A 142,123-nucleotide genomic window follows, 5' to 3' on the forward strand; every position below is an offset into this window, starting at 1 on the left:
ATGAAGTCAAAATTAAGCAATTTAATGTGTATAAAAATATTCTCTGTGTTACTTATTGTTTCGTTCCTAACATGATTTACATGGGGGTTTTTTTCTTTAAATTTTTTTAATGTGGGCCATTTTTAAAGACTTTATTGAAATTATCATAACATCTGTTACAATATTAAAATTTTACAATATTGTTTTTTTGACTACATTGCATGTGGGATCTTAGTTCCCCAACCAGGGATTGAACCTGGGTCCCCTGCATTGAGATTGTGGAGTACAACCACTGGACCACCAGGGAAGTCCTGGTTTACATGGTTTAAATCCACATGACTTACAGAACACATAGTTTATGACTCACATTCATAGTACATGTCAATATCAAATAAAGACTGTATAAAATCTCCGATCCTACCTCAGTCTCTTCTGAGAAAAATGCTGAAAATTTCCATAGCTGCGCATTTGATACTTCTTGAGTTTCTTTCTACCTATAAATGCAAATGACAATATTTGTCTTTTTTTTTTAACAAATGCTTTTAAACTACTTTGGGGGAAAAATGTCACTTGCTTTTGGTAAATAATGTGACAATTTTCAAGACATACAACTTAGATTTTATTTACCAAATTTTATTCTACTATCTGTAACTATTTTTATAAGCATATAGCCTTTCCATTCAGTTTCTTTACCAATTAAGATGAAAATCTAAAATGCATTTTATGTATAGAACCGATTTATAACTTTAGAAACATCACCACAATCCTCATGTTCAACCCTTATGAACCTGAAAAATGTGTAGTATATTGGGTCCCAAACAGAGCTGCTAGAGAAATAAACAAATGAGATGCTTGGGAAGTTTAATACAAGGGCTACGACATAACAATAGGTGGTGCTGCTGGATGCTGGATGCTGGATGCTAAATGTGTACATTTGGCTCAACACATGTCATGGAAATTCTTCCTGAACAAAATGACTATGCCTATTAAATTATAAGTTGGTTTGGGAACAGAATGAAAATCTGATCAGGAGAAGCATTTGAGAGACACAAAAGCTTCTAGCAACTTCAAGTACTGAAGAGAAAGATAATTCCACCAGTAGGAGCTAGGTTTTGTAAGCAGATTTTCATTTAAAGTCATGGAATTCAAAGTTAATTTCACAAGTTCAGAGGCAGCCCAAGTCTTCTCTGCTTGTAACTGTCAAAATCAAGTTATAATCACCAGGTTCTGAATTTAGATAAGTGAAAAAATACTCAAAAATGCTCCTTTTTTATTAATAAAATTAATTTTTTATGGAAGTATAGCTGATTAACAATGTGTGAGTTTCAGGTGTGTAGCTCAGATTCTTTTCTCATACAGATTATTATAAGATTTTGAGTAGAGTTCCCTGTGCAATAAGGTAGGTCCTGGTTGGTTATCTATTTCATATATAGTAGTGTGGATATGTTATCCCCAAATTCCTAATTTATCCCTTCCCCCGCACAAAAGCTCATTAACATAACTGTGCTGTTATGAGTTCTCCCTTCCTTATACTGTAGTTTACATGTATACAGATTGTGTGTGGGTGCTCAAGAACTCAGGAGTGTCCAATTCTTTGCAACCCCATGGACTGTAGCCCTTCAGGCTCCTCTGTCCATGGAATTTTCCAGGAAAGAATATCGGAGCGGGTTGCCATGCCCTTCTGCAGGAGATCTCGATCCAGGAATCAAATCCTTGCGCCTGCATCTCCTCCACTGGCAGGCGTATTCTTTACTGCTGAGCCATCAGTTGCCTGTAAAGCACTATACCCTAAAAAATTAAAAGGAGAAAGAAAGAAAGGTCTACTGTAATAGCATTTAGGCAGCAGTATTTTTGACCTGGGCTTCCCAGGTGGCTCAGTGGTAAAGAATTTGCCTGCCAAGCAGGAGACATGGATTCGATCCCTGGGTTGAGAAGATCCCCTGGAGAAGGAAATGGCAACCCACTCCAACATTCTTGCCTGGGAAATCCCCTGGACAGAGGAGCCTGGCGGGCCACAGGCCATGGGGTTGCAAAGAGTCAGACATGACTTAGGGACTAAAACAACAACAACAATTTTGGATTCAGTACACATAAAGTCGATTCACTTCATTTATAGCAGAAACTAACACAACTTCATAAAGCAATTATACTCCAAAAAATTAAAAATTAAAATGACAAAATAAAATAAAATGACTGTGGCAGAAATATAACTTCCACCTCTTTCTTTGTGATGGAGTCCCAGTTGTGGGGTAGGGGTCCCACTACGTAGTCCCTGGCACAATCTACTTCCTTTGTTTGGCAGTCCCTCTCCAGGATGACAGATGCAAACACTTGTTTAATTCTCTAGCTTCAGTCTGGTTCCCAGTCCAGATCATAGTGCCTACCACATAGCATGTGCTCAGTAACGATTAACTGAAAGCATGAACTCCCACTACCCATGTATGGCTATTCTCCAAAGAGCCTACACATTAACTCTTGATTCCGACTACTGGTTGTTTTGTTTTGTTTTGTTTTGTTTTGAGAGCTGGTTAGTTTAATACAAAAGCAATTCATAGTCCTATGTTTTGTCCAAAATTGAGTTAAATCTTCTCCTAGTGGATTGTTAGAGACAGCAAGTTCTGAACTCATGACGGGTGCTTTTGTATGCTTCGTGGCAAAAAAAGAAACTGAAAAGAAGAAATCCAGAAACTGCCAGCTTTGGGGACTACACACGTGATGGGAATTATCTGTCCAGCTTATGATGCGATTACACCAGTCTTGCTTATAGCCCAGAGGTACTCCCTCATAGATGAATTATTTTAAGGTAGTAAGTAGTTAACCAATAAATTCTATCCCATGTTTTGAAGGCTTACTTCAAATATTGTAGCATCTGGTGATTGGAATCAGGTAAAGACACATTTTATTTTCCCTATTCACCCCAAAATATAATATTTGGACACTTTTCTCTGAATTTCATGAGACAGCATATGTGGCAGAGATATATTTTATGGCTGCAAGATAAGTTATGAAGTCTCTGGTAAAGGCAATCTCTCTCTCTATGGGTCTCTTTTTTAGCAAATCCGTTTATGTTAAATAATTGGGGTAGATTAGCCAAAAATGCTTTCATCTTTGTTTCTTGCCTACATGGCATTTTAAAATAATTAAACCCCAGATTGTTTCTGTTTTTCACCTAGGTTTACTGGCACCCAGCAAAGAAGCCTCCACTTTGATTTTAATCATGGCCAGACGATGGAAAGCCCCTGTCTCAGAAGCGGGGAGAGCAGCGAGTGGAAACCCTGCTGGGTAATTTCAAAGCAATGCACTTCCTGCGGGTAGCCCTACAGTATGATTCCTGTTCTGCCAGGGGCACCAATAGAAGGCAACTGCCAATTTGCACCTCACACATAAATTCACATTATGCCAATAGGCTTCGAAGAAAACCACAAGCTTCCCAGCTCAGCCGTCAGAGGTCTGTTAACAGACCTTTAACTATGATCTATTGTGCGGCAGGGCCTGAAAGACGCACACGGGGTCCGCTTTATAGAGACTGCACTTGCCCTACACCGTTTTTCTTGAGATAATTATAAGTGTTTATTTTGGCTTTTAACAACTTTAATCACATTATTTAGCATGTTGCTGGTTTTGCCTTCAAGTTAAATAAATGCAGAGTTCTTCTGAGAATGCTCCACAAGTTCACAGGTAGGGTGCTTTCACCAAGGACAAAGTCAAGGTATGAGATGGAGGTGGTTAATTTCACCAAAATTTCAGGTATTCAAGGAGGCTTCCCCCCACAAACATGTAGACAAGTTATACCAAGAGATAGAGAATTACTAAAAGAATAAGGTGTGATTGTTCTAATTAAAATAGCACAGCTCTCCCTTTGCTTTGAGGTTCTGTTTTCAGTGGTTTTAAAAACTAAAATGGTTTTACAAGGAACCCTACAAAATGGCTTGCACCACCTTTGATGGCAAATTTCGCTGCAATTACCATGTGGAATACAATGGCACTTCTCTGAGTTATCTAGAACTCAGTTTAAAAATAACCTTAGCTGATCACAAAAGGTTCTGTAGTCGCTGTTAACTTTGAGCAACTGTTGAAACATCATATTGTGCCAAACTGCACTTGATCGCCCAGTAACAGCAGAACTATAATACACGTCAATGAATTCTGAAAATGTCTTCCTCCAAAGGAAACAGGTTTAGCAAACCAAAAATGATGATTAACCTTATTCCTAAATCCCCTCATTCAGTGGGCATGTGAGTGAATTGGAGTATAGGTCTAGATTATTCAGTAAATATAAATTTAGTGCATAATAAAACTTATATGCCATTTTTCTGTCTTTAGTAATTTTACGTGATGCTGTGCCGTGCATGCTTAGTCATTCAATCGTGTCTGACTCTGTGACCCAACGGACCATAGCCCGGCAGGCTCTTCTGTTCATGGAATTTTTTTCCAGCCAAGAATACTGGATTGGGTTGCCATTTCTTCCTCCAGGGGATCTTTCTGACACAGGGATCAAACCCACATCTCCTGTGTCTCCTGCACTGCAGGAGGATTCCTCACTACTGAGCCATCAGGCTTCCCCTGATGCTGAACACCCCATTATTAATTACACTAAAGTTTCATAGTCAGATCTTTTCTTCTATATTAGGTATTTCTATCCTTTAAAGTAGACACTTTAAAGTTTTTTTCTTAAAAAAACTAATGACAGGGACTTCCCCAGTGGTCCAGTGGTTAAGACTTCTCCTTCCAGTGCAGAAGAAGACTTCTCCTTCCTGCAGGTTCAATCCCTGGTCGGGGAGCTAAGTTCCCACAGCTTCATGGCCAAAAAACTAAACCATTAAAGAGGAAAAAAAAAAAAAGGAAGCAATATTGTAACAAATTCAATGAAGACTTAAAAAATGGTCCATATAAAAAAAATCTTTTAAAAAAGTAAAAATAAAAACTAATGATGAACACTCTCTATTTTGCTTGAAATTGTTTTTTTCTTCCCAAGGCTCTCATACAGACATGCAAGATTGTTTAACATGCTGACAACTGAAATAGGGTGGCTAATGAAGGATATGGTTTCAAAATGATCAGTTTCATCAAACAGTCATTATTTCTTTAAATCCTCACCTTTCTTTTTCATGAAAACCTGCAGGACAACTTGTAGTAAGACCATCAGATTCATGCTCTGTTTCATAAATCCAGGAGCAAATTATTCATAAATAAAAGTTCTCTGGGCATAATCTCTATCTCAAAGTTAGTAAATTCATGTCCAACAGATAATTCCCTGATTGATAAAATGAATATGGGAAACAAATACGGAAAAATTGAGTTTCTAGTGTAAATCAGTACTTTAAATGTCCTTAGGAACTAATAGAAATTCCAGAGTTTTATGTATACAAATACTGTTTAAACATACGTAGACAATGATTAAAAAGGGGGTTAATATTTTTAATGGTTGAAAGTTCCAAATCTAAACAAGCAATAGTCAGAACAAGCAAAAGTCAAAGTACCTGTGTATTTCAGTTTGGCTTTGCCACTAGAGATTAGCTTTGACCAGGACCTCTTAATCATTTGAGTAAAAGTTCCAATTTTTCTTTGCTCCAGCAAACCCTCTCCTAACAGGCATCTCATACATCTCATAATTAAGAGACCTGGATTCTGGTCTTGCTTCTGCAATGACAGTGATAAAATCTTTAATCTGCTTTCTATTCAGTAGTAAGAATTTCTTATTTTTTCTGAGTTTATTTCTCTTTCAATTAGATTATGCTAATTGAATTTGTTTTTAATGAAACATTAATTTTCTCACTTCATCCTACCTGTGGTCAGTTGCTCAGTTTTGTCCAACTCTTTGCAAGTTCCTGGACTGTAGCCCGCCCGGCTCCTGTGTCCATGGGATTTCCCAGGCAAGAATACTGGAGTGGGTTGCCAATTCCTTCTCCAAGGGATCTTCCTGACCAGGGATCTAACCCGAGTCCCCTGCATTGGCAGGCAAATTCTTTACAACTGCACCACCTGGGAAGCCAAATTTCATCCTGTCTAGCAGGGATGTATCACAGAGAAAACTATAGAGTGGAAAAACATAAAAACGAGCACAACAAAACAGTTCATAGAAAATTGAAACGTTTCCACACTAATTGGTTTTTGCTGTGACTCACATCAAATTGTGAGTTTTTTCTTAATAATTCTGATCTGAGAGGATTAGACTAGCTTCTAATTCCTCTGCAATGCTGGATACCAAAATATACTAGACCAACGTCTTCAAAGTTATTTTGAGCCTAGAATTCTATGTCAGACTTAATTATTATTCACATCTGTGGCAATTTTGAATTTTATATGGCAATAATGAATTTTATAAACAACTCAGCCCATAATGATGACATTTCTTTCCCAAGATAATCTAAAATTTCAAAACAGTTATCATTAAAAACTCAAAACAGAATTCCCTGGTGATCCAGTAGTTAGAACTCCTCATGTTCACTGCTGAAGGTACAGGTTCAATCCCTGGTTGAGGAACTAAGATCGTGCAAGGTAGGCAGTACAACCATATTGAAAATAAATAAATAAATACCCAACAGAAGTTTTAATGGAAGCTGGCAAAGTTTTATTAATCATAAAATTTACCCATTACAGTAAATGCATCAGACAACTATAAAATACAACAGAATTGAAGGATAACTTGCTATATCAACTGTCAACTCATTCTATTCCCCTACGACAGTGTTTACGGTATAGTGTTTAACAACATTGACCATGGATAACAATACTTAGCTGTTTACTAGCTCAGTAACCCTGGACAAGCCATTAACCTCTTTGGATCTCAGTTTCCAAATATACAAAATGGTGATAATAATGTTGATTACCACTTAGGGTTGTTGCGAAGATTAGAAGAATGGTGTCAGCACTTAATAAGGATTCAATAAATATCAGAGGTTATTGTTATTAAGGACTGTCACTATGGAGTTAAAACAGTATGAAGAATAGACTAAAAAAAAAAAAAAAAAAAACCAATGGAACAAAAGAGAAACTCCCCAAAGTGAGGGATGAGTCTATGGGGGTTTAGTCTATGAAAACGTTGTCATTAAAATCTGTGCTTAAAGATTCATTATTAAGCAAAGTGAAAAGAAAGCAACTTTTGTAACAAAATATGCAATATATTTAGCAGAAACAGAACTAAATTTCATAATACATGAAAAAGTCAAACTATCACAGGAAAATGGGCAAAAATTATAAGCTGGGAAGTACTAAATACTAGTAAACATGCAAAATCATAAATAAAGGAAATGGAATTAAAATGTGAAGATATGCTTTACCCACTCAACTTATTGAAATCTCAACTTATTCAACCTTATTGAAAGATTTATAATAACCAGGGTCCATACGGTTTGGGAAATAAAAAATCAATATGTTTGTTATTAGTAAAGCACACCATGGAAACAGCTACAGAAATTGCAATGCACAAGTTACTTGACTCAACAATTTTATTTATAGGAATCTTGCTTATAGAAACAGTAAGACAGATAAATGTACAGAATCTTTATTCTTTGTGAAAGTGAAAGTGAAGTCACTCAGTCATGTCCGACTCTTTGCGACCCCATGGACTGTATTGTAGCCTGCCAGGCTCCTCCGTCCATGGGATTTTCCAAACAAGATTACTGGAGTGGGTTGCCATTTCCTTCTCCAGGAGATCTTTCTGACCCAGGGATTGAACCTCAGTAGCAGTATTTAAAAAAATGGAAACTTAAACAGCCAGCAACAGGGAAATGCTGAAGTAAATTATGAAATATTCATTCAGGCAGGGAATGTTAAAAAGCATTGCATAAACAAAATATGATATAACAAAATATCTATCAGTTATTATCAAGTATTTGTAGATTTTAAAAAACTGTATTTCTAAGCATGTATCAATGCCTAGGAAAAAGTCTGGAGATATACACAGGAATAATAGTTATTTCCAGAGAGGGAAAGGGACTGGAATATTAGGACACTTTTAAGGAGGGTTATTTTTACATATCTAAATCACTTGTAATTTTCAAAGTAATCAGGCACTTCTTTTATATTTAAAAAATTAAAAGACAAGATACTAATAACTGGGGCTTCCCTGGTGACTCAGACAGTAAAGAATCCGCCTGCAATGCAGGAGACTTGGGTTCAATCTCTGAATTGGAAAGATCCCCTGGAGAAAGAAAGGGCAACCCACTTTAGTATTCTTGCCTGGGAAATCCCATGGGCTCCAGTATTCTTGCCTGGGATCCCATGGATCCTGGCAGGCTACAGTCCCTGGGACCTCAAAGAGTCAGACACGACTGAGCAATACTGAGCATGCAGAGTATGAGAGATGCTTTACTTTCCCTGATTTCATGTTCACATGTAGAAGGACATCCTTTCAAGCAACACTTCTGGCCTCGCTACCCTTACACTAATTCTTTTCCAAGGGAGAAACAGCAAGTGTGGATCAGCTGTCTACCTTTTCCTCTTTGAGATCTGACCATACGCTTGTGTTCTGGTTTACTGCTGGTCATGCCATCAATTTAGTGGTCAATAGGAAGATGGTCATTGGATGTCCAGAACTGCCTTGACTAAAAAAGTATTGTGTCTAATGCTTAGGCTCTACTAGGAAAATCACTGTTACCATATATCTAAACCATGGAACCCAGCCTTTGTCAGCAACAAAAACATCACTTTGATCTTCACATGTTGATTCTCGGCTCCATCTTTCACTTCATCTCTCAAATGGTTCCAACCCTTAGAAGATTTGAGTGGTTTCATTGATTAGTAGTACCTAACTTTAGATGATTCCAGAGTGACATTGCAAACTTTATGCCAGGATTTCATCCATTGATTTATCAGCAACACTAGGCTTCCCTGGTGGCTCAGTGGTAAAGAATCTGCTTGCTAACGCAGGAGACACAGGTTCCATCCCTGGTCCACAAAGATTCCACATGCTACAAGGAAGCTAACCCCATGTATCACAGCTATTGAATCTGTGCTCTAGAACTTAGGAACTGCAACTACTGAGGCCCATGAGCCACAACTACTGAAGTTCATGTTCCCTGAAAGCCCAGGCTCTGCAACAAGAGAGGCCACCACAATGAAAAGCCGGTGTACCGCAACTAAATAGTAGTTGCTGCTCTCCGCAACTAGAGAAAAAGCCCGTGCAGCCACCAAAATCCAGCACACCCAAAAATGAGTAAATAAAATTTTTTTAAAAAATAGCAACACTGAGTGAGGCTCTAGAGATACAAATGGATCTAAAATATGAAATCTACACTTGAGGAGCCCACAGTGGTTTGTGGGAGACAGACTTTAAACAAATATAGATAGCTTTCTTTCAGGCAATAGGCAAATCAGGACTAGGAACATGGAGGACATGACAAAAGGTCAATTTTGAAAGATAAAAAGAAATTCATGAGGTTGGTGATGGGAGGAGGTGAGCATATGGCAGAGGGAACAACATAAGAAGAAGGAAAGTTTGGGAGAGCCTGATGCATTCAGGGAACTCTATGAAGTTTGGAATAAGTGAAGTACAGGATACACAATGAAATGATGAGAACCAAAGACGAAAAAAGATAATCAAAATTGCATCATGCAACACGATGTTTGTCTTGAATATGATGGTGAAATCTTTCAGGAATTTTTAACCCTGGAGTAAAAATGATAACTTTTGCATTTTGGATCACTCTGATGGCATGTAAAGGATGTTTCTTCATTCTTCTAGAGTTAATTCTTATAACTCATTTCAATATAAATTCCTACCAAAATGTGAGGAGTCAGGGAATATCACTGAAAATTAGTTACTGCCTCCTGAAGAATTTGGGCTGCAACTAGGAACAAGATTTTTATCACACTGTTCTGCCAGCCTCTCAAAACTAATATTAACCAAGATTGATTTTTTTCTTTTTATTTTGTTAATTTTTACAAGTGCTCCAAAAGACTGGTTGAAATGATTTCTTTTTCCATTCTATACAAGAAAATAGTCATAAAAGAGTTAGAGTTTGAACCAAATACAAGTCAAGAACCAAGCCTAAGTTTGGATATCTTTTAAATTTGAATAAGATTATTATTGGGTTTGCCAAAAATGTTTGCTCCAGTTTTTTCATAAGATGGTATGGCAGAAATCAACACAACATTGCAAAGCAATTATCCTCAATTAAAAAATAAGGTGGGAGAGGGGATCGGGATGGGGAATACATGTAACTCCATGGCTGATTCATGTCAATGTATGACAAAACCCACTACAATATTGTAAAGTAATTAGCCTCCAACTAATAAAAATACATTTTAAAAATTTAAAAAAATAATTTTTAAAAAGATTGTACCACAAACCTCAAATGAATTTTTTGGCCAACCTAATACAATGCCAGGTGATTTTTCTTCCATACCAGAAATTTTTCCCATTACAATACTTCTTCCTGTAGTCATATAATAAAGTGATTATGTTTTGAAATATAAAATCTATTTGTCCCAAGTCTGAATTCAAAATCAGATGAAATTGGTGTAAAACAGATTTTTTCAGAGAAATTAAACTAATATTTAGTGTATATTTTAATTCTTTTCTAAAATTTTCCTATGCTTCTCTCCTTGGATGTAAATAGTTCCTTTTGGAACTCTAAGGGATTCATACTGGCTTGTAAATGCCCTGGAAGACTGGATACCAGGCTAAATAAAACAGTACAAACGTTTTAGTAAACTTCCTGGGTCATGTCATGACTTCTACATATTGAAAGAGGCGCACGGTGCCAAACTGTTTGAAAGTCCAGAGATTCATGGTGAACAGCTTTGAAAGAATGGTAGTCTCATTATGTAACCCTTAGCAACCTTTGAACCCTTGAGCATTAATCGTGTGCGTGTAAAGGCTTTGCGTGTGTGCTCAGTCATGTCAGACTCTTGCGCCTCCATGGACTGTAGCCTGCCAGGCTCCTATGTCCATGGGATTTCCCAGGCAAGAATACTGGAGTGGGGTGCCATTTCCTTCTCCAGGGGATCTTTCCGACCCAGATCAAACCCACTTCTCTTGTGTCTCCTGCGTGGCAGGCAGATTCTTGATCATTAGCACCACCTAGGAAATGCTCTACCAAAAGGAAAAAATGCTGGAACTTATTTCTGATCGTTTCTTTCTGACCTTTCATTGGCACAGCTTCACTGGTTGCAGTGGGCTGTCATGCTTCATACTTGGAACTAAGTGATAACATTATATACACATTTTAGTGATTAAAAAAATATTATTTGCTAATTCCATTTTCCTATAGTGTAGGGGAGAGCAAGGGTTCCTTTTCATCTCTTGTAAAATTTATCAAGGATGTGTCCACGTCTCCTTCCAGATGTCAGACCTGTTAGTATGTTGTGGATGGTTCTGAAACCATTATCATATCTATAATATTCTATTAATTTGAATTGTAGTATAATTTTGGGCTTTCCTGGTTGCTCAATGGTAAAGAATCCACCTGCTAATACAGGAGATGCAGGTTTGACCCCTGGGTCAGGAAGATCCCCTGAAGGAGGAAATGGCAACCCACCCCAGTTTTCTTGCCTGGGAAATCCCATGGACAGAGGAGCCTGGCAGGCTACAGTTCATGGGGTCTGTAGTCCAAAAGAGTTGGACACAACTTCGCGACAAAACAACAAGCAATAATTTTGACACCTGACCACAAGCTTCGGTTCAGAAGTTCAACCTATACTTTTATGACATGTACAATAAATATCTAACTGTTTAAGTAGTAACCTTACCGAAAATAGCTGACAAAATGAAATATAAACTGTTATGGATTTCTTCCGAGGAAATATGCCGCATAGTATTCATGTCACTATACATGTGCACCTCTCATGTCTATGCATGACTGTGGAGTATTTAATTTCCCTAGACAGAAGTTAAGCAGTTACCTTTCAGTAAAATGTGAGCAAAATTCACACCACACCCTGACAGTTTTTCTTTCCCTTTTATCCACTTCTGATGCCAGGGAACTATAAAGGGACATGGTCTTAACCACACACCATCTGTGCTCCCTGCGTGTGGGGAGTGATGACTGGATGGCAAAAGCTTTGATTCTACAAACGTCAGAGTTGGAAGAAGCATCCGGGAAGGCGACAATCTGTGAGATAAAACAAAGACTGGTATGAGCTGCTTCCCCGCTAAATTCCTAATAACCTTTTATGAGATTCTAATGTGTTCGGTTAACTTGAGTTTTCCTTTGTGTTGTTTTTCCATCTTGAAGCCACTCCACACTTACTGGGGTTGGCTGGGTCACCGGTCCTGAAATACCATCATAAAGTCAGTTCTGGAAGGCATGCCAGCTCAAAGTCTAGACCTAGGAGTTTCAGATAAGGGTAATACAAGCCCCCATTCAAACGTTTACAAGATTGTAAGCTGCTTGAAATTAACACCATATTTCTGCTATAAAATTATACATAAAAAGTGTTAAATACCTCCTACAAGTGCCAGGGACTTCACTTCAAAAAGATGGCAACTAATAATTTGAATATCATTAAATGACTAAAGGGAACATATCTTTTGATTAATGTTACTGTCATTTTCTTGGCAATCATCTTCTCATTTATCATCAAAGGACTACCTGGGATGGCAAATTCAAAACTCGTTACAAGCAGTTTTCTTTGCTAAATTAATTGTTGAATTCATATAGGACCATATGGCCGCCAGCCATGTTCTATTGAAGTGGTTTGCCTGTAAAATGGAGAAAACATATTTTTATTCCCAGGAGGAAAAGGAAAAAAAAAAAACCTCTAAGTCACAAAACAAAACAAAATTTTAAAAGCCTAGAGAAATCTAGCTATCCTGTTGGCATGTGGGTTTGACCAACTTAGAAAAAGTACCCCAATACGAGTTCTCATCAGTTGGGAAGCAGACTGAATCTTCAGTCCTGTTGTGTGTTTCTTCCTCTCCTCACTTCTTGCAGATGGTAGCAATCATAATGATAGTATTTCTTGCCATTGCATAGCAACAAATGCAACGCATCAGTGAAGTTTCTTTCTAAAATAAGTAAAAGATCAATAGAAACCTAAATGTAATTAGAGTACTTATTTGAGGAAAAATGATAACCCAGAGCCAGACACGAAGTTCTCTGATATTTTAAAGGGAAAGCATTCAAAGCAGAGCAGCCAGAGTTGCCTCGGGCATTCTTCTACCATGTCCACAGGGCTCCAGAGAGAGACACCAGGACAAGGTCCTCTTCTGATTGAGGCCAGGGAGTATGAGCATCTCAGAGAGAAGCAAGCACCGCAGACACATGCAGATGCAGAGAACATCTATGCCTCAGCCTGTAGCTTCACCCCTCAACTTCATTTATTGTGTGTTATTCATCTATGGAGCATCAACTGCATTGTCTCCAATGTACACTACATAAATAAAAGTTCAAGGACTAAATGAATGAGTAAATAAGACTTAGAGAATGAACTTATGGTTGCCAAGGGGAAGGAGTAAATAGGGAGTTTGAAATCAACATGTACACACTGCTATATTACAATAGCCAAGACATGGAAGTAACCTCCATGTCCATCAGCAGAGGAATGGATAAAGAAGTTGTGGTACATATATACAATGGAATATTACTTGGCCATTAAAAAGAATGAAATAATGCCATTTGCAGCAACATGTCATACTGAATGAAGTAAGTCAGAGAAGGGGAAATATATGACATCCCTTGCATGTGGAATCTAAAAAGAAATGATACAAATGAACTTATTTATGAAACTGAAATAGACTCACAGACTTAGAGAATGAACTTATAGTTGCTGGGGGAAAGGGACAGTTTGGGAGTTTGGGATGGACATGTACACACTGCTATATTTAAAATGGATAAACAAAAAGGATGGCATATGGAACTCTGCTCAATGTAATGTGGCAACCAGGATGGGAGGGCATTTTGGGAGAGAATGGATATTGTTTATGTATGGCTGAGTCCCTTTGCTGTTCACCTAAAACTATCATAATAGTGTTAATTAGCTCTACTCCAATACAAAATAAAAAGGTTTTTTAAAAAATGAATGAGTGAATACCATCAATGACCTGATCATTGATCAAAATGAGCAAAGAACTACCAAAAAAAAAAAGGCCACCCTGGACTAAAATGCTCAAATCTATTAAAATATAAAACTTTCATCTTTTGGTAATAGTCTCTTACTAGAATACTACTATGTTTATGGGAAATTAAATACCTGTAAAACATCACTATGCCTGGATCCAGCTCTTTTTTCCCTATGGCTGATACCTCTTTTCCTCCTTAGATCTCCAGGGTTATGAAGAACAGAGCACTTCTAAATGTGTTATATTTGTGATTAGGGCTGGCACAATAATACAGCTCCACATTGATTTTACTGGTGATTTCCTTTCTATTGTATTGTAAAGAAAACCAAAATTAGGAGCACATGACTATTGGTTATTTTAAATGATCCCCAAATTTTTTGCCACTTTAATAAGCATAACTTGGTGAACAAATCTAGCCAACCAAGACTAGTTAAATGAGCCAAGTGTTTACAACATGGTTTAATGACTAATTGTGCATAACTTTATTTTAATGATTTTGTTTTTCCACTGAGTACAGTGAGCAAGAGCCATGCCAAAAGGGCACACTGACCCCTTCTAATCTCTAACAGATCTGTTATTAGCCTAATAAGGACCTGGCTGGCCATTTGAGGATGTGTGGTATAATTTTAGTACTGACCATTTGAATGTTCATAGCAAAGAGGATGGAGAGAATGGGCAATTATAACTTAATAATACGAAAATATCAAAGGTGGGAAAAATGTCTACATAGTCAAAAGCCCACTAACTTCACATTTAGTTTTATGCTGAAGTCTTTGCATCATTGACTCTTAAGCAAAGATGCGTAAGTCTATACTAAGAACTCCTCTTTATGAAAGGAAAATGTAATAAAATATACAGAAAATTGAGAGAAAACTCAACTCACATTTAATTTTTCTTCATAATCTACCCAACATAGCACCAACATTTATTAACAAAACTGTTGTATTTTCCTTGTTAATAAAATAGAGAAAAATCTGTAGGAGCAGAGGCTATGACATTGGCATACGACAATAGGTAATCACAGATAAAGGATATTAATTACACAAGTATTTGTTCAATGTCTACCAGTCTCACTTTATATCACATTGTTTTTGTCATGTATTTTTCCAGATAATTAAGAATTCCAGAATCCTTCTTGCTTGACCATATACGTCACAAAGAAGGCACCACAACTGAATCTACAAGGACAAACATACCACAGACTAGTAGGGAACATATACAAGTAAGAAATTACAGTTCAGATGCTAAAATGGAATGAGATTATCAGCAGGGACACTGGTCCATTGAAGGTGAAGACAGGAAGACAGCAAAAGAAGATCTGGGAAGTCCTGACAGAGAACTAACCCTGAGACTAGGTCTAAAGGATGAATAAGAACTATGTGAAAGGCTCTTGCAAGTATTCTCTTCATTTTCAAATATCTATTATAAGTCTCAGGGGCTTCCCAGATGGCACTAGTGGTAAAAACAAACAAGCAAACCAAAACAAACCACCTGCCAGTGGTGGAGACATAAGAAACAAGGGCTTGATGCCTGGCTTGGGAAGATCCCCTGGGGGAGGAAATGGCAACTCACTCCAGTATTCTTGCCTGGAAAATCCCATGGACAGAGGAGCCTGACAGGTTACAGTTCACGGGGTCGCAAGAGTGGGACATGGCTGAGCACTCAGGCATGCACCAATTCCATGCATAAATTTTTTAAAGCTGGATCATCATAGAGAGTTCATTCTTTAGTCTAGATTGCGCTGTAATGTAAACAAATGCAGTACCTACAGTTGAGAGGCCTCCACATCAGCTAGGATAGCTTTTGGGCTCCTCAGTTCAGTTCAGTCACGCAGTTGTGTCTCACTCTTTGCGACTCCATGGACTGCAGCACACCAGGCTTCCCTGTCCATCAGCAACTCCTGGAGCTTAGTCAAACTCATGTCCATCGAGTAGGTGATGCCATCCAACCATCTCATCCCCCGTCGTCCCTTTCTCCTGCCGCCTTCAATCTTTCCCAGCATCAGGGTCTTTTCCAATAAGTCAGCTCTTCGCATCAGGTGGCCAAATTATTAGAGCTTCAGCTTCAGCATCAGTCCTTCCAATGAATATTCAGGACTGATTTCCTTTAGGATTGACTGGCTGGATCTCCTTGCAGTCCAAGGAACTCTCAAGAGTCTTCTCCAACACCACAGTTCAAAAACATCAAATCTTTGGTGCTCAGCATTCTTTATAGTCCAGCTCTCACATCCATACATGACTATTGGAAAAACCACAGCTTTGACAAGACAGAACTTTGTTGGCAAAGAAATGTCTCTGCTTTTTAGTATGCTTTCTAGGTTGGTGATAGCTTTTCTTCCAAAGAGCAAGCATCTTTTAATTTCATGGCTGCAGTTACCATCTGCAGTGATTTTGGAGTCCAAAAAATAAAATTTGTCACTGTTTCCATTGTTTCCTCATCTATTTGCTATGAAGTGATGGGACTGTATGCCATGGTCTTAGTGTTCCAAATGTTGAGTTTTAAGCCAATCTTTTCACTCTCCTCTTTCACTTTCATCAAGAGCTCTTTAGTTTCTCTTTGCTTTCTGCCATAAGGGTGGTGTCATCTGCATATCTAAGGTTATTGATATTTCTCCTGGCAATCTTGATTCCAGTTTGTGCTTCATTCAGCCCGGCATTTCACATGATGTACTCTGTATAGAAGTTAAATAAGCAGGGTGACAATATACAACCTTGACGAGCTCTTTTCCCGATTTGGAACCATTCTGTTGTTCCATGTCCAGTTCTGACTGTTGCTTCTTGATCTGCATACAGACTTCTCAGGAGGCAGGTCAGGTGGCCAGATAGTCCCATCTCTTTAAGAATTTTCCAGTTTGTTGTGATCCACACGGTCAAAGGCTTTGGCATAGTCAATAAAGCAGAAATAGATGTCTTTGTGGAACTCTCTTGCTTTTTCTATGATCAAACAGATGTTGGCAATTTGATCTCTGGTTCCTCTGCCTTTTATAAATCCAGCTTGAACATCTGGAAGTTCATGGTTCATGTACTATTGAAGCCTGATTTGGAGAATTTTGTGCATAACTTTGCTAGCATGTGAGATGAGTGCAATTGTGCAGTAGTTTGAACATTCTTTGGCACTGCCTTTCTTTGGGATTAAAATGAAAACTGATCTTTTCCAGTCCTGTGGCCACAGCTGAGTTTTCCAAATTTGCTGGCATGTTGAGTGCAGCACTTCAACAGCATCATCTTTCAGGATTTGAAATAGCTCAACTGGAATTCCATCACCTCCACTAGCTTTGGGCTCCTAAGCTACTTTTGAAGGGAGATGTATGTGTCTTCAGTACAATTGGACGATGCTGCACCCTCAAGTGGAGATCGTTAACCATCAGAGGCCAGAGAGGTGTCATTCAAGTGCTTCATTCTGAGGACAGTCCAGAAACTCCCTTGTGTGTCCAGGAGACCCAACATCGGTAATAGTCCTTGTTAGGTGCACACCACCGAGCCCACCTCCAAGAGTGGTGGCTGCAGGATACACTCTTGCTTTAAAGAGTTTATAACTCTTTCTCAGCCTCAGTCATTAAAGCAATCTGAAATCACACTAGTGGTGTGGTTCAAATTTTATTTTCCATTTGGGAAATAATTTCTGAGATATCAAAGTGACCTGGCAATGTAATTTCTAATAATAGATTAAGTGTTCAAACTAATTTATAATCTTGTAAATACATTTTGCTTGTTGTTTAACTAACAAGAGGGGCTTCCCTGGTGGCTCAGATGGTAAAGAATCTGCCTACAGTGCAGGAGACCTGGATTCGATGCTTGGGAAGATCCTCTGGAGAAGAGGATGACTACCCACTCCAGTATTCTTGCCTGGAAAATTCCACAGACGGAGGAGCCTGGCGAGCTACAGTTCATGGGGTCGCGAAGAGTCGGACATGACTGAGCAACTAACAGTTTCACTTTCACTTCACTAACTAACAGTAACACTTTCATCAGCTGACCCTCACCAAATTGATGGAAATAGTGAGGCAGTAAATACAGAAAAAGCAAAACCTGCCTCCACTGTATTTAAGTCCTCATTCAGTGGCCTTAATGTGAAGTTCAGGTCTTTGCTTTTCCCTACAACTTTTGGGTCAGTTACTCCTTTTTCAATTTCATTGGAAATTTTGTAATGGAAGGTGCATATGCTTCTCCCCAGTCCCCACCCCTTATATAGAAAACAAAATGTAAAAATCAAATCTCCATAGTCCAAATGAAATGAAATACGATGGCAATTATCTGGGTCATTCAAGGGAAACCAGCGTGTTAGCAGTGATTTGGGGAAAGTTTTTTACTTGAATTACAATTAAAATTGAGTTGCCTCAATTACTTTACCACTTTATTTTTCTAAGTCACTGTACAGTTATTCTAAGGCCAGAAATATCCTGTTTTAAGAGCATACTTGATGTCCTTTCATATATAAGCCGTTGATAAACCTGAAGAATAATCTGAGCCAGTCAAATAACTTAAACCAAGACATATACACAGATAACCATTTTTATCATAGAAGTTTGGGCTTTTCTATATAGACCATCACCCTCATCACTACCCACAATGAATTTTACAGTATTTTTCACATGACTTCCTCAGATAGCTGTGCTCCGCTTAGTCTCCCAGCCGTTCAGTCGTGTCCGACTCTTTGCCACCCCGTGGACTGTAGCCCACCAGGCTCTTCTGTTCATGGGGCTTCTCCAGGCAAGAATACTGGAATGGGTTGTCATGCCCTCCTACAGGGGATCTTCCAACCCAGGTTTCAAGCCCACGTCTTCCACATTGCAGGTGGATTCTTTACCCTCTGAGCCACCAGGGAAGCCCAACAATACTTGAGTGGGTAGCCTATCCCTTCTCCAGGGGATCTTCCTGACTCGGGAATCGAACCGGGATCTCCTGCATTGCAGGCAGATTCTTTACCAGTTGGGCTACCAGGGAAGCCCCCTCAAATAGCTGCTATTCATTAATTCAAGAAAAGGACCTTTATTGCATCAAAATTCCTATGTAGGAATTGGGGTCCTTTGGAAATGGCAACTCACTCCAGTATTCTTGCCTGGAAAATCCCATAGACAGAGTTTGGCAGACTACAGGCCATGGGAGCACAAAGAGTTGCAGAGGACTAAGCAACTGAGTGTACACACACACCCCCCACACACACACAGACACACACAGACACACACATACGCACATACTACCACAACAATTTTCAGATTAAACTTGAGTTTGCAGAACTGAACTTTCTGGCCTAAGAAATCCTCTGGCATTATAATGTGCTATCTGATTAAAACCTATATATGAAAAAGAAAATAATCAATTCAAGGTAATTATTCAGTCCCTTGTTGTTTAGCGTTTATACAATGGCAAGAATCCAGATTCTCCTAGTTCAGCTATGCTACCTGAACTTACTTCCATTTTTCATTTTCCTCTTATGGTCTAAGGTATGACTATGATGTGATGCAGTAATGATAGATTGCTATCATCAAGTAGCAGGCACGGTCAATGTCATGACATCCATCTGGAAGAATAAACAAGGAGCCCAAGTAAATGACTCACAAAAGTCTCTCACTTACAACAGCTATCTGGCTTAAATTACAAATGCCCAATAATAGTAAACTGGAGAACAAATTTTGTAGTAATATGTTACTTAAATGAAATCAAAAGTGTCTGAGCATCTCTTCATCCTAAATACACATAAATTTAAAAGATCTAAATATGAGTAATGTATGAATATTGTAGAAGTTTCATAAAATTTCTCCAAAAATTATTTGGAGAATTTAAAAATCAGTTCTATTTCACCACTCAGAGAAAATCACTATAAAGATCTTGGTATAAGTTTTTTCAATTTTGTAATATGCTTATGTATGTATATGCATGTGCATACACATATACTTAATATCATAAAGTGTGCAGTATTCTATAAGCTGCTATTTTCTCATAGTAGATGGTGAACATTTATCCATGTTATGAAATAGTCTTCCAAAACATGTAGAAAAATCACATCATATGAATATACTATAATTTATTTAACCAATACTCTACCCCTGTAATCCTAGGCTATTTCTAATTTTTCATCTTTACAAATCTTGCTGCAACAAATACTTTTAGCATCTAAAAATAGAAATTCAGATTATTTTCTTAACATAAATTCCTGGAAGCAGAATTACTCTCAAAAAGAACGTGAATATTTTAAGATTTTTAATAGACTGCCAAATTTCAATCTCAAAAAGTTGTTCTCATTTATATTCCCACCATTATGTATGTGAGTACACATATATTCACCTTTTAAATGATTGTCACTCCAAAATATTAAAATTGGTCTCTCATTTTAATCATTTTTTACTTTACTCCTGAAGTTTAACACATATTCCTAATGTTTTTGCTTGTGATTGGCCTGGATATAGTCTTTGCTACACTTCCACTAAGGTAAAGAATATTTTTTAAGCAAATTGCTTTATTTCTTTAGTGTTTTTTTTTTTTTTTTTGTGGACCATTTTTAAAAATCTGTATTGAAGTTGTTACATTACTTCTATTTTATGTGTGTTTTGCTCTTTTTTTTTTTGGCCAAGAAGCATGTGGGATCTTGGCTCCCCGACCATGGATCAAACACCCTCTACATTAGAAGATGAAGTCTTAACCACTGGGCCACCAGAGAAGTCCCTCAGATTACTTTTTAATGTCTTCCATAGTATGGGAATAAAACACAATTCAAGAGATCTTAACTCACCTGGCTAAGAGGGGGAAATTGTGGATCCCAACTTTATTACTTGCACTTATATTAAATATATTAATCTTTCAATATTTGCATAGAGTATTTTTAATGTCATCTTGACGTCATCTTGCATTTATGGAGACTATTGCTAAATCCTTTCTAATGCTAAGATAGCTCTATGTCATATCATGCTGGGTCAGGGGACCATTTATGATTTGTTTTTAATGAGATTATCATTTGTTTGCTATATTTGAAATGGAATCTCTGCAAAGGGCTTCTGAGATTTCGAATTGACTACAGTTAATGTAATCCTCACAATTAAAATCCCAGCTCCTTTATCTGAATTATACAGATCTCCTACCTGCTTCTCTGGTGGCCCTAGTGGTAAGGAACACGTCTGCCCATGAAGGATATTTAAGAGATATGGGTTTGATCCCTGAGTTGGGAAGATCCTCTGGAGGAGGGCCTGGCAACCCACTCCAGTATTCTTGCCTGGAGAATCCCATGGACAGAGAAGCCTGATAGGCTATAGTCTATGGGGTAGCAAAGAGTCAGACACAACTCAAGTGACTTAGCATGCATGCATGCACCTGTAAGCAGGCCATTCACCTGGGTCTTCTCTGTACATATTCATCTCTCTGTCTCAGATGTGAGTGCTCCCCTGGGCCCATTCATAGACTCGCCCCTGTTTTCTCTCTGCCCTCACTCCCAATCAATCATCCAATCCTGCAGCTTGAAGTATGCCTTCTATACTAATGATGTTCTAATTTTTATCTCCTTTCCCCAAAATGTCTAACCCAGATTTCCAGCTGCCTATTCAACATCTTCACCTGGATGCCTAAGGTGAAGGCATCCCTCAAATATAAAATGTTGACAACAGAACTCCTGATTGCTCAATCCTGCCCTGACCTGGCCCTATGCCAGCCTCTCCCAGATCAGTAAAAGATTCTGTGCCCACCCCCTGCCCAGCAGGGTATCTCAGGGGTTTTCTACAACTCCATTCTCCAGCCTGGAACATCCTTCTCCTAGAATTTGACAGTCTCTTCCTCCCGTTCATCTAAGTGTCTATTCTAATGTCACCTCCTTAGAGAGAAACATCACCACCACTGCCCCTACCTCAGTTTGACCTGAGGCCAAACTACAGCGGGGAAACACAGCCTCACCCATTAACGGAAAATTGGCTTAAAGATTTTCTGAGCATGTCTGTGCCCATCAGAGCAAGACCCAGATTCCCCCACAGCCAGTCCCTTCATTCAGGAAGCTTCCACAGGCCTCTTATCCTTATCCATCAGTCAGTTCAGTTCAGTTGCTCAGTCGTGTCTGACTCTGCAACCCCATGGACTGCATGCAGCACACTGGGCTTCCGTGTCCATCACCAACTCCTGGAGCTTACTCAAACTCATGTCCATTGAGTCCGTAATGCCATCCAACTCTCTCACCCTCTGTCGACCCCTTCTCCTCCTGCCTTAAATCATGCCAGTATTAACATCTCTTCTAATGAGTTAATTCTGTACATTAGGGCAAAGTATTGGAGCTTCAGCTTCAGCATCAATCCTTCCAATGTCAAAACTGATTTCCTTTAGGATTGACTGGTTTGACCTCCTTGCTGTCCAAGGAACTCTCAGAGTCTTCTCCAACACAACAGTTCAAAAGCATCAATTCTTCAGTGCTCAGCTTTCTTTATGGTCCACCTCTCATGTCCATACATGACTACTGGAAAAACCATAGCTTTGACTACACAGACATTTGTTGGCAAAGTAATGTCTCTGCTTTTCAATATGCTGTCTAGGTTGGTGATAGCTTTTCTTCCAAGGAGTAAGCATCTTTTAACTTCATGGCCACAGGCACCATCTACAGTGATTTTGGAGCCCCCCAAAATAAAGTCTGTCACTCTGTTTCCATAGTTTCCCCCACCTATTTGTCATGAAATAATGGTACAGGATGCCAGGATGTTGGTTTTTTGAATGTTGAGTTTTAAGCCAGCTTTTTCACTCTCTTCTTTCACCTTCATCAAGAGGCTCTTTAGTTCCCCTTTGCTTTCTACTATAAAGGTGGTGTCATCTGCGCATCTGAGGTTATTGATATTTCTCCCTGCAATCTTGATTCCAGCTTGTGCTCTTCCAGCTTGACATTTCACATGATGTACTCTGCATAGAAGTTAAATAAGCGAGGTGAAAATATACAGCCTTGATGTAGTTCTTTCCCAATTTGCAACCAATCTGTTGTTCCATTCTAACTGTTCTAACTGTTGCTTCTTGACCTGCATACAGGTTTCTCAGCAAGCAGGTAAGGTGATCTGGTATTCCCATCTCTAGGAATTTTCCAGTTTGTTGTGATACACACAGTCAAGGCTTTAGTGTAGTCAATGATGCAGAAGTAGATGTTTTTCTGGAATTATCCATCAGAGGGCAGACAGAATGAAAACCACAATCACAGAAAACTCATCAAACTGATCACATGGATCACAGCCTTCTTTAACTCAATGAGACTATGAGCCACACCGTGTAGAGCCACCCAAGACAGATGGGTCATGGTGGAGAGCTCTGACCAAACATAGTCCACTGGAGAAGGGAATGGCAAACCACTTCAGTATTCTTGCCTTGAGAACCCCATGAACAGTATGAAAAGGTGAAAAATTGTGACACTGAAAGATGAACTCCCCAGGTGGAGAAGAGCAGAGAAATACCTCCAGAAAGAATGAAATACTGTGCCAAAACAAAAACATCACCCAGTTGTGAATGTGACTGGTGATGGAAGTAAAGTCCAATGCTGTAAAGAACAATATTGCATACAAACCTGGAATGTTAGGTCCATGAACCAAGGTAAACTGAAAGTGGTCAAACAGGAGATGGCAAGAGTGAACATCGACATTTTAGGAATCAGTGAACTAAAATGGACCAGAATGGGTGAATTTAATTCAGATGACCATTAATTATATTTACTACTGGGGGCGAGAATCCTTTAGAAGAAATGGAGTAGCCCTCATAGTCAACAAAAGAGTCCAAATTTCAGTACTTCAGTGCAATCTCAAAAACAGCAGAATGAACTCTGTTCATTTCCAAGGCAAAGGAAGGTGAAAGAAGGTGAAGTTTTATGAAGACCTACAAGACCTTCTAGAACTAACACCTAAAACATATGTCCTTTTCATTTTAGGGGACTGGAATGCAAAAGTAGGAAGTCAAGAGATACCTGGAGTGACAGGCAAATTTAGCCTTGGAGTACAAAATAAAGCAGGGCAAAGGCTGACAGAGTTTTGCTAAGAGAATGCACTGGTCACAGCAACAACACAAGAGATGACTTTACAGATGGACATCACCAGATGGTCAATACCGAAATCAGACTGATTATATTCTTTGCAGCCAAAGATGGAGAAGCTCTATACAGTCAGCAAAAACAAGACTGGGAGCTGACTGTGGCTCAGATCATGAACTCCTCATTGCAAAATTCAGACTTAAATTGAAGAAAGTAGGGGAAACAACTAAACCATTCAGGTATGACCTAAATCAAATCCCTTACAATTATACAGTGGAAGTGACAAATAGATTTAAGGGATTAGATCTGATAGAGTATCTGAAGTACTATAGACAGAGGTTCATAGTATTGTACCGGAGACAGTGATCAAGACCATCCTTAAGAAAAAGAAATGCAAAAAGGCAAAAGAGTTGTCTGAGGAGGACTTAGAAATAGCTGAGAAAAGAAGAGAAGTGAAAGGCAAAGGAGAAAAGGAAAGATACATCCATCTGAATGCAAAGTTCCAAAGAATAGCAAGGAGAGATAAGAAAGCCTTTCTAAGTGATTAAAACAAAGAACTAGAGGAAAATGACATAACGGGAAAGAACTAGAGATCTCTTCAAGAAAATTAGAAATATGAAGGGAACATTTCATGCAAAGATGGGCATAATAAAGGACCAGAAGCAGTATGGACCTAACAGAAGTAAAAGATATTAAAAGAGGTGGCAAGAATACACAGAAGAACTATACAAAGAAAGATTTTCATGACCCAGATAACCACAATGGTGTGATTACTCACCTAGAGCCAAACATCCTGGAGCGTAAAGTCAAGTGGGCCTTAGGAAACATCATTACAAACAAAGCTAATGAAGGTGATGCAATTCCAGTTGAGCTATTTCAAATCTTGAAAGATGATGCTGCAAAAGTGCTGCACTCAATATGCTAGCAAATTTGGAAAACTCAACAGTGGTCACAGGACTGGAACACGTCAGTTTTCAGTCCAATCCCAAAGAAAGGCAGTGTCAAAGGATGTTCAAACTACTGCACAATTGCACTCATCTCACACACTTGCAAAGTAACACTCAAAATTCTCCTACTTGGCTTCAACAGAACGTGAACTGAGAAATTCCAGATGTTCAAGCTGGATTTAGAGGCAGAGGAAACAAATCAAATTACCAACATCCACTGGATCGTAGAAAAAGCATGGGAATTCCAGAAAAACATCTACTTCTTCTTCATTGACTACACTAAAGCCTTTGACTATGTAGATCATGGCAAACAGTGGAAAATTCTTAAAGAGATGGGAATATCAGACCACCTTGCTTGCCTCCTGAGAAATCTGTATGCAGGTCAAGAAGCAACAATTAGAATCAAACTTGGAGCAATGGATTGGTTGCAAATTGGGAAAGAAGTATGTCAAGGCTGTATATTGTCACCTCACTTATTTAACTTCTATGCAGAGTATATTATGCAAAATGCCAGGCTGGATGAGGCACAAGCTGGAATCAAGATTGCAGGGAGAAAAATGTCAATAACCTCAGATGTGCAGATGACACCCCCCTTATGCAGAAAGTGAAGAGGAACTAAAGAGCCTCTTCATGAAAGTGAAAGAGGAGAGTGAAAAGCTGGCTTAAAACTGAACTTTCAAAAAACCAAGATCATGGCACCTGGTCTCATCACTTCATGGCAAATAGATGGGGAAACAATGGAAACAGAGTGACAGATTTTATTTTGGGGGGCTCCAAAATCACTGCAGATGGTGCCTGCAGCCATGAAATTAAAAGATGCTTGCTCCTTGGAAGAAAAGCTATCAGCAACCTAGAAAGCATATTAAAAAGCATAGACATTACTTTGCTGACAAAGTAGTAGTCAAAGCTATAGTTACTCCAGGAGTCATGTATGGATGTGAGAAGTGGACCATAAAGAAAGCTGAGCACTGAAGAAATGATGCTTTTGAACTGTGGTGTTGGAGAAGACTCTTGAGAGTCCCCTGGACAGCAAGGAAGTCAAACCAGTCGTTCCTAAAGGAAATAAGTCCTGAACAGTCTTTGGAAGGACTGATGCTCAAGCTGAAGCTCTAATACTCTGGCCACCTGATGCAAAGAGCTGACTTATTAGTAAAGACCCTGGATGCTAGAAAAGATTGAAGGCAGGAGGGGAAGGGGATGACAGAAGATGAGATGGTTGGATGGCATCACCGACTCGACGGACATGAGTTTGAGCAAACTCCTGGAGTTGGTGATGGACAAGGAAGCCTGGCATGCTGCAGCCCATGGGGTCACAAAGAGTCGGACACGGCTGAGCATCTGAACTGGAGAGACCCTCCCAACACTGTGTCTGAAATACCACTCCTGTCATCACTCTGTATTTCTTTGTTTCCATGCATTTATCTATGGAGCTGTGTGTGTGTGTGTGTGTGTGTGTGTGTGTATCTGATATAGACTCCATAAAGGCGAGGCTTCTTTGTTTTGCTCACTGTCTGCAAACCCTAGAACAACAGAACACACTCAATGAAAATGTATTCTGGGCTTCCCTGGTGGCGCAGTGGTAAAGAATCCACCAGCCAATGCAGGACCCATGGTTTACATCCATAATCTGGAAAGATCCCACATGCTGCGCAGCAACTAAGCCCATGCACCACAACTCCTAAGCCTGTGCTCTAGAGCCCAAGAGCCAAAATTACTGAAGCTCAGTGCCCTAGCGTCTGGGCTCTCAACAAGAAAAGCTATCACAGTGTGTACCCTGCACACCACAACTAGGAGTAGCCCTCGATCTCCGTAACTAAAGCCTGCGTGCAGCAACAAAGACCCACTGCAGCCATAAATAAATAATCTTTAAAAAGAGCTTACACTCTAAAAATACTAAAAATTTAAAAAATTAAAATGTATTCTCCCTTCCACCTTCCTGCAACCTACATGAGCTTCATACTTAAATGTTAAGAGGAATGTACTGCTTTCTATGACACTCCATGTTTAAGTTTCTTCCCAAAGATTTAATCACAGCATTTGAATACATAGATGCTGAACTTTAGTACAAAAAAGGGGTCATGGGTGACTGTACAGTTCGGTCACCCGGCTTCAGTTAGATAATATGTTATTAAATCCCTTTTAGGAAATAATCGCTAGGATCCCCAAAGCTTGTGGCTCATGTTCAATTGGGGTTGAGCTCACAGGTTACAATCATTTTGTGATTAAGAGAAAAGTTGGGAAAACCCTGCTATTGTTGCTTTTAACTAGTGTGTCGTATCACACTATTTCATGCAAAACAACTACATCATGATGAGGAAAGATGCAGGTGATCCCCAACTGCTGGGACAAAACACTGATTCACTTTCTCTCTTAGCTATGGTTAATTTGACTCATTGGGAAAGACCCTAATGCTGGGAAAGATTGAAGGCATAAGGAGAACGGGGAAGCTGAGGATGAGATGGTTAGATAGCATCCCTGACTCAATGGACATGAACTTGAGCAAACTCTGGGAGATAGTGAAGGACAAGGAAGCCTGACATGCTTCAGTCCATGGGTTCGAAAAGAGTCTGATACAACTTAGCAACTGAAAAACCACACAGACAATGATATGTCTGCTCCTTAGAGCTGTTTTCTTTTTTCTTTTACTCACCTCTTAACTCTTTCTCCAATTTAGGATTATTATCTACCCAGAACTCTTTATGCAGCTCTGAACTCGGAGTTTGAATTTGACACAGTTTTGTTTAGCCAAGATTTGACTGGTAAGGCAGCCCTGTTTTCCACACTCTGCAGAAGCATCTGGCAAAAGCACACTGTTGTTGAGTTAGGTCAGAGATGTAAACATAAGTCCATTGGCTGCTGGCAAACAAACAAAAAAATCCCTCATCACTAGTATCACTGGAGCTGGTCCTTAACCAAAATATAGCTTAAGAAGCCATAAGGAGAATTGTGTGTTGGCTGTGACGTGAATGTCTGTTTCAACTCAGAGGAAAAAAAATCTTTAGCCTTTTGAAGACTCAACATTTTATTTTGAAATAGAGAGGCTTAGTGCCATATTTTCCTTTAAAAAAATTTTTTTAGTTTTATTTTCATTTTATTATTGGAGTATAGTTGCTTTACATTACGTTAGCTTTTACTGTAGAGCAACCTGAATCAGCTATGTGTATATACATATCCCCTCACTCTTGAGCCTCTCTCCCACCCCAACCCCCATCCAACCCTTCTAGGGCATCACAGGTCACTCTATACTTCGATTCTTTCATATTCTTCTTCTTCAAGAAAATGTGGACGAGAAGGGTTTTGTCCCACCGAGCTGTCAGCAAACCTGGGTCTTCACCCATCACAACTTACCCCATGCTTGACAGGCTCCAGCCCTCCATGCTGGAGGGCTGAAGGGCTTCCACCTTCGCGCTGGAAGGACTTTCCCTGGGAAGGCATTTTTCTCTTCTATCTTAGCGTAACAGTCTTATGAAATACACTTGGTCAGTTTTTGCAGAAAACCATCTACTTGCTACAGAACAATGAGACACTTAAGTAATCACTATTTCTGGGTAGTTCAGAGCCTTCTAAAGGCAATGAGTTTCCACTGTTTTTTTTTTTTTTCTGCACCTTGGGAACCAGAGAGTCTCCCCCAGGCTTCCTAATAAGCTGTTTCTCTCTCTCATCCACACATAACTGCTGGCTGGTTTCTATTTATTCCATAAACCCCACTTTCTTTGGTTTACCTCTGCCCACAAGTCTCACAAGCCACAGAACTTCCTCACTGTCTTAGGCAAACTCTCTGGAATGTGGACTCTTCATATTACTTTTAGCAGCAAATCTGATTACCCTTTGCTAGAAAATAACCTGGTTCTAAGAAGGCAGTCAAGCCAGAGTAAGCTCTTAATTATTTTTAAAGCTCACTTATATTTTCCTTCACTGCAATTTTCAAGGCAAGTGAATGTTGATATCTGGGTGTTCTGATATCAGGAATACTTTTAATTTTTTTTCATTGATATTGTCTCATTTCATTTCTATATTAGAAATTCTCTTAAGGCCTTGCTTTTTTATATTACTGCAATAGTAAATAAAGTAAGTTTCATTATCATAGAAGACTGGCTGACAGCTTGCAGCAAAGATGTTTCACGCAGAGGAGAGAAAATAAAAGGTTACATAAAAGAGTACCTCTCTTTTATCTTCGGAAGCTAAGGAAAATCCTGGTTTTGATGTCATTCCTAAAATTAGTCTCATGGTTTAGTAATTCTTTTCCTGACGAACGTGGTCTTTCATGTGTTTGGTATCATATTTCACCACTTTCCTCCCAACACTATTGCCACATGTAACCTGGACTGAACTGGGGTTTTCTTAGGATTGCTCCCACATCTCTGTCTGAGACACGCTAGAGCACCAGGGATGAGTCATGCAACATGTAAGCATCTTTGTAGATGCAACTGTTTTACTGGAAGACTGTAGGCATGTTTACTTTTTTATTAAAAGTGTCTTGAGACAAAATGAGTGCTTTGTGAATATAGAATCCATTTGAATATTTAAGATAAAACCCTGGCCTCGAGAGCTTCCCTTGTGGCTCTGCAGTTAAGAACCCACCTGCAGTGCAAGAGACATGGGTTCAGTCCCTGGGTCAGGAAGATCCCCTGAAGAAGGAAATGGCAGTATTCCAGTATTCTTGCCTGGGAAATCCCATGCACTTGGTGGGCTATAGTCTATGGAGTTGCAAGAGTTGGACACAATTTAGTGACTAAACCACCACCACCACCTGGCCTCTAAGGATGACACAATCCTTATAAACCATTTATCTCAAGACCCGCAGTCCAACTAGAAAACATGGTCGAAAACCACGTGGTAGAGAACCTGCAGTCCTGGTAGAAAACTTAGGGCTTCCCAGAGCATAGTGGGGAAATCACTGATTTTGCCCATCTCTCACATTCATTTCCTAGGTCCAGAGACGTGAGGTTATTTATCAAGGATGCCACTGGTTCCTCCATATGCTGGCCCTTGCCTTAGCTCTCACTGGTAGCCAGTGTTTATCCTTGTTGCTTTTCCTAAAAAAAGATTGACATTTTCCCCTCTCAAGGCAAAACGTCAAAAATCTTGGGTGTTTTGGAAAGAGAAAAAACACAAAACCTAGTTAAGCCTCAGCTCCTTCCATGAAAGCAGGACTGGCAGGAAGCTGTACAAATGAAAAATGCCAAAACCCTAACTTCAAATTAAGGCTCCAATTCCAAGAGCCCCTCGACCTGCCTCTTAAAAGAACTGCTAGTAAAACCACATCCTACCATTCCGTCAGCCAGGCTTGCAATTGGAGGGGGCACGGGCAATAAAATAGTCAAAGGGTAAGCAAAGGAAAGGAGAATTCATATGAATGTCCAACAGCATGGTCCTAGATAATTGGGAGTGGACCATAAACACCTCCACTGTCATACGGTAACTCTGACCTTTGGATAAAAACATTTTAATGGCAAATTGTTTCACTTTAGGGAAATTATATCTGTTTTCAACAGCTGGGGATTTGTTTCCCAAAATGATTTTCAAGCTAGTAAAAGAATGTGAATAATGATAAGGCACAGCCCGGAGAATACCATCTCTGTTTGGCACCAGGCTATGTACTCGTGGCATGGAATTCAGACTTTCTCAAGTTGGTTTGAGTTTTTCTCTGAGGAGTCTCCCGCCCCAAGAATGAAAGTCCGTAGTACATTTGTTTCCCTTCATTAAAATAAAACTGCTGAAAAGGGCAGGCACGTATGTAAATGAAACTCTTAAAATACTGAACTGTGAGCACTTGACATTCATAAAAGCTAGGTTTCCAAATTCTTTGCTATTGCTCATATAATGGAGTATTTTTGGATGAGGAAAGTAAATTTAGAATTGGCTTACAAAGGTGTTTTGTTGGGACTTCAGGAGGCTGACATTAAAAGGCGGGGAGAGATTTCACATAAAAAATTGGATTCAAAGCAGCCTCACCTTCCTACCTGGCATCAGTCAGCTCGAACTCTGGACACCTTTGGTCTTGGATGGACGTAAGTCCATCAAGTCACCACATTCCCCACCTGCTCTCTCCACTGATGTGCAGTTGATTCCCTGGATCCTTCAGGCATTTTAGTTTGTGATTCCCACATGACAATACATAATTATTTGATCAAAGGATACTACAGCCTGTGGTAGGGTGGGTGCTGGTTTAGTCGCTAAGTCATGTCCGACTCTTGTGACCCCATGGACCCCAGGCTCCTCTGCCCATGGAATTCTCCAGGCAAGAATACCAGAGTTGGTTGCCATTTCCTCCTCCAGAGGATCTTCTCAACCTAAGGATCAAACCCAAGTCTCCTGTGTCTCCTGCATTCGCAGGCAGATTCTTTACCACTGAACCATCAGGGAAGCCCACAACAGCCTGAGTAGATGGTCTGACACTAGCCTCTGAGTACATACTCACTCACCAGTTCCTAACTGTCAGCTCGGCTATTGAATATGAAACTGAATTTCGTGTTTTGGCAAAATTAAGAATTATTTCATTTGGGCTGCCCTCATATTTTCAAAACTGCACACCTTAAATCTATGAGTGGCAAGGAACTTTTGGACCCTATTCCTAAAGACAGAGGGATACACATTTTAAAAGGTGGATTCTAGAAATTTATTTAAGGAAAATGGGAATTTGAAAATAAATATATTTATAAATTTAAGTTTTATATAATCAAATCCTGTTAGAAAACTCATGTTTTATAATAATATTACTCCAAACATGGTTCCCCACCAGCAAGGTCAGCATCACCTGGGCATATCTTAGAAAGGCAGGTTCTCAGGAATTTCCTGGAAGTCCAATGGTTAGCACTATAACTGCCAAGGGCACAGTTTCAGTCCCTGGTCAGGGAACTAAGTTCTTGCAAACCGCATGGCAAAGCCAAAAAAAAAAGAAGAAGAAAAAAATGTAGATTCTTAAGATATACCCCAAACCTACTGGATCAGACCCTGGGATAGAGCCCAGAAGTTGTGTTCCAACAGGACTTTCAGGTGACTGTGATGCACACTAAAGACTGAAAAACCCCAGTCCAGAGCTTTTCTGCTAGTATGCCCTGAATGGAAGCACTAATCTCCTCAGCCCTCAAGGGCAGAACCCCCAGGAGTACACAAAGCCCCCAAACCACCGTCTCCACATCAAGGGCCTCAGCCAGGTTTGGCACCTTACAAGGTCCCAACTCGTCCCCAGAGGTGAACAGAGAATGAGCATCATCCCTGCACATCTTGTCCCTCCCTATGTGTTCAGCCATCTGCGTGTCCACTTCAGCCAACTGAACAACGGCCACATAGCATGTGTTTAAATAATCAACTGTTCTTGAAATAGCCAGTCAACATTCTAAAAAATAAATTATTTAGAATAAAAGAACCCATCCACTAAAGCTCATCTGCATTACTGATCACAATTCTATAAGAAATGTGTCATCAGGCAACTACATATACATTCAAGGACTTGTAATTTTTCACCGACAGCCTCTCAGGGAGACCATTTTCTGTATTTGTCTCCTCTTCTGTTTCCTGCTCTCCTGAACCTTCCCTACTCTGGAAGCAATTTCAGGATACCGGCATTTGCCATCCCTTCAGGGGATTTAAGTATATCTTTCAAAAGGGACCTGCATACTTTAAGAGTGTACGACTCTTTGCAACCCCATGGACTGTAGCCCCCAAGGCTCCTCTGTCCCTGGGGATTCACCAGGCAAGAATATTGGAGTGGGTTGCCATGCTCTCCTCCAGGGGATCTTCCCAACCCAGGGATTGAACCCAGGTCTCCTGCATTGCAGGTGGATTCTTTACTATCTATGAGTCACCAGGGAAGAGCATCCTGTAAAATAGGGCTTCCCTGACAGCTCAGTGGTAAAGAATCCACTGGCAATGCAGGAAACACAGAAAACTCGGGTTCGATACTTGAGTCAGGAAGATCCCCTGGAGAAGGGCATGGCAACCCACTCCAATATTCTTGCCTGGAAAATTCCATAGACAGGGGAGTCTGACGGGCTACTCAGTTCATGGTGTTGCAAAGAGTCAGCCACAGCTGAGCACACACATTTTCTGCCTATACAAGGCTAAAAGTCTTCAACATCCAGAGGAATGAGGATCTAGTATTGGGATTTCAGGCACCGTCAGGCAGTGGTAGAAACCTCTGGGAGCAAGAGGACCATCAAATCAGACCTTGCACATGAATCCCATTGGCAAAGCCAACCCTAAATCCAAAACTACCTGGAATGCATTCTGAGATAAAAGGAGAAGCATGGGGTTTTACAAAGGAAGCTCCTTCCCCATTCTTCTTTCTTGAAACAATAAAATTCTTAGCTTTATACCATAAATGTATGCTCAATGACCAGACATAATAGTCCAATCAAAATGTGATCTTGGGTCATTTTTCTTACCTTCATCCCTTTAGCCAACCATACAAAGGATCCTATTCCCAAAGTGACTTTTTGCTTAAAGACACTGGGTGCTTAGGGGTTCGAATCCCAGCTCTGCAGTCTATTCACTTTGCGACTTTGAATGAGTTCCTTACATCTTTCTGGTTTCCATTATCTGGGATTTGATGATAATGTTTAGTCACTATGTCGTGTCCTACAGTTTTACAGTCCCAAAGATTGTAGCACACCAGGCTTCCCTGTCCATGGGATTTCCCAGACAATACTGGAATGGGTTGCCATTTCCTCCTCCAGGGGATCTTCCTGATTCAGGGATCGAATCAGTGTCTCCTACATTGCAATGGAAACAGTGACAGACTTTATTTTCTTGGGCTCCAAAGTCATTGCCAATGGTGACTACAGCCTTGAAATTAAAAGATGCTGACTCCTTGGAAGGAAATCTATGACAAACCTAGACAGCATATTAGAAAGCAGAGACATCACTTTACCGACAAAGTCCATATAGTCAAAGCTATGGTTCTTCCAGTAGTCATGTATGAATATGAGAGGCAGACTATAAAGAAAACTGAACACCAAAGAATTGATGCTTTTGAACTGTGGTGTTGGAGATGACTCTTGAGAGTCCCTTGCACTGCAAGGAGATCCAACCAGTCCATCCTAAAGGAGATCAGTCCTGGGTGTTCACTGGAAGGACTGATGCTGAAGCTGAAGTTCCAATACTTTGGCCACCTGATGCGAAGGACTGACTCCTTGGAAAAGATTCTGATGTTGGGAAAGATTGAGGGCAGAAGGAGAAGGGGACAACATAGGATAAGATGGTTGGATGGCATCACCGACTCAATGGACATGAGTTTGAGCAAACTCCAGGAGCTGGTGATGGACAGGCAAGCCAGGCGTGCTGCAGTCCATGGGGTCGCAAAGAGTTGGACATGACTGAGCGACTGAACTGAACTGAACTGAACATTGCAGGTGGATGGATTCTTTACCACCGAGCCACTTGAGAAACCCTGGGTGAAAATAACAGTACTATTATTCCAAGACTTGGTGCAAGGAGTGGGTATTAATGCCTGTTGAAGCATGGCTTGAGAAAACCCTCCACAGACATTGTTTGTTTGCTGTTGTTATCAGTGCCCTCTTCTGTCCCGCAGCAGAAGCTCCTGGCGAGCTCCCCGAGAGGAAGGCATGGAGGTCACCATGGCTGAGATCACAGGGCCTGTCCTTGCTGGGCCAGGAGCCGCAGCCACCTCCTGCAACCCTTACCAGCCTTATCTGCCTCACCGTCTCCAATGGCTCTCCCCCAAGTGACTCTCCCACTGTGGACACCGCAGCACTGCCATCGAAGCTGCCACCTGTGGGACCAATCTTATCTGTCTTTGTTTTATATAAAGTTTGCTGTGCTACCTTCATGCTTCTATTTTTAATGTGTATTGTTCGTGGCTCTTCTCATGCTGCAACATCAGATTTGAGTAATTTGCTACAGGTACTGTGTGACCACAAAGCCAAGAAGAATTACTATCTGGCCTTTTTTTTTTTTTTTAATCTGGCCTTTTAAAGATAAAGCGTGCTGACGCTTACTTGAGATCACTAAGAATGTGTACAATTTGAATCATGATAAACATATGAAATACAGGGGCTTCCTCCGTGGCTCAGTGGAAGAGAATCCGATTGCCAATGCAGGAGACAGCAGTTCGATCCCAGATCCAGGGAGATTTCACATGACTCTGAGCGACTGAGTGTGTGCGCCTCAACGACTGAGCCCACTTGCAATGACTGAAGCCCGCACGACTAGGCCCTGCGCTCCACCTCAACGGAAGCCACTCAATGAGAAGCATGCGCAGCACAGCTAGGGAATAGCCCGCACTGCGGCACAGACCAAGCACAGCCAAAAATAAACAAATAAAAATTTAAAGAAAAAATATATAATACAAAGGTAGATCTTAAAATAGGATAAAAACCAAAAAGCAATAAGAGAGAGAAACTTTTCCAATTAGTGCTTCAAATTTAAATAACCGGAAGCCAGGAAAGTGAGCAGACTTATGTACAGTATGGCCCACATAAAATCTGTAAGCAGGAAATTCTTGATTTAAATAAGATGTAATGACAATACACAAGGAAATTTTTCTCATCAAATCCACAACTGGAATTGGTCGACTACAATGGCTGCTGTGTCAGATTCTCAACAAACAAAGCTGTAACCACTGATCCAAACAATGAAAATGAAAGAGAAAATTATTCCTATCAAATTCATGATTCAGAAGCAGCAAATCTAACTCTGGCATGCTTGTTAGCGATTGAAGAAAACTACATTCATAAAATCTACATATTGGGTAAGAAAAGTCAAAACCTCTGGAACTCAACTCTGTTTATTGGATGATGATTCTGGAAAATGACTGTCATAGCCTGACACAAACGAGAACATTTCTAGCAAAGTACAATCTGATTCAAATCAGTGATTACAGTTTTCCATTGGATAAATGTGGAAGAAAATTTATATTTCATTTTTTATAGGCTTTTTTTTTTTTTTTTTTAAGAGCAGTTCTAGGTTCACAGCAGAATAGAAGTGCAGAGATTTTCCACAGTGATCATACACAGCACCCCCACCATCAATGCCCCCTATCTGAGCACTACGCTTGTTGTAATGGACAAACCTACACTGACACATCATTATGGCTACAAGTCCAGAGCTGACGTCAGGGTTCGTGCTTGGTACTATATGTTCTGTAGGTTTGGACTAATGCATAACGACATGTATCATCATTACTGCATCATACAGAGTAGCTTCACTGCTCCATAAATCCTCTGTGCTCCATATATTTCACTCTGAACACAAATTCTTTCACACTGGGAAAAAAGCTGTTATATTCTAAATTCAAAGTATCTTGTTACTACTGTCCCGTGTTTCTTAACCAACGTTCATAATTGGTTTTGGCCAATGAAGATACTCGTGACTGGACACACATTCTTGATTAAAAGAACATGAATGTCAGGACTTCCCTGGGGGTCCAGTGGTAAAGAATCCACCTGTCAAGCAGAAGACACAGGTTCGATCCCTGGTCCGGGAAGATCCCACATGCCATGGAGCAGCTAAGCCTGTGAACCTCAACTGTTGAGCCTGTGCGCCAGAGCCCGGGACCCACAACTACTGAAGCCTGCGTAGGGCCCATGCTCCACAACAAGAGAAGCGACTGCAGTGAGAAGACTGCATACCACCACTGGAGAGTGGCCCCCCTCTCTGCAACTAGAGAAGAGACTGTGCAACAATGAAGACCTAGCGCAGTCAAAAATATGTAAATAAAATTATTTTCTTTCATTTATATGAAAAAAAATAAAAAATAAAATAAAATAAAAAAGCAGAGAAACAACAAGGTCCTACTGTATAGCACAAAGAACTATATTCAATATCCTATAATAAACCATAATGGAAAAGAAAAAAATTATTTTCAAAAAGAACACGAAATGTTATACGCATATAAACTTAGCAAATACTAAACTGAAAAAAAGTCAGAATAAATGACAAACAGCTGATATTTTTCAACAAATAAGCAAATACAGAATGGAATACACAGCATTGTTATAATGTTCTTAAAAGAATATTAAAAGATGCTATCATGGGTCTAATATAAGCACAATGATGCTTACTGCAACTCTCCTTTCAGCTTTATGGAGGTGTAGTTAACAAATAAAATTGTGAGATATTTAAAGTCTACTTCATGATAATTTGGTATATGTATATATTGTGAAGGAATTTCTCCCATCTAGTTAATTAACACAGCCATCAACTCACATATTTACACATACACATATTTTAAAACATCTAAATTCTCCTCTGTTAACAAATTTCAGCTATGCAATATAGTTTTATCAACTATAGTCCCATGTTATACTTTGGATCCTCAGACTTTATTCATTTTATAGCTGAAAAGTTTGCACCCTTTGTATCAACTGCTCCCTAACATTTCTACAAACCATGAAAACATGGAAAATTTTTGAATTTAGCAGAAATGATTTCCAAATTTGTTAACAGAATGGCTAAGCCTGTCATATGAATAAAAAATGAAAAATATGATTTCTCTTTTGGATGGAGGATTCAAATTAGATCATTGCACAAGAAAGTCAGAGAAAAATACCCATAAAAGAGCAAACGTTACTCAGTTTAACTGGATTTCAAAAAATTATGTTGAAAAGCTCCTCAAATAAAACTCAAATTGGGACTTTCAGTGGAAAATTTATTATGAATTTTATTTTGGGTGTTAATAATGTTAGCAAAATATAATGACCAACAATGCAAATAAGATGTTTGCTACATCATTTTAAAAAGAACTTTAAAACTTTTTTAAAAATTGGAGAAAATGATTTTTCCAAATTGTAAGCAACTGATGTTAAATATGCAACAAATGTGACATTTCATTAAAATAGAAGGAAATTCCAACAAGAAATTAAAATATTTCCTGACTATGAAGGAAAAGATGCATACCCAAATGTTTCCAAAACTACTTTTTATAAAAATTATTTTCTGGCCATTAGAAAGCAATTTATGATCTCAGTTGAACAGGGACTGGAACGAATGGAGTCACATGCTGCCATTTTCACTTTTTTGGATAATATCCCAGCATTGGAGATTCTAAAGAGAACAGTCTAAGAGATACCCTATGACTCTTGATATTGCTTTAGGATACTTTGAAAATCCTATAGGAGGGATGGACATTTATATCTTATAACCACTACTTTGACATGCTTTTGTGATAATTATTGTCAATATCCTTATTATAATGTTTGAACATGATTTATTAATTTTCATATTCACCTCTGAATCAAAGTACTGTGTTACATTTTGATGAAAAATTCTAGTTGCTACTGTCACAGAGTAAATATTAATGAATAAAAAACTATCTAAGAACCACAAGGACTCAAGAAAGATCAGCTGATTGGCTGCCAACATATGCCATGCACATGGAAACAATGACCATAACAATATAACAAGTGAATTTGCAGAAATTTTATGAGATAAATGTGTAATTTAAAAAATAAATGATGATATATTTGTGTTTTATTACTCACCTAAAAAGTGCTGGCTCACCAACCAAACACCCAGATCTGGACAGTAAAAGTTAAATTCAGTTTTCTTTGACATTTTACCCACGTTCAGTCTTATTACAAACCACGGTTTCACATGTATTTTTCATTTCTATTGTTAAGAAGATATATTGGTTTTCTACATCTGTGACTCTATTTCTGTGTTGTAAATATATTCATTTGTGCCATGTTTTTAGATTTCACATATACTGTACACTTGAAATTAACACAACATTGTAAATCAACTATATGTCAACTACAAATTGGCACTTGCCATGGGTACTTGTCATCTACCTCTACAAGGATTACGTCATGTGCTGTTACAACTGCTGAACTTCAACACCCCCTGAAAGGAGTTCAGGGTGGAGAGCAGAAAGGAAGTACCTTGTGCTCAGGGGAAAATTGGCAGGACAGGTATTCAGATAGTTAGATATTTCCAGAAGCCAATTTTATGAGCCCAGTTCTTGTAACTCCCCAGATCGAGAAAAGCACTAAAATCCTTTATGGTGACGACTATTCTTTGTGATTAGCAAAAGCTTCATGAAACTAGTAGAAACCTTCTAGAAAACATGTGCTTGAATGCATGTATTCCCCCTTCACCAAAATCATATATATACTGACCTCTCCCCTACCTCTTTGGAACAGTTTCTCAGAGCTATCTGAGGTGCTGTCTACTAGGCTGAAGTCCTCATTAGCCCCAAATAAAACTTAACTCAAAATTCCCATATTGTGTGTTTTGTAAGTCAATATATAATCCATTAATTTTTTTTAAAAAAGATACTTATTAAAGTAGGAGAATAGAACAGATTACATATTTTATGTAACAACTTGTTTGCTTGTTCTCAAACTTAAATATCTAGATATGTGGTGTGTTGGCCTCCAACAGTCCCCTCAGCTCTCAGGCTTGGGGTGGCCCCACTGACCTCATCTTCATGCTTATTATAAGAAACTTGGACGAGATGCAACGCAGAAGTGTGTTGATGACAGAGGAAGTGACATGTCTTCTCTTGCTGTTCCTAGAACATAGAGTGACTTCTCTACCCTCAAAGATCTCACTATTTCCTTTCTACTTTATCACCTTCAGGGCTTTCCCTGATGGCTCAGTGGTGAAGAATCAGCCTGCAATGCAGGAGACACAGGAGATGTGGGTTTGATCTCTGGGTCAGGAAGATCTACTGGATGAGGAAATGGCAACCCACTCCATTATTCTTGCCTGGAAAATCCCATGGACAGAGGAACCTGGCGGACTATCGTCCATAGGGTCACAAAGAGTTGGACACGACTGATCATGCATGCCTTCTTGCCTTCTTGACTGAGAAAGATGCTTTGGTTTTGAAAGAACCCACCTCTGTAGAAAATCCAAAGAACTTTTCTTGTAGATTTTTCCTCCATGCTTCCAGGGAGATTAAACGTCTGACCATCTAAGAGAATCAGCCCTCTGTCACCATCCAGACCTATTAAATTTAACGATTTATTGTAACGAAGGCTATGCTGTTATACTTGAGCAGTTATTCCATATCTTATACGCCAAAGTTGTTAAAAATAACAAAGGACTATTCTCTTGAATGTGGGAAGCCAAATCATTTTTTAAAATGTGATTAATTCCATGAGCTTGGACCTTTTAAGTACATATGGTAAGCGAAATTCCATGGGAACTTTCTCAGCATGTGTCCACCGATGTAAACAAAAAGTTAAAATACAGTTTACACTTTCCCTGGCATTCATTAGCATAGCAAAGGAAGCAGGAACTAACCACATTTTACATAAAAAGACTTCAGCAATCTGTGTCTGCTTGCCTTAGCATTATTCAATCTTTGGGTGCCAACTACAGAAACAATTTATTTATAGGCCTATCACCAAAATGTGTTCTTCATTAATTCATATTTTTCTCAGCCTCACATTACTTCTTGAACTCATCCAGGTGGTTTTTAAATGCTGAGGTAATTTAAAACGGAGCAAAGTCACACACACCCTGTTTTTCAGGGCTTAAGAATAATTGAATGGAAATGTCCTTACCACTCATTTGATACAGTATTCTGTCAATTTGTTTGCCTTTCATTAACCTGAAGAATACCACAAATGTGAGTTTGGCTGGACCTTGGGAGTTAAAATCCACACTGGGGAGGGAATAAAATTTGAAGGCCTGGCCAGAGATGTTTAGAAATGTATTTCTCACAAGATTAAAGCTGAAAATCCAGAGTAACTAGAGCTTATTCCAACAATACAGTTCAGTGAAATTCTGTTATATTGAACATTTCCTTCTATATGACATTCATTAAAATAGAAAAGGCTTCATCTAAAGCCTCATAAAGTGACGTTTCCTTCGTATAATATTTTCCTGAATGTAATGTTCAAAAGGGGCCATGCCCTGGAAAACATTACAAAGGGCTTTCCTTGTAGAGTCTGTGCTTCTTATTAAATTTATTTTGGGTTGTCCTTTTGGTTAGCATTTCATAGCTCTTCACAGATTCAGTCAATATGTAATAGGGGGGAAATGCCCCAAAGTTTGCCTTTTAATTCTATTAATAGGAAGCAGCAGGAGAAAGTTGACATTTCAGGACAGAAAGTTCTTGAGCACATTTTTTCATTCTGATAAAGCTTGTCACCTCTTCCATTTTTTTCCAAGGAAATGTGTCACCCATGTTGTTTTCTGAAACTCACAGAATGTTAGTAAATGATCTGAAAGCCAGAAAATCTTATTTGTAAAATTAAAAAAAAAAATGACCCCCCTTCCCTTCTGGAGAGTAACTGTACCCCTACATTGTATTTCCATATTGCATCATACAGGCAGAACCTCAAATTATAAAATGATAAATGATTTGGATTGCTATAATATGATTTATCAATATCTGTTAATTTCAGTCTAGCAAATGAACCCATTAGATGATGAAAAGAGTTTTCTGCATCACCAGAGGCCTTTGAAGTTTCTAGCAACAGACTCCAAGTATATGGTATGCGTGCATAGGACAATGACATTTCTGCAGAGATAATCTATTCTCTATAGATGTATCATCTTATTGTTTAAGCTGATGTTAACCCAAAAGTATTCATTTGAAGACATGGTTTGAGCACCTACATGCTGCTATGAGAATGTGAGAGAGTGGGCATCAGGGGAGGGACAGGATGCTGTGGGGACAGACACCAGGGTGATCTAACCTATGTTATGGGGGTGGGTGTGGGAATGGCTTTGAACCTGACACCTGAAGGATGGTGAGGACAGACTCAGGGAGGGGATGGGTTAATGATTGGGAAGATGCTCAGACAGAGGAAACAGCACTTGCAAAGGTTCAGAGGCCAGGGCTTCCCTGGTTGCCCAGAGAGTAAGGAATCGCCTACAATGCAGGAGGAGACCTGGGTTCGATCTTTGGCTGGGAAGACCCCCTGGGGAAGGAGATGGCAACCCACTCCAGTATTCTTGCCTGGGGAATCCCACGGACAGAGTAGCAAGGAGGGCTACAATCCATGGGGTTGCAAAGAGTTGGACACAACTGAATGACTAACACTTTCACTTTCTTTCATATGTATCGAATCATAATGTTGTATGCTTTTAAAAAATCACATTATACAGCTTAAATACATACAATTTTTATTTGTCAGTCATACCTCAATAAAGCTAGGGGGAAAAGGAAAAAAAAATAAGAAAACATCTATCAGCAGCTGGGAAAATTCCTCTCTAGAAACCAAACCTGCTGGATGTTGACCTGGAACTTCTAGCCTCCAGAACCGTAAGAAGTAGATTTCTATGGTTTAAGACCCCCCCAGACTGTGTTTTGTTATGGCAGGCTGAGCTGGCTAATACGTGCATGTTCTAATTCCTGGATCTGGAGATGGTCATAGATTAGTGAAGTGTGCACAACAATTGTACACACTTGGTGTGTATACTAAGTACACCATGTACTCAGACGCAACATAGTGTCTGAGTATCATTTTGCAATGTTAATTAATTTCTGCTGCTTAAAAAATATGTACATATATGTGAGTCTAGATGAAACATATGAAGCATGACACTGATTCTTTTTTCCCCTAGTTTTATTGGGGAGTAATAGATAAATAAAATTGTATATGTTAAAGGGTACAGTGGGGCGAATTGATATATGTTTACATTGTGAAATGATTACCACAGCCAAGGTAATTAACATAGTCATCACCTCACATAGTCTCCTTATTTATTTACTTATTTGATGAGCATGCTTGACATCTATTCTGTTAGCAAATTTTTTTTAAAAAGTGGTATTATTAATTATAATCACCAGGCTGTACATCAGATCCCCAGAACTTACAACTGAAAATGTGTTCCCTTGGACCAACATCTTGCTGCTTTTTTCACCCTGCCAATCCCCAGCCCCTGGCAACTCAGTCAGTTCTATGCGGTGGCTTAGTCTCTAAGTCATGTCCTACTCTTGCAACCTCATAGATTGTAGCCCACCAGGCTCCTTTGTCCATGGGATTTCCCAGCAAGAATACTAGACTGGGTTGCCATTTCCTTCTCCAGAGGATCTTCCTGACAGAGGGATTAAACCCAGGTCTCCTACACTGCAGGCGGATTCTTTACTGACTGAGCCATGAGGGAACCCCATCCGGTTCTATGAGTTTGACATTTTAGACTCCAATATACGTGAGATCATAGAGTGCTTGTCTTCTTGCCGCAGTCCTCATGTGGTCTTTACTCTGAGCCCATGCAACTGGTGGTTGGGGGACAGCTAGAGAGAGAGAACACTGGGTATCTCTTCTTATAAAGACACTAGCCCTGTCGGACCATGGCTCACCCATATGACCTCGTTTAACCTTGGTTTCCTCCTTAAAGGCCCCATTTCCAAATACTGTCATGTTGGAGGGTAGGGCTTCAATATGAATCTGGAAGGACACAGTTCCATCCTTAGCAACAAGGGAAGAAATATAGACACTCAGCACTCCTGGGAAACAAATATTTTATGACTCAAGACAATGTTGTATTCATGTTATCTGATAGAAAGGATTTGCACATTCATTTCTTTTGCTCCACCTCAGTACTTTTTCCCACACTTCCAAAGCAGTGTCTGTCTCTGACATTGGCAGTGACAAAATCCACAAGCCTTCATGGCATTGGGACACTGGAGGCTTTTGTTTTGTGGATACAGGGCAAGAAAAGTGGGAAAGCATTTCCTTGGAACTGAGTGGTGTTTACAATGTACGGGATCCTCTAAAGGGTGAACCCAGGTCAAGAGTTCCTCTGGCCTTGTCTAAGGCAACAGTTTCTATAGCATTTCCAAGATATAGGGGGAAAGATCAAGCAGCTTGCCTAACCTTGAAAAATGTCTCAGTCAGGACTAGGGCTTGGTGGCATTTTTAAAACTATATTTACCATTCATGGCAGGAGACTAATTCTTTACATAGATCATTATTAAATACATTTGGGCGAGGATAGAGGTTTGAACTCACTGAGTGATAGCACCCAGCACAGATTAAGGATCAGTGAACATATGTTGAAAAAAATGGTTGAATGAATGCGTATATAACCTTGCAACTTGCAAATATGAAAACACAGCAGAGTGAAAGTCAAATTTTAGTCAAATAAACAAAGAACAGAAAAGTCAACGGAATTGACCCAGTAGGAAATCATAGTTATTGATTCAATGTAAATGTCACATAACCCCTGTTTTAATATAGTGGTCCTTGGTTATTTTGTCATAGATATTCAAGTTTCTAAAAAGTATTTATTTATTTGGCTGCTTCAGGTCTCAGTTGTGGCATGTGAGATGTTTGATGAGTTATGTGGGATCATTCATTGTGGCTCATGGGCATAGTTGACCCTCAACATGTGGGATCTTAAATCCCAGACCAGAGATCAAACCCATGTCCCCTACATTGGAAGGTGACCTCTTAACCACTGGACCACCAGGGAAGTCCTTGTGTCAAAATTAATAACCCAAGAAATATTCTTCTCTTTTACATGAGGGACTGAGAAGCCTCCTGAGAAAGATTTCATCTTGTCAGTTATTTCCTAACAAATTTACTGAAAAACCTGGCTTTCAGAGGGAACGAAGCATTCTGAACAGAGCGTGAGAGCTGGAACACAGCCACGCTTTGGTGATTGAGAGTTCCACATATCCAATACTACCGCCATCCTGGGGCTCAACTGTAGCAGCCGTAGGGCCTTTGGGAGGAACAGGTGTGGACGGCAGTGGTGCCAGGGGAGGTACCTTGACCCAGGAATACCAGGAGCAGTTTTGTATGACATATGTTGAGCCTGCTTTGTCACTTATCTGATTTCCCACCATGAACAAGAAAGTTGTTGATGCACTGGTGATGAAATTGTTCTAAATCCCTGATGAGCTCCTCACTTTTTTTGGAACTAAATGAAATAAAAATTCACTTGCAGATAACTTTTTCTATTCACTTACCAAGACCCCCTAAAACTTTTAAAGTAAGGACTCTCAAGTAAGATACAGCTTTAACAAAATTTTCATGGTTATAAAGGGAGGAGTTGCTTTGTGGTCCAAGTGTGGACAGCAATTTTATGGGAAATTATAGCTCTTCAGAGGCTGAGTCATAAAAAACAGCCTTCCAAATCACTAAGCACTAATCATCATCATCATTTGCAAAGGGGAAATAAAAGAGAGAATAAAAGATGTTGGCAATAATGCATTGCTGTGAATTTTGGTTCCTCCATAAGAGCTCAGACTGAGACAGGTAACCACAGCAAATAAAATTAGAAATGGCTGGAACTGTGACTGCAAGAGCTAGGGACTTAATGCTATTTTCTACATAATGGTTTGCTGTTTCAGGTTCCAAAAATTTAGGTCAAACTCAAATGGATCCTCTACATAATATCAGTCTAACTGAATTTGCTTTATAAATTAAGGAACTCATTTCACTAATTGAAAGAGTTTGTTTAGCTACATCTGCACGGCCAGAAAAAACACACATGTACACACTCAGACCAAATAGGAAAACATATGCCTGTTTTACTGATTTGATCTTATTAGACTTTTAAAAGGATATCTAGACAGACTTAACATTTGTGTTAATATTATTTGACTTGTTCTTTCAAAGCATTGGGTTGGTCAAAAATTTCACTTGGGCTTTTCTATAAGATGTTAAGAAAAACCCAAACAAATTTTTTGGCCAACCTAATATTTGAATTTTAAGTGTATAATATATGGCATTTAGGAAACGTTATCCTGCCAAGAAATCTTGAAACAGAGTTTTATCTTCCCAGGTGGCTCAGTGGTAAAGAATCCGACTACAAATGCAGGTGACACAGGAGACATGAGTTCAATCCCTGGGTTGGGAAGATATCCTGGAGAAGGAAATGACAACCCACTCCAGTATTCTTGCCTGGGAAACCTCATGGATAGAGGAGCCTGGTGGGCTACAGTCCATGTGGGTCACAGAAGAATCAAACACAACTGAGCAGGCATGAGCTCTTTCAATTAAAAACCACACAAAATGTTAATTTTAAAAGTATTCTCAAATTCACTATTGGAAATAAGTTTTGAAATGAATTTGTTAAAACTTTTCAATTGTAGAACTGAAATGTAATTATTGCTTTTGCTAATCAAACTATGCCCAGAAAAACACTCTTAAAGAAGATGATGACTTTTATTTTGAGGTTGCAGTGTAATGTAGGGCAAAAACTCTAGACTGGTATAGAAATACCCAGGTTCTCTCTCTAGGTATATTTTTTACACTTAGCATGTGCCGATTTCCTCTTCTAGAAAATTAGGTAAACTGTCACTGAATTCCTGGGGTGAGGAAGATCTCCTGGAGAAGGAAATGGCAACCCACTCCAGTATTCTTGTCTGAGAAACCCCATGGACAGAGGAGCCTGGCAGAATACAGTCCATGGGGTGATAAGAGTTGGTCACGGCTTAGCGAGTAAACGACCATGAGCAATCAAGCCTAATCTGTGAGACCAAATAGTAGTACAGTATTATTAGCAACATTCAGAAAACTAAGATTATGGCATCTGGTCCCATCACTTCATGGGAAATAGATGGGGAAACAGTGGAAACAGTGGCTGACTTCATTTTGGGGGGATGCAAAATCACTGCAGATGGTGATTGCAGCCATGAAATTAAAAGATGCTTACTCCTTGGAAGGAAAGTTATGACCAACCTGGATAGCATATTTAAAAGCAGAGACATTACTTTGCCAACAAAGGTCCATCTAGTCAAGGCTATGGTTTTCCAGTGGTCATGTATGGATGTGAGAGTTGGACAGTGAAGGAAGCTGAGCGCCATAGAATTGATGCTTTTGAACTGTGGTGTTGGAGAAGACTCTTTAGAGTCCTTTGGACTGCAAGAAGATCCAACCAGTCCATCCTAAAGGAGATTAGTCCTGGGTGTTCACTGGAAGGACTGATGTTGAAGCTGAAACTCCAATACTTTGGCCACCTGATGTGAAGAGCTGACTCATTGAAAAAGACCCTGTTGCTGAGAGGGATTAGGGGCAGGAGGAGAAGGGGATGACAGAGGATGAGATGGCCGGATGGCATCACTGACTCGATGGACATGGGTTTGGGTAGATTCCGGGAGTTGATGATGGACAGGGTAGCCTGGCATGCTGTGATTTATGGGGTTGCAAAGAGTCAGACAGGACTGAGTGACTGAACTGAACTGAACTGATGATTAGCCCAACTTGACTCTTCTTCCCACCCAAAATCAATCAATAGTCACATTTTTAAATATGGTGGCACCCATAGCAACCACTTTAGAGGGAGGGGCAGTTCTTGGAAAAGAGATGCTGTAAAGACAATAACTTGTTATTTTCTCTTGCTGCTAGAGCTTCAATGATTAATCAAAAAAGTGACACATTTCATTCATAAGTCCAGTCAGATCTACAGACTGCTCTGTGAATGCTATAAATTCATGTGATCATTCCATATGACAGGAAAGTATATGTCAGGCTGACCTTCTAAATATTAAAACACTTCCAAATAACAGAACACTTTTGAGTAGCTAAAATATATTAAAATTGAGAGCTTATAAATAGTAACCTGGGCCCATCACTTCACGGCAAATAGAAGAGAGAAAAGTGGAAATAGTTATAGATTTTATTTTCTTGGGCTCCAAAATCACTGCAGATGTTACCTGCGGCCATAAAATAAAAAGAAGCTTGCTCCTTGGGAAAGCTATGACAAGCCTAGACAGTGTGTTAAAAAGCGGAGATATCACTTTGCCAACAAAGGTCCAGATAGTCAAAGCTATGGTTTTTCCAGTAGTCATGTACAGATGTGAGAGTTGGGCTGTAAAAAAGGTTGAGGGCTGAAGAATTGATGCTTTCAGACTGTGGTGTTGGAGAAGACGCCTTAGAGTCCATTGGACTGCAAGGAGATCAAACAAGTCAATCCTAAAGGAAATCAACCCTGAATATTCATTGAAAGGACTGATGCTGAAGCTGAAGCTCCAATACTTTGACCATCTGATGTGAAGAGAACAGACATGTTGGAAAAGACCCTGATGCTGGGAAAGATTGAAGGCAAAAGTAGAACAGGGTAGCAGAGAATTAGATGGTTAGATGGCATCACCGACTCAACGCACATGAATTTGAGCAAACTCTGGGAGATAGCAGAGGTTAGGGGAGCCCAGCAGAGTGCAATCCATGGGATCACAGAGTTAGACATGACTTAGGAACTGAGCAACAACAACTTGATCTTATAAACAACTGGCTTTGGATTCCACACATCTATCAAACTATTCAGTGTTTTTCTCAAGTATATATTTTCTTTGGCACAATAGATAAGTACCCTTCTAAACACAGCCCTGAAAGTGAATGTAAGGTGGGAGCTGGCAGTACATTTGCAGAGAGAAGAGTTTCCCAGGTTATATCGTGGTCAGCTCTAATACAGTTGCATAGAACTAAAGACTCACAGAGTCAGAAGACTGAAGATGAACACAATGTATTTTTAAAAGCAAGGTACTCAAGAAAGAGGAGTTCTTGCAGCAAGAGTATTGGAGTGGTTTGCCGTTCCCTCCTCCAGTGGAAAAGACCCTGATGCTGGGAAAAGTGAAGTCGCTCAATCATGTCCGACTCTTTGCGACCCCATGGACTGTAGCCCACCAGGCTCCTCCATCCATGGGATTCTCCAGGCAAGAGTACTGGAGTGGTTTGCCATTCCTTCCTCCAGGGGAAAAGACCCTGATGCTGGGAAAGATTGAAGGCAAAAGGAGAAGAGGGTGGCAGAGGATGAGGTAGCTGGATAGCATCACTGATTCAATGGGCATGACCTTAGGCAAACTCCAGGAGATAGTGGGGGACAGGGAGGCCTGGCGTGCTACAGTCCACGGGGTCACAAAGAGTTGTACACTGCTCGGGAACCAAACAACAACAACTACAACAGAAGAAAGAGAGCTCTTTTACCTTGTTCTGTTACTTTCTGCCTGCAGAAGTCTCCCCTGGCCCCCTGGGAATGTATTCTGTATCTCATGGCACGTCAATGCAACACTTCTTGTATTTGTGCTTAGCTCTGTACACCGTTGTTGCCTAAGAATTCTTCTGTTTCCCCCAGAAGACTATACAGGGATTGAGAACACAGGCTGCCTTTTGCTCCATTTTGTCCTCGAGTCCAGCAACAGTGCCTAGAACATAGCAGGAGCACAATAAATATCAGTGATATTTGCCTTGTTTCATGGTCTTTGGCAAGTGGCCTAAACTCTCCGAGTGTTGGTTTGCTTGTGGGTAAAATGAAGGTAATTATAATCCTTACTTCACTGGCTTGTTATGAGGATTCAAGTCCCATAAATGCTACTGTTGTTGCTGTTGATAACCGTGGCCCAGTCGGCAATCATTATTCACTGATTAGAAGCCATCAGACCCAAAGCCAGCTATTTATAGGTGGAGGAATCACAAGAGAATATTTCACAACAGCTCCAAGTCACTGTTCTCAAAATAAGCCACAGAAGAGACCTAACTATTCAGGCAGCCCTCCTCCTCTCCTGGCATCTCTAACCCACTACACCCTGGACATTATTAGAATTTTTTGAATACATGTCAACTTATTTATACATTTGTGTTTAGTCCTTACTGTTCATTTTTGTAACAAGTCATCAGCCAAATTTATTAGGAATCAAATAATGTAGTTTTGGTTTATGCTATGAGTTGAGATACTTTATCACACTTTGTAATATACAATGAAGGTAAAAGACTCTGGTCCCTTTTCTATTTATTTTAATAAACCTCTCTGCTCCAGAGTATCAGCATTGGTCATTTCTCTTTTTAATATGCCAAGTCTGCTCCTTACTAAATCATGTCCTCTATCCTGAGATGTTAGTCAATAAAGTAAGCATATTCTTGGAAGCAATTTATAATGTATATATAGATTAAACTGTATCATTAAAAAGTCATTCTTGTGCTTAGGCTACTTATGGAAGTCAAGAATCATAACACCCTTTCATAATATAATTTTAAGGACATAATATCAAAACACACTCACACACAGATGGGAAAGAGCAAGTATACATGAAATTCCAGTGGGCAAATCAAACCTCTTTTTAACCAAAAAGAAAAAAAAATTTTTTTGGAAAGTACCTCTGAGGTGCCAGAAGGATTCTGAAAGATAATACTCTTAAGATGATAATAGAGATAAACAGAGAATTAAAACTATAGCTATACATAATACCAAAGCAACCCCTGAAGAAAACAAATACTTTTCTTTTAACTCACACTCTTCAAAGATATATTATTTAATTAGCAAAGGCAATGCTATTCTTCTGATTTTGTTTTTGTTTTTGCTTTTGAGTTTTTTTTTTTTTTTTTGATGGAGATAAAAGCTCATCAACTAGAATTTAAGTGTATTGCATTGAATGAAGGTATTCAACACTTTCCAACTACCAAATTAATTTGACATAAAAACTGAAGTTATTTGAACCATTGACTGGACTTCCCAGGTGACACAGTGGTAAAGAATGTGCCTGCAATGAGGAGACCAGGGTTCAATCCCTGGGTGGGGAGGTTCCCCTGGAGGAGAGTGTGGCAACCCACTCCGGTATTCTTGCCTGGGAAATCCCATGAACAGAAGAGCTTGGTGGGCTATAGTCCATGGGGTCTCAAAGAGTTGTACATGACTGAGCAAACACACACAGAACAATTAACTGTGTAATTAGATCTTACATTGATTTGAAGCCGTTTTTAGAAACATTAATTTGAGGGCTTTTTTTATTTTCTTTTTATTTTTTTTTCATTTATTTTTATTACTTGGAGGCTAATTACTTTACAATATTGTAGTGGTTTTTGTCATACATTGACATGAATCAGCCATGGATTTACATGTGTTCCCCATCCCGATCCCCCCTCCCACTTCCCTCTCTACCCGATCCCTCTGGGTCTTCCCAGTGCACCAGGCCCAAGCACTTGTCTCATGCGTCCAACCTGGGCTGGGGATCTGTTTCACCCTAGAAAATATACATGTTTTGATGCTGTTCTCTTGAAACATCCCACCCTCGCCTTCTCCCACAGAGTCCCAAAGTCTGTTCTGTACATCTGTGTCTCTTTTTCTGTTTTGCATATAGGGTTATCATTACCATCTTTCTAAATTCCATAATATATGTGTTAGTATGCTGTTATTGGTCCTTTATCTTTCTGGCTTACTTCACTCTGTATAAACGGGCCTCCCAGTTTCATCCATCTCATTAGAACTGATTCAAATGAATTCTTTTTAATGGCTGAGTAATATTCCATGGTGTATATATACCACAGCTTCCTTATCCATTCATCTGCTGATGGGCATCTAGGTTGCTTCCATGTCCTGGCTATTATAAACAGTGCTGCAATGAACATTGGGGTGCACGTGTCTCTCTCAGATCTGGTTTCCTCAGTGTGTATGCCCAGAAGTGGGATAGCTGGGTCATATGGCAGTTCTATTTCCAGTTTTTTAAGAAATCTCCACACTGTTCTCCATAGCGGCTGTACTAGTTTGCATTCCCACCAACAGTGTAAGAGGGTTCCCTTTTCTCCATACCCTCTCCAGCATTTATCGCTTGTAGACTTTTGGATAGCAGCCATCCTGACTGGAGTGTAATGGTACCTCATTGTGGTTTTGATTTGCATTTCTCTGATAATGATGTTGAGAGTCTTTTCATGTGTTTGTTAGCCATCTGTATGTCTTCTTTGGAGAAATGTCTGTTGAGTTCTTTGGCCCATTTTTTGATTGGGTCATTTATTTTTCTGGAATTGAGCTGCAGGAGTTGCTTTTATATTTTTGAGATTAATCCTTTGTCTGTTTCTTCATTTGCTATTATTTTCTCCCAATCTGAGGGCTGTCTTTTCACCTTGCTTATAGTTTCCTTTGTTGTGCCAAAGCTTTTAAGTTTCATTAGGTCCCATTTGTTTAGTTTTGCTTTTATTTCCAATATTCTGGGAGGTGGGTCATAGAGGATCCTGCTATGATTTATGTCGGAGAGTGTTTTGCCTATGTTCTCCTCTAGGAGTTTTATAGTTTCTGGTCTTACATTTAGATCTTTAATCCATTTTGAGTTTATTTTTGTGTATGGTGTTAGAAGGTGTTCTAGTTTCATTCTTTTACAAGTGGTTGACCAGTTTTCCCAGCACCACTTGTTAAAGAGGTTGTCTTTTTTCCATTGTATATCCTTGCCTCCTTTGTCAAAGATAAGGTGTCCATAGGTATGTGGATTTATCTCTGGGCTTTCTATTTTGTTCCATTGATCTATATTTCTGTCTTTGTGCCAGTACCATACTGTCTTGATGACTGTGGCTTTGTAATATATTCTCAAGCCAGGCAGGTTGATTCCTCCAGTTCCATTCTTCTTTCTCAAGAATAGCTTTGGCTATTTGAGGTTTTTTGTATTTCCATACAAATTGTCAAATTATTTGTTCTAGTTCTGTGAAAAATACTGTTGGTAGCTTGATAGGGATTGCATTGAATCTATAGATTGCTTTGGGTAGAATAGCCATTTTGACAATATTGATTCTTCCAATCCATGAACACGGTATATTTCTCCATCTGTTTGTGTCCTCTTTGATTTCTTTCATCAGTGTTTTATAGTTTTCTATGTATAGGTATTTTGTTTCTTTAGGTAGATATACTCCTAAGTATTTTATTCTTTTTGTTGCAATGGTGAATGGTATTGATTAATCTTCAATAAAAAATATTAGTCCAAAATGCCCAGAATGTATTTAAACGTGGGGTAAGACATTACTTTGCCAACAAAGGTCTGTCAAATCAAGGCTATGGTTTTTCCAGTAGTCATGTATGGATGTGAGAGTTGGACTATAAAGAAAGCTGAGTACTGAAGAATTGATGCTTTTGAAATGTGTTGGAGAAGTGTTGAAGAAGACTCTTGAGAGTCCCTTGGACTGCAAGGAGATCCAACCAGTCCATCCTAAAGGAGATCAGTCTTGAGTGTTCATTGGAAGGACTGATGTTGAAGCTGAAACTCCAATACTTTGGCCACCTGATGCAAAGAACTGACTCATTTGAAAAGACCCTGATGTTGTGAAAGATTGAAGGCAGGAAGAGAAGGGGACGATAGAGGATGACATGGTTGGATGGCATCACGGACTCAATGAACATGAATTTGAGTAAACTCTGGGAGTTGGTAATGGACAGGGAGGCCTGGTGTGCTACAGTCCATGGGGTTGAAAAGAGTCAGACACGACTGAGTGGCTGAACTGAACTGAACTGAAATTCTCTCCTTTCAGTAAAACTTTAAAAAAAAAAAACAAAAAACTGAAACCATTTTGTTGGAAATATGTTGATAATGTCAAATACACAAAGGTGAGCTTATTACCTAAATCACACATTCCATTCTTAGCTGAGATTATAATCCTAAATCTTTGCTCTCAACAAGTTCTTAGGAAATTATAAACAAGTGTCTAGTTAATTTGACACAAAGTAAAATGTCACAATTTACTGTCGGTGATCGCAACCTGGGCATCTCAATAGTGGCATGTTAAATGCATCACTTCTTGAATTGTTGCCAGTTAACATTCATTTTGTGACATATGAATATCACCAGAGAAACTCAGAATCTTTCAGCCATTTATGTCTCATGTTAATGCTCCCAAGTTTTATTACAGGCATCAGCATTGCTCCCCATTAGGGGTTGTCATGAGATGTTTTATTTTGATATTTTACTTCACTGATTTTCATCACAGTTTCCTATCTTGGTTCCAGACCCTATGACTGCATTCATAAACTTGCATATAATATGCATGTGAAGTCATGTTTCCTCCTTGGACACGTTAGCAAAATTCCATCTGTCTGCTCCTTTTTAAACTGTTAAGTTTTCCACACTGAAAAGAGAATTGGGTTACAATTACCTACTGCAACTTTTCATCAGAATAACATTTTAAGTTGTGTATAATACTGTTCCATATCCTCCCTTGCCTGAGGAGTTTAAAACAGTTCACACACCCAGATATTTTTACCATAAACCCAACATATGAAAGCATTTTAAAGTTGAAAGGAATTCTTAGAGATGTTTCTAGCCTAATCTGGCCATTTTTCAGATTAGAAAGCTCAGCTAAAAATAATGATTGGAGAAGAAAGATGGGTGAGAACTCCAGGACCAAACTCCCTGAGTTCAAGACTGCTTCCCCCAGTGCCAGGTGTGGGATATCTGGTGACTTACTTCACCTCTCTGTGCCTTTGTTTCTACGTCATAAAATTTCTGAGAATTAAATGAATTAATACATTCATTGCCATGAAGAACAACAGTTCTTGTCCACTTTTATAAATGTTTAAGCTTTTTTTAAAAAATGTGGACCACATTTAAAGTTTTTATTGAATTCATTACTATGCTGCTCCTGTTTTACATATTGGTTTTCTGGCCTCCAGACATATGGGATATTAGCTCCCCAACCAGGGATCGAACCCACACCCCCTGCAATGGAGGTCTTAACCACTGGACCACCAGGGAAGTCCCTCCATAATCTAAATGAAGAGGTGGTTTAGTTTCTGAGTCGTATCAGACTCTTGTGACCCCATGGACTATACTCCACCAGGTTTCTCTGTCCACGGAATTTCCTAGGCAAGAATACTGGAGTGGGTTGCCATTTCCTTCTCCAGGGAATCTTCCTGACCCAGGGATAGAACCTGGATTTCCTGAATTGCAGGCAGTCTCCTTACTGACTGAGCCACCAGGGAAGCCTCTAAAGGGGATTTCCTCAAATACCCTCATCTAAGACATAAGATGAGGTAGAGCAGTGTAGCCCAGATCCTTTCTCTGCTTCTTTTTATCCTGAGGTCAGCTGCCCACAGAACACTCAAATTCTGCTCTGTTCTACTCATCTTAGGTTGCCCTTTAGTGGAAAATCTGGATGCTGATGTTCATGGAATTCCAGAGTTTGGTGTTTGAAGCCTATTGTTGCCACATTGTCTGGTGATAGCTTCAGTGGTGGTAAAGGGGCTTCTCCCTGTGACCAGTTTTGTTTTCTTTCTCATCTAGTTCAGAACTCTGGCAAGAAAACCCACACACAAAGCATGTAACTGACAGAGTTACCAGAAAAGAACACTCAATAAACATTGGCTGTTTCTACCATTACTTGTCTTGCTCCAAGTTCAATTCAGTTGCTCAGTCCTGTCCAACTCTTTGTTACCCCATGAACTGCAGCATGCCAGGCCTCCCTGTCCATCACCAATTCCCAGAGTTTACCCAAAATCATGTCCATCAAGTTGATGATGCCATCCAACCATTTCATCCTCTCTCGTCCCTTTCTCCTCCTGCCCTCAATCTTTCCCAGCATCAGGGTCTTTTCCATTGAGTCAGCTCTTTGCATCAGGTGGCCGAAGTATTGGAGTTTCAGCTTAAACATTAGTCCTTCCAATGAATATTCAGGACTGATCTCCTTTAGGATGGACTGGTTGGATCTCCTTGCAGTCCAAGGGACTCTCAAGAGTCTTCTCCACCACCACAGTCAAAAGTATCAATTCTTCGGCTCTCAGCTTTCTCTATAGTCCAACTCTCACATCCATACATGACTACTGGAAAAACCATAGCTTTGACTAGACAGACCTTTGTTGGCAAAGTAATGTCTCTGCTTTTTAATATGCTGTCTAGGTTGGTCATAACTTTCCTTCCAAATCTTTTAATTTCATGGCTGCAGTCACCATCTGCAGTGATTTTGAAACCCCAAAAAATAAAGTCAGCCACTGTTTCTCCATCTATTTGCCACGAAATGATGGAACTGGATGCCATGATCTTAGTTTTCTGAATGTTGAGTTTTAAGCCAACTTTTTTACTCTTCTCTTTCACTTTCATCAAGAGGCTCTTTAGTCCTTGTTCACTTTCTGCCCTAAGGGTGGTGTCATCTGCTTATCTGAGGTTATTGATATTTCTCCCAGCAACCTTGATTCCAGCTTGTGCTTCTTCCAGCCCAGCGTTTCTCATGATGTACTCTTCATATAAGTTAAACAAGCAGGGTGACAATATACAGCCTTGACATACTCCTTTCCTGATTTGGAACCAGTCTGTTGGAACATGTCCAGTTCCAACTGTTGCTTCCTGACCTGCATACCTGCATTCTCAAGTGGCAGGTCAGGTGGTCTGGTATTCCCATCTCTTTCAGAATTTTCCACAGTTTATTGTGATCCACACAGTCTATCACATCAGTGTCAAAATTAATATCACAACCCAGAGCCCTTGCACTAAGATCTCATCTGTGGACAGGAAAAAAAAAAATAGCTTTGATTATTTAATACCATGAAAGTGTTAGTTGCTCAATCATTTCTGACTGCTGTCACATGGACTGTAGCCCACCAGGCTGCTCTGTCCATGGGATTCTCCAGGCAAGAATACTGGAGTGAGTAGTCATTTTCTTCTCCATAGGATCTCCCCAAAACAGGGATTGAACCCAGGTCTCCTGCATTGCGGATAGATTCTTAATGGTCTGAGCCACCAATTTAATAGCATAAGAGCATATAATTATTTCTATTTCACAGCTCTTCAGATCCAATTTACAACTATGCCGTTCTCTGAGGAAAACATGGGCCATAATTATTTATTAACATTCCTTTAGTCCTGTGATTCAAATGATAGAAATGTATATTCTTACATAAAATATTAAATCATACCTTGATATTTTGACATGCAAAAATATGGAAGTAAATAAAATAGCCACACATTTCATTTCTCAGATGAAAATATTGCATTTCTTGGACTTAAGTTTTTAGTTTGTAAAGTCTACATTCCTTGTCTTTATAACTTTTGAGGCTATAATTTTCTATTTAAATTTACTATTTGCCACTTTACACAATTACCCACTTATATGTGCACCCTACTTAATACCATACACATAGCTGGAATTTTTTAATTTTTAGGAAATTTCCTTTTCTGATTTCATAGTTTAATAAAAATGACTATGAATGTTTGTGCAGCAGAACTCTGAATAACAGATTTTCAGTTTCTTTAGAACAATTCTGGAATCTTTCTCATTCATCTCAGCATAAATCAGACGATGTCAGTAACCTACTTAAAACCTCTCAATGTCTTCCTCTCATGTGTGGAATTAAATCCTTTAAAGCCCACCATGAGCTGGCACTGCCTCCTTCCTGACCTCACCTCCCGGGAGCCCCCTTTCCCATCACTTGAGGTGTCCCACCCACAGTGACCTTCTCATTGTTCCAGGACACGCCGTGGGTACCCCGATCCCCAGCAGTTGAACTTGCCTTTCTTTTCCTCTGGCAGGAACTCTCTCCTGGCGAATGTTTGGTTGGTTCCGTCGCTCACTTCACTCAGTTCTCTGCTCAAATGCCATCTTGTGAGAGAGGCCCTTCCTCAACATCTTCTCTCAAACACCCCCATATGCTCACACTCCGTCTCTCCTTACTGTTTCATTTTCTTCATAGCCCTTATCACTATTTAAAAATATGTACCTAGTTGTTATTTGCTTTTTTATGATCCGTCCCCCATTCTAAGAGGTAAGATCTACAGAACTAGAAATTTAATTTACTTCAATCCTGTACATCAAGCACCTGACAGATGTCAGACACTCAAAAATGCAGTGAATTAATAAATAACAAATAAAGCTTGGTGTGCCAATACTCAGCACCATCCTTGGCTTATAGTGAGCTGAATAAATGATAGTTGAATGAATAAAATATTTCATTCAACAAAAAATACATGGCACCCAGAACAAAAGGCATGACATACCTGTCTTCAGACACCTTAGAAACTTACTGCAGAGAGAATAATTACATGCAAGGAAAACTTTTAAATGCTATGTAACGCTGTGCTAAGCTGCATGGAATCAGCTCCACAATAATTGTGTCTATGTCACCAATGCAGCTAATAAGTGCATGGCTGCCCAGGAAGTAGAGTTTGATGAAGGCAGAAGTTCTCAGGCAGGTTTCACTAAGTAGCAATTAGAAATAGACCTTGAAAGACTTGCGGGTCAGTCCTCTGTGATGACCTAGAGGAGTAGGATAGGGGGAGAGGGAAGAAAGCACAAGATCAGGGGGATATATGTGTCATATATTGTTGTATAGTGGAAACTAACACAACATGGTAAAGCCACTATATCCCAATTTAAAACAAAAACAAACAAACAAGAGTTATGAATTTCAGATCAGGACATTAGGGAGGAGATCATCAAAAATAAGAAGAAAAAAGTCAGTCCATAATGGAGTTGTAATTTTTCTTTACTTCTTTTTTTATTGAAGTACAGTTGCTGTAGAATATTATGGAAATTAAAGGTGTACAATATAGTGATTCACAATTGTTTAGTTATACTCCATTTATCAGTCAGTTCACTCAGTCGTGTACAACTCTTTGCAACCCCATGGACCACAGCACGCCAGGCCTCTCTGTCCATCACCAATTCCCAGAGTTTACTCAAACTCATGTCCATTGAGTTGATGATGCCATCCAACCATCTCATCCTCTGTTGTCCCCTTCTCCTCCTGCCTTCAATCTTTCCCAGCATCAGGGTCTTTCCCAATGAGTCAGTTCTTCCCATCAGGTGGCCAAAGTATTGGAGTTTCAGCTTCAGCATCAGTCTTTCCAATGAACACCCAGGACTGATTTCCTTTAGGATGGACTGGTTGGATCTCCTTGCAGTCTAATGGACTCTCAAGAGTCTTCTCCAACACCACAGTTCAAAAGCATCAGTTCTTCAGCACTCAGCTTTCTTTATAGTCCAACTCTCACATCCATACATGACTACTGGAAAAACCATAGCTTTGACCAGACAGACCTTCGTTGGCAAAGTAATGTCTCTGCTTTTTAATATGCTGCCTAGGTTGGTCATAACTTTCCTTCCAAGGAATATGAGTCTTTCAATTTCATGGCTACAGTCACCATCTGCAGTGATTTTGGAACCCAAAAAAATAAAGTCAGCCACTGTTTCTGCTGTTTCCCCATCTATTTGCCATGAAGTGATGGGACCAGATGCCATGATCTTAGTTTTCTGAATGTTGAGTTTTAAGCCAACTTTTTCACTCTCCTCTTTCACTCTCATCAAGAGGCTCTTTAGTTCTTCTTCACTTTCTGCCCTAAGGGTGGTATCATCTGCATATCTGAGTTTATTGATATTTCTTCCGGTAATCTTGATTCCAGCTTGTGCTTCTTCCAGCCCAGCGTTTCTCATGATGTACTCTGCATATCAGTTAAATAAGCAGGGTGACAATATACAGCCTTGACGTACTCCTTTCCTGATTTGGAACCAGTCTGTGGTTCCATGTCCAGTTCTAACTGTTGCTTCCTGACCTGCATACAGGTTTCTCAAGAGGCAGGTCAGGTGGTCTGGTATTCCCATCTCTTTCAGAATTTTCCACAGTTTATTGTGATCCACACAGTCAAAGGCTTTGGCATAGCCAATAAAGCATAAATAGATGTTTTTCTGGAACTCTCTTGCTTTTTCAATGATCCAGCGGATGTTGGCAATTTGATCTCTGGTTCCTCTGCCTTTTATAAATCCAGCTTGAACATCTGGAAGTTCACAGTTCACGTATTGCTGAAGCCTGGCTTAGAGGATTTTGAGCATTATTTTACTAGTGTGTGAGATGAGAGCAATTGTGTGTTAGTTTGAGCATTCTTTGGCATTGCCTTTCTTTGGGATTGGAATGAAAACTGACCTTTTCTGGTCCTGTGGCCACTGCTGAATTTTCCCAATTTGCTGGTATATTGAGTGCAGCACTTTCACAGCATCATCTTTTAGGATTTGAAGTAGCTCAACTGGAATTCCATCACTTCCACTAGCTTTGTTTGTAGTGATGCTTCCTAAGAACCACTTGACTTCCAGGATGTCTGGCTCCAGGTGAGTGATCACACCATTGTGATCATCTGGATCATGAAGATCTTTTTGTACATTTCTTCAGGGTATTCTTGCCACCTCTTCTTAATATCTTCTGCTTCTGTTAGGTCCATACCATTTCTGTGCTGTATTGAGCCCATCTTTACATGAAATATTCCCTTGGTATCTCTAATTTTCTTGAAGAGATCTCTAGTCTTTCCTATTCTATTATTTTCCTCTATTTCTTTGCACTGATGACTGAGGAAGGCTTTCTAATCTCTCCTTGCTATTCTTTGGAACTCTGCATTCAAATGGGTATATCTTTCCTTTTTTCCTTTGCCTTTAGCTTCTCCTCTTTTCTCAGCTATTTGTAAGGCCTCCCCAGACAGCAATTTTGTTTTTATATTCCAGTTATAGTTATTATAAAATATTGGGTATATTCTCCATGTTGCATACTATATCCTCATTGCTTATTTTATACATAGTAGATTGTACCTCTTAACACCCTTCCCCTGTGTTGCCCCTCCCCTCCCCACTGTTAACTACCAGATTGTTCTCTATCTCTGTGATCCTGATTCTTTTTTGTTACACTTCCTAGTTTGTTGGAGTTGTACTTTCTCAACAATGCATTTTTTTCTAGTGGAAGTTCTCCAATTTAAGCACATAGTGAACATTAAATTGCATATCCTTGGAAATGTTGAGATTCTCATGATTTGAAATTTAAAAGTATGAAATAAAAATTGGTCATCTCTATTCATGTGCTAAGATGCAATTATTTTTGCTTCAAGTAATTTAATCAAAATTTAGCATGAGTGCTACTGAATTACACCTGTTTAAAAAATTAAAATGCTTTTAGAAGAAAGGGTTTTAATATATTAAAGATAAAAGAAAGTTCTGGAGTGTCTTAACATGGCCATATCCATAAAACATGCTTTTTATGATTACAAGCTACTGAAGATATTTTCAGAAATATTCAATCTCAGACATGCTCATTGTCTTATCCTATACTTGAATATTAAGTGGCTTAAAATGGATCCACGCTTGCTTGTAATTCAATGCAATAAAGTTGCTTATCAAAGAACAGTACCCTAATGACATGAAAAATTAGTGTAGAGCCCTAAGTATCAAAAGGTCTATACTTCAGTGAAAGGGTCAGGACAGTGTATAATGTTAAGAATTCATATTTCATATGCTCTATCCTCATACTGAACTTTTGAAGATGTTTGACTTTCTTTACCAAGTTGGAATTGACATAAAATCAGCAGGACACAGCACTGCCTTCCAAGGGAGTGGATCAAACCCTGAGCAGAGATGCTGTTTCAGTGAAGGGACTCCCTCCACCAGCTCCAACAGAATCAGTCAAGGAAAACATAGCCCAGAGGTGCACAATGTCTCATGTAAAACTGAAAAAACAAAATCGACTGAAAAATGAATCTCTTATTTAGCTGTAAGAATACATTAGTAAAATAATGTCCCCACTCAAAAACTAGAGTATTCATTTCTAATTTCTGTTTTCTTCCTCTTGCAGATGAATATTTTGAAGTTAGAAAAGTGAAATAAACTGTATTCAATAGAAATCCAGTATGTCTTCCTTAATTTAATGTTATGAAAGGTCAAGCAGAGAAAAAGAAGGAAAGATAAAGAAAGGAAGGGAGGGAAAGAGGTAGGGAGGAAGGAAGGAAGAGAGAAAGGAAGGAAGGAGGGAGGAAAGAAAGAATGAAAAAAAGAAAATCTAATGTGTACCAGGTGCCTTGAGCTCCACATTTCCAGAACTGGACTCTTGATCTTCCATCCACATTGGCTTCTCCTACCACCTCCTCATCCTCTCTGGGGGTCCCTCCTTCCCTCCAGACTTCAGGCCAAAACACTTGTCTTGACCTCAATTCCCACAACCCACATCTAATCTGTCAGAGTCCTGCTGGCTCTGCTTTCAAAATATAAAAGTGAAAGTGTTAGTCGCTCAGTCGTGTCCTATTCTTTGTGACTCCATGGACTAAAGCCCATCAGGTTCCTCCGTCCATGGGATTCTCCAGGCAAGAATACTGAAGTGGGTAGCCATTCCCTCGTCCAGGGGCTCTTCCTGACCTAGGGATCAGACCTGGGTCTCCTGCATTGCAGGTAGATTCTTTACTGTCTGAGCCACCAGAGAGGTCTCAAAATATAAAAGTATATGCAATATACCCAGTACTTCTTACCAACACCATCACCCTCTCTCTCACTCAGACCAGGGCATCAGCCTTCCAGGTGTTCTCTCCTGCTTCCATCTCATCCCGGGTCTCTTCTCTACACAGCAACCAAAGGAGCCTTCTTAAAACTGTTCAAAACACCAGTTACTGAGAGTAAGCACTTATGACAGCAGAAAGAAACTGACCCAAGACTGTCCTCAAAGAGCTTCCAAGCCAGCTTCTGGTGTTCTCAAGAAGGAAACAGCCAGAAAGGAGATATTTGAACAGTCCTTCAGATAAAGTGGAATTTTTCTTCCAACCACAGTTCTTTCTTCACTGGACACATTTATAAACAAAAGTTCCTGATTATCCCAACGTTCTCGAATTTTCTGAGAACAGTGAGAGTCCTAGATGCTCTGTGCTTTGAAACTTTCCATTGGAAACTACTGTGTTTTTGTTTTTTTTAATTGGAGTTATTTTCAGCACCTCCTCCACTTCTCAACTGCAAGATGCCAGCAGGGCAGCCAGCCTCTGAGATTCAATTTCTCAAACAAGATGGGACCTGGCAGGGCCTGCCCTGTCCGACCCACAGGACCACTGCAAGAGTTAACTGAGATTCCAATGGTCATGTACAGATGTGACAGCTGGACCATAAAGAAAGATGAGCACCAATGAATTGATGCTTTTGAACTGTGGTGTTGGAGAAGACTCTTGAGAGTCCCTTGAATTACAAGGAGATCCAACTTGTCATTCCTAAAGGAAATCAACCCTGAATATTCACTGGAAGGATTGATGCTGAAGCTGAAGCTCCAGTACTTTGGCCACCTGTTGCAAAGAGCCAACTTACTGGAAAAGACCCTGATGCTGAGAAAGACTGAGGACAGGAGGAGAAGTGAGCCAAAGAGGATGAGATGGTTCGATGCCATCACTGACTAAATGGACATGAGTTTGGGCAAACTCTGGGAAATAGTCTCTGTCTGCTGAACTCTGGACCCTAAACTTCCTGGACGAGGTACCAATGCCCACCATCCTCAATGCTATATTCCTCACCAAGGCACCCAGCCTACCGTCCACACCCCAACACACTTGTTTTGAATGAGCAACTGAATTAACAGAGAAGAGGGAGAAGGCCTTCCAGTGCCTTATGCCAGACATGTCTCAACTTCAATGCCTAGTCAGCTTGCCCCATCCCTCCGGTTAGTCCTGGATGGTCACCCTCCGTGTTCATTGCCATCCAAGTTCATCACTCCATAGCACCTCAAGCCCTGTCTTCTCCCTCTCTCTATTCTTACCAGTGAATGCTACTTTCCCAAAATAGTCTATAAGTTTCCAGAATATAGTCTATACTTTTGATTTCTTTTGTATCCTCATAATGCACTTTTTTTTTTTTGGCCATCCCACGAGGCATGTGGGATCTTAGTTCCCCAGCCAGGGATCCAACCTGTGCTACCTGCATTGTAAAGACACAGTCTTAACCACTGGACAGCCAGGGAAGTCCCCTTCATAAGGCCCTTTAAATAGGAAAATCTAAAACTGAGTCTGCCCTTGGCCAGGGGTTCTCTAAAATGGCATTAGAGGTACAGGGGCTGACAAAAGGGTTGAAAATAACTTATCAGAAATAATTCACATAACTGTTGAATACATAATGTTTGTGACTCATACCTCATTTCAATTATGAGCCCTCAATAGTGCATAAACAAATATCTTTCAGGTCCTGAATCACACTCCTGATAATTCAGCCACATAATTCTTTGCCGAAACAGAAATGCCCCTCACTCAAAAAATATCTGACACAGCAAAAACATAAAGTGCATTAGAAAATATTCTAAATCGACTTCAGCATTCTAGAATGTTTGCTATAGATTCAACTGCCACTCAGGACTTCTGCCATTGGGACCATTTCTCCATCTTTAATTCAGGTTTGATATTCTCCTCTGTGTCCCCCAGTTATGAAATTATAGGTGTGGTTTTCTGAAAAACCCAGTTTTCAGAAAATTAGAGACAAAAAACAGCACAAAATTCTGATAACAATGTATTCCTAGAAAAAACTTTGGTTTCAGCATAATTTATGTGTCTAATTATCTAATTGTTTCAGTGTAACTATATCTGGGGGCCTCCCAGTTGGCCTGGTGGTAGAGAATTCACCTGCCAATGCAGGAAGATGCAGGAGATGTGGGTTTGATCTCTGGGTCAGGAAGATCCCCTGGAGGAGGAAATGGCAACCCACTCCAGTATTCTTACCTGGAAAATTCCGTGGACAGAGGAGCCTGGCTGGCTGCAGTCCAGAGGTCACAAAAAGTCTGACACAACTAAGCAACTGAGCACACACACAACTATATTTTGTGTTGACTTTTTGAAAATCCTTCGTTATTTGCGTATCTTCCAACCCCCACTGAAAAAAAAAAACAAGTGATTAATATTTTAGTAGTCAAGCTAACTTTGGAATTGATGACAATGTATGCACTAAAATCCTACCTAAATGTGAAGAAACTCTTCTAAGACTGCAATTTGGAACTTTGGGAATTTATTGAGAACTTTATGACATTCCTTGGTGGTTTGTCTCCTTTCAGTTTCCCACAAGTATACACCTTTGGAAAAGAAGATGATTCTGCTTAATCTGCCCTGGCTGGTCTGGCTTCCTTAGAAAGCTTTTAGAAAGGAATGAAGAGGCTTAAGCACACTTTGGGTTCATCTCGCCTGATCTACAACATTCAAAAGAGCATTTAATTTCTTGCATCCTTGTCTAAGTTAGATGCTGCTGAAATACTCAAAGATCAAAAAGTAAAACTGCTCAACCTTAGAAGAAATAAGTTCTAAGAGTCTTTTTGTTTTCCAAAAAGGTCAAAATCTCAAGTTCAACACATGATCCTCTGTGGAGGAAAGGAATACAAATGTGTATAAACATGGTGACAAAGAATCCCCAAGGCTGTTCCATCGTGAGACTGATTAGAATTTGACATGTTTGAACTCTCCACACACTTGCTGAACTTCCGGACAGCTCTACCAGTCATAATTAACCACTAAGGAAATTTTACTAGGAAAAAAATTACAAGCTAGAATTGGAATCTCTTTAAGGCTGAGGGAGCAAGTGCCATGAGAATGATTGCTGTCCTACAGGAGAAACTAACACAGAAAGGCTCCAAAACGAATCTGTCCCCAACAGCTAATAATTCATCTATTATCAAACCCTCTAGAATCATAATACCTCAGTCTCCACTGTGAGCCTGCAAAACAACTGATGAATTGCAGCGACCAGCCGAATGGGTGATGTGCCTTGGGATTTGGGAATTTCACCCACCCTACGTGTGAGAAGAATTTATGAAGATAACATGACACGCTAATATATTTTTACAGCTTAAACAAGATACTCTGTGCCATTTTTGAGCACCACACATAGTTTATCAATATAACTCCTAAGACCTTTATCCCCTTTTGTTTCTTTGCTGCTGTGCATAATGTCATTATCAAAAATGTTAAGACTGACTAAAGTGCAAGCATTTCAATCCTGGACAGAAGCTCTTCAAAAAAAAAAAAACTTTTTATTTTTTATTGTGATACAGCCAATTAACAAACAGCGTTGTGATAGTCTCAGGTGAACAACCCAAGGGACTCAGTCATACATATACATGTATCCATTCTCCCCCAAACTCCCCTCCCTCCTTTTTTTCCCTTTCTTTCTCTATTTTCATTCTGTTTGTTGGTTCATTTTGATTTTTGTTGCGTTTGTTACAAGTATCTTAAACACAATCTTTGACCACAGCAAAAACACGTAAAACACTTTGCATGGTTTCAAAGTGACCTTTGAAAAACCTTATTCTTCTATCTGCCTTTAGATGGGTCAGGTGGTGTGTCAGATCCTAATACAGCATTGGCTGGCATTCAGGCATCTTTCAGAGAGAAATCACGGTCACCACCTCCGTCGGATAAAACTCTTAGTTCATAGGTAGAAAGACATCAGCGCTGTCTGCTGCCCCAGCTGTCGGAGAATGTCAGCACTGCATCTCAGGGCTATTTTCATTCTCTAAGACAGTTTGAGCAATTTACAATGGAAATGTACTTCAGGCGTTCTCTGATTAATCACATTTTGTGTATAAATATATAAGATATATGTAGTCTAGAAATGAAAACTGTAAATTCAATGAATAAATATGTATCAGACCTGTTACTGTCTATGATTTTAAAAAAAAAAAAAAGAACTTGCAGCTAATGTTTGGTGTCATTAGCCCCTGCCTGGCACCATGAGCTTTTCCTGTATCAGCTCATTCAGCTCTAATACAACTCCACGAGACAGGAACTATTATGATGCCTGTTTTCTAAATGAGGAAACAGGCTTCTGGAGTTTACAAAAGGTTTAAAAAATAAAAAACTTCTACATGGAAAAGTAGAAACTTGAACTCGGGTCTAGTCTACTGAAAAATCCATGCTCTTGAGAGATAGGCTTACTGGTTTCTGCAAAATCCATACACACACCACTTCATGTTGCTCTGAAATTTGTCAAATATCAAAATTGCACTGGATTTACATGTATTCCCCATCCCGATCCCCGCCCCCCCACAATGTATGGCAAAAACCACTACAATATTGTAAAGTAATTAGCCTCCAATAAAAACAAATGGGAAAAATTTTTTTTTAAAATTAAAAAAAATTGCACTGGAATAAGATTTGACCATCTCATGAATCTTTTCAAATCAAAATGGATGAGTGACATCACTAGTTGCGAACAGAATGATCTTGGAAAATTAACTTAAAATCTCAAAGCTTCAATTGACTCATTCATATAAAGTCCCAAGATTACTAAGGGGTAAATGAGATTGCATATGAGAGAACATAGTAAAACATCACAAATAAAAGCATTTTCTTTTTTAATCCATTTACAGAGCTTCAATATTTAAGATAATTCTATTTGAAAATTAATGTATTTTCTCTTTTACACACATATCTTCTCTATTACCCTTGAATGTAGTAGGTGATTTCATTAATATCTATTGAAGAAAATGGAGCATTTCCAATGACTACTCCAAGGAAAATGTTGCTTGACTGAGACTTTGGTGAAGACGTCCTCTTATTGCATTGTGTCAGCAGAATCTGTTCACTGAACTCCAAGTGTATGCTCTCAGGTAAGAGAACATCCCATTCTGAAATTGAAACTTCAAAAAAAATCAATGTACACCAGGTGACCTCAGTCACCTGCAGAAGCACCATCTTGAAAAGATGTGCAGGACTTCCCTGATGGTCCATTGCCTAAGACTTTGCTCTCCCAGTGCAGGGAGCCTGGGTTCAATCCCTGGTCAGGGAACTAGATCCCACATGTCACAAGTAAAGATCCAGTATGCTGTAACTAAGGCCCAGCCCAGCAAAAATAAATAATAATGAAAGTGAAAGTTGCTCAGTCGTGTCCAACTCTTTTTGACCCCATGGACTATAGTCCATGAAATTCTCCAGGCCAGAATACTGGACTGGGCAGCCATTCTCTTCTCCAGGGGATCCTCCCAGCCCAAGGATCAAACCCAGGTCTCCCACATTGCCAGCAGATTCTTTACCAGCTGAGCCACCAAGGAAGCCCAAATAATATAACAATGACAAACAAATAAAATGTGATTTAAAAAAAAAGATGTGCAAACGCATTGCTTTTGGAACTTGTATGCATGCTCAGTCATGTCCAACTCTGTGCAACCTCCATGGACTGTAGTCCACCAGGTTCCTCTAAGATCCCAAGCAGCCAAAGAAATACTTTTTAAAAAAAATAGGTGTCTTGGGTGTAAGAAAAAAGAAAGAGTTGTTGAAGAGGTAGATTATTAGAAATTTGCAGTCAGCAACATCAAAAGTGAATTCAAAGCTTGGTTTTAATTCAAATAAATCCAGGTGCAGAAATGGGGAAAATTGATCCTAAAATAATTAACCTAGAGGTGAAGCTAGAGCCATGAGGTAAGTCCAGTCCACCTGACACACTAGGAAAATGTATATGAATTAAATCTGAAAAAGCAAAAGCAAATTGTCTAGCTTAATGGCAGATTTTATGCACCCCTCCATCCCTTTTTTGTTTCTTAGGATCCAAGAAGAATTTGGAAAAATCTTGTCAACCAGGCAAGCAATCAGGAATGAAAAGAATTGTTACCGAGTAGTCTTTCAGAGAGATTAACATCTGGTTGGGGCTGCATACTTATTCAACTCTATCTTGAAAAGTCTTTAACTTGGAAAAAGGAAGCATTCAGTTATTTCAGAAATTGAGACTACTGACACATAATTATTTCACTTTGTGACATTTCCTGAAAAGATATCTCACTATGTAAATGTTGATTCTTAGGTCAGTTGTGAAAACAGCTAGATCCAGGCTTATATTCCTCTTCCATGTGACTATTCCTTCTGAGTACTATTTATAAGTTTAAAGTAACCTAAATTGCATTTGATTAAATTTTCAAAAAATCAACACTGATGTTTTAATTCAGATTTCAAAGAAGCAATTTGTCTTGGTTTGTCACACAGGATATCATTTCATCATTAAGCCTATGCCAGGAACCTTGAAATTGCTATAGAACAGTAATATATAACCCCTCTGACCTTACTAAGATTTTTTACATCTGTGGTCAAAATAAAGATTGAAGATGCTACTGTTAGGATGTGGCTATTTGTGATGGCCACTGAATATAGAAATACTTTCAATTGGGTTCACAATTACCTCAGGTGATGTTTATATCCTTATGGTTCCTTTCTGTGTTAAATGGGTGTGTGTGTGTGTGTGTGTGTGTGTGTGTGTGTGTGCATGCACACGCTCTCCGCCGCTCAGTTGGTCCAGCTCTTTGCAATCTTGAGGATTTGTAGCCCGCCAGGTTCCTCTGTCCATGGGATTTCCCAGGCAAGAATACTGGAGTGGGTTGCCTTTACTCCTTCAGGAGACCTTCCAGACCCAGGGATCAAACCCATGTCTCCTGCATCTCCTGGATTGGCAGGCAGATTCTTTACCACTGAGCCACCTGGAAAGTCCTGTGTTAAGTGGAGTTTTATAAATATCTATAAGAGACATCTAGGAACCTGATACAGTACTTCTGCTGCTGCTGCTGCTGCTATGTCGCTTCCGTTGTGTCCGACTCTGTGCAGCCCCATAGACGGCAGCCCACCAAGCTCCCCCCATCCCTGGGATTCTCCGGGCAAGCACACTGGAGTGGGTTGCCATTACCTTCTCCAATGCATGAAAGTGAAAAGTGAAGGTGAAGTCACTTAGTCGTGTCCGACTCTTAACGACCCCATGGACTGCAGCCCACCAGGCTCCTCCGTCCATGGGATTTTCCAGGCAAGAATACTGGATTGGGGTGCCATTGCCTTTTCCGGATACAGTACTTCAAACTTCTCTAAGTTATAGATAAATGGGTGATAGGTAATGAGTCCTCACAAACATTCAAAATAAAGAAGATGACTTTGGTCCAAGATAAGAAGAACAGCACCCTCTGAAACTGGGAGTGGACCAGAGAGAATCTCGGAAACTACAGTGAAGAACCCAGGCAAAAGCTCTAACTAGTATTGACATTTGTTTGTGCATCTGAAAGAAACAAGTCATTCCTGTTACCAGCACTCAAATATCCCTGTAATTAAAAGGCTTTTTCACTTTTTAAAATGGCAATATTTTTTCCATCCTATGTCAGTCAAATGATCCCCCAGACATGTTGATTTACCCAAACCTCACTTGAGCTCTCTGAGTAATTATTCAATGATTTTGACTGGTATAGAGCTAGTCAAGGGAAAAAAAAAAGATACAAATAAGCTAGTTCAATTTTCCACTTTTGTGAGGTAGATGAGCTATTAATCAACTGGAATAAAATTTTCAGCAGAGTTCTCTGCAAATTTCTAAATGTCTGTGGGCATCCTGGATAGGATGCACGCAGTGTACAAAGATTCGACTCCTACTGAAATCATTCTGTCAGCGTCAGAATCACGTGCTGAATACCTTCAACAAGGTGAAGAAGCCATACCTCAAAGGCATGTTTTCAGGAAGTAAAACATATTTTTGTCAGAACTAAGAAAAGTAAATGGAATCTGTTTAAATATATTTCCCCAGATGTAGGTTTACAGAAGTAGCAACAAAGCAAAGTCCAACATTCTACAATCAGGGAAAGTTGCTCTTTTATAATCAACTGATTGCAACTATTTACTATGTACCTACTGTGTTCTGTGAGTATAAATGCTGTGGCTCAGACAGTATAGAATCTGCCTGCAGTGCAGGAGACCTGGGTTTGATCCCTGGGTGGGGAAGATCCCTGGAGTAGGAAATGGTACCCCACTCGAGTATTCTTGCCTGAAGAATTCCATGAACAAAGGAGCCTGGCGGGCACAGTTCACAGGGTCACAAAGAGTCAGAAACGACTGAGTAACTAACACTTTCACTTTAACGTGTGCTGTACTGATCGTTTGGGGAAAAAGTTGAATATGGAAAACAGTGATTTAAAAAAAAAAAAAAAAAAGGACAGCAGGTTGTTGGAAACATGCTTAGTTCATGAAGTCTTTCTGATTATTTCTGTCTACATGAGAAAACAAACATTACTGAATCCCTAGGATGTGCCAGGGCTTCCCTGGTGGCTCAGATGGTAAAGAATCTGCCTGCCATGAAGGAGACCTGGGTTCAACCCCTAGGTTGGGAAGATGCCCTGGGGAGGGCATGGCAACCCACGCCAGTATTCTTGCCTGGAGAATTCCATGGACAGGGGAACCTGGCGGGCTACAGTCCATGGAGTCGCAAAGAGTCAGACACGACTGAGTGACTAAGCACACACAGGCAGGTTGTGCCAGGCACTGCTAAGCACTGGAAGTTCAGAAATAAATAAGTTGTAGTCAGCACCATGGATGAAATCATAATAGAATGGGACAGACACTACATGCTCACCATACGGTGTGCTCGGCTCTGTAACAGCAGGATCATGATGGACAAGAGACCAAAAGAACTGTTTCACATAATCTTGCTACTTTGGGCTTTTTCAACTCATTTTTTTAAATTGAAGATCTTGTGGAAAAGGATATGGCAACCCACTCCAGTATCCTTGCTGAGCCTGGGGGGCTACAGTCCATGGGGTCACAAAGAGTCAGACACGACTGGGTGACTGAGCACACATGAATAGTTGATTTGCTATGCTGTGTTAGTTTCAGCTGTGCTGCAAAGTGATTCAGTTATACACATCTACATGAATCTATTCTTTTCAAGATTCTTTTCGCTTATAGATTATTACAGGATACTGAGTCAAGTTCCCTCTGCTACACAGTTCAGTTCAGTTCAGTTCAGTTGCTCAGTCATGTCCGACTCTTTGCAACCCCATGGATTGCAGCATGCCAGGCTTCCCTATCCATCACCAAATCCCAGAGCTTGCTCAAACTATGTCCATCAAGTTGGTGATGCCATCCAACCATCTCATCCTCTGTCATCCCCTTCTCCTCCTGCCCTCAATCTTTCCCAACATCAGGATTTTCCCCAAGGAGTCAGTCCTTCGCATAAGGTGGCCAAAATATTGGAGCTTCAGCTTCAACATCAGTCCTTCTAATGAGTATTCAGGACTGATTTCCTTTAGGATTGACTGGTTTGATCTTGCTGTCCAAGGGACTCTCAAGAGTCTTCTCCAATACCACAATTCAAAAGCATTAATTCTTCGGCTCTCAACTTTATGGTCCAACTCTCACATCCATACATGACTACTGGAAAAACCATAGCTTTGGCTACATGGACCTTTGTCAATAAATAATGTCTCTGCTTTTTAATATGCTGTATAGGTTTGTCATAGCTTTTCTTCCAGGGAGCAATCATCTTTTAATTTCATGGCTGCCATCACTCTCTGCAGTGATTTTGGAGCCCAAGAAAATAAAGTCTGTCACTGTTTCCATTGTTTCTCCATCTATTTGCCATGAAGTGATGGGACCAGATGCCATGATCCCCCCATGAAAAAATATGCAAATTGCTTTGGGGTGTTTTAAATATCTCATTTCCCCTGAAAGTATTCCATCTTTTATATCTAAAGCACCATATCCCAATCACAAATTTTTCTCTTTACAGATTCCCCACTCTCCTATTTTTATCAGTATCTGTCATATATCTCAAAGAACCTGCCTCTTCTTCCTCCCATTCCTTCATATCTAGCCTGAGTCTCAGACTCTATTCAAATATTCACACATTCACTTGTTAACATCTACTGGCTCTTGACTTGGTCAGTCTCTCTTCTGACCCATAAAGACTGAAAACCTTTGGATCAACCTAGCCATTGATCTACTTCATTTCTATATCTAAGTACCATGAAAACAATCCCAGAGTCATGAAATCTGGCATCAGGAAGAAACATGGTTTCAGAGCTCTGATCAAACCTTTGGGGACAAGCAGCAGTTCTTTCTATACATATCCCTAGTCTGCTCCTTGGAGAACGAAATGGCAACCCACTCCAGTACTCTTGCCTAGAGAATTCCATGGACAGAGGAGCCTGTGGGCTGCTGTCCATGAGGCTGCACAGAGTCGGACATGACTGAAGCAACTTAGCATGCATGCATGCATTGGAGAAGGAAATGGCAACCCACTCCAGTGTTCTTGCCTGGAGAATCCCAGGGACAGGGGAGCCTGGTGGGCTGCCGTCTATGGGGTCGCACAGAGTCGGACACGACTGAAGCGACTTAGCAGCAGCAGTCTGCTTCTTCTCCCATTTCCACAATTTTTTACCATTTACATTTACTCCTTTTTCAAACCCTATCTTTCTCATTTGCCATAGATCATCTTATCCTTTTCTCAACATGAAAAACAGAAATCATTTAGGAAAAAGTTTCTTAAAGTCCTATTTTCCTACATGGTATATCTTCACACCTACATCCCTTCTGTCACAGAGAGTAAGATGTCCCGCCTCCTGCCAAAAGCTAGTCTAGCATCCCACATCTTCCACAGCTCTGCTTTCCCCTGCCCTTGAACCTCTTCCTCTGTCCTGGATTTCACCTTCTGCATGTGATTCAAGCCTCTTCCTTGTGAAGAAACAAGCCCTCTCTCCAGCCAGTGCATCTCTTGAGCAATCTCTCTAGGACGCCTTGTCTTTCACGATCATTTCTTAACAGCAGTATTTGCTTCCCACTTGGTTCTTCACTCACTGTAATGTGGTTTCTTTCTCCACCATTCTACAACAACTGTTTTGTTTTTGTTTTTTTTTTTTTTGGAGGGGGGAGGGTGGTAACATGAGGCATGTGGGATCTTAGTTCCCTAACCAGGGATCAAACCCACTCCCCCTGCAATGGAAGCTCAAAGTCCTAACCACTGGACCACCAGGGAATTCCAACAACTGTTCTTGATGAGATCAAATTGCTATTCATGCAGTTTCCAAATTGCTGTAGCCACTGGATAATTATATATTCTATCATACTTGATTGTTCTATGACATTTGACTTTTTCGATCTCTTTCCTCAACCAGTCTTTATAACATGATAGCTCTTTGTTTTTCTTTCACATAAAGAATGGATGGAAATGGAAGGTCATCTCCTATTTCTCCCACTTAAATATTTGAGGCCCTCAACGTGTCTATCCTCTTCCCTGAGCAGCTTCCTTAGTGGTTCAGATGGAAAAGAATCTGCCTGCAATGTGGGAGACCTGGGTTCGATCCCTGGGTCGGGAAGATCTCCTGTAGAAGAGAATGGCTAACCACTCCAGTATTCTTGCTTGAAGAATCCCATGGACAGAAGAGCCTGGTGAACTACAGTCCATGGGGTCACAAAGAATCTGACATGACTGAGTGACTAACACTTTCACTTCACTTTCATTTTCAAGGCTCTGTTCTCAGGGCTCATCAATTTTACCTGCTAATCCAGTGTTACCTTCTTGAGGTTTCATCTCCTTTCTCCATCCTTGTCTGATATTTCCCTTTAAAGCCCACACCCTGGACTTCCTCGGTGTCCAACAGTTAAGAATCCTCCTGCCAATGCAGGGGTCATGGGTTCCATCTCTGGTCTGGGAAGATCTCACATGCCAGAGGATAACTAAGCCCATCCACTGCAACTACTGAGTGCATACTCCCTAGAGCTTGTGCTCTGAATCAAGAGAAGCCACTGCAATGAAAAGCCCATGCACCACAATTAGAGAGTAGCCCTGGCTCGCTGAAACTAGAGGAAAATAAAAAAATTGATTTAAAAAATATACATTAAAAAATAAAGCCTACATCCTGGCATGCCACAAGCTATTTAAAATCAGCAGCATTCAATAGCCTTCAGAATAAAATATAAATTACTTGAAATGTCCTAAATGACCTACATGATCTGACCCATATATTTTCAAAATGGTGACCTTAGACCTTAGACCTTGGGATCTGAACAAGGTCCAAACCAAATTCTCTATTTGCTCTCTGTGACTTGGGTCAGTTCATTAACCACTTCAAGGCTATTTCTTTCTTTCTTTCTTTCTTTCTTTCTTTCTTCCTCTTGGCAAATGGCAACAAATGATACTTTGTAGAATCAGAGTGTTAGGAGTAACTGCATTTAAGCAGTGGGCATACTTTAGGTGTTTAATAAATGATGATTATTATTTTGCCTATTACTACTTTATATATATAGCCTGATTCTAGACAGGGGATAGTGTCTTATTTATCTTTCTGTCTCCATCACCTGTGCCTAACATGTTAAAGGGATGCAAGAAATGCTTGCTCAACCAAGAGTAAGCATAGGTGACATTTTGGTCTTCTCTTGGCAGTCAGTGGGCTTCCGTAGACTGGCTGTCGGCATTCTAAAATACATCGTTCAAGTCATCTCACCTTTTCCATCTGAATCCAATAGAAAGTCTTATATCTACTGGCCATCAGAGATTACACAAAATTCTTCTGGATGTTCCCTCCATCACTTACTTATAAATATCAGTGCCACATTGCCTGTCTCAATTTTTAAAATTCACACTGTTCTTATTCTGGATCATACCTGATAAATATAAGTATGTTTCTGTGTGGCATGTGTGTGCTTAGTCAATCAGTCGTGTCTGACTCTTTGTGACACCATGGATTGTAGCCCGCCAGACTCCTCTGCCCATGGCAAGAATACTTAAGTGGGTTGCCATTTCCTTCTCCAGAGGATTTTCCCCACCCTCGGGATCGAACCCAGGTCTCCTGCACTGCAGGCAGATCTTCACTATCTGAGCCACCAAGGACCTCATGTTTCTGTGAATACTTGATTATATAACATCATACCTTCTTATTCTGCAAACATTAACATTTGTTTTCTCAGATTCCTGAAGTTAAATTGAAAATGCCTGTTTCTAACATCAGTCAAGACTTATCAACCTATTTGTATTTCAACCAGCATCTCTTAAGTCAAAAACTGATAACAAATATCAAAGTGCTTCAAAGTACAAACCAGTTACAACTGCAAGCAACCATTAAAGTCAATGAAATGCATTGTTTTGACTAAAGAAAACAGCATTGTCCCTGTAAATTTTTATGGAGTACTCCAAAGGCAGGGTTTTCTCATCATCTTCTGAATAAACAAAGTCTTAAATTCCACAGGCCAAAGAGTAGAATGAAAACAAAATTAAAAGTTGACCACACAGACTTGACTGCTTTGTTGTAACATATGTGTTTAATATCATGCTTTAAGCCTAGGCAATAACAAGGTGCCTTGGTAAAAATTAGTCATCCTAAATTTTCAGGTTTGATTCTTTAAACTGAAATATTGTTCTAAATAATAAATACTTCTCTGCATTGCAATTTAAATGCCTCCTATAGGCATGTTTTGCCCACTTTAATAGTATGAATTCAATATTCACTAGGACTAATGGAAAAATACTCTAGTCACACCAATGAGACATTACATATATCTTGGCAACTCCTAGAATTATTAAAATCAGATCAGAAATCATGATGCTTTCGCATTAGATCTTGAAATTGCTGCTTGCCGCCCCAGCCGGAGGTGCTAGCTACCAAAACACATTGAAACACATTGAATTGCAGTAACTTTGTTGGGGAGGGTGAACTTCTAAATGTACAACCTATTGATTCTAGTGGACATGATGTTATGGTCTGAGTGTTTGTGTCCCCCTAAAATTCATATTTGAAATCCTAACCCCAAAAGATGATAGTGTTAGGAGGTGGGGGCCTCTGAGAAGTGGTTAGATCGTGATGGCAGCACTCTCACGAATGGGATTAGCACCCTTAAGAAAAGGTCCCATTGTCGCCACTTCTGCCACGTGAGGACACAGCAAGAAAATGGCCAGCTATGAACAAGCAAGAGTTCTCCCACTAGGACACAACCATGTTGGCACCTTGATGTTGGAATTCCCAGGCTTCAGAATTGTGAGAAATAAATTTCTGTTGTTTATAAGCCACCCAGTCTGTGGTATTTGCAGCTTGAACAGACTGAGAGACACAGAGTAATGGAAAAAATCTATTTGGGTAATTCAAAATTATTATATTAGCAAAGAGTGAGAAATTGTACATAGAATACATGAGAATCTGAATGAAGTGAAAGTAAGTCGCTCAGTCGTGTCCGACTCTTTGCAAGTCCATGGTGTACAGTCCATGGAATTCTCCAGGCCAGAATACTGGAGTGGGTAGTCCTTCCCTTCTCTAGAGGATCTTCCCAACCCAGGGATTTAACCCAGGTCTCCCGCATTGCAGACAGATTCTTTACCAGCTGAGCCACAAGGGAAGCCACAAGGGTGGCTTAGAATTTGAATAGATAAAGTGAAACAATTGTGAATAAAAATATTATATTTGCTATGCTCAACTCCATCACATAATAAAATATATGTTAGCAATTTGCCTTAGAAAATTTGAAGCAATAATTCACTCAGGGAAATCTACTTACTTCAAGAGTAAACCATGTAATAACTGGTCTTTTAATTTTTTTATTACTTTTTTTTTTTATCATGCTGAGCGGCTTACAGGATCTTAGTTCCTTGACCAGGGATCAAACCCCTGCCCCCTGCAGTGGAAGTGTGGAGTTCTGAACGTTGGGCCGCCAGGGATTTCCCTAGTTTTTTTCAATTTTGTGATCTTTCAAATGATCCAGATTAGTTCTCATTCAGCCTTTATTGGTCAATAAGAATAAAAGAAATTACTTAGCTATTTAAGGTAAAGAAGGTGACCTCCCCCAAAATGACACTCACTACTCTGATATGTACTCAAAATAATCACCTGCTCAAGTTAACATCACCAAAAGCAATATGATCAACTCATAATGTGGACACCTCAATAGGGCAGTCAGTATATAACTTAACTTCTTTCTGTTTAATGTCACAAAAGCACCATAGTAAGTTATCTGCTCAAGTTCATAGAATCAATGTAGAGAAGAATAAAGCCCAGACACCACATAGTATCATTTACTACTTGTTGACCACGTTTTATCAAAGAAATTATCCCTTTTGATAATATGCAGTAGTCCTAGTTTTGATACATTAAAAAGAACTAATTTGGATACCAATAAAGTTTGATTACATTATACTTGGTTTGGAAATAATGAATTAGTAAACAGTGGAGACAGATTCCTTGACAGAGCAGAGAGCTCCCAAAGAATGTAAGACATGATGAAGTGTGAGATGGGGGAACCAGAGCAGGCTGAAAGGTGATGATACATGATGATGTGCAACTGAGGACCCCAAGGAAGGATGAAGTGAGATGGGCAGTGATCTTAAGGTGGTAGACATCCATTTATAATGTAAAAAGTTTTATCTGCAGTGTTATTCAAATGACCAGTAGGAAACTTGAAAATTCATTGCTGAGTTTTGCTGCATGGATGGTATAGATTATTAAAAGTAACAGTTGGCAACTAAATCTTTGAACATAATAGAGAAGATGTCCTGTCTTCACATTACCTCCCATCTTCATGTGACTGTAGTCATGTGTTGCCAGGAGGCTGCCCTCAAAGACTGTCATCTGCAATACATTAATTTTCATATATGGATTATTCAATGTCATAATTCAATTTTAATGACTCCTGAAGCTCAAAGATTACTAATGCATTCTTATATCTCAGTGTTGGTTTGTTCTAAAGACACGAGAGTAAGCTCCCTGAGGACATCTGAATCACTGAGCACCACATCCAGTTTACGGCACGTGATCCAAAAATGCTGAGTGAAGTGAATGGAGGGATGAAGGCAGTATGACTCCACGACCAAGGAAAGCAATGACCACACCATAGGCTTTCCACAGTGCAGTGGAATCGACCAAAGAGCATAAGGCGCTTCTTGGGCTTTCCTGTACCATTTTTGGTGCTGCTCATAAAGTCACCAGAGGCTGCCTAAGCCAGGGACCACATCTTAGTAACTGAAGTACCTTTAACACCCAGGTCTAGGCTAATATGTAGAAAGAATCAAGACAATCCACTGATCCATCCAAGTTCCTATTTGTAACAACGTTGTTGTTTTTTTTCATTTATTTTTATTAGATGGAGGCTAATTACTTTACAATATTGTAGTGGTTTTTGCCATACATTGACATGAATCAGCCATGGATTTACACGTGTTCCCCATCCCAATCCCCTCGAAGACTTCATCTAATCCACAGCTCATCATAGACAAGGGGTTACTCGTAACTGTACTTTTCTTTCCCAAACCACATGAATCACTTCCTGAACTAAACTGGCCATATTCAGTGTAGCCTCAAAGCCAAGTTCTAAACTATATGAATGCATCTATTTCACTTCGACGTGTGCAAGTATGGCCTACAAAAGTATAATTCCTGGTTTTCCTTTTTCTCACCTTAGCCTTCCACATCATTCTCTCTGCCAAAGTATCTAAGAAATTTTCAGTCCAAGTAAACATTTATTTAATATTCATAGCAATTGGAAGTTACCATGGTGATAATTATTCAAAAAACATTCTTTAAAATCTGACATTCAACTTGAAGTAGTGGTAGCGACTTCTATTAAAAATAAAACTTTTGGCACTTCCCTGGCAGTCCAGTGGTTAAGACTTCACCTTCCAATGCAGGGGGTGCAGGTTCGATCCCTGGTCAGGAAGTTAAGATCCCACAAGCCTTGGGGCCAAAAAATCCCAAACATAAAAAAAACAAAAGCAATATTGTAATAAATTCAGTACTTTAAAAATGGTCAACATTAAAAAATATTTTAAAAAATAAAATAAAAACTTTTGATTAAATTATAAATTTGCGTCTCTAAGTGCCTTTGACTTTAGGTAAGCATAACCCTTCTATCTTACCAACTTTGTATTTAATGGTTTCAGATCCTTTACCATCCCCTTTTGTTGCTATACATGGGATCTTAATATCTCTCCTTTGCATTTTCTCACTTTATTTCTCTTTCCTTAAGAAAATTTTATCCCAAGAACACTTCTAGTCACTTCCACTTACACTGTAAGTAATGAAGACATTGTACTTTTCAAAAATAGGAGTCAGTAGAAGAAATACTAGTAAGGCATATCCATGCCTCCTGCTAATGAAAGAAAGATCCAGAGTGAGGGTGTTATCAGGGGAAAACGTTTAACTACTTTTTAAAAAGTCTTAATAAAAATGTAAAAATTGTTTTCTGGAATGACTTTACCCCAGCACCATAAAGAAGAAAAGTGAGCAGATGGGCCAGAGTTGCAAAGGGCAGCAAGGAAATCGGCAGTGGACTGGACACAGAGTAAAATTTATCAGAGATTTGGAGTTCAAAGAGACCATATCACTTTACTTCATCCCAGTCCTACACGTTACAACAGAAAAGAGAAAGTGAGCTGTCATAGAGAGATAACCTTTGACATGTCACAGGCATGGGGGGAGGGGAGGCAATCACACTGTGTCCCCTCTGACCTATTTTCTTGTGTCATCTGTAATAGCACACACAACACAACAATGGGTGTGACCTGGGTGGAGGTGTCACACCTCTTCTCGGAATGCTCTTTGGTGAGCAATCATTCAGAGGGCCAGGAGCTCTGGTATCTGCCCTTCGGCCAAAGACAAAAGAGGAGAAAAAAGTCCCCACCAGGTGGCCGGCCCTGCCTAAATACAGATGGAAAAAGGAAGGATTGAAGATTTACAACCTAGGCCAGCGGGCCTTATTATTTTTAAATTTAAGAACATGCCATCTGTGGCTTCTCTGGAAATCCAGTAGTTAAGAATTCGCCTGCCAGTGTGGGGGACATAGGTTCTATCCCTGGTTCAGGAAGATCCCACAGGCCTCAGAGCACCTAAGCCCATGGGCCACAACTACTAAGCTTGCACTCTGGAGCCCGAGAGCTGCAACTATTGAGCACAGGTACACCGACTACTGAAGCTATCACAAAGAGAAGCCCATGCATACTGACAACCAGAGAGTAGCCCTCTCTCTGCAACTAGAGAAAGCCCACATGCCACAATAAAGACCCAGTGCAGTCGATAAATAATTTTTCTAAATAACTTATGAAAATAATAAAACAACATGCTACCTTTTGAGGCTCTAGCAAGCAGGCGGTTTTGGGGGAGTCTTAAGACGTACCAAGAGAGAGGTTAGGATGCAACAGAGAAGGATGGAGGCCAGTCAAGGGTATGTTTTTGAGCATGTTGCAGCCATGAGCAACAAGGGCTCCCACCCCGCTGAGGAACCAGAGGGGCAATGCAGGCCTTCCCTTGGAGACCACCCACACTGGGGATACTTACCCTTGGTCATTGGCCAAGGGCTACCCCCAAGGGATCTTGCTGCCTCAGCACCTCCAGCACAGCCTCCCCCATGGGCCAAAGGCACCCTGGAGGCCAGAGAAGACAGCACACAGAGGCCCGGGGCCACGGGCATGGGGATGACAAGGATGGAGCAGATACTGGCCAGGCATCACATGCCGTTGCTACATCTCATCCTCATAGGGTTCGACTCCAAATGCCACCATATTTACCATCCGACTCAAAAATGAGGGAAGGGAGGGAAACGATTCTTGTATTAAGAGAAGACTGTGCTCAGTTGTGTCCGAGTCTTTTGCGACTCTGTGGACTAGAGCCCACCAGGCTCCTCTGTCCATGGGATGGGATTTCCCAGGCAAGAACACTTGTTGCCATTTCCTTCTCCAGTTGATCTTCCCAACCCAGGAATGAAACCCTCATCTTTTGTGCCTACTGCATTAGTAGCCTGATTCTTCACCACTGAGTCACATGGGAAACCCATAGAGAAGACTAGAGCAACTCTATTTTAAAAGGGAAACTTTCTAACTCTAATCATCTTGAGCCTTTTAGAAATTAGTATTATGTGAGTTTAAAGCAGCGGTTGGCAGGCTGGACCCTCCAGCCAAATCCAGCCTGCCAACAGTTTTCTTATGGCCCCCAAGCTAAAAATGGTGTTGCATTTTAAAAAGGTTGGAAAAAAGTCAGAAGAAGACTGTTTCATGACACGCGAAATTTATATGATATTCAAATTTCATTGTCTATAAATATTTATGGGAACACAGCCACATTTATCAGTTTATACAGCACCGAAGGTTGTGCCATGGATGGCAGGGCTGAGGGGCTGTGACAGAGACCATCTGGGCTTCTCAGCTTAAAATTTCCTTCTCTGGTCCCTTACAGAAAGTCTGCCTGCCCATCATTTAGAACCAGACTCACTCTCATCAAATCTTCAAGATTAAAAAAACAAAAATAAACAGAAAATCTTCACGGTAGTAGCGATTCCCTAGGGTGGGGTGGTCTTCTCCTTTCTTTAAAGTGTTAGCCGTTCAGTCGGGTCAGACTCTTTGTAACCCAATGGACTATAGCCTGACAGGCTCCTCTGTCCATGGAATTTTCCAGGCAAGAATACTGGAGTGAGTTGCCATTCCCTTCTCCAGGGGGTCTTCCTGACCCAAGGACTGAAACTGCATCTCCTGCACTGCAGGCAGATTCTTTACCAATGAGCACCAGGGAAGCTCTCTCCTTTCTTTAAGGAGGATTGAAAGTCCTAATGAAGCTCCACCAGGCAGTGTCTGAGCTTCTCAGATAAGGACGACTACTAGGTTTTCCACCCCTCGTTGATCCTAGTAGAACAAATATTGACAGTGTCTCATTACTGCTGACATAAAACGTGTGGTTTTATGGAATGAGGAATGTCATAAGGAATGAGATTGTTGCAAGCAATGATGAAAGTGGCATAAACTTTAAGATTTAGAATCCCTGTTTTATCCAAAACGAAATGTAACACTTTGCAAACACCGGCTGCATGGAGAGTTTTTCCAGACATAAATTCACACTGGAAACTCATGGTGGAACCCTTGAAAAGGAGCTAATTTTGAGAAAAGAGATGAAAAGATCCCAGACCAAGAGGTAATTAGGGGCAGGGGCGGGGGCAGGGAAGGACAGGTGGGTGGTAGCAGGTGAGAGAGAGCTTCATAAACATTATATAATCATCAAGCTTCAAGCTAATAAATTACTGGAGGAATCAAGATTTATATAAACCAATGGATGCAGAGCCAAAGAACTGGTAACTTTAATCAGATTCCAAGGGAACCTAGGATGCCAAGTTTAGCCACACAGTTGCTGGTTCAGTCGTGGAAGCAGGGACAAGATATGTAAACGGGGTCCTTTCCAGGCATCACTACGGTGATCTATGTGTGCTATAAATCAGCATTTTGTTCCTGAGAACGCCGCAGTCCATTCTTGAGGCCGTGTTTACAGGAGAACATCAGTATTCTCTCGGCAGGCACGTCACAGTGAAGAGAATTTTAAATAGCACAGGAGAAAAGGGTTCTTGGTAGTCACACAGCCTGTGATAAACTTTGAAGTACAAATGAGAAGTGGAAGTGAACGTGAAACGTATGCTTCGTCCTCAAACTCGGTGAAAAATGAAATGTACAAGAAAAGTTGGATCCTTGCCATGACACCCATTACAGTGTAGACGAAGGCTCTGACCTTTCGTGTTCGACGCACTGTGTTTTTGACACATTTAGTCAATTAAAACGGGTGAAGTGTAATTTGTTTTTCTTAAGTTTAATACAGCATGTCAATAGACGTTAACCAAAATTTATAGTTGGAACACTAAAGCTGCCACATGCACTTAAACAAATGAACACAATTCATCACGGTTGAAATAAAGAGAACATCACGGGCATTTGACTTTATACTTCACGTAAGCGCGTAGCCAAATATAGGAAAGCAGGCTCCTTCTCACACTTCCAGTGGAAAAGACGTTTTAGTTCGCATTAAATATTGGTGTGAAAAACCTGGCTGGTATCCAGTCCTAAGGAGTGTTAGGGTTGGCACTTCCACTGTGTACTCTTACTATAAATTGTTGTAGCGTTTATTTGACATGGAATACCCAAAGGATTGATGAGCAAAGAGAGGAAGATTTTTTTTTATATTGCTGTATTACCTTTTTCAGACATCTATACGAAGCCTTTACATCTTCAAAGTCCAAACAAGCAGCCACCTGTATTCAATCGGTGCAAGATATTTTTCATGAAACGATAGCTTGCCTTTTTATAAACCTATAAAAGCACACATTTTCCATTTTTATGAGTCAGCAAAGCAGTGGCAGATTTAATAATAAAACTTACAAACACAGTTTCTTTATAGACAATTTAACATTTTTTGCTTGTTTGAAATGCCACAGGAACAACCAAACCTGATTTCACAGTTTCTGTGTCTATCACATCATATTGGGTTGGCCAAAAGGTTGGTGCCAGTTTTCCTGTAAGAAAAACAAGTAGCTACAATTTTGTACATCTATATTTTAAAAATTGACCCAGCACTCAGAGCATTTATATTAACAGACCACAGACTCCTAAAAATTTAAGAGAAACATGATACCATGAGGGGGGAATTATCTAGTACAACCTAATACATGTATTAGATTTTGGCATCCATAATATACATGCTATTTACATATAGGTACAGTAATCATGCACTTTGAATTCATAAGAGCAATTACAGTGCCTTTGTAAAAATATATTTGATATTTGAATAGGTTTTAAAAGTTGAGACTGGTATGAGTAAATCAAGCTGTAATATTTGGGAACTAACATAACGGCATAAAGGAACAGTTTTGGAAGATTTTGTATTTTAAATAGAACAGGTATGTAATAAATACACAAACAACCATACTTGAAAAATACCTAGGCTGTTCTCTTTAAATACCTAGACCAAGACTTTTACAAGACTGGTTTTAATGTTTACCAAAATCAATTACATTGAACACAATCAATGGCTTCAATGTTTAACTTAAAGTTTATGTCTTTAGACTAAGAGTCTACCATTAGTCTGAATTATGACAAAATTATTTCTCTTAGTCTTTAGGTAGGTTCACCTATGTCAAAGCTACAGGACTAGAATCTTAACCTCCTGAAACAGCAATTACATTTACCCTGAAAAGACCCAGACAGGTCAGGAAGAACTTCCAATCGATGCTCTTCTAAATTGACTGCCAAAATTTTAAGATTAAAGTAATCCAAGTATTTTTAAACATTGCAAAAATAGCCAAATGTTTACTATTGAAGCAATGGGATGTATAGCATATTTTTACCTGGCAGTAGAAGCTTACTAGCTATTTAGTCATCTGCTGGGTTTAAAGAATAAGAAAACAACCAGTTAACTAGACAATTTAAAATTTGAAACTACTTCTGAAAAGAAAAAGAGCAGTGACATGGGCATTTCATATCACAAGAAGCTCTGCACAGAATTTTTTATCTTTTGAACAGCTGATGTGGCCTTCTATGGACAAATTATTGGGCTTCCCTAGTGGTTCAGACAGTAAAGAATCTGCCTGCAATGCAGGAGCCTGAGTTTCGATCCCTGGGTCGGGAAGATCCCCTGGAGAAGGAAACGGCAGCCTACTCCAGTATTCTTGCCTGGGAGATCCCATGGACAAAGGAGCCTGGCAGGCTGCAGTCCATGGGGTCGCTAAGAGTTGGGCATGACTAAGTGACTGACACACACATGTGTCACTGAAGTACTAAAATTCATGGGTTTTGTTTTATCATATTTTTCAGATAGCCTAAAAATACTATACATATAACACAGACACACACAGTCTCAATGATCATAAAACAAAAAGTTAAAGTAGCAAGAGATATCACTTCACACACGATATCGGTAAGATTTAAAAGAGTGATAACACCTATGGCTGATGGAGTTGTGGGAAAGGATATAACCATATGTTGCTGGAGGAAGTATGAATTGTTTTAGCCTTTTGGACAAGCACCCTGGCCATATCTATTAAAATTTAAAGTACATACACTCTTCACATCAGCCATCTATTCTGTAGAAATGAAGTACTGGTATATAGGGAAGGTTAATGCTGTTTTTCAGGGCAGGGACAAAAAATGTGAAGAAAAAAAATGCATGCTCAATATCAGGTAAAAATTTGAATTGCAGGTGGATTCTTTACCAGCTGAACCACAAGGGAAGCCCAAGAATACTGAAGTGGGTAGCCTATCCCTTCTCTAGGGGATCTTCCCGACCCAGGAACCAAACTTGGGTCTCCTGCACTGCAAGCAGATTCTTTACCAACTGAGCTCTCAGGAAAACCCCAAAATTTAAATAAGTTGGGTAAAACCATACTATGAGATAACATGCAGCAATTGCAAAGAATACTTTCAATCTAAAATCAATGACTGAGGACTTCTCTGGTGGCTCAATGGTAAAGAATCTGCCCTCCAACACAAGGGACATGGGATCAATCCCTGATCCAGAAGATCCCACTAGCCTCAGAGCAGCTATGTCTGCATGCCACAGCTACTTAGCCTGTGCTCTAAAGCTCAGGAGCTGCACCTACTGAAGCCCGAAAGCCCTAGAGCCTGTGCTCTGAAACAAGAGAAGATACCGCAATGAGAAGACTGCCACAACCAGAGTAGCCCATTCGGCAACGAAGACCTAGCACAGCCAAAATAAATAAATTAATAATAAAATCATAAAATCAATTATTGAAAAGATTTCTACAACATGCTGTTAAGTCAGAAAGGTAAGCAGCAGAGAAATATAATAATAACATTGCATTATAATACAATATGTAATATATATTATCCCACTTTTCTAAACAAACAATACCAAGATTTTAAAATATACATACAATTGTACATGTGCATGAATATATGCAAATATATGTATGAATATAATTTTATGATCATAAATTAAAGTAAGCCAAGATACATACCAAAGTGATAACATTGATATCTAGGGTTAACTACTTGGAGAGAGGAGAAAAGACAACGAACAAAAAGAAAACTGCATTTTTAAAAGTTTATACAGTGAAGGCAGTATTACTGCATGATGACTTTTTGATAAAATCTTTGGAAAAGTGGGGGTATATTTCTAAAATGTTACAGGAAAGAATAGTCATCAAAATATTAATGATATTTTTTCTCAATGTGCATAAATGTTGGATATTTCTCTCTCATTGGTTGAATTTTTTAAATAATGATCATTATTAACTATAATATATATGAAAAGGGCTAGTCTCATTGGAGAAAAAAACTAACAACTATATAAAGAATAAACTAGTTTAAATTTCTCTCAATGTAAATATTACTTAGTGTAGGGTAAATTTTTAAGCATTTAAGTGCAAAGAAACATCCTTAGTTTTAATGGGGAAAATATAAGAAAAAATCATGAGATAAAGACGTGGCATATGCCAACAGTCGGCCAGTTATGCATTCTCTTCTGCCGTTACAAGATAATGTCTGTTTTAGCTGAACAGACAGCCACTAAGAATAAACACTATGTTTCCCAGCCTTCCTTCCCGGTAGGAGAGAAAGAATGCTGGGTGTGTCTAAGCTCTGCCCAACTGAGTGTAAGCAGAGCTGATGGATCAGGCCGGGAGGGTGTAGAGTGAGCCACGTGCAACCACGCAGACAGAGCAAGCCAATCAGAGGGTCCAAATTCACATGCAGGTAGAGCCTGTGAGTGAGACTAAGTGGTGGGGAGGGAATCAATATTGGTGAGGCTTGGCTTTTCCATGCTGAGTTTAGCATTCCTGCAAGAGAAATCAATTCAAGAGAATTATAGGGGGGTGGGCGTGGAATAAACAGGGAGACTGGGAATGACATGTACATACTACTATATAGATAAACAAATAAGAAAATAAAATAGATAAACAAATAAGGACCTATTGCATAGCACAGGAAACTATTCAATACTCTGTAATGGCCTATATGGGAAAAGAATCTGAAAAAGTGGGGATATATGTATAACAGACTCATTTTTCTGTACAGCAGAAACTAATACAACATTGTAAATCAACTATACTCCAATAAAAAATTTAAAAATAAAAAAAAAAGAGAGAGAATTATAAGAGGTAGATTCAGGACGAGGTAAGCCTGGCCCTGTCTTCTCAGGGCCAATGGGGCAAAGAGCTAATGGGGCAAAGATCAGGTAAGATACAGCCCTTAGCATTCCGCTCCAAAACTGCCGATTCCAAAGACCTGAAAGTAGCCATAAACAAAAATTAGCTAACTTCATTGAAGAAAAAGAGAGTAAGTACAAACTATACAGTTAGCAAAAACAAGACCAGGAGCTGATTCTGGCTCAGATCATGAACTCCTTATTGCCAAATTCAGACTTAAATTGAAGAAAGTAGGGAAAACCACTAGACCATTCAGGTATGACCTAAACCAAATCCCTTACGATTATACAGTGAAAGTGACAAATAGATTCAAGGGATTACATCTGATAGACAGAGTGCCTGAAGAACTATGGATGGAGGTTCCTGACATTGTACAGCAGGTAGTGATCAAGACCATCCCCAGAAAAAGAAATTCAAAAAGGCAAAATGCTTGTCTGAGGAGGCCTTACAAATAGTTGAGAAAAGAGGAGAAGCTAAAGGCAAAGGAGAAAAGGAAAGATATACCCATTTGAATGCAGAGTTCTGAAGAATAGCAAGGAGAAATAAGAAAGCCTTCTTCAGTGATCAATGAAAAGAAATAGAGGAAAACAATAGAATAGGAAAGACTAGAGATCTCTTCAAGAAAATTAGAGATACCAAGGGAATATTTCATGCAATTCAATTCAATTCAGTTGCTCAGTTGTGTCCAACTCTTTGCAACCCCATGAACCGCAGCACGCCAGGCCTCCCTGTCCATCACCAACACCCAGAGTCCATCTAAACCCATGTCCAATGAGTCGGTGATGCCTTCCAACCATCTCATCCTTTGTCGTCCCCTTCTCCTCCTGCCCTCAATCTTTCCCAGCATCAGAGTCTTTTCAAATGAGTCAGTTCTTTGCATCAGATGGCCAAAGTATTGGAAGACGGGCACAATAAAGGACAGAAATGGCATGGACATAACAGAAGAAGAAGATATTAGGAAGAGGTGACAATAATACACAGAACTGTACAAAAAAAGATCTTCACAACCCAGATAATCATGATGGTGTGATTACTCACCTAGAGCCAGACATCCTAGAATGAGAAGTCAAGTGGGCCTTAGGAAACATCACTATGAACAAAGCTAGTGGAGGTGATGGAATTCCAGTTGAGCTCTTTCAAATCCTGAAAGATGATGCTGTGAAAGTGCTGCACTCAATACGCCAGCAAATTGGGAAAACTCAGCAGTGGCCACAGGACTGGAAAAGGTCAGTTTTCTTTCCAATCCCGAAGAAAGGCAATGCCAAAGAATGCTCAAACTACTGCACAATTGCACTCATCTCACAAGCTAGCAAAATAATGCTCAAAATCCCCCAAGCCAGGCTTCAACAGTACATGAACCATGAACTTCCAGATGTTCAAGCTGGATTTAGAAAAGGCAGAGGAACCAGAGATGAAACTGCCAACATTCGCTGGATCATTGAAAAAGCAAGAGAGTTCCAGAAAAACATCTACTTCTGCTTTATTGACTATGCCAAAACCTTTGACTCCATGGATCACACCAAACTGTGGAAAATTCTGAAAGAGATGGGAATACCAGACCACCTGACCTGCCTCCTGAGAAATCTGTAAGCTGGTCAAGAAGCAACAGTGAGAACTGGACATGGAACAACATACTGGTTCCAAATCGGGAAAGGGGTCCGTCAAGGCTGTATACTGTCACCCTGCTTATTTAACTGATATGCAGAGTACATCATGAGAAATGCTGGGCTGGATGAAGCACAAGCTGGAATCAAGATTGCTGGGAGAAATATCAATAACCTCAGATATGCAGATGACACCACACTTATGGCAGAAAGCAAAGAACTAAAGAGCCTCTTGATGAGAGTGAAAGAGGAGAGTGAAAAAGTTGGCTTAAAACTCAACATTCAGAAAACTAAGTTCATGGCATCTGGTCCCATCACTTCATGGCAAATAGATGGGGAAACAGCGGAAACAGTGACAGACTTTACTTTTTGGGGCTCCAAAACCACTGCCAGTGGTGGCTGCAGCCATGAAATTAAAAGACACTTGCTCCTTGGAAGAAAAGTTATGACCAACCTAGACAGCATATTAAAAAGCAGAGACATTACTTTGGCAACAAAGGTCCATCTCGTCAAAGCTTTGGTTTTTCCAGCAGTCATATATGGATGTGAGAGTTGGACTATAAAGAAAGCTGAGCACTGAACAACTGATGCTTTTGAACTGTGGTGTTGGAGAAGACTCTTGTGAGTCCCTTGGACTGCAAGGAGATCCAACCAGTCCATCTTAAAGGAGATCAGTCCTGAATATTCTTTGGAAGGACTGATGCTGAAGCTGAAACTCCAATACTTTGGCCACCTGATGGGAAGAACTGACTCATTGGAAAAGACCCTGATGCTGGGAAAGATTGAAGGCGGGAGGAGAAGTGGATGACAGAGGATGAGATGGTTGGATGGCGTCACCGACTTGATGGACAGGACTTTGAGTAAGCTCCGTGAGTTGGTCATGGACAGGGAAGCCTGGTGTGCTGCAGTCCATGGGGTCACAAAGAGTTGGACACGACTGAGTGCCTGAACTGAACTGAACAAATACACAAAATAATAAATGACCAAAGGGAAGTAGAGAAAACTTTAAAAATCATGCCTCCATATTGCATAATTATATGGAAACACATTTGAAAACCTATCTAAATTAGCCCACTTCGTATCAAACATATTTATCAAATTTGACCCTGTTTTCTATTGCTGCCACAAAAATATCACAAATTTAGTGGCTCAACACAAGTTTTTAAGCAATAATCTTTTTATTTAGTTGTGTAATTTTTAAAAATTCTTATTGGAGTATAGTTGCTTTACAATGTTATGTTAGTTTCTACTGCACAGCAAAGTGAATCAGCTGTACATCTACATGTATCCCCTCTTTTTTGGATTTCCTTCCCAATTTGGTCACCACAGAGCACTTAATATAGGGTTCCCTGTGCTACACAGTAGGTTCTCATCTCTTGTATACATAGTATCAGTAGATTATATATGTCAGTCCCAATCTCCCAATTCATCCCACCTCCTCTTTCCCCCTAGGTATCCATCTGTTTGTTCTCTATGTCTGTGTTTCTATTTCTGCTTTGTAAATTTTATCCTTTGTCATTTGTTATTATTGTAAAGTTTTTTCCTTTGGCATATTTAATGGCTTAACACAAATGTATTATCTGGAGTTCTGGAGGTCAGAAATCCAATATGGGTCTCCCCGAACAAAAATCAAGATGTCATCAGTCTGCTTCCTTTTCTGGGTTGTCTACAGGAGGATTTGTTTCCTGCTGAATGGTGTGTTGCCAGGATGTGTTTCCCTGTGGCTGTTTTCTTACCAGCTGTCAGTTAAGAGCCGTTCCCGGCTTCTGGAAGCCACTGAAATCCTTAGCTGATGGTCCCTCACTCAGTCTTCAAAGCCAGATTCAGTGGCTGAAGATCAAGTGCCTCTCACAGGTGTCTCTCTGACCTAGAAAAAAAAAAAAGCTATGCATTTTTAAATTCTCAAAAGATTATATAGTCCAGAATAATCTCCCTATCTCAAGTCCTCTACTGTTAATCAGATTCCCACACTCACTTCTTCCATGCAACATAACATAGTCACAAGTCCCAGGGAATTGGGCATACACACCTTTATAGGCCAGTATTTTTTTATTGTAGAACAGTATACAAATATTTTTTTTAAAAAAACTTGGATTAATTTTCATAGAAGAAAGGGGGAATTAGCCCTTAAAAATTAGCATGGGCAGATGGTTTCACAAGGAATTCAGCCAAAACTTCAAAGGCTAGATAATCCAATGCTACTTTAATTTTCCCAAGGATGCTGCTAAGTCGCTTCAGTCATGTCCAACTCTGTGTGACCCCATAGACGGCAGCCCACCAGGCTCCGCTGTCCCTGGAATTAGACATTTTCAAAAACTTTACTACAAAGGAAATATAGGATAGATACATAAGCCTGATAAAATAGCATAGCAAATAAAAACACAGACCAGTCTCATTTTGAAATACTGGGACAAAACAAAATCCTTTTTTTTTTTAGTTTTTTTGGCCACACATGGCATGCAAGATCTTAGTTCCCTGACCAGGGATTGAACCCAAGACTCCTGCACTGAGTCTTAACCACTGGACCACCTGGGAAGTCCCAGGGGCAAACATATCTTAAATGAAACATTAGGAAATAGATTATAATAGCATATTTGAAAATTAATATATCATGACTAAGGCTTATTACATGAAAGCAAGAGTGATTCAATATTAAGAAATTCTTTAGCATGACCACTATCTTTTTAAAAAATCTTTAGAAAATTTGATTATTGACATAGATACTGAAAAAAGTTCCACAGTTCAAAATCCACTTCTGATTAAAAAAAAAAACACACTTTGTAAAATAGAAAATCATGGATTTTTCTTCAAATTGGTAAAATAAATTACCTCAATTCTAAAACAAGTCAGTGACTTACTAGGTAAACAGCAGAAGAATATCCACTAAGATCCTGAACAAGGCAAAAGTGCCTACTATTTTATTGAACTATTAACACAGAATTAGATTTATTAGCTAATGTAATGAAACCAGAGAAAATAATTGGAGCTACTGTTTGCACATGATACAATACTTTACTTGTAATATCTGAATCAGTGATAAAGTGATCATAAAATAATTGAGAATGTTAGCAAAATACAAAATTATACAAAAATCTATAGCCATAACATGTATAAAGAATAACCAGGCAGAGGATGTAAGGACAGGAAAAACGTCAACAAAACCTAAAAGACATTTTGTGCATTAACAGTAACATACAAAATCTTCACAAGGAACATTACAGACACTCCTGAAAGATAAAAGTGAGGTTGAACAAATAGAAAGACGACCGTCGCTTTTCATCAAGATGACTCAACAAAAAAGATACCAGACATCTTTCTAGGTAATGGAAATGTAATGTGATTTTCCCCAAAAAATACATACGTAAATGAGGTCCTGGTACTAAACCAGTTGGCTCTAAAATCCACGTGTATGTGTAAAATATATGCAAAATTTCTGATAGCCCCTTTATGAAGAACCAAGATGGAAGTGATTAGCAATTCTCTGACTCAAAGCATGGCAGATGAATAAACAGTCAGACTAACACAACAGAAAAGAAAATTTAAAAAATCGAATTATTTGGAAATATGAAAACAGATTCTAATTGAGGTAGCTTATCACACATGTGGAGCTTCCCTGGTGGCTCAGTGGTTAAAGAATCTGCCTGCCAATACAGGAGGCTCGGATTCGATCCCTGTGTCAGGAAGATCCCTTGAAGTAGGAAATGTTAACCCACTCCAGTACTCTTGTTTCGGAAATCCCATGGACTGAGGAGCACAGCAGGCTACCGTCTAGGTGGTCACGAAAGAGTCAATGACTTAGTGATTCAGTTCAGTTCAGTCGCTCAGTCGTGTCCAGCTCTTTGTGACCCCATGGACTGCAGCACATCAAGGCCTCCCTGTCTACCACCAACTCCCAGAGTTTACTCAAACTCATGTCCATTGAGTAGGTGATGCCATCTAACCATCTCATCCTCTGTCATCCACTTCTCCTCCCGCCTTCAATCTTTCCCAGCATCAGGGTCTTTTCCAATGAGTCAGTTCTTCCCATCAGGTGGCCAAAGTATTGGAGTTTCAGCTTCAGCATCAGTCCTTCCAAAGAATATTCAGGACTGATCTCCTTTAAGATGGACTGGTTGGATCTCCTTGCAGTCCAAGGGACTCACAAGAGTCTTCTCCAACACCACAGTTCAAAAGCATCAGTTGTTCAGTGCTCAGCTTTCTTTATAGTCCAACTCTCACATCCATATATGACTGCTGGAAAAACCAAGACAAGATGGACCTTTGTTGCCAAAGTAATGTCTCTGCTTTTTAATATGCTGTCTAGGTTGGTCATAACTTTTCTTCCAAGGAGCAAGTGTCTTTTAATTTCATGGCTGCAGCCACCACTGGCAGTGGTTTTGGAGCCCCAAAAAGTAAAGTCTGTCACTGTTTCCGCTGTTTCCCCATCTATTTGCCATGAAGTGATGGGACCAGATGCCATGAACTTAGTTTTCTGAATGTTGAGTTTTAAGCCAACTTTTTCACTCTCCTCTTTCACTCTCATCAAGAGGCTCTTTAGTTCTTCTTTGCTTTCTGCCATAATGTGGTGTCATCTGCATATCTGAGGTTATTGATATTTCTCCCAGCAATCTTGATTCCAGCTTGTGCTTCATCCAGCCCAGCATTTCTCATGATGTACTCTGCATATCAGTTAAATAAGCAGGGTGACAGTATACAGCCTTGACGGACCCCTTTCCCGATTTGGAACCAGTATGTTGTTCCATGTCCAGTTCTCACTGTTGCTTCTTGACCAGCTTACAGATTTCTCAGGAGGCAGGTCAGGTGGTCTGGTATTCCCATCTCTTTCAGAATTTTCCACAGTTTGGCGTGATCCATGGAGTCAAAGATTTTGGCATAGTCAATAAAGCAGAAGTAGATGTTTTTCTGGAACTCTCTTGCTTTTTCAATGATCCAGCAGATGTTGGCAGTTTCATCTCTGGTTCCTCTGCCTTTTCTAAAACCAGCTTGAACATCTGGAAGTTCATGGTTCATGTACTGTTGAAGCCTGGCTTGGGGGATTTTGAGCATTATTTTGCTAGCTTGTGAGATGAGTGCAATTGTGCAGTAGTTTGAGCATTCTTTGGCATTGCCTTTCTTCGGGATTGGAAAGAAAACTGACCTTTTCCAGTCCTGTGGCCACTGCTGAGTTTTCCCAATTTGCTGGCGTATTGAGTGCAGCACTTCCACAGCATCATCTTTCAGGATTTGAAAGAGCTCAACTGGAATTCCATTACCTCCACTAGCTTTGTTCATATTGATGTTTCCTAAGGCCCACTTGACTTCTCATTCTAGGATGTCTGGCTCTAGGTGAGTAATCACACCATCGTGATTATCTGGGTCGTAAAGATCTTTTTTGTACAGTTCTTCTGTGTATTATTGTCACCTCTTCCTAATATCTTCTGCTTCTGTTAGGTCCATACCATTTCTGTCCTTTTTTGTGCCCATCTTTGCATGAAATGTTCCTATTGATTAAACAACAACCACATACATGAGAACAAGATGGACTTTTAATCAAAAGCTTTGTTTAGAAAATCGTTTAGAAAAAGAGCTGATCCTCTAAATATAAAAAGAACGCTCACAGCAAGAAAGAGCATTTTTAAAAATTTACCTTTTTCCAGTTTTAGTAACATATAATTAACAGATACAATTGTGAGATATTTAACGTGTACAACTTGTACAGCTGAATATGTGGCGTGGGATGCTGTTATGCACGCACATCTCTGTTCAAAGTAAGAAGAGCACCTCCAAGACCTTTCCCCCTCAGTAGTAACCCCCACAGTGGCTGAGGCAACTACGATCCTAATTTCCCGCACATGGTTTTCATTTTACTATTTGCCTGCTTGAAGATCCTGGAATGCAAAATAAGCCCATGAAAAGACCATAAAAATCCTTTGATATTTTAAGATAAGAAAATACAATCCTTATACATCATAATATATATTGGAAAACTTTAAAGTGTAGTTACATAAGATATTTTTATGAGAAGAGAAGGTCCTAATTTTAACAGTAAATTTCAGTACAGTCTTTTCTTTGCAACAATTAAAGCAGTCAATTATGTGTCTATTTAACCCTGATCTTAACTTGAAATATCTAATATGACAGTAATTGCATTATTCTCGATGCAATACTTGCATCTGCTCAGCTGTAACTACAGCTGTCTAAGAATTCTGAGTCTGCAGTCTTCCCCTATTTCTTATACAGATGTACGGAGCTCAGGTTGTTTAATATTATGTTTAAAAATTTTGTTTGAACAAGACTATTTATTTGCATAGGTAGCCAAATTGTTGCATTTTCCCCCTAATATGTTATTCTTATCATCATAAAGGAAATTCCGGAGAGAACAGGGTTGTATGTTTTCCATCTGACCAGAGAACTAGTACCACTTTTGTATTATTTACACAATAATGATGAAGAACTGGGGCATTTCCTGAGAATAGAGGGCTGCCTGGGAGAGTGCCTCAAGGCCATTAACCTGGGGCAGTCATTCAGTTTCTTAGAAAACCTGGATTGAAGTCATTATTTCTATGAAGATCAGTAACACATATTCTTCACAACTGGAAAGCTCATCGGAAATAAGTTTTTTCTGGATTTTTTTGTTAAGCACACTCAATCTGTAGGTTACTTTTCTTTTACTATTATTAGTTATAATTTCTATTTCTATTTATATTTCTTTTTATCAAAGTATTGTTGATTTACAGAGTTTTGCCAATCTCTGCTGTGCAGCAAAGTGATTCACTTCACTTATCCACACACATACACGTATATTCATTTTTTATATATTTTTCCATTATTCCATTTTATATATCTTTTCCATTATGGTTTATCACAGGATATTAAGAATAACACTCTGTGCTATATAGTAGGATCTTGTCTATCCATTTTAACTGTAATAGTTTGCATCTGCGAACCCAAACTCCCAGTCCATTGCTATATTTTTAAAGAAATGTCACTGAAATCCTGAACAACTTAGTAACGTGACAGCCCTCATCACATGGACATCAATGTCAGGAACGCTGGTGACTGTCTCCCCTCTGCCCTGACTTAGAAGTCAAGTGAAAAATAAAGTTGCAGTCTCTCTCCCTCCTTCCCTGCTCCTACTCTGTCTCTCTCTCTCTCTCCCCCTTGCTCCCTTTCTCTTTTCTAAAGGCTTCAGCAAACAAATTCTCGCTGAAGATATAAACCTGTAGAAGCAAGATGAGGTAGGTCGCAGGATACACAGATTATTGGAGACTCAGTGGAAATATGAATCTATAGTGATTTCATTTGCAGCACTTTCTCAGAAATAAATATGTGAGAAAACTGTTCCATTTTGGCATCGTGAGATGGACCTCAGGAAAATAGAATTCACACGATTACACAGGCATCATTTGTCTGTCACTATCTTGTTGCTTTAAACACTGAGATCTGACCCAAACAGTAGCCCAGGAAGCCAGTCGCATCTGGAGCCAGAGGACATCTTACAGAATAAATGTTAAAAAGCCTCAGGAAATACATGTTAGTATCTAATCATATGTGGTTAAGGCAGCACCACACCACACAGGGAAGGGTCCCCTGATGATTCTCCAGTACACATCTAGTGTTTAAAGATACCATATCTCTTCTGTCTCCCAGAAGTTCCCACATTCTCTTAGGCTAGGAACGATGTACTATTAACTTCCTAATCAGGGCTGTGCTGTGCTGAGTCACTCAGTCATGTCCTATTCTTTGGGAACCCATGGACTGTAGCCCGCCAGGCTCCTCTGTCCATGGGGATTCTCCAGGCAAGAATACTGGAGTGGGTTGCCATGTCCTCCTCCAGGGGATCTTCCCAACCCAGGAATCGAACCAGGGTCTCCTGCATTGCAGGTAGATTTTTTACCGGCTGAGTTACCAGGGAAGCCCTCCTAAACTGTAAATAAATTAATTAAAGAAATTTCATCAATCCATTTTCCTACTCTTCAAAATAGGGATACTGTGGATTATAATATGCTGTTCATGGACAAGGTATGATTGTGCAATGTAGTAAGGATGACTAATCGTCTAGGATGCACCGGAAGAAATAGAGGAGGCAGGATGTGAAATGGAAGCCCCCACCCACCTTCTCTTCCTTGATATAATATCCATTCCAGTCACTCCCTACCCATGAAATAAGAAGCAGTGACACTCATATTCTCGACTGTCAATGTGTTTACATCACTACCTTGGAGACTATAGACATAGCCCCATTCATCAGGTATTACCTTTCCTTCCTCTCTCGTCTTCTCTGTTCCCACACCACCGAACCCCCACCACCACCCACAGAGTCAATGCACATATAGAGGAGAACTGTGAGTCATAGAAAACAAGAGGGAAGGGCAAGAAAAGTTGGTTGGTGCTGGAGAACACTGAGGTTTATAGACACCCATCCTTCCCTCTTACAAGGGCAAAGAAGAGAAAAGGACAGGACTTCTCTGGCGGTCCAGTGGTTAGGACTTCGCCTTCCAGTACAGGGGTTGTGGGTTAGATCCCTTGGTCAGGGAACTAATATTCCACATGCCTCATGGCCCAAAAACCAGAGCAGAAACAACAGAAGCACTATTGTAATAAATTATATAAAGACATTAAAAATGGTCCAAATCAAAAAAATTTTAAATAAAATAAAATGTATGGTTGACTTGCAGGTTCTGCAGTCTTCCTTGAGTTTAGGGCTTCTCAGGTGGCCCTAGTGGTAAAGAACCTGCTTGCCAATACTGGAGATATGAAAGTCATGGGTTTGATCCTTGGGTCAGGAAGATCCACTGGAGAATAGCATGGAAACCCACTCCAGTATTCTTGCCTGGAGAATCCCATGGACAGAAGAGCCTGGTGGGCTATAGTCCATGGGGTCACAAAGAGTCAGATGCAATTTAGCAAGGATGCAGTTTTTTTAAGGGTGCAAAATGCCAATTTAAAATTTAAATATTAAAGCAAATTGACATCAATTTTCTTTCCCATTTAAAATACACTAGATGTGATCTGGTTATGTGACCTTGTGTGACCCATGAAATATGTATGTTTGCATAAGAAAAAAAGACTACTCATCAACTGTATTATATCCAGCACCATGTAGAACAATGTGTATATATGAAAAATGTGTGTGTGTGTGTAAATCATTTCTGAAGAATATACAAGAAACAGGTAACAATTCCATCTGGAGAGGAGAGGTGGCAGGTTCTGAGATACAGACAGAAAAGGAGACTTGGTTTATACCGCATATACTTTTTTGCCCTTTGGATTGTATTCCTCATACATGTACTACATGAATTTAAAATCATTTAAGAAATTAAAAATCAGACTTGCACTCGATATTAGAACTGAGCACAGGGCCAAATTTATAGGGTGAAACAAAGTTTTTATAAGGTTTTGCTCTTGACACCAGGAAAAGTAAGTGATTTTTTAAAATAAATACATGCCTTATTAGTGTGTGTGTGTGTGTGTGTGTGTGTGTGTGTGTGCGTGCGTGCATTAAGTCACTTCAGTTGCTTCTATGCATTAAATAGAATGTAGTAGAAGTAAAGGGAGGTGTATGCCAAGCCCAAGGAAAGCAGAGAATACAACATACAGGAAGGGGATCCCAAGGTCTTTAGAGCAGTACCACATGCTGAGCAAGGAGTTGGGTACCACACCTCTCCATGGGCTCTGCAGAGCATCCCTGGGATACAAAGGCCATTGTTAGTGCCCCTGAGAGATGGGAGGAACAGGACAGGATGACCATTGGTCTCAGAATTTTCCTCATGAGAAATGATTAAAAGAAATAGACACGTTTGCCCTGGAAAAAATTAAAATCTCAGGAATTACGTTTGCCTTTCTCAAGGACTATCACTGAAAAGAAAAGGAGCATTTCTTTCTTCAAAGGAGCTGGTAGCAATAGGAGGAGGTGCTTCAGGAAAAGGTCTGACCCAGCTCAACTAAAATCTCTGTATCCTTTACCAGTCAGAGACCAAAGATGGCATTGCTGCCGTGCACATGGAGAGGTCAAACACTCAGCGGAGAGACCAGGAGGCAATTCCTCAGATGATTCCTGACTCTGTGCCTAACCAGAGGATTCTAATACCTCATTATCATCTTCCATAAATTTGCAATAAAACAACTTCACTTTCATCATGCTTTACAGTCCAAAAGCATGCTTTATAGTCCAAACTTCTACATACATTATTTCATGTGAATTTCATAATAAACTTGCCAGAAAGGCCAGGCCAAAGTTCCCATCTCCTCTTCCCAGAGGCAGAATCTCAGGGAAAAAAAAAACAATAACTGAACTGGAGTTAGCGCCTCACCCAACCCAGGTCCCCTGATGTCAAGAGAAAGACACTTTCAGATCTGTCAATGATTCTCAATACTCTCCTGCTAGATGTCAATCCATGTCACCCAAATGAGAAAAATAAGAAACTGTTTCTGTGTAATAAATCAGATTTACTCTAAGTGCCATTCTTCATTCACTCATCATATCTTTCTTAACTTGGGGTATTAAAATGTACTCTTATTTATTAAGTGCTAAAAGTATGTTTTTCTCATACTCATAACTGGCAAAATCAGGAGTTAATTATCAAAATAGGTCTCCCTGCCAAAAAATTTCTGGAGATGTTTCTGGTCCATGCAAATCTCCAAAGGAAGATATACAGATAAGGTACAGTTTATCAGATTGATTGGAAACAGCAATTGGGAGAAATAATAAAACATGTTCAGTGAAGAAAACACAGAAGATGTCTATTATGACACCAGAAAAGTACGGATTTTTCCAGAAACCATCAAGACAAAAATCTACTTGCAACCCCACATGACGCAGTCTCAGCTGTTGAAGACAATGACCTGAAACCATTTGTTGTTGTTGTTTAGTCCCTAAGTCATGTCTGACTCTTTGCAACACCATGGACTGCAGCATGCCAGGTTTCCCTGTCCTTCACCGTCTCCTGGAGTTTGCTCAAACTCATGTGCATTGAGTCAGTGATGCCATCAACCACCTCATCCTCTGTCACCCTCTGCCTCCTCTTACCCTCAATCCTTCCCAGCATCAGGGTCTTTTCCAGTGAGTCAGTTCTTTGCATCAGGTGGCCAAAGTATTGGAGCGTCAGCTTCAGCATCAGAACTTCCAGTGAATATTCAGGGTTAATTTCCTTTAGGATTGGCTGGTTTGATCTCCTTGCTGTCCATGGAACTCTCAAGAGTCTTCTCCAGCACCACAGTTTGAAAATATCAAGTCTTTGGCGCTCAGCCTTCTTTATGGTCCAACTCTGAAGCCATAAGGTCTCTGAAAATCTGCTTCAACTGAAATTTCCTGGATGAGTTTCCAAAGTGACCTGAAATCACCTTGATTCAGGAACTATCTAGAAGTCAGAACACAGAGTCCTTGTGAAGAGCAAGTCGCATGGCAGATATTAACATCAAAAGCTCATTGCTATTTATACACAAAACACGATTTCTGACTGGCTGTCCACATGCCCTCAAGACATTAAAGGTACTTAAAAAGTAATTAAGCCAAAGTGAGCCATCCTATACTATCATTGCTATGTGTGGTTTTCATAAAGCAGAAATCATTTCTAATTCTTTTCCCAAGTTTTCATTAGCTCGGAAGATAATCTGGCAGGGTGCAAAACCAATTGATTCCTCTATTTTCTGTCTAATTTTAAGCCACAAATCCCTGGAGAAATGCTGCATTTATTTCCCCCGCTTTACCTACAAAACAAATGCCCAGAGTACAACTTATTTTAACAAGGTAGATTAGGGAATGGTGGCAAACCCCACAATGAGAGGGGATCCCCTGATCTGCTGGATGGAGTCCACCCCCAGGTGCCCTCCCCCGTGGGCACAGGGACACTTATAGCGCAGCACAGTTAAGCTGCAAGGCGCTGACCGCGCTGAAACCAGAGCCCCACCTCTGCAGTTCATTCACAAAAATGAACTGATGGTAATTAATTCATGATTAGTTCATTTCAGCTAATATATGAGCCTGAACTTTTGCTGAGTGATGTAATATTTCAAAAGTGGGGCTCTGCCATGAAATTTATTGGACTTCCTGAAATCACCAATGTAATTGTTTTTGCTGTTCACATATTAGGCCCTGTCTCCAGGGGAAAAGCTGATTCTTCTCATATAAGACTCTTTCCCCAGAGTTTGAAAGTCTGTCATCTTTCTCAATATACTCACTTCGTTAAACAGTTTACAGCTTGCAAGAGGGTCACAAAGTCTGAGTAACGGAATGACTGTCCTGACAGATTTAGACAATAAAACCACCAGATTGTTGTATAAATGTTTTTCTCAGAGGCCGTTTCTGAAACACATACTAAATGCAAATATTGAAACACCTGCATGCTAAGCACAATTCTTTTAACAGATGTTAATCCCTGTGCATTTAACCAATGGATTTAGATCACATAAATGTAACTCACCCCCTTCAGACTGTCTTGGAAAACTACCAGTTACCTTATTTCAATTTGACAAAGAGACTATTACTCTCTACATCATAATTTTGATTTTATGTTTTATAATGGAACTATCTAAAAAAGCAAGTAAGAAATACAAAAAAGTCAGCTTGGGCAAAGCCTCTATGAATGAGTTGTCCACTTTTAGCATAGAAAATTTACAAAGATCGATAGGGTTACAAAATTTAATATGCTTTCTTTGTGGTCCAGAAAATTGAGATTCTTCATTTAATCCATCAGTAATCAGGGCAACCTGATGAAGGGTTGTCATCTTTTCCCCTTTATCTCTGAAACCTGGTGGGTGCCCTGGCTTTTAGTTAAAATCTTCCTGCATCCCTTGGCCTATTTCCTGTTTGAAGGCTGCTTCTAAGGATGTTTTTTTTTTATTTTTAGAGCACTTTAGAGACTTTAATTTTTAGAGCACTTTCAGGCTCACAGCAAAATTGAGCAAAAAGTACAGAGATTGTCCCTTCTCCCCCTCCCCCTGCCCTGCATCGCCTCCCCCATCATCACTGTCTACTCCAGTACTACATTTGTTACTATTTTTTAAATTTTTTAATTTATTTTTTTTATTTTTTTGTTGGCTGTGTTGGGTCTTCATCACTGCACGTGAGCTTTCTCTCTACTACTCTCTAGTTGGGGTGTTCGGGCTTCTCGTGGTGGCTCCTCTTGTTGCGGAGCACAGGAGCACCTGTTCTAGGATGAGTGGGCTCAGTAGTTGCAGCACACAGACCTAGCTGCCTTGAGACATGTGGGATCTTCCCAGACCAGAGATCAAACCGGTGTCCCTTGCTCTGCAAGGCAAATTCCCAAGCACTGGACTGCCAAAGAAGCCCCATCTGTTACTATGCATGAATCTACAGCACACATCATAACCACCACATTAGTGTCCACTCTTGGCCTTGTACATCCTATGTGTTTGAATAAACATACAATGACATGTATCCACCTTTATAGCAACACAGAATTGTTTCACTGCCCTGAACATCTGCCATTCTCTGCCAATTCATCCCTCCCTCCCAACCCTTTGTTTTGTTGTTGGTTAGTCAATAAGTTGTGTCCAACTCTGCAACCCCATGGACTGTAGCCCACTAGGTTCCTCTGTCCATGGGATTTCCCAGGCAAGAATACTGGAACAGATTGCCATTTCCTTCTCCAAAGGGTATTCCCATCCCAGAGATCGAATCTAGGTCTCCTGCATTGGCAGGTGGATTCTTTACCACTGAGCCACCAGGAATACCCTTCCCCCAATTCTGCCCTTCTTAATTCCTCTTCAACTGAAGTGGGGAGGTAACTTCTCCCCACTTTTCCAGCCTTGAAACTTCTTTACAACTCAATTGTTTAATATTAATAATAATGAAAATTACCATTTGGGGACTCAAGTGTATGTATCAGATGTACATCCACTGGGTGCTTGCCATCCATTATATCATTTAATTCTCCAGGAAGTAGGCTTTATTTTCCACATTTGCTGATAACTCAGCAAACTCATGTAATTTAACCTGACTCAGTGGTGCAGTCCAGATTTTAACCCTGCTTCCAAAGCCTATGCTGCCCATGAAGCTAAAGCGCCTCTGACACATCTATAAAATTGCCTTCTATAGGGGAGCCTTCTAATTCCATTTCAAAACATGTCTTGCTTTTTCATAGATATACAGAAGAAAAAAAGGAAAAATATTTACTTCGGTTCCTGACATTTCCAGTACACATACTGGTCTCAGTCTCTGGTTCTGTACCAGGAACCAAGATGAAAAGACTTGCCCAGTGCAGATATCTAGTTAATTTTCAACAAACATGGAACTTGCTGCTTGCTTAATTAACATGGACATGAATTGTGTTCATCCACAATTTAGCCTTCCACCTTGCTGCCACCTGTCTTCTGCACATGACTGGCCCTATTTATAGAAAAAGCTTTTGGATAAAAATAGAGCCACACTTGTATCATGAGAGTTCCTTCCATCCCTTATGTTTAATCAGAGATAAATCAACACGAATCAACAGCATGCCATGATTAAACTCCAGTGAAGCCAAGCCAAGAGTTAGCTATAGAATCTTGGCATGCTACAGCTATGAAATCATAAAAACTTTCAGATTCTTAGTGAGGGATTCTGTGTTTTTGGTCATTGTAGCATGACAAATTGGAAATTATGAGCAATTATTTATCACTGTGTTACCATGGACTACCTTTCCAACTGTGGCACTTTCTTATATATATAAAACCATCTACAATATCGGGTACTATAGTGGATACAAAACAAGCTCCAAAGGTGGTTTCTGGTTTCTACCCTCAAAAACCTTTGAGAAAAAGATGTTGACTCATAAGAAACCATTAAAAACAAAGAAGTGTATATTAGAAGATTAATAACAAAATCTTGGTAAAGTCTACAATAAAAATCCAGAAAGAGATTTCTCTAAAATGTAAGGGTACAAATGAATTTATCTATAAAATAGAAATAAAGTTGCAGATATAGAAAACAAACATATGTTTACCACAGGATAAAGGGGAAGAGGGGGCTTCCCAGGTGGTACTAGCAGTAAAGAACCCACCTGCCAATGCAGGAGATGAAAGAGACATGGATTCGACCCCTGGGTGGGAAGATGCCCTGGAGGAGCATGGTATCCCTGGGTTGCATGGGAACCCACTCCAGTATTCTTGCCTGGAGAATCCCATGGACAGAGGAACCTGGTGGCTACAGTCCATATAGTCCCAAAGAGTCGTGTGTGAAGTGACTTAGTACACAAGCACTCAGGAGGAGGAGGGATAAATTGGGAGATTGGGATTGACATATACATACTACTATATATATATAAAATAGATAACTAATAAGGACCTACTGTATGGCACAAGGACCTCTACTCAATACTCTATAATGGCCTGTATGGGAAAAGAATCTTAAAAATGAGTGACTATATGCATACGCATAACTGATTGACTTTGCTGTAGAGTAGATACTAAACACAACATTGGAAATCAACTATACTCCAGTAAAAAGTTTTTTAGTTAAAATAAAATACAGGCATCAAGAAGTCTGAAAAAAAAGCAGCTCTGAAAATGTTCATTTTCAGGGATAGATAGTATTTAGGTAGATATAAAGAAGTGGGGTACTGTTATAAGGCTATTCTCTGTGGGCCTATCACATTTCTGCATTTCTTACAAGAAAAAGCACTAATTGCCACTGTTTCAAACTAAGGATGTTTGTACAACTGACGACCTGGCAAGACAGAAACAAATGCCTTTCTCTTGGATGAAGGAGCAGCATGCTTACTGCCCATGATAAAATATCAAGATAGGCGGGTTTCTTAAGCTCAGGGTTCCTCTCCCGTAATCAGGGGTAACCAACCTCTGGGATCTAATACCTGATGATCTGAGGTGGAGCTGATGTAATGGTAATAGAAATAAAGTGCACAATAAATGTAATGTGCTTGAATCTTCCTGAAACCTTCCCCTCCACTCCCATTCACGGAAAAATTGTCTTCCATGAAACCAGTCCCTGATGCCAAAGACTGGGGACCGCTGCAACCCACCGACTGTGCGGGCATCCCTCGCCCTCTCTACGTGGCCTGTGGAGCTTGAGTGTGGGATCCTCCGGCTGCTGCTTCTGCGAGTCATGAACGAGGTCAGGTTCACTTGTCAGCTTGCAAGTAGTGTAAGATATCAGACCTTTCACAGTTCCTAACAGGGAGATCTGAGACAGTGACCACAGTACAAATACTAGACTCAGAAGAGGGATACTAAGGGGGAAATAGAGAAAGATGTGAATATCTCTTCCTGGAGTTCTCAACAGCATCGCTGGTCCCTATAACTAAACTAAAGAGGACCAGCCAGATTCTACCAAGTGCGTCCATTCTGCAGATCTAAATTGACTACACTGTGAGAGGAATTTTTTTCCTAGGTGCCATTTAATGGAATGGAATGATCCATTTAGTTATGTTATCTGTGGCAGGAAAGAATCAATTAATTTCCCTCAAAATGACCACCATGACAAGATGGGACTTACAAAAGCTTTGACCCTTTGTGACTTTCAAAACAATGGGGGGAAAAGCACTGAAATGTTTGCATAGTTTCTTCTCAGTTAATTAAATTTAGATTTTACCAGGCAAGATTCCCTTTCCAAGTCAATCACAGGAAGTTCAATGCCACATGGACCTCCACATTATTCACTTCTACATGAATGGTCCTGCCCTGATTCTCCCAGCCTCAATTGTCATGTAATATTTCCTCTGTCCTGACTTCCTATTACTGCAGAATTTTAACTTTATTTGACACATTCAAGTGCATCACCCAAGACTTTTCTAGAGTGAGGTAGACTATATTTTCTGGAATGAGGTAGTCAATAATATTTTATTAATGATTGAAATAATTATGCAAGTGTTGCTGAATCTATTAACTGCTTGTGAAAAAATTTCACCTTCATTTCTCCATGTGCTTCCAAAGGAGTAAGTGGAAATTCAGTCAGATGTGCCCTGAGTGGGCAACATGATTGCACACTTCGACTTCTAGATGCTGCAAAATAATTCTCTGCTCATTGAGCTGGGAGAGGAAGAAAGAGGTCAACTTAAAAAACACCTCGGTTCTTCCCCAAAGTTTCCCATCCTGGAGGGAGAGTGCACCCTCCAGATGCTGTCTAGATGCCAGAACAATTGTCTGCACATAAAACTGTACAAAGAAGGTGCTTATCAATGACCTGTCATATACATACTGATGGCATTACACTGATAATATGTCCTGCTAAATTGTACGTTTCACCTTCAAGTCTCCTTAGAAGTATTATCTAAAATCTGTTGACACAAAGTACCACCTGGTTTAATTAAATGGAAGTCATTTAGGGCAGGGAACGGTGCTTGGACAATTGGAAGATGCTTTCCAAATGTTCTTCCAATGGAAGTACATGGGATTCGTAAAATAACAATAATTATTTCAGCACCATAAATCAAGCTAAAATATTTGTTTCCAGAAATGTCTAGTAGAATGAACACCTTCCAGACCTAAGTCAACTCAACAAAGTACAGCTGTCTGCAGCAACCCTGGAATTTCCACGTTTCTTTTTATTTCTTTTAATGAGAAAGCACCTTTTGAGGCAGGAATGAAAAATGAGATTTACAACATCACATTTAAGAATCTAGGAAAAGGATAAATAAGAAGGATGACTGTAATGCTTTGAAAAAAAAAAAAACAGGTTTTAATTTAATTTAGAATGATCTCCAAAAGGTAATGAACTATGCAAATATAAAAGAGGCAGGGTTGATGGTGATAGAAGGTAGAAGAGAATTCTGTTTTTAACTATTTTGTATAAGACATAAAAACAGATTTGGACACAAGATTCATTTAAATACTTTCCCATAATCAATAAGCTAAGATACATCTATTGAATGCAGATTTCCAAGGAATAGCAAGGAGAGATAAGAAAGCCTTCCTCAGTGATCAGTGCAAAGAAATAGAGGAAAACAATAGAATGGGAAAGACTAGAGATCTCTTCAAGAAAATTACAGATACCAAGGGAACATTTCATGCAAAGATGGGCTCAATAAAGAACGGAAATGGTATGGACCTAAGAGAAGCAGAAGATATTAAGAAGAGGTGGCAACAATACACAAAAGAACTATACAAAAAAGATCTTCACGACCCAGATGATCACAATGGTGTGATCACTCACCTAGAGCCAGATATCCTGGAATGTGAAGTCAAGTGGGCCTTAGGAAGTGTCACTACGAACAAAGCTAGTGGAGGTGATGGAATTCCAGATGAGCTATTCCAAATCCTTAAAGATGATGCTGTGAAAGTGCTGCACTCAATATGCCAGCAAACTGGGAAAACTCAGCAGTGGCCAGAGGACTGGAAAAGGTCAGTTTTCATTCCAATCCCAAAGAAAGGCAATGCCAAAGAATGCTCAAACTACTGCACAATTGCACTCATCTCACACGCTAGTAAAGTAATGCTCAAAATTCTCCAAGCCAAGCTTCAGCAGTATGTGAGCCGTGAACGTCAAGATGTTCAAGCTGGTTTCAGAAAAGGCAGAGGAACCAGAAATGAAATTGCCAACATCTGCTGGATCATCCAAAAAGCAAGAGAGTTTCAGTAAAACATCTACTTCTTCTTTATTGACTATGCCAAAACCTTTGACTCTGTGAATCACAATAAACTGTGGAAAATTCTGAAGGAGATGGGAATACCAGACCACCTGACCTGCCTCTTGAGAAACCTGTACGCAGGTCAGGAAGCAACAGTTAGAACTGGACATGGAACAACATACTGGTTCCAAATAGGAAAAGGAGTACATCAAGGCTATATATTATCACCCTGTTTATTTAACTTATATGCAGAGTACATCATTAGACATGCTGGGCTGGATGAAGCACAAGCTGGAATCAAGATTGCCGGGAGAAATATCAATAACCTCAGAGATGCAGATGACACCACCCTTATGGCAGAAAGTGAAGAAGAACTAAAGAGCCTCTTGATGAAAGTGAAAGAGGAGAGTGAAAAAGTTGGCTTAAAGCTCAAAATACAGAAAACTAAGATCATGGCATCCGGTCCCATCACTTCATGGCAAATAGATGGGGAAACAGTGGAAACAGTGGCTGACTTTATTTTTTTGGGTTCCAAAATCACTGCAGATGGTGATTGCAGTCATGCAATTAAAAGTCGCTTACTCCTTGGAAGGAAAGTTATGACCAACCTAGGCAGCATATTAAAAAGCAGAGACATTACTTTGGCAACAAAGGTCCATCTAGTCAAGGCTATGGTTTTTTCAGTAGTCATGTACAGATGTGAGAGTTGGACTATAAAGAAAGCTGAGTGCTGAAGAAATGATGCTTTTGAACTGTGGTGTTGGAGAAGACTCTTGAGAGTCCATTAGACTGCAAGGAGATCCAACCAGTCCATCCTAAAGGAAATCAGTCCTGGGTGTTCATTGGAAGGACTGATGTTGAAGCTGAAACTCCAATATTTTGGCCACCTGATGGGAAGAACTGACTCATTTGAAAAGACCCTGATGCTGGGAAAGATTGAAGGCAGGAGAAAGGGATGACAGAGGATGAGATGGTTAGATGGCATCGCCGACTCAATGGACATGAGTTTGGGTAAACTCAGGGAGTTGGTGATGGACAGGGAGGCCTGGCGTGCTGCGGTTCATGGGGTCGCAAAGAGTCCGACACGACTGAGCGACTGAACTGAACTGAGTTGAATACCTATTGAGGGTGGTTGCACACTGCAGAGATTCAGCGCTACACTTCCAGATATGATAGATTGGATCAGTCAAAACTGGGTGCCATGACTTCCTCTCTGTGTTTCTGAGATATTACTTAACCTCTCTAAGCCTCTTTCCTCATCAGCAAAATAAAGCTGGAAGGATCTCGTAAAAGACACGTGACACCAAGACACAATGCTCAGAAAGCGCACAGAACAAGTGTGGCACACATGAGACTCCACAATTGGTTAATTCTGTTATTATTACTTTTTGATTAAAGGAAAAAAAATTACTGCAGCAATGCAGTGCCAGATACAGTCTTCTACTTATGAATTAATGGCTATATGTTTATGCCTACGTTATAGGCAAAAGTCTCCTGTTTTCCATAGTACCTACATAAATCTGACTGTGAAATATTTACAGTGAACCTACTCTTTCAGACTGTTAAGGCTGCATTATATACTAAAAATGTGACATGGCCTTGTATTTCCCAATAAATATTTGAAGGCTGGGTTTGTCACTTTGTCTCTATTATACCTACCTCATTAATTCAAACAGATGACAAATCTAAGTAGGACCTTCCTGGAGAATCCAAATGCAGAAAACACATTCTGAAAGCTTCTCAAGTGTTTAACAAGTACTTAATTTTTATCATTTTTCACACATCTCAAGAGACGTTTCAATATAATCTATCTTGATATTCCACAAATAAGATACATTAAATCTGTAGGTGCTATCTGTACTTTTAAAAAATCCAGGAAACAAGTTGTTCTTATAAAACCTGATTAGGTGACCAAATTAACTACAGCATTAATGCTACCTATCTTTCCACTGTGAAGTAGTTATGTTTAAAGAGATATGATTTCATCAAAACCAATCACTACAACAAATTTCAATCACATATTAAAAGACACATATACAAAACAGGTAAGTTATAGTGTAATTTGTGTTATAAAAATGCAGTGGTGCCTATTACAGAATAGCACTTGATCTAAAAAGCTGCAAAGCAACTGTAAATGAGTGGCAGAAGTCACTGCTACTTGAAAATCAATCCAAAAAAAAAAAAAGAAAATCAATCCATAATTAAAACAAAACAGCTTTGAATTTCAATATGTCAGTGAGAATAAATGATCATATTTAGAAAGCTTATGTTTACAAATAATGCAACAAGACCAAGCCATTGTAAAAATTAAAAAAATATGTAATTGTCTATTAACTAGGGACTGAGTTCCTATGAATTATTGAACACATTTATTTCTGTTTTATGTTTTGGTTTTTTACTATGAGGCATGAGGGATCTCAGCTCCCCAATCAGAAATCAAACCTGCCTCCCCTGACTTGGAAGGTGAAGTCTTAACCACTGGACCACCAGTTCAGTTCAGTTGCTCAGTTGTGTCCAACTCTTTGCGACCCCATGGACTGCAGCACGCCAGGCTTCCCTGTCCATCACCAACTTCCTGAGTTTACTCAAACTCATGTCCATTGAGTCGGCGATGCCATCTAACCACCTCATCCTCTGTTGTTCCCTTCTGCCTTCAGTCATGCATCATGGTCCAACTCTCTCATCCATACATGACTACTGGAAAAACCATAGAATGACTAGACAATCTTTATTGGTAAAGTAATGTCTCTGCTTTTTAATATGCTGTCTAAGTTGGTCATAGCTTTTCTTCCAAGGAGCAAGCGTCATTTAATTTCTTGGCTGCAGCCACCAACTGCAGTGTTTTTGGAGCCCAGAAAATCACTGGACCACCAGGGAAGTCCCAATTGAATACCTTTGTTTTCTCCTCTTTCACAAGGCTAATTGCCTTTGGCTTGACTCTGTTTCATGTTGGTTATAGTTTGGTGTCAGGGATCCATACATTTTCTAACCAGGGCCAGAAGAAAATAAGCTTCAGAAGTCATATGGCCAGTGTTACAATTCCTCAGTTCTACTGTCACAGAACGAATGTAGGCATAGAAAATATTCACATACAACACATAACCAAATGGGAGAAGATGTGTTCCAGTAAAACATTATAAAAACAGGCATCCAGACAGATTAACTGACTCTCCATCTTCCTTCTGCTGGCACAGTAAGAGATAACAATTCTTCCCTGGTGGCTCAGTCAGTAGGGAGTCGGCCTACAATGCAGGAGACCTGGATTCAATCCCTGGGTCGGGAAGATTGCTGGAGAAGGAAATGGTAACCCACTCCAGTATTCTTGCCTAGAGGATTCCATGGACAGAGGAGTTTGGTAGGCTACAGTCCATGGAGTCACACTTTCACTTTCTTTTCTTCCTTCTGCCGAGAAAACTTACTAATATTTAATGAAGTCAAAGAAGGAAAAGGAAATATACATGCAGTGTAGACCACCTGACCCAAATGTTCACTCAAGTATTGATATCTGAAGATCAAGATGAAGAACTGGGTTAGATCAACTGAGGTCTAATGGAGGTGACCATCCACCTCAAATGTAAAAGCAGCCCTAAGCTGGAATTAAGACTACTGGAGAAATATCAATAATCTCAGATACGCAGCTGACACCACCCTCAAGGTAGAAAGCGAAGAGGAACTAAAGAGCCTCTTGATGAAAGTGAAAGAGGAGAGTGAAAAATTTGGCTTAAAACTCAACATTCAAAAATGAAGATCATGACATCTGGTCCTATCACTTCATGGCAAATAGATAAGGATACAATGGAAACAGTGGCAGACTTCATTTTTCTGGGCTCCAAAATCACTGCAGATGGTGACTACAGTCTTGAAATTAAAAGATGCTTGCTCCTTGGAAGGAAAGTTATGACCAACCTAAACAGCATGTTAAAAAGCAGAGACATTACTTTGCCAACAAAGGTCCATCTGGTCAAGGCTATGGTTTTTCCAGTGGTCATGTATCGATGTGAGAGCTGGACCATAGAGAAACTTGAGCATCGAAGAATTGATGCTTTTGAACTGTGGTGTTGGAGAAGACTCTTGAGAGTCCCTTGGACAGCAAGGAGATTCGACCAGTCCACCCCAAAGGAAATCAGTCCTGAATATTCATTGGAAGGACTGATGCTGAAGCTGAAACTCCAACACTTTGGCCACATGATGGGAAGAATTGACTCATTGGAAAAGACCCTGATGCTGGGAAAGACTGAAAGCAGGAGGAGACGGGGACTACAGAGGATGAGATGGTTGGATAGCATCACCGACTCAATAAACCTGAGTCTGAACAAGCTCTGGAATTTGGTAATGGACAGGGAAGCCTGGTGGGCTGCAGTTCATGGGGTCAGAAAGAGTCAGACACGACTGAGTGACTGAACTGAGCTGAATCTCATGATAAGTCTTGCTACTCAAAGATTTCTTTGCTTTTTGGATGTGTAGATCACACAAAGATAGATTTAAAAGCTCTTCCTGAGACATTTCCTCAAAGAGAATATATCTGGAATATCTGAAGATTTTTCACTTTCTAACGCAAGAAGCTCTTTTCTCCAAGTGCCAGTCAGAAATGATTAAATTTGCACTCAACATGTTACTTCTTAAGCTTAGTAAAGGCAAAATTCAAACTGTGGTACAGAAAAAGAAAACACATGGAAATGCTTTTATGTAATGACAAATATGTTGTTCTAATTAAAATATGGGTTGGAACTAGAGTAGTCTAAGAAAAGTAATATAAGGTAGTAGTAACAGCATGTTTTCATACACATGTTCATTTATTCTCTTCACAAATACAAATATTGAGTGCCTACTCTGTGCCAATACCATTCAACTAGAACACAGTTGTGAAAACAGACCTTACATTCCAGTGAAGACAGAAAAAAGACAAAGTGAAAATGTGAAAAGTATAATGTATTAGATAATGTAAGTATATACAGAAAAAGCAAAGTAGCGAAAGAGAGTAGGAAATATAGGGTCTTGGAATTAACAATTTCACAGAAAACAGTAGGGGAAATTCTCATCAAGAACGTAATACTGGAGTTCAGACCTGAAGGCAGTGAGGGGATGAGCCAGATAAGGAGGAAGAGCAGTCCAGGCAGTGGGGACAGCAAGTGCAAATGCCCTGAGGTAGGAGGGTCCCCAGTGTGTTGCAGAAACACAAAGAGGCCAGTGCAGGGAATGTCTGCAGAGAAAGGAGAGTGGAGGGCTTCTCTGGTAGCTCAGTAATTAAGAATCCACCTGTCAATTCAGCAGACGAGGGTTGGATCTCTGGTCCAGAAAGATCCCACATGATGCAGAGCAACTAAGCCCAAGCTCCACAACTATTCAGCCTGCACTCTAAGAGTCCGCGATCCACAACCACTGAGCCCGCATGCTCCAAAGCCCCTACTCTGCAACAAGAGCAGCCACCACAATGAGAAGTCTGTGCTCTGCAACTAGAGAGTAGTCCCTGCTCACCGCAATGAGAGAAAAACCCACGTGCAGCAACGAAGACCCAGCACAGTCAAAAATAAATAAATACAATTATTGCTTTAAAAAAAGAAAGGAGAGCAGAGGGAGACACAGGTGGGTAAACCATATAGAAAAATAAAGGAATGATTAGCACAAAAAAATTCAGCCAAGCAATGACCTCCATGAAAGAGATAGGGACAGAGGAAGGCTTGGCTTCTAAGATAAAGCAATATTCTATTTTTCAGCCAGGCAGTGGGTAGTCATTATATTATTGCTCTTTAAACTGGACAAATGTATGACATTTCATAATAACAAAAGAAAATGGACCACTCTAGAAACTGTACAAAGAAAACAATAATCATCCAAAACCCACCACCCAGAGTTAAGTATTAACAACCTTCAAGTCATCTTTCTTTTTATACACATGCACCAGCATGCACATGCATAAAATTTTATGCCTATGTAGAATCATATACCATAAACACAGTTTGCAGCTGGCTATTTATCTAACAACACACCATATGCATTGTTGCAGAATGAACCCAGGCTGCTTAGCTGAGTGAGAAGAAACATTGTGAACTAAGAACTTACACAAAAAGGGGCATTCCCATCCAATGTGATTAAACACATTTCTCTCAGATCTCCAGCAGTTCCGTGATAAGAGAATTTTATAAGTTCCAAACAAATTTCCAGAGATGCCACACAAGACTGACCTTCCCTAAGAAAGTGAACTTAACTCTACAACATCTCTTTAATCCACAGTTGAAACCAGACTTTTTTGCTTCTAAGCTAAATATTTTATTGCTTTTTGTTGTTTAGTCCCCAAGTCGTGTCTGACTCTTTGCAACCCCACAGAAGCCCACTAGGCTTCTCTGTCCATGGGATTTCCCAGGCAAGAATATTGACGTGGGTTGCCATTTCCTTCTCCAGGGGATCTTCCCAACCCAGGGATCGAACCAGCGTCTCCTGTACCACAGGCAGATTCTTTACCACTGAACCACCTGGGAATTCCATCAAATACTTCTGTACTATGGAACAAATGTGATGAAAATGATATAGTTATAATTTTCAACACTGAAAAAAAAATAACCATATTACATCAGAGGCCATAAAACATAGAAAACGGAGGAGTGATTTTTCTCACTTCTGACATACACATGTATAAGATATATACATTCAGCATTTCAATTCTGTTAATGACAGAATTGTTTCCATTTAAGACCCCAAATGCTGTCTCAATCATGGCAACATTTATGAATGCTATTTGCTGGTTTCTACTACATTAGTAAACTATTGTTTTAAGCTGCCATGTCTTCTGAACCAAATTATTCCCTCGATCCAACTTCTTGTTAGCCAGAGCCTCAGTTAATATTTCCTAGGAACTTGACTTTTTCAATGCAGCAATCCACAACTGGTAACCATACACTTCACACTCATGGCTTTCTATAAATGTTTTAGTTTGAAATAATAAATGCTTTTAAAAATACCTCCACTTTGATAGGAAAACCCTGTTCACCTCACAGCTCATTCCCACTTTTTAGTAATTTTTCTCTCATCAAGTTGACTCAAATTGAAAACATATCACCAAGAACTGAGCCACAGAACAGCCTGACACGGGTTCCAGAATTGGGAGTGAGGGAAGCCTGAGAACTTAAGAAGGATAGGGATTTTTCTTACCAAAACATGATCATGAGTTTGGAAATGTGCTCGCAAAAATAATTTTGGCTGCAGCGATCCCATACTCTTCCAACCACCCCCTTAAGAACACTTTACCAGTCAGAATGGTTGTAAGACTCCACACCTACAATGCAAGTTTCTCATTTCCTCCTAAATAAACTAAATTGATTTTCTATAGCTGGAGCTGTTTGAAAGGATTTTCCCTTTTTAAGTGAATGCAATGTGCACAGATAGTCCCAATGCACTAAACCTCATAGTTCACAAAGCAGGAGACTCTGAGAGCAGCAGGAACACAGCGAGCTTTATGAGATTTAAGGCAAACATTGCGATCAGGGTAAGAAAATACCTCAGTGCGATTAAGAAAACCCAGTGAGGAATTAGAAATGGAGCAGATCCAGGGCTGGACTCAGGTGAGGACTGTAAGGTTTACATGACCTTCTTGGTTCTGTGTTGTTACACAGAGTCTCTGCATCTGCCCTCAATAAACCCATCTGTCCAAGGACACACCACCTGGGAAAATGCAAAATAGCTCATTGAAGCCATTTTTAACAATTGGTCCTACATATATTAATAGATGGCCAGTGGGCATGTGAAAAGATGCTCAATATCGTTAATTATTAGAGAAATTCAAATCAAAACTACACTGAGGGATCTCTTCACATTGATCAGAATGGCCATCATTAAAATGTGTACAAATAATAAATGCTGGAGAGGGTGTGGAGAGAAGGAAACCTTCCTACACTGTTGGTGGGAATGTAAATTGGTGCAGCCACTATGGAGAACAGTATGGAGGTTCCTTAAAAAACTAAAAATAGAATTGCCATATGATCCTGCAATCCCACTCCTGGGCATATATTTGGAGAAAACCATATTTCTCAAAGATGCATGCACCTCAGTGTTTATAGCAGCACTATTTACAACAGCCAAGACATAGTAGCAACCTAAATGCCCATAACAGATGCATAAAGAAGACATGATATTTACATACAATGGAATATTAGCTGCCAAAAGAAAGAAATAATGTCATTTGCAGCAACATAGCTGCACCTGGATATTATCATACTAAGTGAAGTCAAACAAAGACAAATATTATATCACTTATATGTGGAATCCAAAAATAGTGCAAATGAATGTATTTATAAAACAGAAACAAATTCACGGACAATAGAAAGCAAACTTATAGTTACCAAAGGGAAAGGAGTGGGAGGGATAAATTAGGGATTTGCAATTAACAGATACACACACTACTATATATAACCGAGGTCAACAACAAGGACCTACTGTATAGGACAGGGAACTATACTCAGCATCTTATAATAACCTACAATGGAAAACAATTTGAAAAATTATATATGTGTATAGCTAAAGCACTTTGCTCTACACTTGAAACTAACACAACATTACAAATCAACTATACTCCAATTTAAAAAACTGTCCTCCTTGGAAATGAAAAGTGTTTATGGGTGGATCCAAAGCAGGTAAATTATAGAGCAAACTAAAAAGGAGGTAAACTTCATATTTCTGTTGGATGACAGATAGCCACCATTATTATCAATTTCCATCCCAGTTCCTAGTTCATATGTGTGGTCAAGGTCCTTCATGCTGAAATTGTATAGATTTACACATAATGCTTGCAGATTATAAGAAGTCTGTGAGTTTTCTGGGCCTTAGCTAATTCTCTTCCACTGTCTAATTTCACAGGATATGCACTACCATGAGCTGAACAACATTTACAGATTCACAGACAAGGGAACAGACTGCATGGAAGTTGGAATATATGTACAAAGAGAAGAGACAAAAAAAGGACATGCCCAAGTCATAGCAGGTAGATCTGCTTCCCTGGTTGAGGAAAACATTTGTGTTATCACTGTCACATCAATTGTTTTTAATTGCTATTTTGGGACTTCCCCGGCAGTCCAGTGGTTAGAACTTCACCTTCCAATGTGGGAGATGTGGGTTTGATCCCTGGTCAGGGAAGCTAACATCTCATATGCCTCATGGCCAAAAAAACAAAACATAAAACAGAAGCAATGCTGTAACAGATTCAATAAAGACTTTAAAAATGGTCCACATTAAAAAAAAAAAAACCTAAAAAAAGTTATTTTGCCCTTCAGTTTTTCTCTTTGCATTTTCATATGTGGAGATATGAAGTCATCCCTCTTTCAATGAAATGATCATTTATTTGTGGTTAAGGAGATATTGGTGATGACATTTTTCTGTTTGGGGAAACAAGTGTCATCTTCAAAGAAAAATAGACTTAGTCCAAAGTAGAATGATTGCCAAACCTGAATAAACTCTTGCTATTTACAACATTAAGAAAATAAATATATGGAGAGAGGTCCTGTTTGCACACATATCTGGAGCCTGTTCATTTACCAAATAAGACACGTGCCATGAAGTAGGGCCACACCTTGGGCACACAGTGGCTGCACACGCGTTTCCATCCCCATACAAAAGCAGCAACACACTGCCAGACAAACTGCAATGTAAAGATTTATGCTAATGAGTTGTTAATAACGAGGTAAAAATGATCATTCTTAAAGATATCTTGGTATTTTAAGACGTTCTCTTTCCATTCTTATTACATTTGCAGACCTAGATCCAGATTCACAAGTCACAGAATTCAATGGGAATTTCCCCCAAAGAAAATTCCTTGCAATAATCCAGCAGGAAGCATAGTCCCACTTACTTGGGATGCTGTTCCTATAAATTCTACTTTTAATGTTTTACTGCCTTTCTCCCAGCTAATCAGTACTCAGTCATTCATCCTGAACATTTCATAGTCAGCTTCACCGTACTTCGAAGCAACATCTTTCATATTCTTTGTCAGCCACATTATTTTTTTAAACCACCACTCAAACACAACTCTCCTGTCAGGAGCTGACCTCTGTCACGTGATTATGGTATCTCCATTCAACAGGCGATCAGAATCTCCCCACACCTCCTCAGGCACACCTTCCCAGGGATCACATCTCTTCTCACATTCCTGCTGGGTTCTTTTCCCTTATTTGAAGTTATGTTTGCAACTCTGAGCAATGCAATCATTGCCTCTCCCACCCACAAATAGAATCCATTAAGCGAAAATTCATTCCAAACTCAGCTTAGGGTAGTGAAGAAGACTTGGTAAACCCCCAAAGGTCTAGAGGTTGAATTTCATTTGGAAAACTACCCAGAAGTTCAACGGCTTATCCAGGGCTTATCCTAACTCAGAGAGTGGCCTAGGGATGTGCTGACAGGAAGGAATTAAGGTTCCACCAGGCACCAGGGAAACCAGTTCTGCAGCCCTTTCACAGCATCCTGCTTCTGAAGAGGAGGCAGGAGGGTGGGTGAAGTTGAGGGAGGAACAGATCAGGAAACTTCACTCCATCCTTTCCAGAGCCTTGGAGAAGGAGGCTCCATGCTGTGTTTCCAACTGAGAAGATCTACTCTACCTATGCATTGCTCCTAACAAATAAAGAGCTCATTTATGAGTCAAGTACCAGGCTTCCCTGGTGGTTCAGTGGTAAGGAATCTGCCTGCCAATGCAGGAGACGCGCCTTCGATCCCTGGGTTGGAAAGATCCCCTGGAGAAGGAAAAGTGGGTTGTCACCCACTCCAGTATTCTTGCCTGGAGAATTCCATGGACAGAGGAGCCTGGCGGGCAACAGTCCACAGGGTCACAAAAGAGTTGGACATGACTGAGTGACTGAGCGCTTGCTAAGGTAACACTTCCAAAGTATTGGAGCTAATTCTGATAGGAAAACCAGTGTCTGGGGAAAAGCAATTTCTCCTAGAGCTCCTAGGAGACAACTTTGTGTAGGTGATGGAAAGGTCATTTTCTTCTGAAACTTATTTCAAGATTCTTGTCATCATTTCTCCCCTAAAATTACAGAATCTCAAGAACCCAGGAAGTTACCTGAAAGGGGAGCAGAGAAAAACAAGTAGGAACACTGCAGTAAAATGTTAAACATGGAGGGAGAGAAGATAACAATACATGTTTCAGGAATAGAAGCAGCTTCAGCACAAATTGTGCCACGGTAACTACTTCAAGGACCAGGATCCTCTCCCATCAGCAGTAGAAGCGGTAACTTAGCACCCACTAAGCTAAGCCTCCCAGGAGCATTGCCTCAATCCGACTGATGGTACAAGGTCACAGGTTAGGGACTTCACTTTCAGTCTGTTAGTTGAGACTTTGCCTTCCAATGCAGGGGCCGAGGGTTCGACCCCTGATTGGGGAGCTAAGATCTCACATTCCTCTTGGCCAAAATATCAAATCGTAAAAACAGAATCAATATTGTAGCAAATTCAACAAAGCCTTAAAAAAATAAATAAAAAGCAGGAGCTATAGAGTCACATAGCCTGTGTTCACATACTGGCTCCACCATTTTTCTTCCATGACCCTGAGCAAATTTCTTGACTTCTAGGCTTCAGTTTCCCCATCTGTAAAATGAAAATGAACACAACAGAAACTTCATAAAATTCTTGGGAAGATTAAATGACATAAAGCATATAAAATGCTTCTCATAGTGCATGGAAGATAGTAAGCACCCAACCACCACAAGCCAGCATTTCTTTTCAGAAAGATCCCCTGGAGAAGGACATGGCAACCCACTCCAGTATTCTTGCCTGGGAAATCCCATGGACAGAGGAGCCTGGCGGGCTACAGTCCATGAGGTCGCAAAGAGTCGTACACGTCTGAGTGACCAAATAACACAAATCTTCTCCCTGCTTGCTTTGTTTCTACTGGAACCCTTCCCCTTCTTTCCCAGCTTTCCTTCCTATCTTTACCTCTCTTATTCTTCCTTTCTCAGCACTCCACCCCCTTCCTACCTTGGCGATCAGACAAAGCCACTATCAAATTTCCCTCACTCCCTTCCTCCCCCTCTGTATCCTTCCTGACCAGCTGATTCCGGAGAGGAATCCGATAACTTATCAATAGGCATAGGTTGCTCCATAGGAATATTGGCCAGCCTAGGAAACAGCCTTTCTTTGAAGGATAGCAGATCAGAATTTCTGACTCCACGGGGGAGTGTTTTGTCCTAAATCTCCAGTAACTGTGGCCACTTTCCATTAAATATACCCAGATTCACTGCATCCTGTTTTCAAGGAAACAGATTCAGTAACAAGTTAACAATGCTGGCATAGATATCTGTGTACTCATTTGTCCTTCTACCTCTGTGACTTTTTTGATGATGCCGATCAACTTAGTAGTTAACCATTCAGAACAAGATATATTGGAAACAGAAATAGTCCTCATTTAAGCAACTTTTACATTAAAAGGTGTTCATCTGCACTGGATTTCTTGTTTCTCTTCAACATGCAAGTGAATTCCATTTATAACACTTTTTATTTAATTAACATTTTAAAATTCACAATGCAATCCTTCGGAATTCTTGGTCAATTTTTATCATCTTATATTTAAGTTTTTATATACATTCTGCCCATAGAGTTGTCTAATATGAAAATCTGCTTAAGTAATTATAAGAATGGAAAACATCAAATTGAAATTAAGTGTAAAATGGACTGGACTAAAATATATAAATGAAATATAGTTCAAAGGATTTATCTTGCAGCTTTCCTTTTGATGCATTTTATACCTCTATAATATTCCATCATCAAAAAAAAAGCCAAAAAGTTAGTATTTCCATTTCTAAGCGAATAAAAATGCTTTGTGTACACCCAAGAATTTTCTTGAAGGATGCTTTCCAAGAGAATAGTCCTTTCTTTGCCATTTGGAAGTTTCCACAAAAACCAACTAAGGTATGATGACCTTGTTTTTAATAAGTCAGATTTGCCACCATAAATGTGTGCCAAATTATAAACAGGACATTGTGTGAACTGCTGGGCATGCAAAATTTGAGGGAAGGGATAAACCCTTTATACGAACATTGCATATTGAGTTAAGAGTTTTCTAAATATTTCATAGCAACTTCACTGGCCTTTCTGCTTACGATAATGATCATTTAAGGTAACATTACTGTGAAGTCATTCACTGGATGGAAGCACTTTTTTTTTTTTAATTTGAAAAGGGGAAAAAAGAAAACATATAAAATGAATAGCATTGGCAAATGTTTCTAATCATTTCCTGAAAATACCAAACCACCAAACATTCTTTTTATTTACTACGTTTTGCTTTGGTCCATAAATCAAAGGACAATAACAAGCCTAATGTCAAAGAAACTTTTTGACACTTCATACATTTGAGCAAGCTTAGCCGATAAACAGTTTAGATGAAGTTATGGTTTGAAATATGTTTCCCAAGAGGACTGTGGTTCATAAATTGCTATCAGGCTACCTCTGTCATTATTGATTTGAGACCTGCTCAAGGTACCCACAGCTATTACTAAGTCTAACATTACTTGACCTGCTTTTTCAGAAAATGATATTTGGTTATATAAGGACAATGAACCATCCATCCTAGAAGAAACACACAGTCTGCTTGTCATCATATATAAAAAATATTAATATTGCATTCTATCTGAAATTTTGAGGAACAATCAAAAAAGGAGGAAATCCTTTTTTCACAGATTAAATAATTTTCAGAATCCTGAGCTGGTATGAAATGAGTTGCTTTATAAGAACTGTACCACAAGAGCTTAGAAAAATGGGAATTTTTATATATATCAAACAAAAGAAATTTGCATATCAGCATTTTGTGATTAGATGATCATTTATCACCTCTGTGTCTTCTTTGCAGTTAAGGAGTTCTGATAAGCTTATTAAAATTATATCCACGATCGCATCCAATATGAGTTGCCTAATACATGCTTATTCCTTTCCTTGCCAGCAGAAACCAACATGCCTGTGAGCCCACAGTAAGGGACACAAGTATGGAACAGTTTATGTGCCCCAACCTGTACTGTGCCCTCAGCCTTGGGGATTTGGGAAATGTCAGAAAAAGATCACAGCAAGCATCCTGCTACTTTTTATTCAGATTCTAGGGTCTTAGCCTTCAAGGAAACACTTAAAGGTTAGTTATGACTTGATGGCTCTGCACTGCACTTGTCATCGGTGACCTGGCTTCACAAAAGCACAGAACCAAAGGGTTTTAGAAACGAACCTGACAAGGTCCATCCACTGCTAGAGATGTGACAAATTTATGAATTTTATCAGCCTCGCTTTTAAAAGTGCTGGTAAGTTAAACAGTCAGAGGTGGAAGTTCCCTGCGAGCCCCCTTAATCATCTGAGAAGCTGTCTGACTGTGCATCATCGGAGGAGAGCTGGACAAATAAAAAGCTGGACCACATCATTTCCACACCAAGAAACCCGCCAAATGTAGAGCAAAAGGTTTGGCTTTCTTATTTAAAAAAAAAAAATACATTTATATCTCCCTGGAACTGAGTGATCTGAAGCACTCTGGATAACTCATTCAAGGAAACACCACTTGCCCTGGTCGCCGACACTTGCAGGAAGCTTTCCAGATGATTCCATAGTAACCTCTGCTAATTTTACACAATCACCTACTCAGCTATCTGAATGAGAAGGTAGGTTTTGCCAAAGCAAACTTGAATTTACCTCGGTTTTGACCTTTGGCTGGCATCACTTAGGAACCCAGAATGTCTACAGAGAGCATAGATCTCTCGCCTCATTCATTATTTGCATGGCACTGAGCTTGTGGAAACAGTGCAAATCCTACGGAGCAAGGAAAAAGGATCACTATCAGCAGCTTCACTCACCCACTGTTTTCACCCAAAATAAAAACCAAACCACTTTGTTTTCGATCATTTTAAATAGGAACTACCAGTCGTTTCCTAGTTCATATTCAAATAATTCAAAGATATTTCCAGTGAAAACAGAGTCCCTTAGTTTCAGAGGATCTTTTTTAGGTTTTAATCCAAACTTTTCTTTCATAAGGATGTTGGGAAGCTTCCCCAGAACTGGTTTACTCCTCTAAGAAGTATCTAAAAACGCCAGGGCATTTACTCTGATAAAGCACTCGTGACATACTGACTGTTAACCTTTGAACAAAGCGTCTCCATCTCCTTCTCGTCGGCCTCTGGTCCCAGGATGCTATGCCGTGACTCTGGCCTCACTTCAAAGACCTGCAGCTGAGAGGGGCTGCACTTATTCTACTTATTTTCCTTTTTCCTCCCCCACTCCTTCCCCCGTGTTGCTCTCTCTTTCTTTTTTTCACTTTCGTCTTACAACTTTTTTGTCTTTGATAGAAAAATGCCTAATCGCTCCATCTCCCCACAGCTTTACAGCTCTCCTGACAGTGTGCCCTGCTCTTTTATTTTCTTGTGCTCAGTCGTGTCCAACTCTTTGAGACCCCATGGACTGTAGCCCACCAGGCTCCTCTGTCCATGGGATTTTCCCAGGCGAGAGTACAGGAGTGAAGATCCAGTAAAGATCCACTGCCTCCTCCAGGGGATCTTCCCCACCCAGGGATCGAATCTACGTCCCCTGCATTAGCAGGCGGATTCTTTATCACTGTACCACCTGGGAAGCCCTTTAATTCCTTGGTTCCAGGAAAAGTCCAAAATCTTCCTCTTGTCCTTGTAAACGACCCAGTTAGTCTCAATGTGGGCACTATCTCTACTTTGCAGCTTGGAATGATACTATTTTAGGCAAAAATAAAGAAAACTTGACCTCAGATTAGTAGACACATTGGATCCTTACATGATACCAAAGACAATGCTTTCTTTGAATCAAAGGATATAAGAGCTGGAAAGAATGCTGGAGGCCTGTCCAAGTGCCTCTTTTGAAGATGAGGCCCACAGAGGCTACATAATTTGTCCAAAGCCACAGGGCTCTTGGTGACAGAGGTAGAAACCACCACTGCGGTCCAGCACCATCCGTGGTGACACCAGCATCACCCTGTGGTGTGAAGAGACGTGTCCTTTGCCCTGGACGGTGGTCACTGGGGGACAGCAGCCAGCCCTCCTCTCTTTTTAGTCTGGGAGGATGTGAGCTAAATGGATCTGCATCCTGAATTCACTCAGAGGCCCAGCATTTAGGATTAGAACTGTCTGTTTCAACACTCCTTTTCTGTTTCTTTTCCCTTCATTCTGAGAGAAGAGGAACATAATCAAATAGTTTTCAAAAAAATATTCAACATATGCTTTTAGGACCATGGAATTTCAGATCTGATAGAAAGTTTGTGTTCTCAGAGTCCATGCTCTTGACCTCACATTCAAGGTAATTGGGCTTCGGGTTAGTTATCTGGTTAGCTGAGAGCGGGAGGCCTGTTTATGACTCTACCAAATATGTGCTCACAAGTCATTGGGAATATGCATGTTACTGGACAGGACTAGTTATGCCTTTTCATTCACCATGTGTGGGTGAATCTCACCTAATTACTTTTGTATTTCAAGGGTCCATGATATGTCTCATAAATCCACAATCATTTAATTATTCCTAAAATAAATAAATAAATAAATACGACTCCTTCTGCTGTTCCTCCAACTATCTCACATATCAAGTATCACATTTACCACTCTTCTGGGCAATGGCCTAAGTGTATAAAATTTCTTCTGTGCTGGATTTTAAGGAGAAAATGTCCACTTGAGCTTTTTCACTTTTTTTTTTCCTGTGATAACCATAAGGCAATATTGATACCATGTATTTTCAGAAACTTTCTGATCAATGCTTTCAAAGAAGGTTTAAGGATTTTTAAGGAAAACAATTTGTCCTCCATTTGTGTTTGTTTTCACCTTTAAGAACAAAGTCCCACAAGTCTGAGTTTATAGTCAATCCCAAAAAGTCTCATGAGTCTCCCATTTTATTGGTAGAACAGGGACCTTTAACTTTCCTGGAGGCTTGGCTCCGAGGGTTATGTAGCACAGAACTTCCTTAACACTGGTAATCATACCTGCAGGGTGCATGTTCACAGTTTCTGACGTGTAAAACTACCCACGGTGTCTCAGCTAATAACACCGTGGCAGACACTTCACTTCTGGAAAGCAAGTATTGAAACCAATTGTGTCTGTTAATTGACCCTCCTTGCTGAAGCTGAAGCTCCAATACTTTGGCCACCTGATGCAAAGAGCTGACTCCTTGGAGAAGACCCTGATGCTGGGAAAGATTGAAGGCAGGAGGAGAAGGGGACTATAGAAGACAAACTGGTTGGATGGCATCGCTGACTCAATAGACATGAGTTTGAGCAAACTCCAGGAGACGGTGAAGGACACGGAAGCCTGGTGTGTTGCAGTCCATGGGGTAGCAAAAGAATTGGACATGACTGAGCAGCACCTCCCCTAAGATATCAGTGTAGCTCATTCCAATACTGTCAACATTTTATCCCCAAAATAGCAGCAAAAAGGCTGAACTACAGAACTGAGTTAGAACGTATACCCTCACTGACTGATTAGCAATGACTGCCAACCCAAAATACCTTTGGGCAAAATCTCATTGTGGAGCCCTACAGAAGCATGTAACTGATGAAGTTTCACAAGAGCTATTAGGTTCAAAGAAAACATTATTGAAAGCTAAGTTACCATCAGCTGCATTGATATTTCCATGTAAAATATTAACATTTAATTCTTCCCAGGCTTTGAAAATTATTGCATCAGTGAAAGTTCTTGTTTGTAAGAAATATTCAATACAAACCCAGTCTGATGATCATGAGTGCATGCTTAGTCGCTTCTGTTGTGTCTGACTCTTTGTGACTCCATGGACTGTAGCCTCACTGGGATCTTCTGTCCTTGGGATTCTTCAAACAAGAATACTGAAGTGGGTTGCCATGCCCTCCTCCAGGGGTTCTTCCTGACCCAGGGATTAAACCTGCATCTCCTGTGTCTCCTGCACTGCAGGTGGCTTCTTTACCACTGAGCCATGGGGGAAGCCCTCATGATCATGAGGGAAGACAAAAAAGCTGAGGAAGGGGATCAAGCGGAAGTACACGGAGGCTTGCAGAATTACTGGGAAGCTGGGGCTCCAGACTGGGATGAGGTTCAGGACCCAGAAGCCTGATGGGGCTGTGCACCCACGACCAGAGCAGGGGGGCACTGTTTCAAGCCCACTGCCAGAGCACTCTCCTCCATCTGTCCCTGCCCGCACACTGCTTGCACAAGAACCAAGGCCCCAGAAGACAATGTCTGATTCCAGGTTCTAAACCACATGGCTGCCTCCGGGAAGAGAGGGAGGGTCTGGCCAGCTGTGCAGCTGCTTCAGACTCTACACAGAGAGGCTTCGTGAAAAGGGTACCGGGGGCTAATAAAAGGGACCTTGGATGATGCAATCACACACACACACAGAGCCAAACACACACACACACACAACAAAGCTTTAGTATAAGTGTGCTTGTAGCATTTGCTCTTTTATTAATAAACAAAGACTTTGAATTGGGGGGATAATTTTCTATTTATGGCAAAGTCCACTTTGAGTTTTAGAAATTAAATGCCTCGAACAGGAAACAAAAAACAGAGGTGCTCTCACACTCATGTCTGTGCTGCAGCCAGTGGTTACTGGGTTCAGCCTGATTCCAATCATAGAGACTTGGCTGTAACAGGGAGCAAAATCACCCATCCTAGGGTTTTTGACCCTTAGACTAGAACAAGAAAGGGTCAGCCATTTCCCATCTAAAAAGGATGTTTTCAGATTGGATTCCTGTGTTTGGTGAGCCTAAGTCTGATCTTTGTCATTTTTCACTTTAGATGATTCTCTCAGCTTATAGTCTAATTTTTGGTACAAAGTATGAAATGTAAAAACATCATTTGTACATCAGTATTTCACTAAATGATGGCCAAAATGCAATTCAACATGGAACTTTTCATAATATTTTTACCATTTGAATAAAATGAAGATCAACTTTTTAAAAGGTCAAAGTAACACGTTATTGCATATTTGCTTACCGAAGTCCAGATGCTGCCCTTTAATTTAAAAAAAAAAAAAGTGTCCATACTAAGAATTTTGCCAGATAGGAGCACATTTTCACCAAATTTTAACTCTTTAAAACTCGACCCTCACTGTGGTGAATGAAGCAAGGAGAATTTGTAATCAAGTTTGAGTCTGTCACACAGAATGAATGAAGTCAGAAAGAGTAAAACAAATATCATGTATTAATGCATATATGTGGAATCTAGAAAAATGTTACTGATGAACCTATTTGCAGAGCAGGAATAGAAACATCGAGAACAGACATGTGGACACAGTGGGGGAAGGAGACGGTGGGACGAACTGAGAGTAGAACTGACATACATATATTATCATGTGTAAAACAGAGAGCTAGTGGAAAGTTGCTATAGCACAGGGAGCCCAACTCAGTGCTCTGTGATGAGCTAGATGGGTGGGATCGGGGAGGACAGGCAAGGGGATCCAAGAGGGAAAGGATGTATGTATACATACGGCTGACTCACTTCATTGTACAGCAGAAGCTAACACAACATTATAAAGCAATTACACCCAAAATAATTAATTAAAAAAAAAGAATTGCTTCCCTGGGAGGCTGTGGAAATAGGGAGGTGTTCATTGAAGGGTACTATACAAACTTTCAGTTGCAAGAGGACTATGTTCTGTGGTTCTACATAGAGTATGGGGATTAGAGTTAACAATATTGATTTATATATTTAAAAGTTGCTAAATTTTCTTGCCACACACAAACAAAAGTGGTAACTACAAGAGGTCCTATATATGCCATTTAACTTGATTCTGCTCATCACTTCACAATGTATATGCATATGAAATAATCACACTGTACACCTTCTAAAAAAATCATATTGTACAGCCTAAATATATACAATTTTTTTTCAATCATACATCAATCAGCCTGGAAAAAATAATGAAATAAATCAGTTTAAAGCATTTCCCATAAAACATGATAATAACATAGAAAGTTAATACAGATAAGTAAATGCTAACTAATAAAAGCTCTTAATAAATGTTTACTAATGGAATGAATAATACGTACATTTATCTAGCACTAACTGTGCCAGGCACTATTATATTTATATATGCTACCTTGTATAATATTTACAATGGCCTGATGAACTGAATATTATTCTTATACCCATTTTACAGATGAGAAAACTGAGGCAAAGAATAGTTCAGTAACTTGTTGTGAGGGTGGGGGCTAATCCAACAAGTCTGGCTCCACAGTCTGGGCTCTTAATAGTTGTTATAATACCTCTTCAGATCAGGCTTTCAACAAAGGTAACAGAAATTCTCCAATTAAGGCAATTTCAATATACAGTTGGTTGGAATCATCAAAATAATCCTCCACCTCTCCTAAATTTTAGGTCAAAATTTATCACAATTTCATTTTCACATCTTAAAGCTTTTAATCTGGAAAAGAGGACCCATTTTCCAAAAAGTATTAATAGATACATGTAGACAACTCTCCCCAAAGTAATTGTACATAAATATGTATGTTTACTCCAATATTAGTCTTATCAAGATATGACCTGGGAGGGTTTTGTTTGGGGTACAGAGGTAAATCCGTACAACACAGAAGTACAGCTATATAAATAGACAATCAAATCAAAACACCAGAATTTGATGCTTTGGAAGGCCAGGTGTGCTCCTAGTGGTCTGAAAGAATAAAGCATCTGGAAAAAGTGAAATTGTTAGTCACTCAAGTGTGTCCAACTCTGCGACCTCATGGACTGTAGCCTGCCAGACTCCTCTGTCCAGGGGATTATCCAGGCAAGAATACTGGAGTGGGTAGCCATTCCCTTCTCCAGGGGATCTTCCCAACCCGGGTATTGAAGCTGGGTCTCCTGCATTGTGGGCAGATTCTTTACCGTCTGAGCCACTAGGGAAGCCCAAAGAATCTGGAGAGATACCTGACTGACAGCCACAGAACAGCTTAATGAGTGAAGGAACCAAATGCCTCATGGTCCGTTGAACTGTACGTTAAAAGGCTGGTGGAAATAGGTCTCACACAACTAATCCTTATGATAACAAATGAGTGGCCTTTTTTTTTTAAGGAGGAAGATTTTATTTATTTGTTTGTTTATTCCATTTTTGTTATCTTAGTAAGAAAATTCTACAGTGCTTTACAATTTTCAAAACTTTCACAAGCATGACTTCATACAATCCTGTAATAACCCTTTTTTCCCCTACCCATATGTTGCCTTTCTCCCTTCTCTTACCCCACTGGTAACCACTGCTTTGTTCTCTATATCTGTGAATCTACTTCTTTTATTCACTAGTTTGTTGTATTTTTCAGATCACATATAAGTGTTATCATACAGTATCTGCCTTTCTCTGTCTGACTTATTTCACTTAGTGTAATGCCCTCCAAGTCCACCCATGTTGCTGCAAATGGAAAATTTTCATTCTTTTTTATGGCTGAATACTATTCCACTATATATATACGCCACGTCTCATTTATCCAGTCATCTGTCAATGGACACTTAGGTTGCTCTCAGGCCTTGGCAATTGTAAAGAGTGCTGTTATGAACATTGGAGTGCATGTATCTTTTCAAATTAGTCATTTAGGTTTTTTTGAAAAACACAAATGAGTGTGTTTTGAGAGGTGGACTAAACAGCCTTGCAGAATATGCAGTGACTACAAAAAAGGCTTACAGACACATTAGAGTGAGTGGACCCTGTCACAAACTCTAACTTCCATGTTCCCATTTTCATTGCTGCCACTGAATCCTGTACTCACAGCAACTGGAACAAAATGATGTTTACATTTTACCAGTGTTTTATTTTCAATTAAACATCTCAGCTGCTATTTACATAGTTGAATGGCATGGCATTTATTCTGTGCAATTTGATGTTATTTCTCTGTAAATATTTCTCCAGCAAGGGACCTAAGTTCAAATTAGCTGTGAAAATGTCACCAAAAGTAAAATAAACTTTCATTTAACCTTGATCACAAACAATTGTTAAACTCAAGCTGAAAACCTGTGAAAATTAAAAATGGAAGGCCAAAGGAATGAACAGAGTTGCACATGGCTCAGAAAGCCACTTGTTCTTGCACCGGCTGGGCCTTTAAGGACTTACATTGAGTGACTTCAGCTAACCGCAAGTTACAAGGAACAGTGAAGGTTTCGAGAGCTCGGGACAGTAACGAAGTGGACTCTGCTCCTAGCTCTCAGCTCACCCCTCCTGCCTGCAGGTCCATCCTAGAATAAGTCACCACTGGAATGTTTCACATGTCTTACTCACAGTTGCCATTACCCGACCTGCGCCTCTGTCCAGGATAATTCATCATGGTCTCCACTCTGTCTGTGTATGTACTCCCAGGGCCAGGCAGGTCAGCATCAAATTCAGAATGGAAATTAAAATGTAAGAGGGTCTGCCTAGCTTTCTCTACACTGCTGCCCCAGAACACTCTCTTCCTATTCTCTCTCTTTAACGCAGAGAGGACCCTCGCAGAATAGGTGATGTTTTAGACTACTTTTTAGATATTTACTTGTGAATTTCTTCCAGTTTTTCTAGATTTTGACATTGAAATCTGAATATAGAAATATAGGCTTTGGGACTTCCCTGTCAGTCCAATAGTTAAGACACCACACTTTCAGTGCAGGGGGTGCAGGTTCAATCCTTGGGCAGGGAACTAAGATCCTACATGCCATGCAGCCAAAAAGTTTAATGAATTAATTCGTGAATGAAATTGGTTTGTTTGTTTTTTTAATTTTTTAAAATAAGCTTTTGGATAGGACTTGCTTTTTATGCTATACACTCAGTGTCAAAGTAAATCATCACTACTGTATAATATAACTTGAGAGAGTCCAATCATACCACTAGCAACCCCTCCAAAAAAATATTCCATTGCCTGACAAGATACCAGAGATGATGATGGGGTTAGCGTTCTCCTTTAAACTCCCAGTAGCTCTAGAGCACAAACCGTCACTCTGGAGTCAGTTACTCACAATTCTGTGTGGATTCCCTTGTGAAATCACTGTCCTCTGAGAATGCTAAATGAAATAAATAAAATAAGAATTTTACAGGGAAGGGGGAGAGATCATTTTGGAGCAGGAGTGATATGACGTCAAAGAAATTCAACAATTTACCAATTTTGTCGATTTACCAAATTTTCCTCGTTTTGGAGAAATAAGATAATCATTTCCTATTTAGTCAGCAAACTCAAATTCCTTCAGCAGTTAACGGGCAACATAAATTACAGAGAGTCATTCTGTGTTGAGTAGAGGAGGGTGTCTGTGATAAATCAAGAAGTACAAAGTTCATCACAAGAATTGAAAACACAAACACAAAATTATGAACAGTGTGAACAACCAATTAAGATCTGTAGACAGCTGCTAGATTTTTTTAAAGTACAGTTGCTTTACAGTGACAGGGAAACCTGGCATGCTGCAGTTCATGGGGTCGCAAAGAGCTGGGCATCATTTCTCATGATGTACTCTGCATATAAGTTAAATAAGCAGGGTGACAATATACAGCCTTGACATACTCCTTTCCCGATTTAGAATCAGTCTGTTGTTCCATGTTCAGTTCTAACTGTTGCTTCTTGATCTGCTTACAGATTTCTCAGGAGGCAGGTCAGGTGGTCTGGTATTCCCATCTTTTCCAGAATTTTCCACAGTTTGGTATGATCCACACAGACAAAGGTTTTGGCATAGTCAATAAAGCAGAAGTAGATGTTTTTCTGGAACTCTCTTGCTTTTTCAATGATCCAGTGGATGTTGGCAATTTGATCTCTGATTCCTCTGCCTCTTATAAATCCAGCTTGAACATCTGGAAGTTCACGGCTCACATACTGCTAAAGCCTGGCTTGGAGAATTTTGAGCATTACTTTGCTAGCATGTGAGATGAGTGCAATTGTGTAGTAGTTTGAACATTCTTTGGCATTGTCTTTCTCTGGGATTGGAATGAAAACTGACCTTTTCCAGTCCTCTGGTCACTGCTGAGTTTTCCCAATTTGCTGGCATATTGAGTGCAGCACTTTCACAGCATCATCTTTTAGGATTTGAAAGAGTTCAACTGGAATTCCATCACCTCCACTAGCTTTGCTTGTAGTGATGCTTCCTAAGGCCCACTTGACTTCACATTCCAGGATGTCTGGTTCTAGATGAGTGATCACACCATCGTGATTATCTGGATTGTGAAGATCTTTTTTGTATAGTTCTTTTGTGTATTGTTGCCACCTCTTCTTAATATCTTCTGCTTCTGCTAGGTCCATACCATGTCTGTCCCTTATTGTGCCCATCTTTGCATGAAATGTTCCCTTGGCATCTCTAATTTTCTTGACGAGATCTCTAGTCTTTCCCATTCTATTATTTTCCTCTACTTCTTTGCATCGATCCCTGAGGAAGGCTTTCTTATCTCCTTGCTATTCCTTGGAACTCTGCATTAAAGGAGTTTTTTCCTTTCCTTTCCTTTACCTCATAAATGCTCCTTGAATCAAGAGAACCTAGAGAGACTCTAACAGAAGGGTAGTCCTGAATTGTGTTCTCTCTGATTTGTATACATTTTCCCATGATGATGATGATGGCAATTCATGTGATTGCTCAAAGAAGTCTCATGTTAGGCCGAATGAATTGACAGCATCTGCTAGAGTTGCCAGGAAAAGGCACCAGCTTGGATATCTGGGAGCTTAGAACTAGGAAGTAAATTGTTCATTAGCAGAAGCAAATAAACATCACTTTCCATTCTTTTCTTTTGTTTCCATATCTGAGAAAAGAATAGCATTCCCAGTGCCTCTCTCTGAGTGGTATTATGAATATTAATCATGTAAATGTCTTCAGGTACTTTGAAGATGAAAAGGACGAGTTAGTTTCAAGCCACGAAGTGACAGCCAAGACATCCATAATTATTAGAGCAAAACAGGAAGGAGGCACCCCTAAGAAACTTGGAAGCAAGACAGCAGTGTATTTGTTTCTGTGCAAACCTTTTAATAAGGAAAGCCTCTGAACTCCTCTTCAGATGAAAAGAGGCTTCACTGTGTCTTTAATTAGATCATTCTATTGGAGCACAATATAGTGATAAAGAAGATTTAATAAAGCATTTTGTCTTTTTATTACTGTGATTTGATGCAACATATCTACTCATCCAAGCAAGATGTTTAACTTCAAAAGAAGTTCTATCCACCCTCCCCTTCTGGCCAATAAATAACTCCAAGGGGGAAAAAAGAGCAATATATTTGGAGGATCCCATGATGCTGAGTGGTGAAAAGATTCATCATTTTTTCTACCATGACATGGGTCTTTAATTAGACATTTAATTTTCTTTCATAACTAGTAGAATGTGTAAGACTTTAAATCTTACTTATTATTGATTAAAACATATGGTAATTTTGCAGAACAAAACCCTAATTTGCCAACAACCATGGTAAAACTTCCGTATTTAAATGATCTTGGAAATGTCCATTAGACTGGATATTTTAGGAATAAACAAAATCATAAAACTGTTGGCATAGAATCATCTGTACTATGACAAACTTATTCTAAGCATCTTTTTTATACACATATCTATAATTAGGTTCAGTTTTTGAATCCAAAATTATGGCCAGGCTAAGACTAAAAACATAAATAGAATGTTTAAGGGTTTAACAAATTGACTTTTGGAATTAGTTTGCCTTTTTTTTAAGTCATCCTAACAATGATATTAGTACAGATGATCAGTTTATCCAGGCAGCCATCCTGAGTCTATATATAAGAAAACATTATTAACACAATATTGTAAATCAATTACACTTCAATAAAAAAAAAAAAAAACCTTTACACAAACCCACATAAACTCATAGGCATTGACTGAGCAGCCTCAATAAAATAAGAAGCAAAAGAAGAACAAACCTCAGCAGGGGAATAAAAAAATATCACAAGAGGGAAAGGAAGCAAGCCAGTCAGTCAATTGTCTTCACTGTGTAATATCATTAAGCCACTTGGACATTTTTGGACAAAAAAAGTGCCTGCATTAATGAATCAACTGGATCTCTTGGAAGTAGCTCAAATCCTCAGGTAAGCAAACAGAGAAGAAAGAAAAAGAAGTGTCTCAGACAAGTCTGCAGGCTATAATTTTTAAGCACTGCTAATTTCTAAGCGGTTTCTTAGAACCTAAATTTTTGCATGACACAAACAAATAAAAATAGACACTCCAACATTTCTATAAGAAAACCATTGATTTCTACAGCTCCCACCAAGAGTTCCTTACTACTACCCTCATACCCAAATTCAAACTCCACTTCCACCATTAACAGGAGCTCCAGTTTCCTTATTTATAAAAATGGAAATAATAAGACGGGCTGCGTGTGGTTACAATGAAGATTCAATGAGAAAACACACGTTAAGATCTTGGAAAATAGGAGGCTCACACAGTTAGTCACCCACGCACACTCACTCACATGCACACATACTCTGATTCACAAGGCCAGCCATGTCCTCTGAGCTAGGCCCTCGCACCAGCATCTGAATACTCATTTGTATATTCTCCTACCAGTTTTTCTGCAGTATGCAATTTTTTCTGATATATATTCAAGATTGCATCTAATAAACTGTACATGTCCAGGTGAAAACTTGTTTCCTTATCTACACTACAAAAATTTCCCAAATGCAATTGTTTCAACTACAAAAAAGATCACCAACTCAGGAAAAAACCAGCACTCAAAACAGACTGGGGCTGAGCCTGCAGCCATAGAGCCTCCTCCACCACCAGCTTGCAGTGCAGGGAGAACCGTAGAGCTGAGCCTGCAGGGGAACCTCTGTAGCCCAGCTGGGCAGGAGCGAAGAGGGAGAGTCTTAGAACTCAAACTGATGCTCGCAGCCCTCACTTTCATTTCCCAGAGCAAGAATGCAAACAGAGGACCCTGTGTCATATGTTTAAATATTTAAAGTTATTCCTCAAGCTTACAAACTGTCAAATAAAATGCAGTTTATCATCTGGCCTTGACAGATGTCCTTTTGTAATGACTTGGAAGGCCAGCTTGCAATGGAGGATCTCCAGCCTCCTGCAAGATCCACATTGGAGGGGGCGTCCCTGGTGGTCCAGCGGTTTAAGAATCCACCTTGCAATGCAGGGTACACAGGTTCAATCCCTGGTTGGGGAATTAGGATCCCACAGGCCATGGAGCGACTGATCCCATACACCACAACTAGAGAATCCATGTGCCACAATGAAAGATCCTGTGATGCAGCCAAATAAATGAATATATTTAAAAAGGATCCACATTGGAACATAGAGAGCAGGCCCAAGGGCCACTGCCTTTTCATCCACCCCAGGCCTCTGGGAGGGGCCTCACGGAAGCATGAAGACACTCCATCCCACACTTCCAAGTTTGGCCCACATTGCTCTCACATCTCAACTCATCCCGTGTGACCAGTGATAGAGAAGCACAGACCCTGGAAATGGGTTGTTCGGGGAAGAGAATGTCAGCATCCCAAGGACCTGCAGGGATTTGTAACCTCAGGACCACAGACACTTTGTGCCAGATGTGTCTTTGTTGTGGGAGAGGGGAGGGTTTCCTGTAGATTATAGGATTTCTAGTAGTATGTCTGGCCTCTCCCCTCTAGATGCAAGTAACTTTTCTCCCCCCAAAACTGTAACAACCGAAACAGTCTCCTGACATTTTCAGGTGTATCCCTGGGGACAAATGGTTCCTAATCTAGAATTACTGGCCCAGAAGGAAAAGCTTTGTGCTGTGACCAGGAGCAGAGCTGGAACAGGAATGAAATGGGGTGGAGACTCTGTAGAGCAAGAGGACCCAAACAGAGGCTACCATGGGCCAGGCTTTGCACTATTTTCCCAGAATTCTTTCCTCTGATCATTCTGACAACTCAGCAAGAAAGTACAATTCACCCATTTTACAGATAAGAAAACTGGAGGCCCATGGAATGAAGAAGCACCTTGGTGAATTTCACACATCTAGCAACTGGCAGGACCAGTCATTTAGGTTGGGTCTCTCAGGTGCCAACCAGTCTGGGACTAACTTTATCTGAAGCCAAACTAGAATGTCAGCTTCCAAGTGATCCTAGTACCAAAGGGACCTGCTTTTCCATGAGATGTGCAGCAGATTTGTCACTGCTCAGGAAATGGTACATGATCAGAAAGAACAAAGAAGAAAGTGTTTTCTCCTGCTTAGGAAAATATCCAAGAATGAAGAGGTTATTACTGATTTTTAAGACCAACACTGTCTTTTTTAAAATACCATGAAAAAAAAAAGAAAGCGTTAGTTGCTCAGTCATGTCCTATTCTTTGTGACCCCATGGACTGTAGACTGCCAGGCTCCTCTGTCCATGGGATTCTCCAGGCAAGAATATTGGAGTGGGTAGCCATTCCCTTCTCCAGGGAATCCTTCCCAAGGATTGAACCCATGTCTCCTGCGTTGCAGGCAGATTCTTTACAGTCTAAGCCACCCGGGAAGACCTATCAGAGTGAAAAGGATCCATATCCTCCAGTCTCTAATTCATTTGTTTACATGACTTTAACTAGACAAGAATCTGCTTTTTGTGATTTTGTCAGTGCAGACTAAGAGTAAGGTGAGATTCATACGAGTTAAGGTGCAGAACCCCCTAAGCAAGGCCCTAAATCACAAGGCTACATTCTTTAAAGGCAAAAATGCACCTCTTCTTCCTACTGGATCTAATATAGTATGTGAAACAAAAAGCATTTGAGAAATTTTGCTGAATGAATTTGGCTTTGGGCTTCTCTAGATAGTTCCGGAAATACACTCTTCCACCCACAGGAAGTTTGCTGGATAATGGCCTCCACTTTTATTTAGCTTTAACTCTACTAAAAAAAAAATCTAAGAGAGAGTCTTGGAATGTATCACACTGAAAAGTTTGAAAACAAATGTTGCATTTGGTGCAGCACCATTCACAGAAGCAACACAGCCAGCAGAATGAAATAAGCATTTGTCATCAGAAAGCTGAAATGCATTAATAAATACATTTGCATGCACTGGACCAAGGGTAACAGTACACAAGAGCAAAGGTTAAACAGTTGGAGGCCCTGGTTTAATAGCAGACCTGAACTGTTATTTAAATGTCACAAATGTCAGTGTTCGTCTTCAAATGGTATTACAGTAGGATTAGTGTCCTAAGCCTTGTTCCAATTTATGGAGAATCAGGGAGAATGATTCTCATCAACTTGGTCCAAAGCAGGAGAAGATTGATTTTCCTTTACCACTCAGTCCGCTTTTATGAGTTTTCCAGACCCTACCTTTCCCAGCCTGCACCATGGATGGAAACTGCCAGGCCTGCTTGGAGGCCATATGTGAGCAGTGAATCTGAAAGAGTTATGGCTCCTTGAGAAACCAATGGAGAAAAGCCTTCCACTGGTCCCCCACTCCACCCCACCCCCGACCCCTGGCCAGGCTCTCTGCACTTGTTTAAACCAGCAGCAGTTTAAACCCACGGAACAAGGGTAGGACCCAAAGAACCTAATGCAGAGGCACCAGAACCCAGATGGAGGGCTCAACCTGCCTCTCCACCAGCACCAACCCACCTGTGCACAGCCTGGAGAAGGTGCGTGATGCTGAAGCTCTCCTCATTCGGGTAAGAACTCATTTTCTGATTGCCTGAAGTGTGCCAAGTGCAATAGACACAGCGTCTCAGCTCACTTAACACTCTCAGGCGAGTCAGGTTCTGCTGCTACTCCTACTTTAAATAACAAGGAAAGGGAGTGTGGTGAGTTGGGAAATGGGGACTGACCTCTGCACACTTTTGATACTATGTAGAAAATAGGAACTAACAAGAACCTATAGCGTGTAGCACAGGGAACTCTACCCAGTGCTCCCTGGGGACGTACATGGGAAAGAAATCCACAAAGACGGGATACATGTACACACAGAGCTGACCCACTCTCCTGTACGGCAGAGGCTAACACAACCTCGTGAAGCAGCTATGCCCCAATAAAAATGAACCAAATAAATAACAAAGATAAGACTGAAGGTCACAAATCATAGCAAGGGTTGCCTGAGTCCAGGTACTGCCCTCTGGATACAATCGCTTTACAACGGCGTATTCGCTCCTGCTGCGCAGCAGAGTGAATCAGCTACACATACACATACACCCGTTCATTTTAGATTCCTTCCCCACAGAGGTCATTGCAGAGTACTGAGCGGAGTTCCCCATGCTGTACAGTAGATTCTTATCAGTTATCTATTTTCTACATATAGTTTGTATATGTACATATAGCATATATACATATATATATACACATATATATACATATAGTGCAATAGACATAGCAAATCCAAATCAGGAAAGGTTTCCAAATCGGGGAAGGAGTACATCAAGGCTGTATATTGTCACCCTGCTTATTTAACTTATATACAGAGTATATCATGAGAAACGCTGGGCTGGAAGAAGCACAAGCTGGAATCAAGATTGCCGGGAGAAATATCAATAACCTCAGAGATGCAGATGACACCACCCTTATGGCAGAAAGTGAAGAACTAAAGAGCCTCTTGGTGAAAGTGAAAGAGCAGAGTGAAAAAGTTGGCTTAAAGCTCCACATTCAGAAAACTAAGATCATGGCATCTGATCCCATCACTTCATGGCAAATAGATGGGGAAACAATCGAAACAGTGACAGACTTTATTTTTTGGGGCTCCAAAATCACTGCAGATGGTGGCTACAGCCATGAAATTAAAAGACGCTTGCCCCTTGGAAGAAAAGTTATGACCAACCTAGACAGCATATTAGAAAGCAGAGACATTACTTTGCCAAGAAAGGTCCATCTAGTCAAAGCTATGATTTTTTTCAGCAGTCATGTATGGATGTGAGAGTTGGACTATGAAGAAAGCTGAGTGCTGAAGAAATGATGCTTTTGAACTGTGGTGTTGGAGAAGACTCTTGAGAGTCCCTTGGACTACAAGGAGATCCAACCAGTCCATCCTAAAGGAGATCAGTCCTGGGTGTTCATTGGAAGGACTGATGCTGAAGCTGAAACTGAAACTCCAATACTTTGGCCACCTGATGGGAAGAACTGACTCATTTGAAAAGACCCTGATGCTGGGAAAGATTGAAGGCAAGGGGAGAAGGAGATGAGAGAATGAGATGGTTGGATGGCATCACCGACTCAATGGACATGAGTTTGAGTAAACTATGGGAGTTGGTGATGGACAGGGAGGCCTGGCATGCTGCAGTCCATGGGGTCACAAAGATTCAGACATGACTGAGCAACCAAACTGACAGTGTACATATACATGTACACATATAGTATGTCTACATCAATCCCAACCTCCCAATTTATTCCTCCCTCCTTTCCCCCTGGTAACCAGAGGTTTGTTTTCTGCATCTGTGACTCTATTTCTGTTTTATAAATAAGCCCCCTTAACAACTATGTAAGTGGTACGTGCTTAGTCACTCAGTCATGTCCGACTCTTGCAACCCCATGAACTATAGTCCCCGCCAGGGTCCTCAGTCGGTGGGATTTTTTTAAAGACAAGAATACTGGAGTGGGTTGCCATTTCCTTCTCCAGGGGGATATTCCCTACCTAGGGATCAAAGGAAGGTCTCCTGTGTCTCTTGCAGATTCTTTACCGGCTGAGCCATCAGGGAAGCCCTCTGTAGGTGGAGTGGCTTGCCAAGAGGGAAGAGGTAAAAAGACCTCAAAGCCACAAAGCTTCATCCCTTACAATACCATCCACTGTCCACCACAGAGGGGGTGATCCAGCAGCAGAGCTGTAGCAGGTCAGGCCTCAGCCTCCACTAGGACTCAGACTTACAGGGATGGAAGTGGGTGAGGACCAGGCCATTCAAAAATGAACAATCCCAAGAAAGTACAGTGCCTGTCTTGACACGTCTTTCCTCTTCAGTACTTGGATGTATCATGAGACTGATTTTCAAATAAAAACTAGAGCCTCTTTTGTGACAAAGAGGACACAGGATGACCAAGGAAACAGAAGAGCCCATACCACGGGGCTCTTAAAGCTATCTGAGGGGATTGGCAGAAAACACAGCTCTGGTGAACAAAGGGAAGAGCCATGTCTCTGATCCAGCACTTCCCATCTCCCGGTCTTTGAAAGTCACTGTGATTTTATCAAAGAAATGAACTTCTGCTTGTGCTGAGGAGCGGCTGTGTGGTGGAGGTGGTGGGGGGCGGGGAAGGGAGGGAGGCAGCATGAGGCCGCAGAGAGTCCACAATAAAAATACCTGAGCACACAGCCACCGCAAGGCAAGGAATTAGACGCACATTAAGATCTCCAGAAAGAAAACTCACAGGGCAGCCAGGCGCCCCTCCAAGTTTTCAAAGAGGAATCCTGTCTCACTCCTTTTTTCATTTGAGAATGATCAGATGTCACAAATATACAATAATATGGATGTCTCCTGTTGGAATACATTTGACTATTAACGAGATATCCCCGAAATACTTTGACTGATGCTACACTGCAAACTAAACAAAACAAACAAACAAAACAATAGCTAAACGTTTATTAGTAGTAAGTAATTCTTCCTATTGTAAAAACATAAAATGCACTGAGCAGTGACTGCAAAAAAGGGACAATATTAGGTACTTTCAGGGACTTCCATGATGTTAAGACTTTGCGTTCCAATGCAGGGGGTGTGGGCTTGGCTACTCATCAGGGAGCTAGTATCCCACATGCCAAAAAAACAAAACATAAAACAGATAAAGAGTTTAATAATAATCCACATCCAAAAAAAATCATAATGGGGTACATTCACATATTGAATTATTTTCCTCACCATAGACCTGGAAGGTAGGTGCTGTTGTTCACCTCTTTTATAGAGGTAACAATTGTGTCTTGGGGAAGCCATCTGACTTTTGCAAAGCCCCGAAGCTGTAAGATTCAGAAATGGGGTCTTTTGACCTTAAAACTCACGCCCTTTGCTGTTCACCATGCTGTGTGTATGCCAAGTCACTTCAGTCATGTCTGATGTCTGACTCTTGGAGACCCCATGGACTATCGCCCACCAGGCTCCTCTGTCCATGAGATTCTCCAGTCAAGAATACTGGAGTGGGTTGCAGTGACCTCTTCCAGGGGATCATCCTGACCCAGGGATTGAACCTGCATCTTCTGCATTGCAGGCAGATTCTTCACCGCTGAGTCATCAGGGGAGCCCCATTCCCCATGCTGACCGCTCAGCAAACCAAACAGTCCACATGGTGAGTTGCAAAGAACAGACTTATGAAGGAGTCGTTATTCAACACAGATTTTACTCTGACAAAACTTTGCCAAGGTAGGTTCAGGTTGCAGTACTATAGTGCCCCTTGCCCAAACACTTTCAGTTGGATTGACATTGATGAAAGGAAGACTAACCTTCATGCTATAAAAGTTTTATTAAAGGGACTAGAATTTGGTACCAAGATCCACCGCTTCCCAAGTGGTGCAGTGGTTAAAAAGAAAGTCTGCAACGTTTGCAGAATTTGCCTGCAGGAGATGCAGGAGACTCAGGTTCAATCCCTGGATCAGAAAGCTTCCCTGGAAAAGGAACTGGCTACCCACTCCAGTATTCTTGCCTGGGAAGTTCCATGGACAGAGGAGCCTAGTGGGCTACAGTCCATGGCGTCACAAAGAGTCGGACATGACTCAGTGATTAAACAACAACCAGGATCCACCACCACGCCATTTTTTATAGTCCAGTTTCACTTGATAATTATGAAATAGCCTTCTATTTTGTTTGCATAGACAAAACCTTATGCACCATGATAACTTCTTCCTTTAAGTCTTGTTTTTAATTGTTCATGCACATACACAAATCTTACACACACACACCGATAAATTGGATTTAAGTAAGAAAAATGGACAGTAGAATTTAAAACAACCTTTATTTTGTGTTTTTAAGGTAGGAATTAGACCATACAAATTTTAACTCCACCTTTTTGAAAAATTAGTTTCCAAGTTTAAACAAACTTTGAACCTACTCTGCCAAAAAATTTCCACAAAAAGACAAAATAATAATAATAATAATAATAATATAACCCCAGATATGGTTGGGGAAAAAAAAATTCTTCTTTTACTCTGGATATTTATGCTAAGTTAGGGGAAAAATACTAAATATTTTTTATCATCTTGAATGATTTTTTTCTGAAAAAATATTATAAAAGTCTTTTTGAGCTTAAGTTCCCATTTAGGTTGTAAAACAACCAGACTTTTATCCTGGTATATATTCCAGAAAACTTTAGGCTCTCATCATTTTTCCTCTTTTGCTATCATTTAAACATCTGCATCCCCCTTAAAATGCTTGGGAACCAATTGGTCTTGAAAAGCGCATATATACTATCTGACAGAGGAGTCACTTTATTGAGGAGAAGAAGAAATGAAGGAGTGGGGGAGTCTCATTTGAGAGTAGAAGGGTGCTGGGGAAATGGTGGTAGGGAGAATTAGAACCCAGGGAAAAAAAAGTCTTTGGGTTACAAAAAGTCTTTTCAGATTGTAACAAAAATCCAATTCAACTTACAAATTAACCTTCTCTTAGTTCACCAATAATCTGAAAATAATGTCTACATTAAGCAAGGAAGTAAAACCATTCAATTAAGGAATTAAAAATATCAATCTGAACTAAGAACTTTCTGATGGTAAATGTATAATGGCTCTTTTGTTAGTTCATAAAATAAGTCCAGGAAATATTTTGATAGATTAATACTCAAATGAGCAGCAAGTTAAATTTTTCCAGCACAGTAATACAGTCTGCTTTATTGAGCACCCAACAGAAAGTTGCAAATGTACCCAGAGGACAACAATCTCTACACTGTTACATTTTAGCAGGTGGAATTCCAGCTTGCCAAAGACTCGAAATTAGGAAACTGCTCGTCCAGCCATCTCCAGACTGCCAGCTCTTTATTTGGTGAACTGAAACTGTAGAAAGATTGTCCTTAAGTATGTGATCAGATATTGAACCAATCTTTTGTTTTTCTATTACATTCCAAAGAGGTCTTTATGCCTTGCAAAGAACTCAACAGTATATTATAAAGTGGATAAAGAAGGATGATGGCACATCAGTAGATGCTGATCCAGAGAGTTCTGAAGACGGCATATTGCTTCTGCATATTCATCTACTTTATCCAGAAGGTAATAAGGAGAATTACTAGACACATGAAAGAAAGGAGGCCCCTTTATTGGATAGAATAAAATAAAAGGACTAAGCTACATATGGAGACTTACTTTACTTGTGCGTTTTCATGCGTTTTCTTCTTCTAAGACATCTTAAAATGTTTCAGTTTAAATATCATATGCCATTTTGTAAAGAGTTGTTTTATCAGTCCTGGAC

At 39.9% G+C, this 142,123-nt stretch overlaps 1 long non-coding RNA gene across 1 annotated transcript; it reads right to left on the bottom strand.

Moving 5' to 3' along the window:
* Positions 1 to 56,964: 56,964 nt before the first annotated feature.
* LOC122453086 lies at positions 56,965 to 99,542 on the bottom strand. The gene is made up of 4 exons (XR_006272942.1): positions 99,482 to 99,542; positions 90,210 to 90,340; positions 82,904 to 83,018; positions 56,965 to 57,701 (listed from the first exon to the last, which is right to left on the bottom strand). It is a non-coding gene; the product is annotated as an uncharacterized LOC122453086 (long non-coding RNA).
* Between the last annotated feature and the right edge of the window lie 42,581 nt (positions 99,543 to 142,123).

Source organism: Cervus canadensis, chromosome 14 (assembly GCF_019320065.1).
Source record: "Cervus canadensis isolate Bull #8, Minnesota chromosome 14, ASM1932006v1, whole genome shotgun sequence".
Taxonomy (NCBI): domain Eukaryota; kingdom Metazoa; phylum Chordata; class Mammalia; order Artiodactyla; family Cervidae; genus Cervus; species Cervus canadensis.